This window comes from Cajanus cajan, chromosome 9 (genome assembly GCF_000230855.2).
Source record: "Cajanus cajan strain Asha chromosome 9, NIPB_CcT2T_4, whole genome shotgun sequence".
In the NCBI taxonomy this organism is placed as follows: domain Eukaryota; kingdom Viridiplantae; phylum Streptophyta; class Magnoliopsida; order Fabales; family Fabaceae; genus Cajanus; species Cajanus cajan.
Window position 1 is genome coordinate 15,169,067 of NC_138525.1, and position 104,777 is coordinate 15,273,843.

General features: G+C 30.7%; 10 protein-coding genes across 20 annotated transcripts; 4 read left to right on the forward strand and 6 right to left on the reverse strand.

The window, feature by feature from the left end:
• Positions 1-10,161: 10,161 nt before the first annotated feature.
• LOC109812327 (Protein phosphatase 2C family protein) lies at positions 10,162-15,813 on the reverse strand. Of its 5 annotated transcripts, none has more exons than XM_083063525.1 (10): positions 15,647-15,812; positions 14,885-15,203; positions 14,164-14,335; positions 12,784-12,811; positions 12,627-12,690; positions 12,078-12,185; positions 11,595-11,720; positions 11,156-11,391; positions 10,870-11,069; positions 10,162-10,783 (listed from the first exon to the last, which is right to left on the reverse strand). In XM_083063525.1, exons 2-10 carry the CDS (start codon positions 15,083-15,085, stop codon positions 10,755-10,757), a joined length of 1,164 nt encoding a protein of 387 aa, XP_082919651.1. In that variant the 5' UTR covers positions 15,086-15,203; positions 15,647-15,812; the 3' UTR covers positions 10,162-10,754. The 5 variants fall into 5 exon arrangements, with proteins under 5 accessions (XP_082919651.1, XP_020231858.2, XP_082919649.1 ...); XM_020376269.3 differs by having other exon boundaries at positions 12,784-12,937; positions 15,647-15,811; XM_083063523.1 differs by lacking the exon at positions 15,647-15,812 and adding an exon at positions 15,502-15,613 and having other exon boundaries at positions 12,784-12,937.
• A 2,169-nt stretch (positions 15,814-17,982) lies between these two features.
• On the reverse strand, positions 17,983-24,080 carry LOC109812287 (uncharacterized). 2 transcript variants are annotated; one of them, XM_020376215.2, is made up of 13 exons: positions 23,924-24,080; positions 23,763-23,824; positions 23,252-23,329; positions 21,907-21,985; positions 21,647-21,717; positions 21,341-21,442; positions 20,332-20,421; positions 19,699-19,773; positions 19,445-19,477; positions 19,180-19,257; positions 18,791-18,856; positions 18,490-18,602; positions 17,983-18,237 (listed from the first exon to the last, which is right to left on the reverse strand). In XM_020376215.2, exons 1-13 carry the CDS (start codon positions 23,982-23,984, stop codon positions 18,216-18,218), a joined length of 930 nt encoding a protein of 309 aa, XP_020231804.2. In that variant the 5' UTR covers positions 23,985-24,080; the 3' UTR covers positions 17,983-18,215. The 2 variants fall into 2 exon arrangements, with proteins under 2 accessions (XP_020231804.2, XP_020231803.2); XM_020376214.2 differs by having other exon boundaries at positions 18,791-18,859.
• A 7,004-nt stretch (positions 24,081-31,084) lies between these two features.
• ORC2 (origin recognition complex second largest subunit 2) lies at positions 31,085-34,325 on the reverse strand. The gene is made up of 6 exons (XM_020376247.3): positions 34,009-34,325; positions 33,815-33,921; positions 33,601-33,733; positions 32,677-32,971; positions 31,726-31,950; positions 31,085-31,647 (listed from the first exon to the last, which is right to left on the reverse strand). Exons 1-6 carry the CDS (start codon positions 34,150-34,152, stop codon positions 31,451-31,453), a joined length of 1,101 nt encoding a protein of 366 aa, XP_020231836.1. The 5' UTR covers positions 34,153-34,325; the 3' UTR covers positions 31,085-31,450.
• A 6,754-nt stretch (positions 34,326-41,079) lies between these two features.
• On the forward strand, positions 41,080-47,154 carry LOC109812291 (uncharacterized). 2 transcript variants are annotated; one of them, XM_020376218.3, is made up of 7 exons: positions 41,080-41,635; positions 41,857-41,945; positions 42,047-42,206; positions 44,904-44,999; positions 45,108-45,230; positions 45,669-45,931; positions 46,454-47,154. In XM_020376218.3, the coding sequence occupies exons 1-7, from the start codon at positions 41,467-41,469 to the stop codon at positions 46,562-46,564; spliced, it is 1,011 nt and encodes a 336-aa protein (XP_020231807.1). In that variant the 5' UTR covers positions 41,080-41,466; the 3' UTR covers positions 46,565-47,154. The 2 variants fall into 2 exon arrangements, with proteins under 2 accessions (XP_020231807.1, XP_082919261.1); XM_083063135.1 differs by lacking the exon at positions 45,108-45,230.
• Positions 47,155-51,333: 4,179 nt separating this feature from the next.
• On the forward strand, positions 51,334-53,079 carry LOC109812316 (uncharacterized). The gene is made up of 2 exons (XM_020376254.3): positions 51,334-51,848; positions 52,483-53,079. The coding sequence occupies exons 1-2, from the start codon at positions 51,675-51,677 to the stop codon at positions 52,942-52,944; spliced, it is 636 nt and encodes a 211-aa protein (XP_020231843.1). The 5' UTR covers positions 51,334-51,674; the 3' UTR covers positions 52,945-53,079.
• A 962-nt stretch (positions 53,080-54,041) lies between these two features.
• Positions 54,042-57,010, reverse strand: SDH5 (succinate dehydrogenase 5). Its single transcript, XM_020376237.3, has 4 exons — positions 56,790-57,010; positions 55,372-55,682; positions 55,089-55,274; positions 54,042-54,248 (listed from the first exon to the last, which is right to left on the reverse strand). The coding sequence occupies exons 1-4, from the start codon at positions 56,926-56,928 to the stop codon at positions 54,192-54,194; spliced, it is 693 nt and encodes a 230-aa protein (XP_020231826.2). The 5' UTR covers positions 56,929-57,010; the 3' UTR covers positions 54,042-54,191.
• A 4,141-nt stretch (positions 57,011-61,151) lies between these two features.
• LOC109812300 (2-hydroxyisoflavanone dehydratase) lies at positions 61,152-62,422 on the forward strand. Its single transcript, XM_020376230.3, has one exon. The coding sequence runs from the start codon at positions 61,256-61,258 to the stop codon at positions 62,261-62,263; it is 1,008 nt and encodes a 335-aa protein (XP_020231819.1). The 5' UTR covers positions 61,152-61,255; the 3' UTR covers positions 62,264-62,422.
• Positions 62,423-62,594: 172 nt separating this feature from the next.
• On the reverse strand, positions 62,595-67,667 carry LOC109812301 (26S proteasome non-ATPase regulatory subunit 14 homolog). Its single transcript, XM_020376231.3, has 6 exons — positions 67,406-67,667; positions 67,139-67,316; positions 66,751-66,832; positions 65,471-65,647; positions 65,206-65,373; positions 62,595-63,007 (listed from the first exon to the last, which is right to left on the reverse strand). Exons 1-6 carry the CDS (start codon positions 67,545-67,547, stop codon positions 62,816-62,818), a joined length of 939 nt encoding a protein of 312 aa, XP_020231820.1. The 5' UTR covers positions 67,548-67,667; the 3' UTR covers positions 62,595-62,815.
• Positions 67,668-74,584: 6,917 nt separating this feature from the next.
• On the forward strand, positions 74,585-79,004 carry LOC109812307 (nucleolin). Of its 5 annotated transcripts, none has more exons than XM_020376241.2 (6): positions 74,585-74,724; positions 74,826-74,883; positions 76,897-77,153; positions 77,265-77,378; positions 77,477-77,547; positions 78,535-79,004. In XM_020376241.2, exons 3-6 carry the CDS (start codon positions 76,953-76,955, stop codon positions 78,848-78,850), a joined length of 702 nt encoding a protein of 233 aa, XP_020231830.2. In that variant the 5' UTR covers positions 74,585-74,724; positions 74,826-74,883; positions 76,897-76,952; the 3' UTR covers positions 78,851-79,004. The 5 variants fall into 5 exon arrangements, with proteins under 5 accessions (XP_020231830.2, XP_020231829.2, XP_020231828.2 ...); XM_020376240.2 differs by having other exon boundaries at positions 76,930-77,153; XM_020376239.2 differs by having other exon boundaries at positions 74,603-74,724; positions 74,834-74,883.
• An 8,338-nt stretch (positions 79,005-87,342) lies between these two features.
• Positions 87,343-90,019, reverse strand: LOC109812296 (patatin-like protein 2). Its single transcript, XM_020376226.3, has 7 exons — positions 89,696-90,019; positions 89,304-89,485; positions 88,977-89,166; positions 88,499-88,660; positions 88,048-88,350; positions 87,781-87,956; positions 87,343-87,666 (listed from the first exon to the last, which is right to left on the reverse strand). The coding sequence occupies exons 1-7, from the start codon at positions 89,834-89,836 to the stop codon at positions 87,561-87,563; spliced, it is 1,260 nt and encodes a 419-aa protein (XP_020231815.1). The 5' UTR covers positions 89,837-90,019; the 3' UTR covers positions 87,343-87,560.
• Between the last annotated feature and the right edge of the window lie 14,758 nt (positions 90,020-104,777).

Consider the following 104,777-nt stretch of genomic DNA (forward strand, 5'->3'; position numbering starts at 1 on the left):
TCTCTCTAAAGAATATCTAATATCAACAAGGGTAAGGTGAGCCACCGTAGTGAGTCTATCCACTAACCAAATAAGATCAGATTTCTTAAGCATGTCAAGCAAAATTACAACTAAGTTCATAGATATAAAATCTCACTTCCAAACTAGGACGCTTAAAGGCTATAAAAATCTTAAAAACTTCTAGTGTTCCACCTTAGACTTCTAGCATACTACACATTAGTACACAAATTTCTCTACTCCTCTCTTCACCTTAGGTCACCACACTTTCGCTGCACCACTTTGATACATCTTAGTAGCTCTTAAATGAATGCTAAGAGTACTCTTATGTCTTCCCTCTAAGATCATCTTCCTAAATTCAAGATTACTAGGCACATAGACCTTATCATTGAACCCCAAAACACCATCAACTTCCACTCGTAAAGGGCTATCTATACCCCTACAATTCCTCTCCACTTGGTTTACTAAGAAAGGATCTAACTCCTAGGCTTCTCTAATCTCATCCATTAATTCACTAATCACTTTCGACATACTCGATTCAATGCTTCTAAGGTAAGCTCACACATTAGGCTTAAGTCTCTAAGTGCTTCAATCAAATCCAACCCTCAAATCATCAAAGATGATAGGTGAATGAGCATCCTACTCAAAGCGTTTGCAATATCATTAGTTTTACTTCTATGATCCTCTCCAAAGATCAAACACCTAAGCATAAGTTCACTAGGTACACATACTCAGTCTCAAAGTCTTACTACTTCATCTATACCCAAGGCAAACTTCTCTCCATTACCTTGTCCTATAGCCTCATATCTTGTCACCAAAATGAATCAACTAATTGTGCTCCTCCGATTTTCCTTTGACAACCCACTAGTTACTCGAGTCATACTTAGTCTCACACTACCAAGGGTAACCTCATAAGTCAAGCTTAAATCCTTAATTTGAATTAAAAGATCCATCTCTCTAATCATAAGGAAAGGCAAATATAAAGGTTTCCTACTCAAAACATTGGTCACCACATTGGCTTTACCTAGATGACAACTAAGATTAAAATCCTAGTCCTTAAGAAATTCCAACTATCTCCTTTGGTCAAAAGATATTTAATGCTCTAATGATCACTAAATACCTGAAGATTAGAATCATATAGGTAGTGTCTTCAAATTTTAGTATAAATATTACAATCGCTAACTCAAGGTCATAGGTAAGGTAATTCCTCTCATGAATTTTTCAATTGCCTAGAAATATAAGCTACTACCTTTCCTTCTTGCATCAACAATCCACCCAAACTCATCTTAGAAGCACCACTATGTACCATAAAAGACTTACTAAAATCTATTAACACTATTCAATCTTTCCTTAAGAGTTTGGAAACTACTCTCACACTTACTATCCCACATAAAGGCAACTCTCTCTTCCTGGTCAATCCAGTCAAAGGTAATGCTATCTTAGAAATTTCCTCAATAACTCTCCTATAATAATAAGTTAATCTAAGAAAACTCTTAACCTCACTAACTGACTTTGGTATCTCCCACTTAAGTACAACTTCTACCTTAGATAGATCTACATTATACCTCCACTAAAATTTAAAAGACCTAGAAAACTCACTTCATACAACCAAAAATCTTACTTAGATAACTTAGCCTAAAGCTGTCTTGAATAAATCCTCACTCTCAACTTCAATCTGATGATATCACACCTTGATGTCAACCTTACTAAACACACAAACATTCACTAATTGATCCATAAGGTCATCTATCCTCATATCAACATACACACATAACAAATCATATTAGAATACCTACTTCAAACATTCGATATATATCATCCCTAAGCATGTACGAATCAATCACCATTTACTTCATCTAGCATGTACATGAACCAACTTTACCACATAGCATCATAAAACCTTAAACAACCTCTCAATCCAAATGAAAACATCTCAGAACATCATGACAAAATCAATTTTTATCTTTGCATTGCCTAACAACTCAAAAATATCATGACACCATACATATCCCTTTAACAACTGTCAAAGAAAATGATACTTAGAGAGTTATACTCATCCAAATGATCTCAAACCTATCTCAGAAGAAAGCTAAGAGAATAAGCTACAACTTTAATGGAGACATGAGATTCTAAAAAGATCATCTTCTTAGCTAAAAATTCAAAAACCACCACAAATATATTCAGCGCTTACAGCTAGACCTTTGATCACCAAAGTAGCTATAACTGGAGTTCTAGACCTCCATTTTACTTGATTCCAGTTCCATTAGAAAGATAATGTCCAAGGCTACAACTTTTGTGAAGACCATAAAATATAAATCTGTCAATATGGTACTCATACGGGCACAACAAAACTGCAGTGCAAACATCCCCTACACCAAACAGCAATAGCAAATCAATATCTAAGGCCACAAAAATACCTCAACCCTTCCAAACCCACTCCTTTCCACCTCAAACTGATATCCAAGCTTCTAACTACGATCCTAAACCAAAACAACTTACATATTCAGTACAAAAGACATAGAAAATAAAACTCACATGCTACCTAAATCATAAAAGGTTAACATCCAAGCACCAAAACTCAAGGAAATCACTGGCATTTCAACCGATTCAATTGCTACAACTCGACAAATCAATGTCTCACCCGCATCCAAGGTTCCAATAGTTTCTATTTGATTAGCACGATGCTTCGTCCACTACTACTTGCACATATGCTCGCAACACGAGTGATACCAACCAACCATTACTTCTTACACAAGCAAGAAATATCAAACAAATAAGCATTCATAAGAATGAAGAAAAACAATCATAAATAGCATATCAATAAGTTTCACAATCAACTCATTCCATCATTCATCTTAGCAAACAAGCATAGTAGACTCATAACTCACGACCGATTGGATCGACCTGCTCTGATACCACTTAATGTGACACCCTCTACCCCAACATACATATACAGTAATTATAAAAAAAATTATAAAAAAAAATTATTTCATTAAAAACCAAATCTCCACTCATGTAAGGGTAAAGAGCTCACATTCATAAACTTAATCCGAATAACATGTCAATGAAATTACAAAGAAATAAAACTGAGTTTTCCAAAATAATTTAATAAGAACAACATCCTAATCTAATCCTATCTACGCCCCGATGTCACATGTCCTATCAGAGAAAAACCCAACATAGAAGCCTAAGCTTCATCACCAACATCCTCAGCCTCACGCTGATGATCACTTGTATAATAGTCAAAGAAAAACAACACAAGAGAAAAGGGAGTGAGAAACATCTCACTCTGACTCATAGTATAGGAATATACACTGGATAGCCAAACACAAACAAAACATGTATAACATAAATAGACTAACAATAATATCACATATCACTCATTCAAGAGATAAAAACATCAATTGGTCATATAACATTAAAAATGCATATGTATTGACACGGACTACATATTATCATGCATGTGGCGCCAGTAACATATAACATGGCATATTGTCGCTAGCAATACATGAAGAGTAGTCTAGGAGTACATGTCGGGTCACACCCTCTACGCACTCTCACACTACCAGGGTCTCGTCGGGATAGCTAAGCCGCGCAAGATACATCTCATGCACACAATGGGCGAGACTGGGACTTACAAACCAAGCTATCCCAAATATTAATCCCCAAAGCTTTTACACTAGGGGGTCTTTCCTGGTGGTGTATTCCATATCGTACCCTTAAAAACATTTATGCACATGATGCATGTCAATCAAGACTCGACGCTTTTCTCATATCACATTTTCATGTCTCATTCTCATATAACATTATCACATCTCATTGTCATATCACACTATCACATTATCACATCTCATTGTCATATCACATTATCACATCATATTCACAATTTTCACAGAACACTTTAATTCATATCAAAGCTCATCTATTTGCGAAATTAAACACATATTCATACATCTCATACAACAAGGAATACAACAGAACAATCAAAAAGCAAAACATAAAATATTCATATTTTGTCTGTTTCTCATAGGGTTCTCTCAAGAACCCACAGAGCACTCTAATTCATACAATAAACATCTTACTCATATAATTGTCTCTTACAATTACAAATGCATTCCTTAGGGTTTCTCATAGGAACCCATAGAAATCTCAAAATTATACATTTATATTTAAATATAGGAAAAGCAACAGAAGAAGCATATATAATAAGGAAAAATCCCTCATACATGAGCATACAACAAATAACAAACATAGGATTGGGGGCCATTCCCACTACCCAACATACATTCCCACACTCAGAGCAAGGTTTCTCACTCCCCCCTTACCTCGATAAGCAGGAGCTGAAACTAAAACCGGATCTTGTAGGTCTCCTCTTCTGGGTTTCCCTTGGTCTTCAGAGAGTATAGAAGAAAAGAGGTCAAAAGTGAAAAAATGTCCTTTTGGGAGTGCCAGAGCGTTCTATTTATAGGCATCAGGAGTCGTCAGAACGACCCGTTTCAAATCCAGAATGGCCCGTTCTAGACTCGTTCATCATGCGTAAATTTCAAAACTAGAACGACCCGTTCTGAAATCACATTTTACATACAATGGCCATATCTGGAACGGCCTGTTCTGGCTTCGCATTTTACTCATAGAATCATGTGTTGGAGCGACCCGTTCTAGTCTAGTCTTTATATTCCATTTTTGTAGTTTGGAACGGCCTGTTCCAGTTTGAGAACGGCTCGTTCTGGGCTACTAAAAATTAAAATATTACAAAATAATTTTTCATAAATATTTATTATTAAAATGCTAATAATTATTAAAAACCTTTAAAACATCCTATAAAACCCATTAAAATAACTATAAGAAAATAATCTCCATAAATATAAAAATAAGTAATAATTAACCATTATACTAGTAAAAAATTTGGGATGTTACAAATCACAGAATTGATATTTGGTTCCTCTTATCCTACGTCTAATTTGTATTTCATGCAAGTGTGGAAAATTGAATGCTTGTTGATTAAAAATTTGAGTAATGAAGATAGGACAATTAAAGCTATGGCAATTGAAATGAAGGGAAAATTTGATAAATATTGGAAATTTTTACACAAATTTGGAAGAGCTAAAACTTTCTTGTCAATACCATCCAAATTTGGATCTTTTACAATATTGGATGAAAAATAAAGTTAAGTTTCCAGAACTTGATTTGATGTCTTGTGACATTTTAAGTATTCAAATTACTATTGTGGCTTCTGAACCGGCATTTAGTATTGGTTCACGGGTACTTAGTAAGTATCGAACTTCACTACTTGTTGAAAATGTGCGAGCCTTGATTTGTACTAGAAATTGGAAGTTGGGATTTGATGTGCAAGGTATATATTGTATTAGCTTCTTAGATTTTGTAATTATTTATGTATCCTTTTTTAACCATCTTACTAACTTTTAGTTATATTATGAATATACCATCTTTTAGAGACCAATTTGAGCATTTACTCATAAAATAATCTTTGAATTTGAAAAATATTAACCAACTTAGCCTTTTTATTACCTACTATTTTCAACAATGTTGGTAAAGCTAAGTTGACACATTAATGATTTGTTTGATGGAGGAAAGGAATTGAAGGAAATAAGTAAAAATTGATTTGATAAGAAATATATAAAAAATAAAGTAGAACTTGTAGTTGTTTGATAAAGTGAAATTGGATGAAAAATAGAGGAAAGTTGATTTTTTAAAATTATATTTTATATAGGTAGACTTTTATCTAAAAATAAATAATATATACAATTTCTATTTTACTCCTCCCATTATATTGAAGTGGGATTATATTTTTTTATATATAAAATATAGTAGCATAATCGATTTTACTAGTTGACAACTGATTATGCTACTTGAGTTGTACATTCCATATTGCATTATGTTTGTAAAGTAGTTGAATATGAGAAAGTAATGACAATGCCAACATAATACAATATAAAATATTGATAGTTAAATATGGCTCCATTCCATGAGTGAGCAAGGTGTGAATGGAGACATTTACTTAAATTGACATAATTCAACAAGTATCCCCTCAAGTGAGAGGGTGATTCTCTTCTTGGGGGTTCTACCACTTACTCAACTCAATACCCTTTTAATTTACTTCTATCAAACACAAATAATTTTATTAATTTTCCTCTAATCTATTTCCCTCTCCTCAAATCACTCTCAAATCAACTTGAAAATTATCTAAAGTTGCTTCTTGCAAGTTAGCTTTTGTTTTTTCCTACTATTTTTTTTTTAATATAAACACCTAATCAAATTGTATTCATTCATTTTTGTCAAAGTAACCAATAATAGTATGATTAAGTCTACCTATACTTATTCCACTCAAATTCATGTTCTATATAGAATTTTAATAGTCAATCCGTTCAATTAAAATTTTTTAATGCATAAATCAAGTTTGCAAATTTTTATATTTGATACTCCATTTAATTAATTCAAATCGATATATAAAATATTTTATGATTATCCATCAATTTGAATTAATGAAACAATATATTAAAAAAAATTATTTTTATTTTTTAAAATTTACAAACTTGATCTATGTATTAAGAATTTTTAGTTTAACAATTGAATCGTTAAAATTTGATGTAGAACATGAATTATTGAGTGGAGTAAGTAGATCTCCCCCCCTCTCTCTATATATATATATGTGTGTGTATATATATATATATATATATATATATATATATATATATATATATATATATATATATATATAGAGAGAGAGAGAGGGGATGGATCCACTTACTTTAAGAGTAAGTTTACAAACTTACTATACTCAATAACTCAAATTTTACATCAAATTTTAACGATTAAATCATTGAATTAAAAGGTTCTTAATGCATAGATCAAGTCTATAAATTTTTTTAAAAATTTGAAAACTATTCAAATTAACACATAAAATATTCTTATGATTATCCGTTAATTTGAATTAATGAAACAGAGTATCAAATAGTTTTCAAATTTTTTTAAAATTTGCATACTTCATCCATGCATTAGGAATCTTTAATTCAACGATTAGATCGTTAAAATTTGAATTATTAAGTAGAATTTGTTTAAACAAACTTACTCCTATAAAAAGTGAATCTCTCCTTTTATATATATATATATATATATATATATATATATTTATTTATTTATTTATTCTACTATTATTTTATAATAATAATAAGAAAATTTAGAATTATTCATATTTTTTAACTTTAACTCAAAAAGTTGGTTTAATTAGCTGTTAAAAAATGTAGTCTAGATATTTTAGTTATTCTTACATAATCATTGTCAAAATTCATTATCTTATTTTTCTTGTATGAAAGAGCGTTGAAGAAATTTGATCATTGTTTCTTTGATTGGAAATAATAGTATAATACACTCATAGAAAGAGATTTTTTTATGCTTTTATTTTTTTGTTGATAGGACATGATGCCTTGCCAACAAGAGATTTATTTTTATGCATAGACACATAATTAATGATGCAATTTGTGTTAGATATAGATTGGTGATCTATCTCATCTCATCCTTTGAGGTGCCTCCAATGTAACGAGGAGATTAGTCACCGCTATCAGCGGTGGATACTCCAGGGACGAACAAAAAGATTGGTGGCCGAAAATTTGTCCCATCTCTTTTAGTAATATAATAATGTGAAGCATATTTGCAACTTTATTAATGTGCGTCTTCCATCCCATGATGAGAATATCCAGAATTGGATGGATTGGATTTGTCACAAAGTGCATGAAGTTAGGGTGTTATTTCCCATGTTATTGTGGGAGATTTGGAAAGCAATCAATGTAAGTATTTTTCAAAATACTTCTAAGTAGCCACATGTAGTTATAACCAAAATTTTTAACTTTGTTGAGAGTGTGCAAAGTGTATTTGAACTCAACACTCGAGGTCTTATGATAGAAAAACATCAACAAATATTGTTACTTATATTTGTTCATACAATGATTAAGTGATTTTGGATGTAAATGAAAGCTGTCACACTAATCTTGAACACCTTAGGATATGAAGTTTGTTTAGAGACTCAAATAGTAATTAGATTCACGAGTTCTATGATGATATTAGTGTTGCAAATATTCTCAAAGCAAAATTAGAAATTCTTTGTCAAAGTTTGCATTTGGTATGTGATTTGAATTTTAGTAATGTAATTGGTGTTTCTCAGCCATGTTGTGAGTTTGATCACACATAATATTAATGCTTGTCACATGTTTCTTACAATTATGAAAGACATCAAAGGTTATTTCATGGAAAATTAGAAATTGGAATTGTTGCACTCCTTACATGAGCAAAATCATTGTGCATATTATTTTGTAAAGCTAGAACCACTCTCAAGAGTCTATTTTACGAGTCTCTAGGTGTCTTCAATGGGTTTACATTGACAGTTGCTTGCAAATGTATTGAATCTACTTGTCTCTAGGTTGTAAAAAAAAATTTCTCTCCTTCTAGTGCAAAAAAAATAGAAAGAGAAAACGATAATTATGTATCTCTGCTTGAATATGCACATTAATAGGAATAGTATAGATTATTGTTATTCAACAATAATTTTAAAAATAAAACTTGTGCTTCAAAACACTTTTGTGACCTTTATTAATAACTACTATGCAATTATTTATTTTCTTTTAAAGGGAAAATTAATATATACATAAAATTTAGTTATCTCTTATAAAAATAAATAATTACCTTTAAACCATCTCCAATAAGTAGTTATTAAAATAGGAATTAATTCTTTTTCTTTTCACCATTGAAGCATTGTGATGCATATGAGACATGTAAGAACCGATTCTAATCGATAAAGAATATTTTTATTATTCTTACTTATTATTCACATGGAAAATCAATCAACCCGTTAAAAAATGCGAGATCAATTATGAAACTCACATAAAATGAATTACGAAATTAAATTAAATTCTATTATAGCAAAAATATTTTTTTTTTTATTTCTTAGTATTGATAGACCCAAAAAAAAATTAAGAACAAAAATAGATTTTACTGCCGGAGAAGTAGGTACAGAAATTTAGATTGGTAGAGAAAGGGCTCCTAAATTAACTTAGTCTACCCAGTACCACGCAATAGAATTAGTAAACAAAGTGCTTATTTCATGTAATTCCTCTTCCTATGGATAACCTTATTTTTTTTGGAATCTATTTTTCCAAATTGAAATATTCATTAAAAAAAAGTACTATAGTAATAAGACATATCTGCCTAACTTATAACGTCCATTTTGGTGAAATGATTCAATATTTTTCTAGGTTGGGGGTGTAATTTACAATTTTTTATTTTAAAGTGCAAAACACATGCAATGGTATTCATATTGTGTCATACATCTACATACGGAAAAATAGCAAAGCTGAGTGGGATGTAATATATATATATATATATATATATATATATATATATATATATATATATATATATATATATATATATATATATATAAGGAGCGATTCATTTATTTTAGGAATAAGTCTATTTAAATTTACATTATTCAATAATTCATGTTTTACATCAAATTTTAACGATCCAACCATTGAATTTAAGGTTCTTAATGCATAGATCAAATTTACAATTTTTTAAAAAAATTAAAAATTATTCAATATTTCGTTTCATTAATTCAGATCAATATATAGAGTGATTTTATGATTATCTGTCAATTTGAATTAATAAAATGAAATATCTAATAATTTTCAAATTTGATGTAGAACATGAATTATATAGACTTACTCTTAGAGTAAACAAATCTTTCATATATATATATATATATATATATATATGAAGAAGGTTTAAATGACATCAATGTAACTTTTACTATGTATTATACAGTTCAATAATTTTATTAAATGTGAATTTTTATAAATTCAACCGCTAGATTGAAAGTTCTTTACTCTTATATTATATATACAAAATTTTATATTAATCCAAAATGATTTGATACTTCATTCTTATACAATAAAATTGACATAATATATACATTTTAAAATATAATAAAATATAAATATTTTGATTATCTTCAAGTTGTTCAATTTTAACAAAATTTAATATAAACATATAAAATAATATGAAATTATAATTCAACGGTTAGATTTACAAAATTTACATTTAATATAAAATTATTGGACGGTGTAATACTTAATAAAAAGTACACCGATATCATTTGAACCCTCTTATATATATTCCTTTTTTTTGTAGACTTTTGGAGAAGGGGGGATGAGGAGGAAGGTATGGGATACTTCCGCCTATCACATGTTACAAAAGACATAATGTTCGCATGGCAAAGGAATTCTCAAAATCGAATGCTAAATGAACAAAACATTCAGAAGGATTAACACACATCTAACCTACAGTAGAATTGATTTCTAATTAAAATCCCTATATTACATTACAATAACAAAGACCACATTCATTAAAAGGTCTATAGTGATTCCAAAAGACCCGTATACAAATGAACGAATCCCAGAAAAAAATATATATATAAAAAATGCATTACCTCCGACATCCTGTCATACCATGCCACTTGTAACACAACCCTTCACAATACTTGGTTGTTGCTATTTCATACGTCCAAGTCAGAAATCTTCTAACAGGCTGCTATTGGTTTTCATATGTATTTTCATGTGGAATTCGAAATTATATCCATAAAGCCCCCTGTGATAATATAAGGGAATCTTTGTTGCTTGGAAGTTTGACCTTCCTATCATATGAACATCTTTATATCACTCCCAAAATGCAAATATACACGAGAGTTATTCGTCACTTCCACTGCTAAGTCTACCTGAAATCAGAAGATCAAAATAGGTTATATTATGGAAACATATCTCACATAGGAAGAAGGAAAGAAACGAAGGCTTATCAAAACACCTGATGATCTTTTCCCTTCCATGGCTTCTTTCTTCTCTTGGCAACTTGAGCACAGGAAAGGTCCGTCCCAGGGACGAAATTTTTGAGAGTTGGCCGCACCCTCGTGTATTGAAATACCCTCTCCAGGTTTTATCTCTACTTGACATACTGCACATATAAACAACTTAAACATGTTGCAGACTGGATACTTAGTATCTAACCTGCATTTCAAACAAACGTGATTTGTCAGGAGAGAAAACTAAAGAGCAAGTGGTTAACTTTGACAACAGCTGTTACAAAACTAAACCTCTCTGAAAGCATGGCAGATCCTTCCTCGTACATTTCCTCTATTACATCTGGCTCCAAGTACTCTTTGTCAATATAAGAAGATGATTCAGAAGACCTTTTCCGAAACATGGACTTGAGCATTCCCTTTACTGGCTTCTTTGGATGTGGCACAGAAACAGGTGGCTTCTCCTGTTGTAATATATCAACAACGATACAGGTTGTATCATCTCTAAGTCCTTTTGCTTGTATAGCTTCCTAACGATAGAAAAAGACGGAAACAAAGGGGACACAAACATTATTAATGCCACCAAATGATAGTTATCAGGAGAAACTAATGCAAATTCACAAACAAGGTATCTTATGATGTTTTAAGTCAGGATTACTATTACACTCAACATGAAAACAGGGCCAGTAAACAAAATTCACAAAATGATTCAAAAGATGCACATTAATCTCACTTTAACAATTTGTGGTGCAGCAGCTTCGGCTGACATTCCACGACAACAATCAAGGGCTACTTCTGCAGGTAGAGCATCCCAAACACCATCACTGCAGATAACAAGCCGGCCTCCAGCAGTGGACAACTATATTAAAGAGAAATAAATGGGAGGAAAAAAGGAAGAAATTAAATTCTTCATTTCAAAATGAAAAAAAGAAAGAAACATATGGATTACTTAGAAAACAAAAGATAAATTCACAACATAAGAATCCAATCATTTGATCCACACAATATACTGAACCATCATGTAGTTGGCAGAAATACTTGCTTAGAAGAGAAAGAGATGAAACAAATGAAATTCCGTGGGGGATCAAACAGAAGAAGAAAAAAGAATTAAGGAACTAAGTAAACTAAGTAACCTTGTGAGCAAAAAAGTGTGCAAGTGAAAAGTAACTAATCAACATAAGCCCAACACTGCTTCGAGTGTAAAGTAAAGACCAACCTTCACTTGCTTTACATATGGTACAGGGACAACAAATTCACCAATATCCATATCTCCAATAGATCGTGAAAGACACAAGCCACCAGGCCAACATCTCAAAGGACCAACCTACAATAAAAAATTAATCTAGTCAGGCATATTAGTGTCATAAACACTTCTTATGAAAAGAATATTAGTAAACAGCAGATATGGTCAGTATATTACAAAACCTAAACAGCAGTGTCCCCAAAAGATTGTAAATAATGAAATGCAAAGAGTATTATGCTTTTAGGTCGATATAATCTTATCACCCAATGTAATCAACAAGTGTACCCTTGCCTCTTAGTTTTCCAGGGTGTGATTCACCTGGTTTACATCTTAATATCTGATTATGTAGTGCAATAGGGCAAGCATCTTGTACCAAAAATATAAGTAACATAAGGAATCAGATACAAGAACAAATAGTTCTCTTGTCTTTCTTATTTTGTGGTGATGGATAGTGGGTGTTGAAGCTTGTTATGGAGCAAATACCATTTCGGTTAAAGGGATCATGATTAAAAGAAAATGTACCTCTGCACCTCCCCCTGTATTTAGCCGGCCAACTTCACCACCGCTAGAGGTGATCCGCACCCTCCTGATGAAAGTAAAAATAAAAATAAAAAAAAGGTGAGTTTCTGTTATAACAGAGCAACTCCAAACAGTTAAAAAAAATCAATTAACAACTTACTCCTCTTCATTTGTTTCTAGCCTGTGATCTGCAGACAAGTAATAAATCTCACCATCAGAAGATTCAAGTACACAACGAGAATCACCAACTGATGCAACTGTTACAACCCATCCATCTATTATCACAAAGGTGACAGTAGTTCCAGATTTTTGGGCTGAAACAACAAAGTATAACAAAAACATATTAACTCAAAAGTATAAAAAATATCAACCACAACGAAGAAATATAAAAACTATTAATAACTTCCATTAGTAATTTATATTCTTCATCAACAATCTAATACACATACGACAACAACTAGCATGGAGTTTTAAATATAGGTTGCAGTGCAACTGTAGTCACAGTCTTGTTGCAGTTTGATGCAAATCAATGTAGCCAACAATAGCAGTGCAATGCGACAGTGGCAGCCGTTGCAATCAAGAGGTAGCCAGCTGCATTATGCGATGCAATTTGTAATATAAATCCTAAGCCAAATAATAGTCTTTAGTTCACCTTTGACATTGCATAAATCATGTTCATAGACGAAAAAAAAAAAAATAAGAGTCACCATGCATTATACATTAGACAATCTTAATTGTCAAGCTTAAGTAAAATTAGTACTAATAATTTTTACTGGCATAGCCAATAACCCCCCACCCCCCAAATGAATCCGGTATGCTCATTACTAGAATCTCAGGCTGAAACCAAGAAAAATTCATTAAAATTCCAAATAGGGCAAACCACGTATTGACATAAATATTTTTTAGAAAGGAACCTACAAACTTAACTAGCTTTAATCAAGGAAGTATGAAACTGCACAAATTGCTTATCAAACCTATCACAATTCACAAGGGATATTTTAAGAAAGAATTAACTTCTGTTAGTAATTTGATTATCTTAACAAATTTGGATACTCAAGCTAAAGCAATGTCAAACTGTTAAAGGTAGTTGGAGTTGATGCCTGGAAGAAGATTCATGTCCAGAGATTACAACAGGCAAAACACACACAACTAAGTTAACCAATGCCTATATACACTCTCAAAGAGCCTTGCACACGTGGTGATTATAAAAATGGCCTTCCCACTATGTATTTTCTCATCAATGAACATTTACAATCAAGATCTTTAAAAATCAGAATAACTATGACACGAGGCAAGATTATGATAACTTTGTTTTTCAGAAAAAGCCAATAGGAAACCTTCTAATAAAGGTTAGAAATCTTAAAACTATACCAAGACTTGAGAAGTCTTTGAGTGATAGATGACAACAAAAAATTAGAAAAATGTCCAAATAGTTTTGGTGATATTAACATGAAGATTTAAGTGATGTACATGAATTCTCTCTTAAACAAATAATTAACAGAGAACATATCAAACTCTGCAAGGAATGAACTATCAGTACCTTTCTCTTGAAAATCTTTATCAGTTTTTACAAAGCCAGCAACCAAAGCCCTGGGCAATGCTGCTATCCACTCATCTCTGTTCAGATCTGAAGGAATTGCACTTAGAACATTATTTAGAAGATTCTCCTTGGCATAAATAGCAGCAGCAGATCCATTGTGTCCATCAAATAGCTGTAAAACTTCTGAATCAGAAAATGCAACCAGGAAAAAAAAACAAGAAATGAAAAATAGTGCATTGAGCAATAAGCATTCAGTGCATAAATGGCTATAATCCTTCCTGTGCTCCAATTAAAATGAGTGCATAAGAACAAAACCATAATAAAACCAAAATTGTGGCAAAAACACCTTGACAATATATTAGTTTGTTCACATCAACAGAGCAATAAAGTCAGTAATATGTAACTTGATAAAGTTTTTCCAGTCTAACTAAGCCATGAAGTCAAGAACATCAAATATAAAACCAACACATTGGATTCTAAGTAAATATGTGAAAAGTAGACACTCCACAAGCTTTAGCATTTGCTAATTTTGCAATAAGATAGTTAAGTGCCAAGGAAAATGCTTAATCCTTTATATTCTCTCATTTACTATGTCTCGACCTATAGAATGATAACATGTAAAATACATCTAGATTAAAATCGGTTGACAAGTTGCAACCCATCAAATCCTATAAAAAAACGATGTTATTCAATCTGGAAAAGCAGGCCGTGAGAAACTTACCCCAAATACAGAATATGTAGAGACTCCATCACCGACCACCCTCTGACATTCCGTCTTGAGCAGTGTCAAATCCTCCCCTTTCTTGCTCTGGCACGCTTGACCATGAGCAATCTCAGGTTTCTCAATTTTCTCATTCGCCAATTCACGCTTCAGGAGCACCGAAAGGGGAACAGTTTGGTGGTGTTCACTCCTGGCAGCCATTTTCCAAGCCCCCACTCAATCCTCAAATTCCAAATACCACTACCACTACCACCAAAACACCAACAACACCGAGTTCTGCGCGGCTTTAAACCTCCATTACGTGCAATTAAATCCAATCCTAAAGAAGGAAGCAAAACAAACACGCATTAATTAATGAAAAAGGAAAAAAAAAAAAAAGGCATTAATTAATAAGCAAATAAGCAAATAAATCAAAATCTTAACACTGCTTTGAGTGCTTTCCATATTCTCTGCAAGTAATCCAGCATTTTCATGCAAATTAGCAACAAAATCTACAAGGCGACAGCAAAGATCGAAATGCACCCAAAACGACGAAATTACATCGACAAAAGCACTTGCCACGAATGGAAATAAACAAAACAAAATAAAGCAAAAAAAAAAAAAAAAAAACTGCGAACGTCGTTGATCGATCAGATAAAGACAAACGCAATAAAGGATTGAAGCGCGAGAAAGACGGCAATGAGAGAGAAAGAAATTGGCGAAAGTGCGATATGGTTGAGATTAGAAAAGGTGAATAATGCAGAGAAGAGAGGAAAATTTTACAGTGCGGAGAAGAAAAATGGCGAATCAGGTTCACGCGCGAAAATGCGGAGACACGCTGAATTGGATTGCGGTGTGTGATCGAGAAACGCGGATCCCAGCGTCCTGCAAATATTCCATTGTTGTTTTCGTTGATAGAGAGGAAAAAAGAAAGAGAACCGAGAATAAAAGCGCAAATGGAACCATTTCATTTTCTTTCCCCCAAAAAAAAAATTAAAAAATTCACGCAAAGCATGATTGATGACGTGGCAAAAACGCATCGTTTTCACTCCGCTCGGCTCACACAGCCATTTATGAGCCAGCGAAGCAGCCAGCTAAATGCATTCTCCTGCACCCTATGCCTGGTCAACGTCCCTCCTTGACTTCAATCCTTACTAAATATTTTTACGAGAATTAGTTTAATTTAATATAATATTTTCGACATACGATGTTATTTGACTAACTCATTAATCACATTTTGAGTAAATTATGTATGGATTAAAATGTATTTTTTAAAATTATAATAAATAAAAAATTTAAACTTGATAAATTAAAAATAAATTTACTTAGCGTGGATGAAATGTTATGTTAATGGGATAAAATAAAATGCTGACCAATTCTAATGAAAAGAAATATGTTGATTGATGGTTGTGAGTGTTGTGACTTTAACATGCAATAGTAATACTAATTCTTGGTCCTACACTAACACTACACTTTGGGTGATGGAAAAATTGGTTGAAAACGTGGTTTTGATTGGTTTCTTTTTGTTGCTTTATCCTAATTGGCGCCAGTTAAGACCCAGTTAGAGCCACCGGTCAACTATGTGTTACAATCCCATTTGGCACAGGGTGTCATGCAAGACACAATCTTGTTGAAAAAAACTATGAATTAATAATATATCCAAGTTTCTTCGGACACATTCAAATAAGTTTCTCGAGAATTGGTCTCAACCCAATTGCTACGTTGACAGAAGTGATGCTGTGTTAGTGTTATCTCTTACAGGTCATAATATTTGCTACAAGTAAAAATTTACTAAGAATCACTTTTTTAGCTAAATAGATGAAGAGTATACAAGAGAAAAAGATTTACTTCCATGTGCTCTTTTCACACAATAGTACTTTCGTATGTTAATGTTTCATCAAAATAATTAAAAAGTAAAAAAAATGATGTGTATGATAGTTTTTTTATTTTTAACTAAATGTGTAATATAATTGATAGATAATTTTTTTTATTATTATTATAATATTAGTACAAATAATTTATTTTTAGAAATTGTGACTATTTTACTTAGATTTGAATTTTGATTAAAACGGTGTTAGTAAAATATTTTCTAATATACTATCTTTATTACACTCAAATAAGGTATCTTTTATAATATATTTTAAAATAAATAATTTTATTGTAAATATAATATCTTGTTATAAAAAATATATTAATAACTAAATAATTTATTATTATTAATGTACAATAACTTAACAAAATTTGATATACACATATAAAGTTATATGAACTTTCAATCTAACGGTTGAATTTACAAAATTCACATTTAATATAAAGTTATTGAATGGTGTAATACTTAGTAAAAGTTATATCGATATAATTATAACCCCCTATATACATATACATATATATATATATATATATATATATATATATATATTAAATTTATAGCATAATTAAATTAGAAAATTAGAAAATTGACATTATTTGATTTTAATAATTTAAATCAATTGTGATTTGAATATTCTAAGTAATATAATCATATAATGTTTTCATTCAAATTTATTTATTTTTATTTAAATTTCTTAACCACAAACTTCTTTCAATTTATCATTTTTCATATTTATTTTTAAATTAAACTTTAGTATAATTTTAAAAATTATCAAACAACAATATTTCTTGTAGACCTGAAATATATTCATATATTTAAAAATTATTTCACATAAATCTTAATTCTAATTTATTTATTCAAAAACATTTATTTAGTATAAATTTTATATGAACGTAAATATTTACCATGTGCATCACCCAAACTTTAAATACTAATTTTCTATGAATTCTACCAAATAAAAGATAAACTCACATAGTTTTAGTCGCATAAACTCTACTATATAATAAAAGTATTAAAATTAAAATATCAAGAAAATATGAGCCTTCCTCTGGTAGTAAGATTAAGCGGTTGCTTAGCTTTATTACCAATGAACATTAACATATATAAATTAAATTGCTGACCAGAAACTTCACTAAGCTTCACAAAATGTTAACCAGTTATATAATATAAAGTTGGCGATGATGTTCATAATAAACCACTAATTCATGATGCCAGAAGCAACTGGCAAAAGCTGATGGCACCAAACCAATAGACACCTTGACAGCAAAATTTTATTTACGACATAGAATCACAATTCACTAACTTGATTATAAAATGTTATCCAATCTATTAATACTATTGTAGAGATAAAAACTTGATATGTGAAATTCATAACTACTATCACATGTTAAGATTTATTATGAACAAGTGAACTGAAAGTTACTGCTGAATAAAAACAAGGAACGCTTAAAGGCTTGGTAATCATGATTTTAGACTTTATCATCAACACCTGGTTGAAGTAGTCCTGCAAAATCAAAGCTTCTTCGTATCAAAATAACGCGAGTAGATTGAACAGCTATAAGCACAAGAAAGGAAAAAACTATCAAGATCTCAATTTGGATGAACGTTAACATAAGTTCCTGAGATCAATCAAATTTCTCATTCCAATCTCGTATTTTTTGATAATCTGAACTCTGAAGAGAAAGAATACTAGGCAGAGGAAAATTTTCCCTTGGTTTCTTTATTTTGAAAACAAATCGAGTGAGCAGATTCAAACCTCAACAATGGCTTTCGTTGCTGCTCTAGTTTGTCCATACCATCTGGCATGATCGTATCTGAAGCTGACCTGTCTAAACCAATAGACAACGTTTCTGCAATGTCTTTAAGACCCTGCCCCGGCAAGTGAAAACAGAATAATTGAGCATATTATAAAAAATAAATTCAAATTGCAGTACATACTGGATACCATATCTTATGGATATAAATACAATATTAAAAGCATGTTGACATATTCTGGCCAAACTCGTTGTTCAGTAGGAAAATAACAGTAGAAAACAAAGCACAAGGTAGAAGAACACCTTCAGATTTGGAGTTCCTTTATATGTGAGCAAATTAGGGGACTTCCCTGCAAGTTTCTGTTGCTCCTGCTGAATATTTACTAATTATCATCAGATCATTATGTCCACAGGAAAATATAAAAAGATATAATAACCAAAGCCACCAAAAGAATTAGAAGAGCTGAATAAAGTGGCGTCTACTGTGACTTTAAAGTCAGCTCTAAATATAAGCTGTTCAAGCTAATCTAGGTCTCTGACTGTCACTTTAACACTCAACAGATAAGAGGGTGATAATCCAGCCTCTAGAACATATATATAGTTTTGCATATTTAGCGGTCACAAGTAATTTAAGAGTGACTAACAGCAAAAGAACATATAATTACAACTGACATATAAGAAAAAACTCCAACCTGCAAAATTTCAGGCATTTTCCGGGCTTTTCCATGTACAAAGTCGATGAGATATGCCAATCCATGATTTGCATAATCCTGCAACCACACTACTAAATCAGTATTTTCTTTAGGCACATCAACAGGAAACACATGCATACCAAATCATTCTAGCAATTCAATATTTTACTCTCATTTAGAGATGTTCCAAATAAAAGAAACAAAATGGTTTATGACAATTACATATTCCTATTTTAAATTTGATAAGACCAGGAAAAAGCTTTACCTGTTTATAACTCAATGTAGCCAGCCTTTCATCCTGAGAAAAGGCATAATTATACAACATAAGAATGAATCAAATAAAAGAGATGCACACACATATAGGAGCAAATAAAACTAACCAATGTTGTGGAAAAATAAACATCATGTTTACTTTGTTACAAATCTATAGATATTTTCATTCAAATGAAAATTAAATAATCAAGACAAATTTTGATAACAATTAACTAGCCACTGCATTAAAACAATCATATTACATACCAATGTTTCCACTGTTTGTTGCAAGAGACCCAAGTCATCATGGAAATTAGTGATAGTACTTCGAACTCCAGAAACCTGTGAATGGTGTATAACAATTAAACACATTTTATTTCTTCCCATAATTGTAAAAAAGAATAAAGGTGACCCATTGTAAAGATACAGCAGCTGATCTTATAAAATTTTAAATTAAAAACAATTATGTTGGATATTCTACTGCCATGAACAGAAACCAAACCATAAAGCTCCCACAGAAAGAGGTATAAGGAGAATGTATGGAGCTTATCTAACATTATAATTGATAGTCCATTATAATAAAGACTCGAGAGTCGTAAAGTATTTAGTATAATGACCAAGTATATATAACAACATGATAGGCATGTAAGCCACTTCATCACTGATCAGGATGAGATCAAGACAGCCCAATGGAGAATTTTGATGCCTTACTACCACATGATATTCACTAACATAGATATCCATCAATAGATTTGAGTTCAAAAATCAATTAGTTCTAAATGAATGTTGGTTATATTGTCTGAAAGAGAATTAGTAAGTATGCACCAGTATATATGCTAAATAGAAAAATAGTGCAAGTACAGGTGCAGATATTGAATTTGTATGTGTCAAAAAACATACCTCATCCTTAATTGACCGTGCCAGCTCATTCTGCTTGAGCATTTTGTCATCTAAATTCTGAATTCTCTGGGTCAAATGCTTCTTGGCATCCTACCATCAAAAGAATTGAGAGGAAATTGAGTAAAAAAACTTGGTTATTATGACATATAGACATTAGTTTTCATGTTACATGTTCCAAGCATGACAATAAATATTTTGGACAAAATGTGAGTCGTTATAGCAAATGTGAGAAAAATATTTTCTCCCCCTTATCAAAGACAACAGATGCCTTGTACGCTGTTAAAATGTGCTGGTGTACTTTTATTGGCGCACATGCTATTAAAAGATAAATTAGACTGATTCTCTATGACAGACAGGAGCAGCTTAATACAATGTTGGCAAAACATTTTGTGATGGGAAAGACCATTTCTTTTAATTATCTAAGGTTACCTACAGTATTTAAGCTACTCTTTTCCTTTTCTCTTTCTAGTACTGAAAGAGTTGCCCACCAATAGGTCCTGGACTAAATGGTTTTAGAAACTACTGCATCCTGATCACTGCTTAACGAATAAAATCTGGCCAGAACAGATTAAGGTGGTTATTCATGGATTTGGGAGTCCTATATAATTTTACAGAGCCAGTTGTTTAAAGCCCAAGACTGTCAATGGCTCACAGAAGCTTATCATATCTCTTGATGATCTCCTTTTATGAGTTTAGAAGCATCAAATTCATATTTGACTCTTGAAAAGTATTTTATACTCCAACCCTACACAAGTCATCCTGTAATACAAATTAAGACAGTAGCAACTATACTTTTTGTCCATAGATAGAGAATTCAAAGTGAAACACCATGCTTGAGTTGTGAATCATATTAATGAGTGATGCAATATATTTTAACCACTAGGGTGAAGTAATATTAAATTCTACATTAATGGGGCCTCATAGCTTTCAAGTGCAGTAAGTGGTGCCTAACAAACCTAGTTAAGTAAAGATATAAACAGAAAACCCCAAACAGTAAATGGACACCTACAGCAATGACATCTGAAGCATGCTGCAACTTTTTTGTTAAATCCGCAACAGCTTTTTCCATATTCCGTTTAGTCACGTACATAAGATCTGAGAATGAAATACCCTGATATTGGAAAGGAAAAAAACAGCAATCAGAATAACAAATCATTTTAAAGAATTATGGGGTGATAAAAATTTGATATAATTAAATAAGAGAAAATTTAGAAGCAAAAACTAGTAAAAGAGAAATAGAAAACGATATCAACCATAAAACAATGAAACTATTCAAATAACGCACAAGAATCCAACCAGGAAAGTAGTTACACACCTTCCACCACATAAAACCATAACCCAGAGCGCCCACAGCAGCAGCTGGAACAATAATGGATGAAAAATTACCTGTTGAAAAGGATAAACACTTAGAAAAAAAAGCATGGGGAAGACAAAATAAAAATACACTCTAAACCAACACAACACTCATCAACAAGCAGACAGCCTATGTATAAAATGCAAAGAACCATGAATAGTAAAACAAGGCATCTGATCTTAAGCAGAAGCTGCATTAGATGGTAGAATAGATTATATTACTTTGTCCAGAACCCCCATTCAGTACTGTGATTGGCCTGCTTGATGATAACTGCCGAACTTCATTTGCTAGACGACGCACCTAGAGCAAAGTCAAGCAACAAAATTCAAAATCTTCTCCATGTTCATTTCGTAAACAAAAGACACTAATGTTTGCTTGGATGGCATTTTAAAAATTCAGGGAATTTCAAATTCTTGGAATTTGAATTACTCTCAATTGAATTCCCTTCCATTCCCTTTCTAAATATTTTGTTTGAATTACTCTCATTTCAATTACCTTGTCTGGATAGAATATTTCAATTTCTACCTAAGCAAAATTTCATTTTTAAATATTTATTCAAGAATTAAAATCAATATTAAATTTATTAAAAATATATATTTAATTGAAAATTAATTTTAATATTAGACAAATTTTAATAATTCAAAAATAATACTAGATATTACATTTAATTATTTTTTTCTGTATAAAGTTACAAAATATTTTAAATTCACAATATAATCATATTCTTTAATGATTATATTGCGAATTTAAAATGCTTTATCCAATCATAGAATCATTTCAATCAAATCAATATCTATGCAGATTAGATAAGCTACGGCACTCTAAAATCAAACAATGCAGTGCTTACGGTAAATAATTTGATATGTTTTTTACCTTTCCTGTTCTGATAAATTGTAGCACCAAGACTAATGTTAACCAGCCAAAGTTGAAGGAAAAAAAAAAAAATTCTTATTTGATAATTATCAAGTCACAGACAATTTGAACACATTTATTATAAGCTTGCAAGACACACACCACTTTTTGTCAGCATTTTGTTCTCCTTACCTCTCAGGAGAAACAATGAAACAAGTATTTTAATCGAAAGATATAAACATATTTACTTTTGAGACATTTTTAAAAGTTCAAATAAAAGAAAAGTTCACTATTATAAATAAAAGTCCAGCTTATCTCCCCCTCATAGTTATGAATACTATGAATATCTGAACCAAATGTAATATGTATACATATTACCAAATCAATAGCACGAATAGAATCTAAATAAACCACTACTTTTTGAAATCCTCTGCTCCAATATTCAATCCACGATGAATGGAATGCATTATTTAAAGTTGGTAAATATACAAGAGCTTCAAAAAGATGAGAAGGTAATCAATGCTTAGAAACATCAGCAACTACAACAATCACCTATGTTTTCTAAGTATGAATCTAATTAAAATTCTTTTAAAATAATTTATCCAAACAGCATATTTTAGAGTGGACTATGTTAATTTCTTTTAAAAGAAAATGAATTACTTCATTAAAATACTTCATCCAAACACTATAAGACATATTCAACCAGTTTGTTACCTGAGCAGCTATGGCATCAGCATATTCACTTTCACCTTCGGCCTGATCCCCAGATTTTTCCAATCCCTTCACAAACAACTACAACCCCAGAAATGGAAAAATTAACCACATCAGTATGTACATAAAAACTAAAACGTAATATCGAGAGTAACAAATAGAATGCAATAATCCAGCTTCTCAATCCAATAATTAGTCCTAGAAAAAAAAGATAAACAAATAAATTAATGAAAAAAATAATTTTAAACGATGACCACCGTATTTAGCTTTAGCTTGAGAGAAGCATTCCAAAATTGTGGGAACCAAAGGCATGTACGGTGACAACCAGTGATGATCAAACGAAGTTAAAAATGAATCTTCCGAAACCCTAACATCATGAATTAAAAACGAATCTTCCGAAACTATCGTCACAAACCGCTACTCGTTTATTTATACACAACCTGGACGACTTTAACAACGCAATCACAAAATCCATTACTCAAAACAAAAAGAGAAAAGTGAAATTGGAAAAAACCTGAAGGTCGCCGATTAAATCGGACAATTTTCCGTTTTTGACGAGGACGGTGCCGGTGTAACCTGAAGGAAGAGAGTGAATGAAGATAAGAGATGAAAGCAGGTAGTGATAGTGATAGTGATATGCGATTGAGAGAGAGAGAGAGAGAGAGAGAGAGGAACCTGCTCCTGCTATGATGAGGACCTTTGAGATTCCGATTCCGCTTTGCATAGCCATAGCCATGGCTGTGATGAGAGCGAGGGAAAGAGAGTTGATGCGCTATTGCTGCTCTCTGACTCTCACCACGGCTAATTTACCCATCACCAAATTAAATTAGAAATAATATTTTTATGTATTTTTAAAATAATAATTATAAAATCAATCAACTCATATACATAATAATTCGTAAGTAACGTTAAAAATAAAAACATTTTTTATAAGTGTCTATTTTTTAATTTATTTAATAATTTAAATATTAAAGAAGTAAAAATTTACTTATGTTAAATGTACTTTTTTAATAATATTATTAGTGTAAAATATTTATAAATTTTACTATTAAAATAATTTTTTAAAACGTTTAAAATACTACTATCAACAATATATATTAAACGATAACTTTGTATAAAAGTATTTTTATTAACTTTTTATTTAATTCAAATTTTTTATTTATCTAATTTTTTAATGTCGAAATTATTTTTCTTGAGAGTATGTTTAGGCGCAAGTTTTTTACATAGGTGTTTTAATATTTTTTAACTTTTTATTTTATTTATATTATTATTTATAAATTAAATTTTGATAGTATTTATGTATTTCAAAATATTTATTCATAAACAAATTAAATATAATTTATATATTCAATATTTATTTTTTGCATAATTAATTATAATTTTTTGTTATATAATAAATATTTAGTCTATGAAATACACAAACTAAAATAATAGCTTAGATATAAATTTATTTATTTATTCTTTATATATATATATATAATATACACACAATTAATAAAAGAGGTGTCTTTTTTTACACAAATTTTAAACTAATTTACTCTTATAATTAGTTTCTAAACCATTTATGCTTTCATTATCATTTATTTATTTATTTTCTTTTTTTCTACTTCAATTATCAAACTTCTTTATTTAAATAATCATTCATTTTATTTCTTCCCTTCATGGAAAAAAAATATTATTCATTATCTTTTTATTTATTTTTAAACAGAGAGGCACAAAGTGTCTCTAACATAAGAAATTTAAAATTAATATATAAGAGTTTATTTATTTTAAAGATATTAAAATTAATTTATAAATAAATATGATAAATAAAAATTAAAATAGATAAGAGGTTAAAAAATTATAATTAATTATAGATTATGGATTTTATTTTATAATAATTTAATTTTATCGCAAATCTTAATCATTGATTTTATAATCAATAATTATAAGTCCACTTTATCCTCTAAAGTTCATCCCCTCACTTTAGAAGAGTCAAATTTCTCATTTTTTTTGTCCATAGACATGATTCACACAGTGTCTTAACGTTGATAATCAAAGACTAATTTGCGCTTGCGAAACGTGACTTTTATTAATCAAACATTATTTTAGTACAGACAGAAAAAAACCTAGGACCACCATATCAACCCTCATAGTTAATATATAAGAATTGATAAAAGAATCATAAAAATTTTTTCGTTGAAGAAAATTTTCTAAAAACTACTCTCGTAAAATAATCACTCGTATTTAATATATAGGAATAAATATATAAATTAGATTTTATATTTATGCTTGTAATTTATATTGTGACACAAAATTATTTTTAACTATTAATAATTTTTTTCATTGCATTGATAATTTATTTTAAAATTATAAAATTTAATTTATAAATAAATATGATAAATAAATTTTAAAAAAAGATTAGATGTTAAAAGAATATATAAAACCCTCTCTTAAAATTCCTTAAAAATGTACTTTATCGCATAAGATGGTCATGTTTAATATATAAAGATTATTTATTTTAAAGTAATTTAATTTAATTTATAAATAAATATAATAAATAAAATTTGAAATAAATAAGAGGGCAAAAGCATCCTTAAAAATTTTCTTATTAGAAAAAAGTTTTTAAAAATGCTCTCACATAAGAAAGACCTAATATATACAAATTGATTATAAAAGGGGTGAGAAAAGGAGGAAGAGTTTCGGTTAGAATTTGAGTCCAACTTGAAGGCTTTTAAAAACAAAAGGAAGAATTAGATGTTTATTACACATCCTTCTATAATTATTTGTAGCTGTAGGGCTAAAGTTTGAATCAACTTATCAATATAAGTTGTCTTTAAAATCTTTAAGTTATAAAATATGTTGTATGTATGTGGAGAAAAAAGAAACACTAAAAGTGGGTTGAATAGTTTTACTCAAAAACTCAACTTTTTTGCAAAGTAATGAAGTAGTAAATTACAAATTAGAGAGGGCAAATGAAACAAAGAATGAACTTAGAGATTTATACTAGTTTGTTTCAATCATCGAAACTACGTCCAGTTCTTAATCCAATCAAAACAAGTTTTACTATCTTATCAAAGATATAAGTATTCTTTACCAAATCATTTCTTGCTCAAACCTAAGTATTCTTTGATTTGCCTCTTCAAGCAACTAGCCAAATATTCATTTTACACAAAGCCTCTCTAGGCTTAGTACTGAGTACTCTTTTACAAATAAGTTTCTCTAGGCTCAAACCCAATAACTCAAAGTTATAAAAGGTTTACATAGTTACTTTATCTTCCTTTCAAGACGTGATACAACAAGTTAAGTACAAAGATGATTATAGAAAGAATGGAGAAATGATATTTCAATTTTAGATTGTCGTTACTTCTTTCTAAACTCCAAACTTCCTTTTATAAGCTTCAACGAAGATGACCATTGCAAATTCTTGAACTTCTCTCTCATGGTTTGTTTCGTTTGTCTTCACGATTTGCTTCTTGAAAAGAGAAATGTTCGTTGGTATAATAAATGTTTACATTAAATAATTTTACCAAATTGTCACTTTTTATTTGATCAAAGAAACTACTTATCACCTTTTGGATACAAAGTGGGTAAAGTCATGCATGTGTTAGGATGTTGTAGTGATGAAACAACTTTTGATTGTAACTTTCCATATTTGCAGGGATTTGCTTTTTTTTTTTTTATGCCAAACATGTCTTTCTTTTTTATAGAACGTTGGTACTAGGAAAGTATTTTAAAATTCAATTTGTTAAGAAAACATTTAGACGTAGTCAATTTCTTGTTTAGAGATCGTATATGATAAAAATTTAATGCATATCTCTTCTAATGACTAAGGGTTTGTCTTAGGCAAAATTAGAATCGTTTTAATGCAACTTTTGTCTTATACGATGATTCATCTTACTAACAGGTTGCATCTTCGAAGGTTCGTCTTAGTCATTTTGAAAAATCTATATTGTTGATCAAGAACTTCTTTGTTTGTTAATAGCAAAACTTAAAATTAGAGATATCTACGAATATCTTTTGACCTAACAATGTACAATATTGTAAAACTCATAAAATTATTCATTTGGTTGATATGATATCAACCATAATAGTATAATAAAAAAATGTATATAATTATGCATAAATTTAAAAAAAGAATTGATAATTGATTTTTAGTTATAAAACTAAAGTTTAACCTAATTTATTTTTAATATAGATTATCTTTTAGATCTTTGAGCATGCATTACTTAGGACATTTCTAAAGTTAGTTTATAATGTCTATTAAGAGTCAACAATGACGATATTTTTTTTTTATTTATAATATCGTTTAGTTGGTGTTGAATCAAAGTGAAGCGCGCTCAAGTTTAAGTCGTGTTTAATGTGTGAGCATAATGTATTTTTTGGGTTGAATGGCGCGACTTTAGGAGACAAGTGAGCCCTGGTGTGAGATAATAAATACCTAAAACAATGTGTAAGAAATGGAGTATCAAATAATTTTTAATTTTTTAAAACTTTGCATACTTGCAGTGGCGGATCCAAGAATTTTAAGTAGTGGAGATAATATTCATATACAAATTTGTAGTAATAAACATATAATTTCACATTTTTTAGAATGAAAATATACATTTTAATTATTTTTTATGAGAGCTCATATTCTAAAAATACTAAATAATTTTCTCATTTTCAACATTTTTAAATTTATTTTTCTTTATATAAGTAACAAAACAATTATTTAATCATTCATTTCTCACATTAAAACATTAAAACTTTATCTTTCTTGAATCCACCACTATTCATGAGTCATATATATATATATATATATATAGGGGAATGCTAATATACTCCCACCTATTTTTTTAGTGGGAGTATGTTAGCAACCTATACCAAAATTTTAAGACAAAAAAATCACTCATTTCTTTTGATTTAGTTAATTTGTATAAAGGATATTATAGTAATTTAATTTAATTTTAAAAGAAAATTAAATATTTTCTCTCTCTTATTAATTTCTTTCACCAAGTCATTTTTCTCTCCTATTAAATTATTTCTCCAACCTATTTCTCTTTCCTATTAAATTTTTTCTCTAATTTATTTATCTCTCTCCTATTAAATTCCTTTTTTAACTTATTTCTCTCTCATCTCTCACGATGCCTCCCCCCTCTCTCTGAACAAATAAAAATTAATTAATAGAAAAAATAAATGAATTGGCGAATGAAATTAATAAGAGAGACAGAAAATATTTTATTTTTATTTAAAATTAAATTAAATTACTATAATATTTTTTGTACGAATTAACCAAATAAAAAGAAATGAGTGATTTTTTTGTCTTAAAATTTTGGTGTAGGTTACTAACATACTCCTACTAAAATATAGGTGGGAATATATTAGCATTCCCCATATATATATATATATATATATATTTGTGTGTGTAAATTTTTTTACATAATTATGTCGTGTGACAAAATCTTTGTATTTAACTTTTTGTGCATGATCTATTATTATATCACAAACCTTAATTTAAATCTGATATGGGGCAAGTTTAATTTAATTCATTGAATCTATACGCAGGCCACGTGACGGCTAAAATGTATAGTGAAGTTGAACAAACTCCTTGTGAAACAATCAAATCAACTATGCATAATAAGTTGTGAGACTTTATCTTATTTGCATGTGCAATGTGTCATTTTTCTAATTAGCCTTGAGAAATTCAATCAAAAGTATGGCTAACTTTTCCATGGCTCATCCCTTAAATCATATATCTTAGTTGTGGGTAAGCTTGAGTGGGCTACCCTATAACGTTTTTAATACGTTTTTCAACAAAGAAGACTTGGAAGAATTCAGAAGATTGAAGACAAAATCGTCCAAACAAATTACTGGTTAATTAAGGTCAAAAGTCAAGGTCCACAAGGAGATGTTTTCGTGAAGAATGTTCAAAGAACTGACTTCATTAGTTATCATATAATGTAACTACTCCACTCATTGACACGCTTAACAAATTAATTAAGGAGTAACAAAACTAGACATCTAGGATCACCATAACACCTCTGTTCTATTTAGTTGATGTTTTAACAATTTTTATTTGTTTGAACTTGATTGTCATTTTATAATATTAATATAACATTAAATATTTTTTCTTATTACACCCTTAAGCATTATTCTTTAATTATTGGTGAGAATTCAAAATGTTTAAAAATATATTGAGAAATTGCATGATTTATTTCATGAAATCAAACATATTCATTATATTTTTTAAGTGTGGCATCAAAACCTTAAATGTCAAACAAATTTGTATACAACAGTTATTTTCATATTTTATAATTTAAATAATTATTATCTCCAATTCAACATTTTTTTTACACATTTTAAATGGGTCTCACTATTGCATATTTCATATTTTTATATCCTTTCAATAAATTTTAATTTTACTATTTTACTATATAAACATTATTTATTATTAAAAATAATATTAGTGGATCCCACTTAGGACCAGCCCAAGAATGACGAAGGCCCAAACAAATTATGAGATACTTTTATACTTGAAATAAAAAAGTTATATCTCGAAATGTTATTTTACCAATATATTTATGTGACCTTTTATTTATCTATTTATTTATTTTTTTTAAAATCTAATAACAAATAATTTTTATAGACTTAAAACTTGAGTTTTAGTAATCTTACCGGCCACCCATGACCCCACTACATAATGCTTAACAAGTGTACAAAAATTGGCTACAAGAGCAGGCTCTTATTCTTAATAAGAAAAAGGGAGTTAAGAACTCCCGATGCGAATACTCTAGCAAGACGTAAAATGCCAATAATTAGTTCAAATTTAAAACCAAAATAAAAAGTAAAAATTATGGAGAAATTCAAATGAAGAACCATCGTTAGTTTGTATAGTTATGAGTTACTTATTAATACAAAATGTGGTGTCAATGTTGCACGCAGGATCGTAGTCCATTAGAAATTAGTAAAGGATAGGTGTCAAGATATTAGAGTAATTGTTTTTCCATAGACCTTGTTGCAGAGGTAAAAGGATGGTCATGGACACTTGGAATATTATACTATTCTCACTCGTCACTGCACATAACACATGCAAGCACCAAAATTGAAAATTTTATCATCTAATACACAATCAATAATAATGCACAATAAAGACCCAAAGAAATGGTTCATTGGGTTGTTTGCTTGACAGATTTCAGAACCATACACAACCCAGCATATGATTTCACTTGGATTAGGTTTAATTTTTATTTCTTGTATTAGCGACTGATTGACTTGTATTAGCGCATGCATTAAGTAGTTATTACAAATAATTTCTAATAATATAATATCTTCAATGAAAATATTTAGGTAGGAAGACACTATAAACCATGGAACTCACATTGAGAATGGAAGACAAGTGAATTCCATCCGAGAGAAGAGAAAAGCTCCACAAATCTGAATCTGTTCAAGTGCTTCCCTTCTAGATGACATCAAGCTAATACCACAACTGTCCCTGCAACTTCCTCAGAAGTCAGAAGCCACTTTTCTACCCACTTAAATATATTGAGAAACTGTTTTCTTGTAATAAATTCGTACATTCTTTTTATAACCATGAGATAGATTAGAGAAAAAGAAAAGATAAAACAAGTTATATGATATTGATAGAAAAGAGACTGAGGGAATAAAATAATTGGTAAAATATTCTAAGAAATTATGTGAAAATATAACTCAAATGTATTTGCATATTTAAATCCTCTCATGCTACTTACTAACCTGATATATAGCCATAATGCAATGTTACAAAAGAAAATGATAAAAAAAAAAAAAAAAAAAGTATACCAAGACCGAATAACTTTGCTTTTTATCCACGATGATTCGACGGAAAGGGTCAAGCAATGAATTATATTAACCGTACATTGGATTTAATTTCTAATTTCATTGAGTAACATCCGTTTTCAAATATTACTTTACAAGCATTTCAACCATTTCACATACATTTTTTAACCATTTCATTCACATTTTTGACAAAACAGAATTGGTCAAAACAATACCCCAGATCCGGGGGGGGGAGTGATCTAACTGATTATAAATTTCCTCTTAAAGCTAGTTTGAAACTTAAATATTAGGCTCTCATCAAGAACGTGCTACAGATGATTGGATTTCCATTCAATGAACAGTTCCTGCTTATCAACCACTTTAGGAAAATGTCCATGAACTGATTCGCTTTCCCATTCAATTTCGTAAGAACGACAATCCTCGCTACTAATTGATCTCGAGCACAACTTTCTGAAGTGCTTCTGCTGTCAGAGGGATGTGCAAGCAATCTTGACCATCAGAATGCTTCTTAATTTTGACCAGCTCATGATCTTTAAATTCAGTCAAATGGGAATTCAGTGTAACCTGACTGCTTACAAGAAAACGTTCTCGACACACAGAGTAGAGATCATTGATTGGCATTCCTGTAAAATAAAGGAAAATATTCAACAAACCATTGATATGAAAAGAACAAAATATCCAAGTAAATGATAGAAACTTGCCTTCTTCAGGGTGAGAGAGTTGATGTTCGGCAAGAACTTTAAATACACTCTGGGCATTGCGTGTCAAACTTAGCAAAACTATTGTAGCTGTTTTGACATTTTGGTTGGCGCTGCCATGAGCAAGAATCAGAGGATAAAACATGCCTTCAACCTTGTAAGGGGCAAAAGTAGGAACATGATACCAGCACCAATTGAACTGTGTGTGAGCCATATTCTTGTCCCAAACTGCCAAGAGAGGATGAAATTGTTCAGCAATAGACAGACTAGAAAGAACCTTTCAGAGTCACATATCCTTCATCACTTTTCCTACAGCAATAACAAAAAGGAATTTCCCACAGCCTTGTATTATTGTAGAAACTGGGTCTTCAAACAGGCTATTTAGATCTAAGTCCTCTCTAATATTTCTAGTAGAGTTTTGCTTAGTCTTCCTCTACCTGACTACCTCTAATTCTGACTATTGGACTATTCTCCGCTTGATCAACTCGCTTACCAGCATTTCTGTAGGTTTTATTCTCACATGACCAAACCCTCTTATAAGTATTTTACCATGTAAGACCGAAAAGAGTTTTGGTTTTTCAACCTTACGAAAGGGCAATACCACTTAGTCATATTGTCAATGAAACAGAGATAAGAACATATGATAAGAAGATTCAGAACCTCAGAGGACCTCTAATAATGTGCAGCATAGATCAAACTAAAGCTTAAATAACATTTCATTACGAAAAGGCATTAATACTTTTTTAATTGTAAATTAATATTGCACCATTCAAGCTTCTATTTAAACACTCAAAATGATTCTGCAGTAGACAATATAGTATTTAGAAGACACTTCCAACCTTAAAAAAATAATATAACTAAGCATACTTAAGGCATATCCAAAGATGACATTAACGAATTACAAGGAAAAAAACATCCTGCAGAAGATAACGGAATAGCATTAACAAAACTTACACAGAGGAGCGTTAACATGGTCAATAGAGGCAACAACGCGAATTCGGGCACAGGCAGCTAGTCGAGCAAGATATTGTTGGGTATCAGAATCCCTTAATCCAGGTCCATCTATGTTGTGAATAACAACACAAACAAAAAAGTCACCGTCCTCTAGTTCCACTTGATCCAAAAATGTAAGAAGATCGTCCATGGATTGAGAATTGAATGACTGCCGGCTCTTGGGCAAGTCCCGATTGGAAACCTTTCGTTTAGCTTTCAATTGGTCCCATAGAACTTCAGCTAAAGCTATCACAACCTAATATAAATATATTGCATTAGTGGTGCATGATGAGAACATGCTTATATCACACTCTTAATCCTTCGGAGAAAAATTAACTTTTGGACAGAAGTTAGATACAATTGGTTAAGCATTTTAATACTGTTCTTTAATCAAAATTAGAGTTTTATCTTAGTAACTTATGTTAATCTTTAATGCAAACTATTTTTACACAAATTATCAAGGGGTGACTCCAATTGTAGTTGAAGAATAATCCAAAAACACTTTCTCATCTTACAGTCTGTTTGATTCTCTTCCCTTTTTGTTTAAAAAACTGAAAAGAAATTCACACTACTCGACAATCAATTTCTCATCCAAACTCTGTTAAGTTTTGAAAATTATTGCTAAAACATGTTTTAAAACCAAAATAGAAACAGCTTGGAGATACATTCTCATCCTCTTCTATTTTCATCAAATGTTCTCTTCAAGTGCTCGACAGACAAACTTTAAAAAAAAAACAAAAACGTGCAAAGGAAACAAATTTTAGAAGACAGAAAACTGATTTTGAAACAGTAAACAAACAAGGTTTTATCGCTCTTTTTTTGCCACATTAAAAAAACTTCAATCACAGTTATCTTTTGAATGAGAAATTTTAGGGGGGAAAAAACCTGTTTCAAGTTAATGGCTTGAAGATATCCGTTAATAACAACTACAGAATATTCAGTCAGTGCCGTTGAAGCAAAATCTTCAATGAGAGCCTTCTTAGATCCAAAGCCATACATCAGAAGCCCAAAACCACACCTAAATCACCCAAGTAACCTAAAAAAGGTTTAACATCGCACAATAAAAGCACTTCGAGAAAATCAACACATCCAAACGAACCTTAGCGCGAAAAGCCATTCAGGATACATAGTCTCATAGGAATCCAACAAGAGAGCGATCTCAGCTTCATGCTTGGGTTCAATTTGCGACGCGGCTTCCCTCAATTCCTAGACAATCACGAAATCGCAGGGCGATTGGAGAGAAGTAAGGGGAATTGAAAAACATTGAGAACTACAAACAATTAGGAGATGAACCTGTTCATCAACGACGGTGATGTCAGTGAGCTTGTGTTTTGACTTAGATTTCTTGGAGGATGAAGCGAGTTCCTTCGCAAGAAAATAGTTCCGCGAGAACTCGAACTCGTCGTCTTCGTCCTCCCAATTGTCATTGATGTCCATCGTTCAAACAGCGAGAGAGAAGAAACAGTGTGGAAGCAAATTTATGTCAGTTGCTTTTTTGTGCCCTAGAAAATTTTCCCGCCATTTTTCATCTGATCGCACCCCAAGAAAACTTCCGGGTCGGGTTTTCTCAAATCGTTGGCGGTTCGCAAGTATCCTATCCGAGCTTTTAGCAATCTCGTATAAACAAATTCTAGAACACAAGTGGATAATGTATAGATTCTAATAATGAATGGTTTGATAATACTCGAATTTGATTTTTGGTAGCAATAGTTCTTAATTAAATTTAACTTAGTCGATTGATTAACCTAAGATAAAATTTTAAAATATTAATGTAAAAAAATTATTATTATATATTATTCAAAATTTGAAATTTGATTTTAAATATGAAATATGTGTTAAGTTAATATCATAATTATTTTTTCAAAAAATTATGAGAATGATATAATATTATTAATTAATGGAGATCTATTTAATGAATTAAAATTGTATAGTTGAAGAATAATAAGCATAATTACAAATTAAATATTATTTGAATCAAAACTATAATTTTTTTTTTATTTTAATACAAAAAAAATCTCAATATTAAGATGTGTATCATTATTCTCTTAAAATCTTCTTAATATTTAACAATGAAGTGATACAATTTATGAGTTTTTTACTCAAATAATACAATTTTAAAAAAAATTACCCAAATAGCAATTGTGCAAATTTATTTTTCCAACTAGCATCATTTACTGTTCACGTTACGGAACGGGCCGTTCTGAAATCAGAACGAGTCGTTCCGGATTAAAAAATAACACATGAAAAACAAATCAGAACGGACCATTCCAAAATTAAAATTAGCACATAAAAAGTGGAACCAGAACGGTCCGTTCTGCTTTCAGAACGAGCTGCTCTGACCTACAAATAAATTTTTTTTTTCGATTTTCATTTATCAAATACCAAAACTCATAAACTAACATCAAATAATTAAATTTATTGAATATTAACATTATAAATATATCTAAATAAATTTATTAAAATTCAATACAACAATAAAGATCAATGGTGGCAGAAACTGATTATGGTGTTCTCTAATGTCCATTTCTGTTTTAATCCTGCTGGACTTTGGCCGACCCTTGAAAGTTCGCTTGAGTTCTAGATTTGGCCACAAAGTTAGACCAGTGTAAGTAGGCCAATAATCTTCATGTCGGAGCTCTCCAAACTGTCATTCGTATACATTTTTGGAACTTGCCGCAATCATACCACATTTCATTTAGCCTTACTGTAAATCTCCCAGCGGGTCAAACTTTGTGGAGAGCTCTGACATGAAGATTATTGGCCTACTTACACTGGTCTAACTTTGTGGCCAAATCCAGAACTCAAGCAAACTTTCAAGGGTCGGCCAAAGTCTAGCAGGATTAAAACAGAAATGGACATTAGAGAACAACATAATCAGTTTTTGCCACCATTGATCTTTATTGTTGTATTGAATTTTAATAAATTTATTTAGATATATTTATAATGTTAATATTCAATAAATTTAATTATTTGATGTTAGTTTCTGAGTTTTGGTATTTGATAAGTGAAAATCGAAAAAAAAAATTTAGGTCAAAATGGCCTGTTCTGAAAGCAGAACGGGCCGTTTTGGTTTCACTTTTTATGTACTAATTTTGATTTTGGAACGGCACGTTCTCATTTGTTTTCCATGTGTTATTTTTTTAATCCGGAACGGCCCGTTCTGATTTCATAACGGCCCGTTCCGAAACGTGAATAGTAAATAATGCTAGTTGAGAAAATAAATTTGCACAGTTACTATTTAGGTAATTTTTTTTAAAATAGTATTATTTGAGTAAAAAACTCTACAATTTATAGATAAAGGAAATATTTCTTTTCGTAATCATTTTTTCTCTCCACAATATACCTTTAATTTTTTTAAAAATAAATAAATAGTTTTAAGAATCGTCATTAACTAACTCTAAATAATTGCTCACACTAGTATATTTTTTTTTGTTTACTTTACTCTTAAAAATATTTAGAAGCATGGAATACCTCTTTCCGCTAGTCTTTTATAATGTATTTTATGCATTTTACATTTACTGTTTTTTCCCTTTCATTTTGTAAAGCTTACGACGAGTCCTACTAAAAATATTTTTAAGGGATAAGATATGTATAATTAATTCTTAATTCAACTCAATTAAATAAGTTACACATATACACATTCTATTTGTGTAATTTACTATCATTCTGTTATTCTTTTTTCTATAAAAGCATGCTACAAGGATTTTTCTTTTGAAAAAAATGTATAAGTTAAAAAATCATTACTTTAGCAAACAAGAAATGGAAGAAAAATAAAGAAAAAAGAGAGAAAAATAGAGGAAAGAAAATAAAATTTTCTTATTTGGTAAGATAGAAATAGAAAATAAAAAAATTAAATGTAGTCTTAACAAAAGGTTAGACTAAATGTCGATGATTCCAATTAGCTTTTACATGACAAATAATTATATTTTTTAATTTATAAAAATAATAATACTCAATTATATATTATATAAATATTAATAAAAAGATTTAAATATATTTTTAATTTATAAAATGAATAAATTTTAATTTTAATTCTATCAAAATTTTCTTTATTTTTTATTCCTATAAAATTTAGAACTATAGTTTTAGTTTCTATTATATAATATTTTTAACTACTTGTTTGTTTGTTAAAAGGTTACATAATTTTATTTTTCATAATTATTAGTGATATCATATTAGTGTGTAATAATTTTAATTGTTTTTATAGGTTCTTAAAATAAGCATTATTTATTTATTTTAAAATTATTGTTAAAAACCAAAAATAGTGTTACAAGCACTAGAAATAATATTAAAGGAAATAAAAGCAATTTTTACAAGCAACAGAAATAATATTTATAAATCTTAGAAAGATGAAAAATAAATTTTTTTAACGAGATCAATATTAAAATTTGTTTATTTTACATAAAAATATATTTAAACAATAAAATTATGATAATTTTTACCATCTATTATTTTTTTGCTTCTCACACTTATTAATTTGTATTCTCTATTGAGAGAAATGAACAATAATAACTTTTTACCCTAAAAAAATTAATAATAATACCGTCTCGCAGATTTTGTATGATTTATTTCTAATGGTTTCAAATTATCAAAGAAAATTATTTGTGCACCATACTTTTATAGTTTGAAAACGGCAAAAGCAACCCGTAAAAAAAACCAACAAAAGCATATTTTCTATTTTTTTTTATTTCTTATTTTTCAAACTAAACACCTAAAATTTATTTTATTTTTCACATATTTTCATCTATTATATTTTTCTAAAAATTAAAATGACAAATTGGCACCCATTTATTAATACACAAAAAATAAACCCTAAACGTGTGGTTCAGCGGTAAGGGTTGATCCACGCTTAAGCAAGGTCAGGGGTTCAAATCCTGCCTTGTGTATACAGTCGCGTTAAATCTTGGGGCCAGCTATCCCATCCTTTGAGGTGCCTCCAACGTAGCGAGGAGATTAGTCACTACTATCAGCGGTGAATACTCCAGGGACAAACCAAAAAAAAAATACACAAAAAATGAAACTTTTTATTATAGCGCTCCCTTTTGAGTTTCTTTTTCTCTTCATAGATTCGAGAGTGTTTGAGAGCTCTATGACTGAACCATGAAGGAGGAAAAACAAGTTGTGGTAGTAGTGGGGTGCTACCTTGGAAGCCTGAAGTTGTTTCTTTTTCCCCCTCCCTTTTTGCTTTATTCAACTAGCTAGAGCTCTCGGAGTCCTCCATTTTCTTCTTTTTTTTTTTTTCAAAGAACTCGAAATCAGGATAAGGAAAGCTGAAATTTTGGGGATTGGGTTGAAACATTGGACTGTTGAATGAATTAAAAGTTTAATGTTAATAAAAATTCTAAAATTTGTAACTATGGAGATGAAATGTTAAAAATGTTGATGATTTCTTTGAGTTTTGGTGCTTGCATATTATTTTTTCTTGTGGTTAATGGATTGCATGAATGAATATAGTAGAGATAATGAGTAAAGATTGTGATTAGGAGGAAAATTGGTGAAATACAAATGAGGAATGAAGGAGGAAGCCATGCAGGTGTATAAAATTTCTACACTTAGTGTTGCAGTTGTGAGAGAAAATGGGATGGCAGATATCCAACGCTGCAGCTACGATTGAGTGTTGTAGCGGTGGAGGAAATTGCAATGATAGAGATCCAGTGCTACAACCATAGTTGAGTGTTGTAGCCATGGGGAGAAATTGAGCTAATAGAAATCAAACATTGAAGCGCTGAATTGAGCGTTGCAGTGGTTGGGGTAGATGATCAAATTTGATCTTGATGTCTTCATGGAAGTTGTAGTCTTGGATGTTAGCTTTCCAATGACTTTAAAATCACCTAAAAAGGAAGTTTAGAACTCCAATTATGACATTTTTAGTGAATAAAGGTCAAGTTGTCAACATTTAGACAAATTGTCGCGGTTTTTACAATTTTCAACATGGTAGATGATGGAATTAGAACCTGAGTTCTTCATGAAAGTTGTAGAAAATCTTCTTGTCTTTCATATGAGATAATGATGAGCATGACAGGAGTAGTAAAACTTTCTATGCATTGCTTTGTCATTGCATAATAAGTGAAAGATGATTAAGTTGTAAGTCATTCTAGTTGTTTAAATTGATTTATGTAGTTGTTTTCTTAAGATGTGAATGTTGTAAATATGTATGTTGATTAAGTTGACATGATGTGAAGTTGAAAGTTGAGTTAAGTAGTATGAGTGAAGTTGTGTAGCTATATTAGGATTCTATATGAACAATGTTGATGTGTTGTTGAGATGCATGTTAATCGTAATGTTGTAAATGAGTTGTGATGATGGTGATGAGTTAAAAGGTTGTGTGTTGATTGAGTTGTTGTGTTGAAAATTATAATGATCTGTTGAGTTGTGTTGACCACTTAGGACTATAGGAGATATTTTCGAAAGTTGCATATCTCATTGTGTGAATATTGTGTTGTGGTGCTCTAATAATCCAATTTGTTGAAAAACCTTTATTGGGAAGTTGATACTTGAAGTGGATAATGTGTTGTTTCTCCTTTAGGACTTTGTTGGTACTGTGTAAGCAAGGTCGAGGCATACGTGTATGAAACGACCATAGTATAAGAATCAGGTCGAGCTATACCGATTACAAGTAACCAACTGAGTAAAGTATGAGGTCGGGGACTTAGTTCCTAATCGAGTATCAAAAAGTTATAGTATTTGGAGGATAGTTGGTGGGCTAATCCCATAGGAGGCTTAGTTAAGTTAACTAATGTCGCGATAGGCTCGTATCCAATTGTTCTATCCTGACATTAGTACTATACTTTCTCATTTAAGTGGTGACATCCGAGAAACTAAGTCATTGTATTGTGAATTTATATCCAATTGGCTATTGATCTAGCAAGCTCGAAAAGATCACACAATGTTATCGGTTCGGTGGGATCAAGCCACTTAAGTTGTTCATCGTGTGTTGTAGGAGATCTCCTAGTAAAAATGCGTAATGACATATATAGTTGTTGTATTGAACATATGATGTGTTGAGTTAATTGCGTTATTCATATATTATGTTGAACTATGATGAAATGTGTTGTTGTATTGAATCAAAGTTGGATTATGTTGATCTGTGTTGTATATAGTAATGCTTTGTTGTTGTGTTGTCAAAGATGGGATGATGTGATGTTCCTATGTTGTGTATGTGTGTGTATATATATATATATATATTTTTTTTTTTTCTTCTTCTTCTTTTTTCGTAGCTTACCTTTGCATGTTTTTATATAATTTGGACTGCGATGATCATATGTAGTATAAAAGTAGGATAAAGATAGGGCTAAAGTGTTACATTAGAGGTCGTACAGTGGTGTTGGGGTTGAATGTGTTTGATGACTACCTATTGGTGGTAGATTTGTGTAGATAATTATAGTTACTTGATTGACAACTTAATTGTATATTTACATATGTAGGATTACTGTATGTATATTGCATATATTGGAGTAGTCATTTCATCCTTATATGTATGCAACATTATACTTATTATAGTATTTGGAAGTATATAATCTTAAGTTAGTAATTGTGTCATTTAGTGTGGAGATCATGATAGGTCGTTATATTTATAATGCAATGTAACAAATAGAAAGATTTGTGTTATCAAACGATTACTTATACATTATTTTTAGAATTTTGTATGAAGATAATTTATGTATCTATATATCTTTATGACATTATTTATTATATTTTATATTTTTCTATAATTTATTTTATGAATTATTATATAAATAATATTTATAGGAAACAAAATTAAAATTATAATATTTATTTAATATTTTCTTTACATTATTTAATTAATGTTTAGCTAGTTTGCAAGTGTAATCACCTAAGTGAACAAATAATTTTAATAAAAAGAAAAATTCTCACACCAATAAAACTATACAGTTAGAAAATTTAAAATTCAAACTGATACTAAATTACAAGCATGTTGACAGAGTGGTTTTATGTTTCAACATAAGTAGATATATAAAGGTATTTAGTTTCCATAAATTATTTTTTTTTGAAGCAAAGTTTCCATAAATTATTGATATAGTTGTTTTATTTTATTTTATAAGCATAATGATATTAATATTGACATAAAATGTTAAACTTATATAAAAAAATATTAACCATTAAATTATAAATATAAGTAGATATAACTCAATTACTACGTAGCGGTACTTTGTACCTCTATTAAAAAAAAAAAAATAATAATAAAATAATAAAAATATGTTAATTTAATTAATATTATAATTAATATATTAAATTAAAAATAAAAAAGTATAATAATAAATAATAAAAAAATTAAAGTAATTACTGAAAAGGTATCTCTTTATATATGATTACATATTTTTTTATATTACTTCATGATTACATCATTTTTTATTCTGGCAGAGGCGCACAGTAGCTGCCATGAACAGGAAACACGGGGTTGTTTGAATCGGAAGCGCATTTTAGCAGGAGCAGCAGGTCCACCATTAATGATGAGGGAAACCACCAAAATGATTAGCTGATCCATCAAATTCCCATCACTCTCATACGACAAAACCTACGTTGGCACCCGACCGGTTCTGTTTCAAACTTTCAATGTTCCACTCCCCACAACAAAAAATAGTAGCTACCCACGATCTAATTATATTTTGGGGTCGCAATATTGCACCTTGAATTTACCAAAGCCGCAACGTTTTCTGAGTTTGAATCGGAAAGAGAAAGTGGGCAATGGTGGGATGAGGATAAAAGGGAAGAGAAGAAGAAGGGAGGGAAATGGCGAGAGGGGAGTGGAGGGTTCAGCTTCACCATAAATGGAACTCGATTTGTTCCTACAAGAAAATCACTCTTCTAGTTTGCTTTTTCAACATTGTGGTTGCTCTCTATTCTCTTCGCTCTCTCTATGCTTCTCTTTATATCTATTCTGGCAGCGTTGCACGAAAAAGTGAGTCTTGTCTTACTTTTGAGGATGTTTTTGAGTTTTTCTTTCTGTCTTGTTTATGTTTCTGTTTCCCCAAATAGCACAATCAAAAGGGTAACAAAAAGTTTCTGCTTTATGGTAAATTTTGAGGCCCCTTAAAAGGGTCTTGTTAGAGACTGGGAAAGTTTAGTTTTTTTATTTCTGCCTACCTTTTTTGATTTGGTTTGGCTTGTGTATGTTTTCAGTTGTGGTGTATAGGCCAGATCAGATTCGGAAGATGGAAGAGTCTGATCAAATTCGGAAGACATACAAACCCGTGGAGTTAATGAAATTGGTATGAGCTATGAAGTATGAACCATTTTCTAGTATGTGGCCCGAGCAAATACTTATTGTGAAGTTAACCTCAAGTTGATGTTGTAAAACTTGTGCAAGTAGGTGAAGGAATTCGAAGGGGAGTTTTCAAGGGAAAATGTGGTGGTTGAGTTGCCTCGGCAGTTGAAAAAGGAAATAATTGACGAGGTCTTGCAGAGACTAGGAAGCATGAATGGAAGCAGCAAAAGCATGTCTCACTCTCAGCGCATGGCTAAGGAGCGAGGTGAGTGAGTACTCGTAGATTGTGCTGATAAGAATCTGTTGTTATTCCTTCTATAATTAAGCATGAGAATTGAGAAGCTTTTTCTATTGATAATATTCTTCACCTTAAGACTTGGATTTTAGCAAAAAGGGTGGTTGGAACTATAATCTTTAACTGGTCAATTTCATTTCTAGGGGGTGGGGCAGTGTACAATGCAGAGTATTACCAATTTTTCATGGCCAACTTGATTGTTTTCCTGAAGTATATGTGGAATGTCAGATATGTCCATTGTGAACTTATTGGAATCTGGTTTATTTGAATAGGTATTAGAATTAATGATGTTGCTATATGGTGCAACTTGCAAGAGTATCAGGATCTCATATTAATAAGACCACTAAGATTTGATGTTTCGCTATCCTGAAGAGCATACTTTTTTTTGTTGCTCCCTGTGCTGTATAACTGCTGTGTAGTTAAAAGTTCTGCAGCAAACATGAATTTGTTTAGATATGATGTATTCAACTATTCATATATGTTACCTTTTTTCTATTTCAAAGTTCTTGTTGCTTGCTGGCTAGTCATTTAGTGTAATATTTGTTCAATGAGGAAACTAGATGTTTGATGTTTCAAGTGTAAATTGCACTGTACAGTTGCTTAGTGTAAATCTTTGGTCAGGTTACAATTAGAAGACACATTCTCAGTCTTTTTTCCATTTTAACTGTTTTTGAGGAAATTGCTTTGATATGATCATTTAGTGTCCTTTTCTCTTTTCTTTTTTGTTTTTTGAATCTTAAACTTAGAAACAGACCATTTGAATTTTATTAATTTTTGTCCCAATTCAAATATCAGTTGGGTGGGTGGGATTTTGATCTATCTAAACTACTTCTGGATATATTTATCTGGTTGAATGAGAAGGTGTTTATTAACTTCATGGTATGATTGGATGACATTGTCATGACAATTTATTGCTTGATTGACTCTTATTCTGACATAAAGGGACAATAGTTTTCCAAGTTATTAATGTAACATAATGCTTGAAATTGGCAATCACTCATCTACTCCCTCTGGAGATCGTTTTACATAGCCTTGAGAGTTGAGACAAAAAGTTTAAATATTTAATAAGAAAATGGATTTATTCATTTGGATAGTGTGCACTATCAAAATATTTAAAAATTTAGACTTTCTTTATGTTTTAGTGGAACTATGGAAAAATTATTCAGTAGTATGCCTTTACTATGTTTCTTCTTGAAGTAGGCATTAATGTAAGTGAGGAATAGTATAAATAAAATTGAAATGAGAGAAGTGAGTTTAAGGTAGAAGTGGGATTATGGAAGTGTCTTATTTTCAAATATTGTTTAAAAACACCTATTTTATTCTAAAAATAGTATATTTACCCTGGCATGAGCATTTGATGGTATTACATTTCATTCCTCCCCCCCTCCCCCTTCGTTTGATATGGATGTATATCACACAAAACTTAAAAGTTCTTATATTTAGTAAAACGGTTTCACGAAACATTTCCTTGGACAGTGCTTATCAAAATGGAGCATTTTCATTGGAAAGTAACATTTAATGTTACCAATAAATGTCTGTCTTGATTTTTATTAAAAACCTTCTATTTATTGATTTCTTAACCATTGCTCTTAATTTAATATATAAAAAGTCTTTAGTAAAAAATGCATGCCTCAAGTGACCTAGTCCTCACTATTAAAAATGGAATATGCCTAATTTAATTTCAAAAGCTAACAGTATTTTGGTCATATTCCTAACCAATGTGGGGCATCGTAACACTCATGACTGCCCAAAATTCTCACTATGTATTTGATTTACGGAACAACAAAATTATTCAATATTTTCATGTCATATTTAGACTGATGATGATGATTGATTAATTAAAATATTTAAAATTTGATGTATGTAATTAACAGTTCTATAATTTTTGTTTTACCAAATTAGATCACACTATTTAATTAAAATGTTTGTTATTTTTCATGAAATATCTGATGAAATAGAAGTTAAAGATTATCATGCACAGATAAGGGTAGAGAGACCAACAAGTGTATTAGAGTATGCAGTTAAAATGTGAGGGAGGGGTGAGTGACATTATTTTAGGCTGCAAGTCAATGTATAGGACTTTATGATGTCCAGTAGAATCTTCCATCTGGAACTGTTGAATCACTTGGATCTATCAATTTTTTGGGGGGATTGGGAAGCAGGTGAATAGAAAACAAGAGAGAAATATTTTAATAAGGCGTAGCTTTTTGCAGGAAGCCTGTATGATTGTTTCTTTTCCTCATGCCATTACATAGCATGTAGATTTGTACACGTGTATCCACTTCCAAATGATTGTGCTCTTGGTGTTAATTGTTAAAAGGTGAAAAAATTTCTTTCGGTTTCCTATGTTATTCCCACACGCCACAGCTTTTGGTGTTAGACCAAAAGGAAAAAGAAAGTCTCCTTTACTCTTTTGTTTGAACAGTTTTATGTAATTTATCTTTCCCAATTGTTTCTTTGATATCATGTGGCCAAATTGTGTGTTAAAATGAGGTTCATCTTTTGTATTAGAAGGTTTTTTATTGTTGGGTGGGGGCCTGGGGGGTATGCGGAGTGGGGACTAATATTTTATTTTTAGACACTAAAATTGGTAGTTATGCAAATGATGAAGAATTTGAAAGATATTTTATTGCTGTTATATTTTTAACGTTGACTCATTCTATGCAGAAGCAATTGAAAATTGGCGCAAGGAAAAATTGGAGGAGCTTAAGTTGGCTGATGCCAGAGGGACTTCCAACTCAACCATTCCCCATGAAGAGGCAGGTATGAGCAAATTTTTCTGTTTTGTTTCTGACATTTGAATAAATTGTGTCACTTAGATGAAGCTTGTCTCTTTGCACCTTGTATCTAATGTGTATATCAATTTCCTAGGAATGCTAGTAAGAGCTTTGCAGTCTGATTGGGCTGTGCTTTCTGAAGAAATTGGCCTTTGGATACCTACTGTGGTTGCTAATGAAGAACATAATGATAAACCTGAGGGTGCAGAGGAGTTAGGTACTAGTTTCTCCAGTCAAAACAACTCCCCCCCGCCCCCGCCACATATCTTTCGTAATCTTGGAATCTGTTAGCAACTTAGGACCTGTTTTGAGTAAACTTCTCCCAGGTCTTCTAGGAGAACAAAATAGGAAGGAAATATAAAATAAGTTTTTCTATAAGTTAAAATTAGCTTATGCATATACTATTTTATAGAAGCTTTCTCCTTTTAGTTTTTCCAAAGTCTTATTTTTAACTCGTGTATAAACTAGTTTCAGCTTATGGAAAAACTTATTTTGATTTTTCTTCTTATTTTTCTCTTCTAAAAATACTTTTAGAGAAGCTTATTCAAATAGGTCTTCATGTTGCATGCTCTGTATTAGAATCTGGAAGTGTGAACATATTTTTCTATGCAGTAAGTTAATATATGTATTTATACTGAGCCTACATTTTGTCCAGGGGAGGAAGTTCTCCCCGGCAGGCCCCTTCCACCTGAATGCAATGCTGAACTTCATACGGATTATGACGGCACTGCAGTACAATGGGGTCTTAATCATCACAAGGACAGTGCAGCTGATTGCTGTCAGGCTTGCTTAAACCAGGCTAAACGTGCCAAAGAAGGTGAAAAGAAATGCAATATTTGGGTTTATTGCCCATCAGAATTTGGGTGTCATTCGCCAGATGTCTATCAGCACAAATATCAGGAATGCTGGCTGAAATATGTAAGATGCACCCTATGAACGTGATTCACAACTTTGCCCCACCTCTATGTCGAATGCTTAGAACCTGTTTCGAGATAAGTTTATAAGTGTTTTTGAAAGCTTCTTTACCGAAAATAAAGAGTTTTGTTTTCCAATAAAGAGTTCCCGAAAATAAAGAGTTTTGTTTTCCAATAAAGAGTTCTCAAAAACATTTCTAGCTGGTATTCAAACAAACTTTTAATAACCTTTGATTATTTATTTTCTGAGATCTTAAAGCATACTCCTAAACTTTCAAAATATCGTCTGCTCCAAAAAGAACTTAAAAATAAAATATATGGACAGTGTAAAAGTTTTATACACTGTCATCCAATTATAGAACTTCATGAATGATAGCTGACAAGTTTATTGACTTTTATAATAATTATTTTAAAACTTCTAGGATGATTTCTAATTGATTGGTGCGGCAGTGACAATTCTAAAAATCTGTGTAGTTTTTCCTCTTCCCTCCCTGCTAATATACTTTTCTTGGGATTGTGAACACAGGCTGAGAAGCCGAAACTAAATTTTAAGGATCGGTATCCTGAATGGTATCGAAATTTACGCCCATCTGCACCAGGGATTGTTCAATGGGCCTCTGGAGTTGTTAGCGCATGATATAAACAACGACACCAAAAGGTAACAACTTGATCAACCGAAGTCCAGACTCCAGATCGTAGATTGCAGGCAGCAAAGCTAGCTTTGGCAAAGCCCTTGTCATGCTTTGTGGATTATACCGTTGTTCTTCATCATGTTTTTGCCTTTATTATAAATGGTGGAAATGGGGGGAGCAAAGAATTTCCCCCAATGGTCATTTCCTCATTTTAAGACTTGGTTCTGGTTAAAACCATCTCGGTGCCAAGGATTTTTCCCTCAAGACAGGGTCTAAGACTTTGAGGTGAGGTTAGATTTGTATTTCTTTTAAAATTCTTAGAAGTTGTAATGGAACATATGGCCACAGACGGCTGTGTTGGTTACACATTTGGAAGGTGAATTGTAGATTCTTGGCCAAATATTTGGTTCCTTTGAAAGTGCACTGGGAAGTGTTATTTTTCTGTTACTGTTAGTCTTCACCAAAATGTGAAACTAACATGTACTAACTGATGAGGAAATTGTTTTGTTGTAAGCTAGCTGAAATCATAATACATTGTATCTGAGGGATTTATAATGTTATTGTTGATGATGATCATCAGAATCTTCTCTGTCCACTGTGTGTTTGTTTTAATCCATTATAAGCACACATGCATGTATGCATGCATCAGTGTGAATATATGTATATACAATATCACTTGCAAGTAGGAAATACAGAATACAATTAATTTTGTCGATCAGATTCTGAATGGTTTTCGGTATAAGATTTAGGTCTTCTGAAGAAAAAGGATGTACCTTAAAGAATAACACATTTTCCTTTAATCTTATTTTCTGTTTCAACTTTTTTTTTAATAGAAAACAATATCAATAGTGTTTTTTTCCCCTACTATTTTTTATACCAAATTTTAAAAATAAGAAACAATGTAAAAGTAAGATGAAAATTTGTAGTTAAAAAAATGAACCTTGTTTGGTATTGTTCAAGTTTAAATTTAAATATTATTATATGCTTATTTGGACTTTTATGTTAATTTTGAATGCTAATAATGTATAAAATAGTGTTTTATTTTCAGTTTTTATAGTGTTATAAAATTATTATGTTATATTTTTTAACATTATTTACATATTATTTAGTTTTTGTTATGCCATTATTATTACTTATTCGACTACAATTTATTTACAGTTGAAGAATTTTGAACTAATGCTTTAAATGGTTTGATAGTTAGTTTAATTTTGAAAATATTGTTTTTTCTTATACAAATTACCACAATTATTATATAAGAAAACTTGTGTATATCCAGATTGATGTGCTTGGTTGGTTGGCACAAATGGTTAGAGGTTTAAGTTTGTGTTTTACATTTTTATGACGTGAATTTGACACCTTTTGAGATTATTAAAATTTTACTTAGTGAACATATTTTTTCAAAAAGATTTCTTATAGGTAAAAACTAAATCTTTCGGTGGACTATTGACCTTTAACTTAATAAGTAAAATCCTAAGTCAAATTAAACAGTAATACTTAATTTGAGGGATTTAATGCTCAATAGTTATCTGTGTCATTCCTTTTCTATCAATATTAAACATAAAAAATAAATCTGATGTGCCGGTATATTTAGAGCAACATAGACTTTTTTTTTGTTTTTGTTAAGGTACTAAGTGCATATTTGTATAATGAATATCAATCTTGCATTAAATTTTGTTACAGGATACTCTTTCACTCTTTGTATTGTTTTACTCTAAATGTTCTTTTGGAGCGGAAAGGGTCAAACTCTAGTCAAATATATCCTAAATCGCGTACATTTTCCTAAACAAAGTAATAGATAAGGGTCTAGTCGTGTAAACTATTTGGATAAGTACTGATACAATAAAAATTATAAAAAAAATATTTTTTATAAGTTAAAATTAACTTATACATAAGTTAAAAATAAAATTTTAAAAATTAATATGAAAAAACTTTTGCAACTTAGTTTATGAATAAATTAATTTCAACTCATAAAAAAATATTTTTATTTTTTTACAGAAAAATTATTTTATTTTTTCCTCTTATTATTTTTCTTCTACAAGTATTTATAGAAAAATTTATCCAATCAAACTGTAATTTTAATATACAGTTAATGAGAAGAATATTTTTATATGATTGATGCTAACAAGAGCGCAAGACTCTTTTCTACTTTATTTATTATTCACTCAGAAAAATAATTGTTTGTTTGGGACTAATTAAAAATTTAAGATAACATTAATTTTTTTAAATTATGTTATTATCTTTATTAATTACAATTTTTTTATACATTTATTATAGCTGCTAAAGAAATTATATTAAAAAATTAAATTACACATCTTTTTATAATATTTTCACAACTTCTCTTTTTAGTTTTGTTTCAAAAGAAGGTGCAACTTTTTTTCATAATTTTTTTTATTCATCACAATTATAATAATGATATTATGATTCAAATTTAATCAAACCTAGTAATTTTTCACAATTTCTCTTAATCTATATCATTATCATTATATAAAGAAAATACTTCTTATAATAACTCATTTTAGTTTCTAGATTTTATTGAACCAATGTACCCATAACATAATAATTAATCCTTTATTATTTGTTTTATTTTTTTCTCACTTAAACTTATCCTGCTTCTCACTTAATTCACTAATCATGTAACTGCTCATGCCCCATGTAACCAAATCAAAACATTCCACCACCCACATAATTATGCCCTCTACCAGCTTATTATTTTTAATATTTTTGTCTAATTATCTAAAAAAAATTTACTTAATAACAAAGCACAAAGTGCCTCATTTACTCTAGTACATATAAATAAAACATTTAATCATAATAAATATATTCTATATCTCAAAAGCATAAAAAATATATAATATTCTTGTTAAATAATAATAATAATAGAAAAAAGTATGACATGTCTCCATTAAAAAAATAATAATAAATCTATCCAAATATCTTGTATGATCATTAAAAGTTATGAATAATTACTAAAGATAAAATAAAAAGATAAAAATGATAATTTTTTTTATTATTAGTAAAGATATTAAGGATGATATTAAAATTGTTGGGTTGAGTTCACATGGTTGCCCCAAAAACTAGGGTTGGAGATGAGTGGTAAAGAAAAATCAGTAATCAACTCACCAAACTAATGCAACGAATCACGCACATCTTGTGACCATCCAAATGGGATCGGGTTCGCCGAAGGTCCACTGGAACGTCTTCGACGGCGTCAAGATAATCGCCGCCACGCCGGAGGCGCTCATGGCGGAGATCGACTCCGCCATCTCCAACCTCGAATACTCGCGCGCCGCCGCCGCGCTGGACGCCGACGAGGGACACGACGCGCGCGTGGCGGACGAGGCCTACAAGGCGGGCTGCGCCGCCCTGGCCGCCGGGAAGCTGGACGAGGCGCTCCGCTCGCTGAACCTCTCTCTGGCCAAGTGTCCGCCCGATAAGACCGCCGCTCTCGCCAAACTCAACTCGCTCATCTCCCTCGCTTCTCAACACCTTCGAGACTCTTCTTCCAAATAGTTGCGTGAATCTTCTTCAATTCTGAATTGTTTCTGTGTTGCACTCAATTTCATTCCAATTGAAGATTCTCGTAGTTTCAATTTTCGTTGCTCTGTGTTAGGTTTAGAATGCAAGCATAGGGTTCAATTGAACGCACAATGTAACATTCGCTAACTGTGTTAAAAGAAAATTTGTGTTAAATAGTATGAGCCAAGTTTTTGAATTACGGGCGCGAATTTGTCATTTTTTTTTATATTGCTAGAAATTAATAATTAATAATTACAATCAGGTTATAGTTATGGATATTTAAAAAATTTAATGTAATAATAATGATGTAAGAAGTGATAAACAATGTATCTACACCAGTTGAAAAGAAAGAAATCACATTTAGGATGTGAAATCTATGATTATTAGCTTCTTAAAAAGATTTGAATATGTCTTGATTTTCTACTTGTGCCTTGCTACCAAACAGTGCAACCTGAGCAAAATGGAAGGAAACAACGTTATTCTGCCGTGGAGATAAGGGTTCATGTACATCGTTATTAGCTGATGAATACTAATTTGAAATTGTTGATAAATGAGGAAAACAATCGGGATCATGGAATTTGATCTAAGAAAATCTAGAATTAATGCAGTCTAATTTGTATAATTAATATTAGGATTTGATGTATTTCCTTCTTTCCGTTTTTTAGCTATAGCATTCATAGGAAGAGTTATTCTTTGGATTTTTTAGTTTAGATAATTAATCTCCTTTTCCTATGTATGTTGTATCAGTTTCATATATTAGTGAAAATATATTCACTTTTCTATATTAACTAAGCGTCCTTCAAATAAAGTTTAGAGCATAAAAAAATACTCTAAAAATTTTCAAAAGTGTTTTTAATTTATATTTGTAATGAGTTTTATTTATTTTATTTTTCAAGACTAATATATTTTTGTCAGAAACTAATTAAGATATTTATTTATTCTACGAATATGAGATGTTGCCATATTGGTCATGGGAGAAACATGTAGAGTATAGAGCATAGAAGGAAATTAATGGTTTCACTTTTACTTTTCCTCGAAATCTTTTTGCACGTACAACAGAATCCCCTTTCATGTCATGCGATGCAATAGGGCCACTTAGCGCAAAACGTAGCGATGCTCTTGTCCCTTTCTGCATTATTATTTTTGCACAAAGTATCTTGAATTGGACGGTAACCATTAACCAATTAACACAAACAAATTCATCAAATACATATAGCAGTATCTTGTGTTCGGTGGCACGTCCTGTTAAGCATGACTTTAGCTTCAAGTGTAACTCTGAACAAGCACCACTTCTTACGGAGAGAGATAATCACCAAAACAAATTGACCAAAGTTACCAAAAGGGTTTGCCATTTGAAGCAGTCAAACAAGTATTTGAATCAAAGTTGAATTTTCCTTCCATTCATTGAAAGTGTTTGTAATTTTAGCCCATTTTCACTTGCCTTTACCTTAAAGAGCGGAAAGCTTATTAGTGGGGGTTTAGGGGCCACTATCAATGAGGCAGATCAATTTGAGAATCAACATAAAGTGTTTTTGTTTGTATTTCCACTACTTCAATATATATCATCTCATGTGAAAAGTTGATCAAGTATTTTACGCCATGGGTGGTGTCTTCTACCATGAAGAGCCACCAAACCATACCAAGAGAAGCAAATTCCTTGGAGAGGCTTTGAAAGAAGTATTTTCCCACTGTCAAGCTTTTGGTCGAAGGCTTTCATCTGCAAGCCTTGAGGAGGAGTGTCCCATCATTGATGATGTTGATGAGGAACAGGAAGTATTTTCATCATCAAACCCTTTTCAAAAGTTTTTCACTTTGATCAATATAAGTCACATAGTGTGTCTAGGGAGTGTTTGCAAAATTGATTTTGAATGAATATGATTTATTCTAAAAGCAAGTTAGATTGTAAAATTCATAAAAGAATATATCTAACGCAAAAGCTACTTAGACTTGTTTGAAAATTTACCTAGATCATGTTAACTAGTATTTCAACGTGATTCTGGATCATCTAAGGTGGATTCCAACACGTTGTTAAGTTGATTCCATGTTTTGAAGTACTTTCATCAAACCCTTTCGAGAAGTTCTTCACTTTGATCCATAGAGTCATATAGTGTATTTGGGAGAGTGTCTGCAAAATTGATTCTGAATGAATACGGTTTGTTCTAAAAGCAAGTTAGATAGTAAAACTCAATTTTTTATCTAATGCAAAAGCTTTTGAACATTTACTTAAATCATTGCTCTCTCCATGCTCAACAGATGCAATAAGAAGAAGCTTCTGCATCAATTGAACCTATTGACATGATTTATCTTATCGTTGATGCGATTACGTAACGTTGTTCCAAATATGCTGTAAGTTGAATTCCATGTATTGAAGTAACATTGTGATTGTTCTTTTCTGCTGCTGGTTCAGGTGGTTGTCTCAGCAGTTAGAAGCCGAGCCATGGAAAAACAAAAGCACAAGGCAAGCCCATTGAGAGAAGGTTTTTCCTTTGCATATTCTCCTGCAACAAGGGAACTCTATGTGACTCACACAATGGCACCACAAGCAAGGGTGGTGGTAGTAGGTGATCATGAAGAACACGATGAAAGGGAAGAGTTTTTGTCAGTTAAAAGTTGTCTCTCGTGCAATTCTTCGAGTGCTGCGAGTGGAGAAGCATTCTATTCTGTGAAGACAAACCTGTCTAGATATTCAAGCATGAATGAGGTTGACATGTCAGAATATTGGAGGCGTTCGATAATTCAAGAGTTTTGCCACTGTGAGGGGTGGCCTTTTGGGCTGTGCCGTAAGGCTGTGTTGCTTCCACCACTGCCTAAGTCACCCTCTGAGTCATGGTTGTCGCGTAAAATGCAACCAAGTACCAAAGTTACCTGAATGTGTTTTGCTTCTTTTTATCTTGTTTTGTCATTCCCTGTTCCAATGATATCTGGACTTGTAAGAGAACTTGGTTGAAGATTATAGAATAATGGGTAGCTCAAGCTTCATATATAAACTATTTCTATTGGCTAATATTTGATTGCTCACAATCTGTGTCCAAAATGACACCATCTTTGATTGCTAACTGACTGAAATGGTCAAATTGAGATGAGAACTATTCATTCAATCAGATCATTTTATTACAAGAATATCATTCCTTTTTTTTTTATCAATAAGAAAAATTACAACGATGAAAATGAGAATCTAACCTAAATACTCATGCATCTATCCCAATTTTCACTATTGGGCTGACTTTAGCAATTTATCATTCCATTATTTGAATCAAACAAATGTAGCTTCAGTTTTTTGTCTGATATATATAAAGGGATTAATCTTTAATTGTTAAGAGAGAGCATTCCTTATTGCGCACACACAAAAAATTTTAAAGGTGCCGTTTATATCATCTAATTTCATAACAAATGGAATAAATTTCAATACTATTCTGATAAAATAACATTTATATTCAGTTTATTCATTTGGCAAGGCCAAAAGAATGGCGGGAAAAGTATAAACTCTCCCCGCTCCTGCTTTTGCTTGCTTGGCCATGGACGAATTTCCTTGATTTGTCTAATGCAAATGTCTTCACATTCACTAATAAAGATGCATTTGAACCATGGATTTTTTTTTTTTTTTTACAAGGAGTATTAGTAGCCCTCCCTAACACATTATTACTAGCTAAAATGAAAACTCTAAAATCATAAAAGGAATTCATTAGATTAAGATCCATAAAATGTTATGATTTTCAATAAATAAATTTTAGTTAATAGTAAAATGTGATTAAAAGTGTTAGAAGCATTTCTTTTTCTGTTAGGTACTTGCAGACGCTGGATGCAGATACAACTGAGTAGCTCGATACAATTAATTCACTTGTTGACTTGTCATTTTCATATCGTCTAAGAAGATATATACAAGTTCTTAAAAGTTCACCAACATTGTTAACTTATGGAAAATGACATTGAGAATGAAAGAAAGCGCTGTTTGAGGACAAATCCCAGTTAACAAAGTTAAGGGCTCTTATTTCCATGCTATCAAACGCTTGATAACAAAAGGGTCAGGAAAAAACAAATCGAAGGGTCTACAGGCATGAAAAACATGATATAAAACACGAACAAACAATTACATGCACTGTTTCTAAAATATTTCTTCTATGCTCTTTGCTCCACATATGAACCCGCAAGTCCTGAAGTTCCAAGAACCGTAACCTGCAACAGAAATATCGGATTAGATAAGGGAACGGGAATTGGTCTGCAATTCTTATCTTGTAGCAATGTTATTTCTCATCAAAGTATTAACAAATAAAAAACTATCATGAATGGCTAAAACTAAAATTAGTAGCAAATCAAGGTGGAAAAAGGAAAAAAGCAAAGATGAAAATAAAAAACGCAATTGATAGAACACAACAAATATCCTTACATTTTTCTCCTTTCTAGAGTTATTTTCCGAAAGCATATCCATACTAAACATTGTTCTTATTAGAAAACTATAAAGGATAGACTACCAACCTAATAATGCAAGGAGAAATTTAAGAAAGCACATGCAAAAGAGTTGAAATGATATTCCAGCAAACGTGACATACAATAACATTTAACCACATTTTTCAAGGACCTAAAAAATTAAACCATGTTGCAACTTGTAAGTGCACACAAAAACTGGAAATCAGAGTTGTTGATGATGGTTGCCATGCTGGTTTTGGGGATCCCTCACCATAAACCTCAAATGGCAGTGCCATGGTGGCAGCTACAGGGTGTGTGTGGCAGCTGCTAATTATCGTGAAAGTGACATTTTTCTGTAATCTGTATGCCTCACCTCATATTTCTCATTCAGCCGATGGGCTTGAGATTTAAAACGTAGGTCTTGTAAGTGAAAAAAAAAAAGAGAGGAGAGAAACAGTGCATAGAACACTGAAAACTAACAGAACACTGCTGCTTTAGAGCTCATTTATAAATTCTCCCCTTTAGACACCATACACATACTATTACATCTTTTTTTTTAAAGGAAACACATACTACTACATAAATAGGCAATAATGAGTGAGATGATACCTTTCCCCACTCAGCCCCAAGGCCACTGCATCTCATTTTTAAATGAATCATCTTTGCGCCCAATTCTATTTCCACCTTCTTACGCAGATAGCTCTCATCAGGTCCAAAGGAATTCAAATAGGTGGAGTAGCGATCAAAAATGGTACGCAGAGCATTTTTTATATGATCAGGCAATGGCTTTACATCCTACAGAAAGAAATCAAATCATCAGCCAATTATGATGGGTGAATGAAAATAGAACACAATGGTTCAATTTTAAAGGTTCATGTTTAAATTGAAATACCTCGCCACTCATTCCAATGCTGTCATCAATTTCCAATTTCAAGGAGACTAGAATCCCACCAAACTCCTCAACAGCTTCAGCTGCACGGAACACATTTTCCACAACCTCCTTGCCAGCTTTGTCGTCAGTGTTTTTAGACAGCGCATTCTTAACACCATGAACAACAGAGTCTGGAAGCTCGCTCCAACTTTCAGCCATCAAATCCTTGAAAGCATTGTAAAGCTCAGTGTCTTTAATATTAGGCATGTGAGTGACATCTTCACTGTAGAAACGCATTCTCCCTAAACCCATTGAGAAAGGAGGCCTGCATTCTGTTCATGTTTTTTCATGCAAAACTAATTTAGCATATATCATCCATCCTCAGGTACAACACTCTAGCACAAAGCCAGATAATCAACATAACCCTAGCTTGGATAAACTTTTCTATAAGCACTCTAAAAGAAGAAATTAAGAAGGTAAAATGAATTTAGTTTTTCTCACAAGTTAGAATCAACTCATGTGCTTAAATTTTATGGAAGCTCTCTTGTGTAAAACTTCTCCAAGAACTAAGGTGCATAAATTGATTTTAGATATTAAGAATGTGAGTTAGGGTCTAACTCAACCTTACAAAAACGACTTATAACATAAAAATTATTTTGCATTTATATATTCTATTTGTTTAGTTATATCACTAGTCAATGCTAGATCTTTAACACATCTCACACCGAGCACCGGACGTTTTGAACGTCAAATTTGCATAAATGTGTTTCTTGTCTTGATAGGCCCAACAACAATCGCTAAGATAGAGGCAACTAGCCAACAAAAATCGTTAAACAGACTTTGATACCATCTTAAAAATTTCAGTTTAAATCTTACTCGATCCTACATATTTGACGTATAAGGTGACGATTGCTTCTTCCTTGCACGGTATGAGATAAGCTTAATTCATTTTGTTTTCTTATTTTCTTCTCCTAGATATACTTACGCAGAATCTTAGTCTAGAGCCTCACAAAACTACAAAGCATGTCCAGAATGAACAACATACAGCATCCTTTTCGATGCAACACACGAAAATCATTGTCCACGGTACGTCAATTCTGTAACCAGGACACAAAGTCAATAATACTATAGGCTATAACAATGGATTGATTGAGTTGTGAAGTTAGTCGCAAATCGAAGTCGGGCAAATAACTTAGAAAACGCTATTCCAGCAAAATAAACGGAATACGAAGACTAGCATCTTATCCGTGTAACCTTCATACATGATACGAGCACATTGAACATGGATTGAACCAGCGATGCGATGAAATCAGATTAATTTAACTCAATTCTTAAAGACAAAGGAAAGCGGATTCAACGCAGCGGAATAAAGTGCGAAAAACGTGGAATGAGAGATCCGAAACGAAAACCTAATGGAAAAGAGAAAGAGGAAATGGTACCTGAGGAAGAAGGAAGGGGATTGTGAGGGCGAGAGAGAAGAGAGGGTCGAAGCGCGAAATGGCTGGTGGATGCGAAGGAATGATAAGATCTGGAACTCAGTGATCGGAAGAGTGATCTGAGTCGCATCATTCTCTCCATCTCAACTCAACACTCTGCAATATGCAACGCAATTAGGAAGATGCTATGGCTCGCGCGACCTACCAACACTCCTCTGCCCCTTTTTTTTTTAATCAAATATTTAACATGCAGTAAATGTTTGTAAAAATAAATAAATAAATAAAAATTTGTGGATATATTATTTTTAATTTCTCATTTGTTATACAGGATGAAGTTTTCATTAAATTTTTTGAAAAGTAAAGTATATAATTTTTTGGATAACCACATGAAATATTTATTGATCTCGCCTATTATTAATAGGGTCGTGTTAGATGTTGACACCAAAGAATATAAAAGAGAGCCCCCAAATTTTTATAATCTTTCAATAAGTTTTAATTAATAATAGAGTGTATATTAGATAGTTTGTTATTAACAATCTTCTTTATTACATACAAGATCTAAAATCAAAAATTAAAAAAAAATAATTTAATTTTTTTTTTATAATAATAACAATAATTACAATTAATGTTAATAATATTACATTAATAATACATTTTAAAAGAATCAATTTAATATAATTGAATACTTTTAATAGGGTTTTATTTTCTAGTATTAGTATTTGTTTGTTTATTAAAAAAAACAGGATGACAAATTTGCTTACTAAAACTTAATTTTTAGTTCAATTCAAATAAAAAAGTACAAATTGATTTCATATTTTAAAGTAATCTGTGAGTAAAAAATTGATTTGATATGCATATAAATAAGAAAAAATTAAAGTAATTATTTTTTTTTTAAGAACCAAAATAACTATTTTTTTTTTACTGAATCTGTGATTTTGTTATTATTATTTTCATCAAAATATATTTTATAGATCGTATTGTTTTTATGATATTAAATCTCTTTATTCATTTCAATCTGCTTTTGGATTCCAAAATAAACCTAAACAAAATATTTTTATAATTTTTAAATAAGTATATATATATACATATATAATATTTTAAATTGTCCAATCATATTAGTAAATTAATTACAAATAATATAACAAAATATTAAAACTGAATAATTTAAATTTAAATTATCATTTTAAATATATATATAAGTAAAATATAGAAATTCAATCAAAGCCTAAGGGGAAGGTCTTATCTCTCTCACAGCCTTATTATTATTTTTTATTGATTTTTGTTAAGGAATCTGACTATTTTTAGTAGAGTTTCATTTTTTAAATATATTTTTTTATATACAAAATTTGATGAAATCAAATCATTTTTAGTAGATTTTTTTTTCTTTCAAACATATTTTTTTTTTCATGTACAAAACTTAAACTTAAGACCTTACTTAATAAAATTGGATTTATTAACTACTTGTTGATAAAAGTAAGATATATATTTAATTATTAATTTAATGACTAATGTATATTTAAGAAACTAATATTATCCAGGTTTTAACATTGGGTGATTAATTCAACTATTTTTTCTGATGTTTTAACATATAGTAAAATTTATTGTTAAAGGACCTTAGTTTCCCAAATACTTGACATGAAAATATACTTTAGTTGGTATATTGCTGGGGGTACAAAACTTCGTGTCACTGAATTTGTTCTTCCACCACCAAAGAAAAAACTCCCAACAGCAACATCTGGTACTGGGCCTTCTCGACCACCACATAGCCCAATTCTATCTCTCTCTCATCCACCCTTAACCTTTCTTTCTTTTCGCAAAATTAATATAGACCATCAAAATTATTAAAAAATAATAATAATTTAATTATGTTTTTAATTTTTTAAAGTTGGAGTATATATTTATTTTCTTAAATTTAAAATTTATATTTTTAGCTCTTGTAATTTTAAAAAGGTTAAAATACTTTTTAGTTTTTAATTTCATTTTATCTTTTAATCTTTATAATCTAAAAATATACAATTTTAGTTCATATTCTTATCTTTTTCAATCATTTTTAATCCTAAATAAATATTTTAAAACCTATACTTGTTGTTTTTAATCTTTTTAGTCTATATCGTTTATCTTTTTTTTGTAACATCTTTTTTATAATGATATGACAAAAGTATTAATTCAACTTTATGTGTTTGATGTTGAATTTATTTTGCTGCTTCATGTTTCTTTTGTACTTTAGTATGTGACATCCATTGTTGAGATACTTTTTTTTTTTCTTTTACCTTTACAAAATTGAAAACCTCTATCACATTAATACAAAATAGACAACATCACAAAAAAAGTTAAATGGTAATAATTGAAAGGATTAAAAAATTACAAGTATGATAGAGACTACAAGGATTAAAAAACTACAAGTATAAAGACTAAAAAATATTGATTTTAAACTATAATGATTAAAAATAATTAAAAAAAGATAAGTTTAAGGATTAAAAGAGTTTATTTTAAACTATAGGGACTAAAAAGTAAAATAAGTAAAACTATAAAGACCAAAAAAATATTTTAATCTTTCAAAAATTATTACCATAGTCTATTCTCTCTATATAATTTTTTTTAGTCTATCAAATTTAAAACTTGTGATTTTAGTCTCCAAAATATCAAAAATATTATTTTAATCTTTATTCAACTGTCATTATTAAATCTATCAAATAAAACTCATCTATTAATGAATCTGTCACACATAATTCTCTTATTATTAATATCCTTATTATAAAAATATCACTTTAAATCAACTCATATTACATAACTATCTCAATTTGTCATTGTTAGTCATGTTATTAGTGACTTTGAAAGACTAATACAATATATTTTTTAAAAAAGTTATAGAGACTAAAAAGATAAATGTTAAATTTGAGTATCAAAATAATTTTTTTATATATATTTTTTGAAGATTAAAAATACAAATACAAGTTTTAAATATGAAGAAAAATATATATATAGCCCAATTTTGACGGACTTAAAAACATAATTATGTCAAAATTAAAATAAAAAACATTATAAAAAAATTCTTATATTTAAACATGTGAAACATGAAAGGGTTGAAACTTGAAAGTCATATTTATTTGGCATGAGCTTCTTGGAATCCCATGAAGGAGTATTTATCTCGGATATGAACAAGAAATTTTTTATAACATCCGACCAAAGCTTTGTTTTCAGTGAACAGTGGAATTGTCTTTGTTCATGTGTGAGGACTGAGGAGCTTGAAGATATTTGGATGACCATGATATGAATTATCAAATTATTGAGTTTCAATATGAATTAACCCTTGCTTTAATGAGCTTGGAGATTTCCAATAGTCATTAAGATATTGACAACCACATTTGCAATAAAGAGAGTTGAAAGAAAATTTCAATAAAGAGAAGAAAAAAAATTAAAATGTAATAAATAATGTGATAGATAAGTAAATAAAATATTTATTGTAGAATCATTAATCATTTTAAATTCAACTTAAATTTTACATTTTTGGAAAGATAAAGACAAAATTTAAGTATAATCCCTTAAATATTATTGATGATATTTTTTCATCATAAAATGATAAATATATATAATGAAAATATAAGTAAAATAAAATTCCAACAGTTGTCAAAGAATAAAATTAACTACATATAAGAAGCTTCAGCTAAATTTTGTCTTTCTTCAATTCTATGTAACCATCGGCCATAGTTAGATACTCCTTCCGTTTTTTATTCATAGTCGTTTTGTCAGAATTTGTCATTTTTTTTCATTGTCATTTTACTAAAATTAATGACTTATTAATTTTTTTTCTCATTTTTATCTTTGATAATTAATGTATGTTTACTGAACAATGTGTCTATTTATTTCTAATATCTACCTATTTTTTCTTCAATCACCTATGTAAAGTTAATATTACATTTAAAAGGACAATATATTTCTAACAAAATATTATAAAAAAATAGAGGGTAGAATAGGAAAGTAAGTAATAAATATTTTTAAAAACTAAAATATCAATCATTTTTTTAAGTCTCGTACAAAACCTTAAACGACTATGAATAAAAAATGAAGGGAGTAATTATACTTGGGTAGTGAGTGGGGGGTTGAGTGATGGAGTTGGATTAAAGTGTAAAGACAGTTAGGCATTGACCATTGTTATTAGACCGATCATGAGCAATTTAAACATTAAATAATGAAAACTCATTTATTTTGGAAGAAAGTCATCTTAATTCGATAAAGCCTCGTTGAACAAACTATTATTTTGAACAAGTAAAAGCTGGCCAAATTATTTTGAACATTCACCTAAGTTCAATCAAACATTACGGTGTCATAAAATCCACACTCATACGTCACCTTATCGTATTGATGGTACCAAGTGGCCACAAAACATAAGTGGAGGATAGTCCTCGTAAAGTAACGTAACTACATAACACCATCCAAATCGAAAGCTATCTCCAACTGTCTGCTACAGCATGAACAACGACGCAAACAAAGCATCAACCTCAACCACCACCCCAGAAATAGCACACGATTTTCCGGGGCTCATTCGCGTCTTCACCGATGGACGTGTGCAGCGTTTCACCGGAACCGACGTGGTTCCACCCTCCACCTCCACTCACTCGGTCTCATCCAAAGACATCACTCTCCACCCTCACTCCACTCTCTCCGCTCGCCTCTTCCTCCCTCCGCCACAACCCACTTCCAACCGCCGCCGCAGCCTCCCCCTCTTGGTCTACTTCCACGGTGGCGGCTTCTGCGCCTCCTCCCCCTTCACCGCTAAGTACCACAACTACATAACCGCAGTGGTTGCCGAGGCCAAAGTCGTTGCTCTCTCCGTTCACTACAGGCTGGCTCCGGAGCACCCTCTCCCAGCTGCATACGAGGATTCATGGCTTGCACTACAGTGGGTTGCGTCCCACCGGAGTAACAATGGACCCGAGCCTTGGTTGAATGACCATGTAGACTTTGGAAGAGTTTTCTTGGCTGGGGATAGTGCTGGTGCTAACATAGTACATAATGTGACTATGCTACTTGGGGACCCGGATTGGAACCTTGGTTTGGACATTCTTGGAGTTTGTATGGTCCATCCTTACTTTTGGGGTTCGGTTCCAATCGGGTCGGAGGCGTTGGATCCGGATAGGAAGGCCGTGGTGGAACGGTTGTGGCCCTTTGTTTGTCCAGAGATGCCGGATAATGATGACCCGCGGGTTAACCCGGTGGGAGAGGGTGCACCCAGTTTGGCGTGGCTGGGGTGTGGGAGGGTGCTGGTGTGTGTGGCGGAGAAGGATGTGTTGAGGGATAGAGGGTGGCTTTACTATAATGCTTTGAGTCGGAGTGGGTGGATGGGTGTGGTGGAAATTATGGAGACTCAAGGGGAGGGTCATTCTTTTCATCTTCATGATTTGGGAAGCGAGAATGCACAGGATTTGATCAAATGCTTGGCTCATTTCTACAACAGAGACCCCCCTCCTTCAATTTAAATGTCCAAGAGTCTGGTGTTTCTAATCTGTATTATATGTTGATGCTGCTGCTTGAGCACAAGGTTTGTAACCATGTAAGATAAGCCAATCCATTAGTGTAATTCCATTTCATTTGTGAATCGAGTTTCATACTATGTAATTCGTTTTGTAATTTGCTTATACAGTCCTGTCATAAAAGACTACTGACTTTTACACAACATCCTACTTTAATTACATAGAAATATTGTAAATTTATACTGCTTTCACACGCAGTTTTTAATGGCTCAGTGTGTTTTCACTTACGACTGAATCAACACTGTTTATATAGAAAGAAAATCCTACTGCTGCCAAATAAATAAATAAAATTCTAGTACAGGATTATGAAGATATCCATTACATCAAGAGAGATTGAAGTGTGATTCTCATTCTCTAACTCGTGTTGCTTCGACATTTTAAATGAACGCACAGAATGCAAAAGCTTGGATGAAACGTTTTCTGTTAACAAACTTGTCCAGAGTATTAATGAAATGTTGCTAACCATTTTAAGGGAGAATACATTGGACTATGCAAACTCTAGAAAACAACTGTGTCGAGCATCATTCCCAAAGTCTGAACAATGTTTGAAGACATCAAATTGGAAACATGCTCTTCAAGGTGCTTCTTAGCATCTTGCCTTCCCACATTTGCAATTGCAAGTTTTTCTGGTGGCAGCTCGTCTTCCTCCTGCACTGCCTTGTTGTACTTTGCTGCTAAATTTAGCATCTCCTGAAATACCAAAAAAAAAAAATATATATTACTTCCTGAATTCGTGTTTAATTAATTCAACTAATTTTAAAAACTAATACTTGTTTTCCTGAGAAAACCTTTGAAACATAAGCAATTATTTCTTTAAAAATAATACCAACTAGTAGGTTTGGTTTTAACTTATTTTGAAGAAAGTAATTTATTTTTGTCTGTTTCTAGAGAGTTTTCGAAAAATAAGCAATTTAATCTCAACCAAACGTGCATATACAGGTTATGGAAAAGTGTCTGCTTCAACTTCTAACATTTTTTACCCACGAGTAGCAGTTTTATTTTATTTTTTATTTTTTTTGCCTTTTAAGGTTTTATTGTTGCACTCCACCAGCCCCCCTGCAAAGCTAGGTTGCTTTTAATTATATTATATTATATTATACACTTAATCCATTAATTTCAAATTAACATTTGCTCAAGTATCTATACTTGAGCCAGACCATGGCTGCTTTGCACCACTATGTTACTATAGCAATAACTACGCACCAAATACCGAGCTTTAAATACTGAACAGTTAAATTCAATCACTAAATATCCCATACCAAACACAGTGGAGTCCACGTGTCTCACAAGCTCTAAGAAGCCCTAAATGGAAGCAAACAATGTATGATCATAGTTACAGAATTCTCTCAATAACCTCATGTACAGCATACTTGACTTTGCAGTACAACTTATTACCCCATTCTGGGTTCACCTTAAAAGGAGTCTTGTGATAACAATGTTAAAAGTAATGAATTGCATACTTACACGAACCATGTACCTGGTATCTATGGTTAAGAGAAATTTATAGCTCTCGTGAAAAACAATATATGGACTCCTGTCCACCTCAATCTCTTTACAAAATTACCAGCATCAATTATGTTTTCAAAACTGAGGAATCACACAAGGACAAAACTACTCTATTCTCACCACAAAGCTAGTCTTGTTAAAAAGAGCTTTCATTAACACTTTAGCATTGGCTTTCAAAACACCTTTAGTCCAGTCATTCAACCTCAAACTATTGAAATGGTGCATGCATAGTTGCTTTCACAAGAATGATCTATAACTCAGATGGACATCAACAATACCTTTTTGCATGGCACTCTCCTTGGAGAGTATGCAGCCTAACCACTAGGATCATTGATTCATCTTTATTGAACCATACTTGCAAGCTCACTAAGCTCTCTATGGCCACAAACATGAACCCATGCTTGGTGTCATGAACTTGAATTTTCTTCTTGGTTATGGCTTCACAAACTCATGCTGTTAAATTTCCTTATTTATCAAAATGGTCCAAAGACTAACTATTTTCTTGAATATATTTAAAATCTTCTGATAGGGAATAATTCTACTTTTCTATACCACTTTAAAAAGGCCCTAAGTTTTCTCTCAAAGATCTAGGCCACCTGAGTCAATTTTTACATGTGGCTTAGTTACCTTTTGGTTGCATCAACTTTCCAAACTTGGCCTCTGTTCTTTCACCACTTCTACAATTTTCTAGATCAGCCTTGGAGCAATATATTTATGTATATGAAAAAACATCTGGTCATTGTTTATCGATTTGTTCTAGTAGCCAACATGATTTACAATTAATTTTTTTTATATTTCTCACCAAACTGTTATCAAGACTGTCATTTATTTCTCATTTGTCATTCCATGATTGATGTAACAATTCATAATGCCCAATCCTTCCCTTCATCATGCTGGGGCATGTTGGAGTAATGAAGTGCATCACAATTATTGTATTCTTTCCATATCTATAGGATAGCTTGGAGTTTTTGAATTAAATTTGCATTCTTATTTTTATAAATGTATTTCATGCTTACACTAATTAGTGAAAACCATTTCATTTTAAATCTCTTTAGGAGGTAGAGAGGAGAAGTTCAGAGAGAGACAAAGAAACAACAGAAAGTATCAAGAAAAGGAATAACTAGTATAGTATGTTTCTGAATTTACTAAACCATGTCAGCAGAATCTCCAATTGAGTACCATATCAATCATTAATTGTTGGTGTAAGAGAGTCAGGAATGTGTGTGTTAACATTTAAACAGTACTTGGCCATATATCTAGGATACATACAGGATGATGAAACTTGAACATTATTTATGCAGGTCTCATATATGCAATAAATTCAACAAAGAGAAGTTTGAATGATCTACAGTTATATTTCACATTGAAAAATCTTAACTTACCTGAACAGTCTGTTCATTAGTTTTAGAATGTGAATCAAAATGCCTGAGTGTCAAACCATCAGTCCATTTCTTCTTATGAAGGTTAAGCAACATCTTCTCTTCAAGCTCATTCTTTCTGTAATTAATTGCTATGGAGTAATAATGTCTATTCAAGCCATGGATCAGAGCCTAAAAAGGACATAACAAAGTGAAAATAAGTAACAAAAAGGCAAACAAGAAACAGAACAGTGACTAAGCTTTTTAATGGAATATCAGAAACACTCACTTGGATAGATGGCTTGTTTAGATGACCCAGGTTGGAAGTTGTCTGTCGTGGTTCCTGACCCAGCATCATAGTTTGTGGATTAATCAGCCGGAAAGCATCAATCACCACTTTGCCTTTAACACTCTGAATAGGATCTACCACCACAGCCACTGCCCGTTGGTTTAAAGCCTCAAAACTCTACATCAGATAAAAGTACATACATATTATCTATAACTTTCTAAAACTAAGAGCCTTATCTGAATTAACAAAATTCCACAATTAAATTTTCTCAATCTACAGTGAGTTTTAACTTTTAACCACTAACTGTCCCAGTGATTCATATTTCATCATTATAAACTAAACTTTGAATTTTGGAAATAAGAGTTCATCCTACCAACTTTTCTTAATCCTATTGCAGCTACTTAAATCCCAAGAATGAAAATACTCAAACTTTCTCTTATCAACATTCAATAGAAAACAGTGCAGTACAACTTTATGCCAAGCAGTATTACTTCTCAAGTTTCCATCCCTCATCCAGCACGCTTATAGCTCACAACTAGAACCAGCCCCAATCTAAGATTGGGATGCAATTATGATGTTAAGAGATTCATACACCAGGCAACCCACCCCCTCTCCCTTTTGCACATCCCTATATACCTAATAAAAAAGTGTTTTGATCAATTAATGTTTCTTTCATATGAAACTATGAACATCCCAACATAAGCAAGGATATCACTTGTCCATGCATCCATATTACCAATAAAAAAAAATGAAGGTAATTTTCCATCTACACTTTTGGCTCAGAAGTTCCACAGAAATCATAATTCAATTTGTATGTTCGGTAAATAATAGATATATAGATGAAGTAATAAATGTAAATGATTAATTAAAATAAAACATATTGTTTATGTAACTACTCAGCAGAATCTCCTCACTTTTTGCATCCCTCTGTAAATCTGTAATTTTCTTTAAAAGATGTATCCAAGGGTTTAAAAATCAGTCATTTTGGCAACAATTAAGGTTTTTGGGGTCTCTACAACCATAACACGACAGCAATTGTGGCTGAATTGGCTACATTCTTTTGCAATATCCCACAATATCTATACAGGATCAAAAAAAAAACCACAACCACGACCACAACTTAAATCAGATCGTTCAAAGACTTTTCATTTGCAAAAAGAAAACAAATTTTAAATACATCTAGGAATTGTCCACTTAGTTCTCAACCAAAAAAAACAGTGCAACATCACAAACACATGCTGCCATGATAAACCAAAGCAGAAGAAGAAGAAGCCAAAAACCTGTTGTGTATTAATATCCACTCCAGAAAGCCAACACCCAAATCCAGGATGAGAGTGATACCACCCCACAACCATCTCCGGCCTGCACTAACAAAACGTCAACGTTTCAATATTCAACTAACCGACAGAAAATAATCCACGTGCATTTATGCGCCTGTTTGGGCAAACTTCTCCATAAGTACGTCTAAGACAGTGAAACAAGTTTTCCCATAAGCTAATTTATAGTTCTCTCCTAGTAGCTTCTCCAAAATTTTATTTTTATCTTGTACATCAACTAGCTTTTAGCTTTGAGAGAAACTTATTTCAAATTTCCTTGTTAATTTTCTGTCTTTGAAGTACTTTTGGATAAGATTATCGAAACATGTCCTAAACGAAGAGAAAAAGGTACCTTCCAGTCTGCTTCAACATATCGAGCATATTAGTCTGAAAAACATGATCAACGGCTTCAACGCTAACACCGGTCCCACTCTGAGGCATCGCGAACACATCCACAACGCGAACAGTGTACTCGTCCACGAACTCGCCCAACATCAAACCCATCACTTCCATGGGCACACCAGCCCTCCCTGCACAAATTAGGGTTTTCAAAATTCCTAGGTCAAAAAAACAACACGGTAAAAGGGATCGAGAAAAAGAGGATTTTGAGAATTATTACCGTGTTTGAGCATTTTGAGAAGCGCGAGGGAGGAGATGTAAACCTGCTCGGAGGAATCGAGGGTGGGGGAATCGGGTGGGGGGTGGCCCAGGGCTCCCCCTGCACCCGCGAACATCCTCTGCAGCCTCTCCATGCCGGACATAATGCGAGGTTTTCTTTTGTTTCACGAAAAGGAAGAGTGTTTGCTGGTAAAGTGCTGAACTTTGCTTCGGTGATTGATATTGGTAACCGGAGACGCTTTAATACGACGCCGCAAATGGTGACGTTTCGGTCAAGAAACTAAGAAATTGAAAGAAAAAAAAAAAAAATTACAGCCTATAGCTGTAATTTGGGCCTGCTCATAAAAAAGGGCCCACTTGCTTCGTGCACAAGTCTTTTACTTTCTGCACCATTCGATGCTGATGTAGAAAGCAATTGTCGCTGTCGCTAACATATTTTGTTAGTGTTAGCTTGTATTCGGACGAAGATTTTTAAAATTTTAAATTTGGAATTTTTGAAATTCCTAATATTTAGATTTAATTTTTTTAATTATGTTACATAATAGATCCAATAGATTCTTATGCTTTGTCATATTTTACTAAAGGTAATTTAGTACTCTATTATTTTTTGTCTTTATATTCCTTTAATTATTCTATTTAGGGGTGGGCAAAAAAAACTAAACTGAACTGAACTGAACTGAACTGGTGGTGAACTGTACTATAAAAAACTGAACTGTTTGTAAAAAAAACTGAACTGAACTATTTAAAAAAAACTGAATTGAACTGAACTGTTGTAAAGTTGAACTGTACTGAACTATAAAAACTAAACTGAATTATAAAAATTGAACTATTTTTATAAAAAAATAAAAATTAAATGTGTTTAACATGTTATGTCTTAATAGATTAACTCGATAGTTTAATAACCAAAATTTTAGAAAAAAAGTGATTTGAAAAAAAATTGTATCAATTTTGTTGAAATTAACGGATCAATTGAGCTATGTTGAACTACTTATTTTTAGGCTTAAAATTCACTGAGTTTGTTTGACTTAATTTTATATATTTTTCCTTTGAAAAATTTAAATAAAATGGAAAATAAAGTAAAGTTGACAAATGTGTCCTATTTTGATAGATAAATGAGTCAAAATTGTTCAATTCAAAATATCATAACAGTTTAGTGCAGTTTAAATTGCAGTTTAGTTCAAGTTTTTATAGTATAGTTCAGTTCAGTTCAATGACACAAAAGAATAGTTCAGTTCAGTTCGTCTGAACTAATATTTAGTTTAGTTCAGTTCATATGAACTACTTTTAAGTTCAGTATAGTTTTTATAAGTTCAGTTCAATTTAGTTCGTTTTGCCCACCCCTAATTCTATTATAATTTATTGTTGCATCAAATAGAACAAATGTTTTTAGTACTATTTTTCTTTATTCTTCTTCTTCAATATTTTCATTTGCATTCTTTACATGGTATCAAGAGTAAGTTTCGATTTAGGATATTGCATCCAAGAAAGAGATGTCTCTTTTAGTAAGAAAAGCTTATTAGAAAGAAGATAAAAGAAAAAGTCATTCTCGTTTTTTTACTAGATACTTTAAGTAAAAATACTATTGCACATTCATTTATCGTTGGATTGAGTTGTTTTTTGACGGCTAGTTCATCACATTCATTTCTTTATGTTCAACGATTTGATTGGTGAAAAAAGCTTCGGTGCGAAAGTTATTTGGTTCAAATAGTACCTACTATTTTTGGTTTATTAATCTCTAACTTCAATTGTGAGCTTTTGTGCTTAGCTTTGTTTGAGTGATTATGAGCATATTTTGTGATCTTGTTGTAGACTCTCTTGTTTTAAGGTTTTGTTGTACTTAGGGTTTATAGTGACCTATTTGTAGAAATTGGAGTTTTCTTGCAAGTTCTCTATTTATAATTTTCTAACTATGATTGTAACAATGACTAGTGAACGAGATGATTCTCTTCAATCTATTAAGTGTGCAATTGAATGGGAAAAATTATCTTTATTGAAGTTATGTCTTAAAAAATTTCTCAAAAGGCAAAAGGATGCATGAATACATGTCTGGAGCATATGCTATGCCAAAGGTCAAACAAAGTGAGAAATATGCAGTTAAGTTGGAATCTTAGGAAGCTAACAATTTAAAGATAATTACCTGGATTAACAATTTTTTCCCTTAATCTATGGGGATTCAATTGACAAGTATGAAACAACCAAAGAGGTTTGGGACCATTTGAATAGGTTGTATGTGTAGTCCAATTTCTCAAAGTAATATGAATTAGAAATTGACATTCGAGATCTCTAGTTAAATAACATGAGCATTTAGGAATTCTATTATACTATGTTAAATATTTAGGATCAATTGACTCTTACTAAATTTATAGAATTATAGGCTTTTAAACCTTATATATATTAGACAAAAGAACAACGTTTGGTCCAATTTTTTATGACTCTTTGAGATGACTTTGTAGATAATTTTGCACCGCAATCCTCTTCCAACAGTTGATTATGTTGTTAATGAACTTTTAGTTGAAGAGACTCAACTCAAGTCCCAATTTCAAAAAGGAAAAGTTGAGAAAGGAATTCTTCCCGCTCCTAACAAATTTGATTTTGTAGTACCTTCTAACAAAGGAAAATCATGTGGCGATTTTAAACACCCACAAAATTTAATTATTTGTGACAATTAAAAACTACAAACAAAAATCGTCAATAATTACTAGATTTTTTGTAGTGGATGTTAATGAAGAGATGTGGCTCAATATTGTTGATTAACTATAAAATCTACCTACAAAACTGTATATTAGCTTAATAAGCACCCCTACCAATTACAAAATATATTTCCTTACTAATATGAATAAATTAATTAACTATGGACATATATAAAACAATTTTAAGAGTAAATTATATATTACACTAACAAGTTTTAAGGATGCCTCTCATATACATAATGATGTATGAATATAATTAGTTACATGTGTTTCAAGAGTGAAATAACTAGCTAATTTTTCAAGGATCCTTCCTTCCTTCATTATCATGTAGACCTTAAAAGCTGATTCTAAATTATTGTATTTTTCTTGCCATTGGTTTGAAGATGGAAAGGCAACACCAACTGAAGAAGAGCATAGGCTAGAAACTCGAAGATTTTATTCTTGAATCATTTAATGTATTAGAAAGAACAACTCCCAATCCCATGCATCACACTCTCCTAGAATGCTCTGATCCTAACACTCTACTAACAACATCAAAAAGGGAAACTTCAGATTCATTAACTATGCTTTGAGTCAATCCTACTTCAATTTGTTCCTGCAGACATGTAATAAAATTAAATATAAAAGTTTCAAGATTAAACACAATCCTTGAAAATAATGTTCTAAAGAAAAATCACTACAAGAGAAATGCAAATTTTTGACGGATAAAAATCTATCGAAAAATTTAAATTTTCGACGAATTTTACAGATGGAAAAAAATTTGTAGAAAAATTAATATTACTGATGGAATATTTCCAACAGATTTATATTTGTCGAAAATGTGAAAATTTATGAAATTTTTTTGATGGATATTAATTTATCGGAAATTTCATGATTTTTGACAGAAGGTTTCTAACAGATTATTCTACCAGAAATTGAATCCATAAAAAATATTTAATATTTGGTCAAAAATTTCATCTGTCAAAATGTTGAAGCTAAATATTGTGATTTTAGTTATAAATTTTAATTAATTGTATCAAATTAATAATATTTTATTCTTGGGGTAAACTAACTATTAAGATTAGTAAAATATTAATAAATCTTTATTTTTTAGAGTCTTATTTTATAGTTGTTTGAACATTGTAATAAATTAGTATTTTATAGTATGTAAAATACACAAATATTATATATATATATATATATATATAAATACATTGTTTGAATATATAAATTATATTTTAAAATTATATAGATAAATACTTTTAAACATATAAATTATATTTTATTTTTATGATAAATAATTTATATTGTAGCACAATTTTTTTATTGATAATTTATTTATTGAAGAAAAATCTATAAAAATATTTTTGTATACGATAACATATGATATTTAATATATTAAGATTAAATTTAATATTTTAATTAATCATCTTAGGGGGGTGTATTGGATTAGGATTTTAAAGGACTTTTTTAGTTAAAAAAAATCTTGCGGATTTTAAAAGACTTTGTAGGATTTTCATGACTTTTAAGATTTTGCAGGACTTTACAAGACTTAAAATCAGGATTTTAATGGATTCTGCAAGACTTTTAAATCAGGATTTTAATGGATTCTGTAGGATTTTGTGGAGTTTTGATATTTGATAAGATTTAAAAAAAAATCATACATTCAAATTTAAAAAGAGTCAAAGACAAAAAAAAATGTCTAGATAAATAATAATAATAATTTTCCATAATATCTTATCCTCTTTTTATAATATCCACTATCAATTGTAACAATTCATCGGAATCCTCCTTGGTCTAAGCTTCATAATTTTCTTTCTCTTTTCCTTTTTCTTTATTATTTCCTTGTGAATTTCTCATTTGAATTACTAAAACAATATATGTTAAAAACTAGTTATATAAATAATTATGGATAAGAGACAAAATCAATATAATTATATTATTATTTTTAGAAGCACACCAATCATACAAGATCGAATATATCTTGACTATCCAAATGGATCAAATACCTCAGTCATTATAAAAAAAACATATAAAAATGAAAATATAGAAACATAAGGTAATTTTATATATATAAAAAATCAGTATATTCGATACTGATAAAATATTTAGATATGTAATTTTTTTTATATAAACGGAAGTATTTAAATATATATATATATATATTATTTTAGTTATATATTATATTATAATTTTTAACAATATTTATAAATGTAAATTATTCTAACAAATATTATAATAATATTTCCTTTTTTAAAAAATAAGCTAATGAAGGCATAAATCCTAAACCTTAAAAAGTTAGATACTACAATGTCTTATGTTAATTTTTCTTTAAATATAAAAAAATATTAATTTCACAATATAAAAATAAAAAGAAAAATTCATAGTAAATAAAATAAAATAATTGTTGAGTCATAAAAGGAGGAGGGATAAGAGTAACAAATTCAAGGGAAGGAGAGAGTGTGCAGTTTTTATGCTGAGAGAGTTCTTCCCCCAACTAAGATCCATTTTTATCTCATTCTACTCACAAAAATCCTAACAAATTCATCTTATATATATATATATTGTAGAGAATATGATATCAATTTTATCTTTCACCTTTTTCTTTTATTGACGTGTGTTATAAAAAAATTTACCACTTAAAAGTTGAAATTTCAAGCATTTTTTTGTGTTATATAAAGGAACAAATTCAACTACATAGAATAAAATAAAGCAAGTCAATTAAAGAGAACGAACAGAAAAATAGAGTAAGTCAATGACACTATCATTTACATATCAGAGTTTCACAAATATAGGGGAATAGGATGAGAACAGTACTACAATATTATATATGAGCAATGAATAATAGTGTAGTATTATTAGTAGAGAAAAATTTGAGAAGATAGGAGCATAGAAAAAAAAGATGAAAAACTCACTTGAAAATTCTTGAAACACTTGAAAAATCACTTCAAACAATCCTTTAAAATCCGATGAGTTTGGATAAGATTGTTTTATGAATCTGGTATTTATAGATAACACTAGAAAGTCCTTCAAAATCTCTCTCACACAACAATCCTTTGAAATCCTTATATTTTTGAATACCAATAGATTATTTTTAAGTTGTAAAAAAACTCAAATGAATACCAGTGGATTTTAATGGACTCTTTAAAAAATCTTGAAAATCCAGATTGAATACCACTGGATTGTTTTTAAGTGACATAAAATCCTGATTGAATACCAATAGACTTTTTTACTTAAAAAAAATCTTTTAAAATCCTACGAAATCCTAAACCAATACACCCCCCTTAATATTTTGTTTGGATATTTTACACACTTTAATGAGGTGAAATTTGTAATTACATTAAAGTATATTGCCGGTAAATTTCAAACGTTCATACAATAAAATGATAATTAAGAGTTATTTCACAACTTTTTAATAAGAACTTTGTTATTTTAATAAACAATTTTTTTTTCCCACTTTTTTCCTCTCAATATTATCTATAAATTTTGTTATTAATATATTGTAATTTTAATAAAAGAAATCATGGCTTTATAATAATTAAAGATAACATAATTTAGTTTATTAAAAAAATTACTTTGAGTTTTTTTATTTTGTTTTTATTTTAATTTTTAAATCTTTTTAATTTTATATGTTTGTGTATTTATTTAATTTTTAGTTTTTTTAATTTTTAATTTTTTTTAATTTTTAATTTTAGTTAGAAAAAATTATCGGATTAATCATTGAAAATAAATAATAAATAAAATAATTATCACATAACATATAATTAAAAATTGAGAAAAGATAATTTTTCACCGTAATGTCTATACTTGACTTTTGTTATTGAATATATATATATATTTATTTATTTATTTTTGAGTACACAAATTTCAAATAAATTTACCATTATAACTACTTTTAAATTAATTTATCTATTATTTATTTATTTTCTCTCTTATTTTTTACTTAATCGTAATATTTAGTAGTATCTAAACTTTTCACACTTTAAATAATAACTTATCATTTTTTTTTTCTTCTTTTAAAGAGAGATAGCATGTGTCTCTTTCCTCTAGTTTTCATAAAAATAAATATTTTTTTTTATAAATATCATAAAAAAATAATAAAAAAATAATGAAAAATAAATAATTAAATAATTATTTGATTATATATTATAATGATAATAAGATAACTTCACTTTTTAATTTCTATTTTATATTAGATTATTGATATTATAAATTTATATATTTAATAAAATTTTCCCTATTATTTAAAATTTATAGATGTAGTAGCCAATAATATCTTTTTCAAGAACGAAAATGGGCAACACTTATCGATGGACCATTTTTCTTTCATTTCTGCAGGGTCTTTTTATAAAGAATTAATATTTTTATTAGAATTATAGTGAAACACATTAGTAATATTAAAATTCTTTATTAGAATTATAGTGAAACATATTAGTAATATTAAAACTTTTATTTCAAATTCTTGAATAATTAATACTTTTATATATATACATATATATATTTTTTGGTTTTTAAATTTTAGGATGGGCACAAAAGTGAAGCCCCTGGGCGAAGAACGGCTAGTGCTCTAAAAGAAACCAAAATCAAAACGTCCGCATTTCCTTTCCTTTTCTCAAAGTCAGAAGTGAGTCACGCAGCTCTCTCCAATCAGGTAATTTCACTCACTCTTCCTCACTCACTATATTTCCCTTTCCTTTCTTAGATTCGCAATGCGCAAGCTTTTAGCTAGGGTTTCAGCCGCTCAATTTGTAGATTTTCAGCTGCTCTTGTAGATCTGTGGCGGGATTCGCTGCTTCAAAAAGAAAAAGAGGTTTGTCCCTTTCAATTTCTGCCAACATTTCTATAGGTACTAAGGTGATGCAATAAATCACTTTGACTAAAAACTTGCATTGGGTCTCTTAAACTACATACTACGTGCTCAATAAATCACCAAAACTAAGTGCTTCTTTTGTTCTAACTTGCAATGGGCGAATCTAGAAATATAAACACTTGGAGGCTTTCTGTCCTCTTACAGTACCCTCACTTATTATTATTATTATCATTTATTATTATTATTATTATTGTTGTGACAATATCATTACTAGGAATTTTATAAATTTCACAATATTTTGCTAGTCACGATAATCACTCTCATCATGAAAATGAAATGTTATTATTAATAATATTTTTTCCGTTTTTATTTCATAGTCGTTTAAGATTTTGTACCGAACTTAAGAAAATGATTGATATTTTAGTTTTTTAAAGTATTTATTATCTATTTTCTTATTATACTCTTTAGGTGGTTGGAGAAGAAATATGTACATTAAAAAATAAATAGACACATTGTTCAATAAACATACATTAATTATCAAAGATAAAAATGAAAAAAAAAATTATTAATTTTAGAAAAGTGATAAAAAAAATAAAATATTGACAAAATGATTATGGAAAAAAATACGAAGGGAGTAGATATATCGAATATGGTGTCTGCATAGGTTTTTCTGTACGCGTGAATCACATGCACGAGGGGAATTTATTTATTAAATTATATTGTAATTAATAGTAAAAAGAAATTTGTAAGGCATAAAGTAAAGGAAGTTGCATTATTTAAGGGCCTCATCTATGCGTAGCAATAATTGAAGTATAAGAAACTAAACTTGTAGTAATGAAATTGAATTTGAATGTCATTCTTCTTCATTATTTTTAGGATAACATCATCGACTTACCAGGTTCTTTTAATATTTCAATAATCTTAATTAAACTATGCTCGTAAGATGCTATATATGCCTTAAAATGTGATGCTTCATATATATTGCCTGTTAATTACACGCCCTACAACCAGAGGGTCCCTACTTCCTCTAGGCATGATCGATCAAGATACAATGGAAATAAATTACTTTTACACAACTTAGCATGGAGAAGAGCGAAGTTTTGAAAATTTATTTTGATTACACAGATGGATTCTGTATAAGTGTTTGACTAGGATATTCTATATGTGGATTGTCTTAGTGTTATATAACAACAAAATTCTTATCCCACTAGGTAAAGTTGGGTACATGAATCACATGATGTCATTGGGCTTGGTTTAAGACAAAATTATTAATATATTATTATCTTTGGTTCATGATATATACACCTCATTTTTTCTATAAGTACACCTCCTTTTTTAAAAAGTAATTAAAATTTTAAAATATTTTTATTTTTAATTTTTTAATTTTACATTCTCAACATTTAATTTATTATTTTTTCTTTATTTATCTTTCCTCATTTTTTCAATTTACACATACACCTTCTTATTTTTCTTTCACCTCACCTATTTTGGTAAGAAATTTTAACTCTTTTGGTTTTACATTACTCTTCCCTCTCCTCTTTCAATTTTCTTACTCTTATCTCATCTCTTCTCGCTTTTAATTTTCACAAACATGTAAAATGTAAAATTAGTTTTCAATAATATTATAGGTGTGTATGACTTTCTTGATAATAGGTAAGAAATTAGAAAAAGACGAAATAATACATGTAAAAATTGAAAAAGAAAAAAAAAATATGAAAAAAAAAGAAAGTAACAAATTAAAAATTAGAAATATAAAATTAGAAAAAAAAAATTATAAATATTTTATAATATTTTTAAAAAAATAGTGAAGGTGTACTTATAAAAAAAAAAGAAGGCATATATATCAGGAGCCATTATCATTTTAGATTAATTTGATTTTCAAACTAGTTCATTACACCACATTTTTATTGTGATGTTTTAAATAGCTGAACACATTCAAACAGCGGAGAATTGGAATTCAAAACCCCAAATTTGTTTGTGGGTGAAACCGCGGAATTTTATTCATTTTTGCAGACTCTCCAGTTCCCTCCTTTCCCAACATTGCAGATTGAAATTGATTTTCCTGAGAAATGCCCTCGGAGGATTCGAAGCCAGTGAAGAAAGAGGTGGAATCCAACAACAAGAGTTCCGTTTCCAAAAAGGTGACAAACTCCAACTCTAAGGTCGCAAAAGTTAAGAAAGAAGAGCCCCAATCCGTTAAGAAGGAACCTAAACATAATGACACCGACGACGACGACATTCCCCTCGCCAAAAGGACCTCCAACTCCAAGGTTCCTCTCACTTGCTCTTCTGTTTTCTAAAATAAGTGTGGCTTTTCCATTTTTATTACTTTTATATGGCGTGGAACGTGTTTTTTTGTGTGTTTGGGTTGGGGGTTGAAGGAAGTGAAGAGAAGGAAGAAGATAAAGGAGGAAGAAAAGAAGGAGGGAGAGAAAACGAAGAGAGAAAAGAAGGTGTATGATTTACCAGGCCAGAAACGAGATCCACCTGAGGAGGTATGCCAATGCTTCTTTTCGTTCTTGTTTTTCGTTTTTTTTTTTTTTGGTCATTTTAAGTTTTGAGTAATCGCTCTGTAACTTTTGCTATTTCTCAGAAAGACCCACTCAGGATCTTCTACGAGAGTTTGCACAACCAAGTTCCCAGTAGCGAAATGTCACAAATCTGGTAAGTTTTTCATTCAGGAACTTACATTGGAAAGGAAGGAATGAGAATATGATTCATGAAGGGTGCTGGTACTGTTTTGTTAATGTTTTTTTTTTTTTTTTTTTTTCTGCTTTGCACTTTGTTAGTTTATAGAAGTGCTTATAAAGAAGTTTATAAAAAATTACCTATTTGTGCATGCATTTGAGTAAATAATGAGCATCGAGATGGAAGAACAGTTAGCGTGCTTTTAATTTAAAATTCTTTGCCACAACCCTGCTTTGGAATATGAAATGGTTTTTGCAACCTTCCAAAATGTTAAATTTATTTACGGTCTCAGTAAGCTAAATGCCCTATAATATGTAGCATTGGTGTTAGGGACATTAAATCCTTTCCAATCAAGTGGACTTTGTGCAGGTTATAGAATGCTCTTAATCCAGAAGCCATTTTATTTGAAGTTTTAGTTTTTTTTCCCTCTCTTTTCCCTCGTGTGAATGTGAATGTGATGGACAAACTTTGATTCCGATTTGAAAACAAAAAAAGAGTGGTGGGATGCGGAGTGGAAATGGTGTTTTTTATACTAGTTGATTTAAATTTGATTCAAGACAAACATCTTTCTCAAACCTTTTTCATAAAACGGTATCCAACTTTGCCGACTATATTGAATTTGCAATTTACTTGTTTTGCTTCCTTTTTTTGTGATTAAAGTGTAGATTTGCCATCACTTTTTGCATCAAACCTTTTATCACTGTTGCGAGCATCAGAACAACGATATGGTTGTTGCTTTAATATCGTATTCTAAAACTCATGAAAAATGTAGACATAAACCTTAGTTAATGCAACAAGTGATACTTACTATTGAATTTTACGTTAGTCATAGATCAAAAGCAAACCCTTTTTTAACAAGACAATTTGTCTGCTCTGTAGATATCTTTAAACAATAAAACAAACCTCCCATAGTTAATAAAAAACAGCACATTATTTATTTTCCATTACTGAATGTAATTTCAGGTTGATGGAATCGGGCTTGCTTCCTAAAGATGTGGCAATGAAAGTATATGAAAAGAAGCAAAAGAAAGGTCTGCAAAAGCTCTCTTCCCCAGTTAAGTTTGTAGCTGCTGTGAAGAGCAGCAACACTAAGTCTGTCACAGTGAAGAAAAAAAGCCATACCTCCCCTGTCCCTTGTGTTAAAAGGAAGACAATGAATTTCACATCAAAGCAGTCCAAGAAGCGAAAATCAAAGGATCAAAGTTCTGGGGATGAGGATGATAATAACTCTGATGATGAAGTTATTTCATTGGTAACAAAGAGGAGAAAAATGGCTTAATTATTGCCCTACTGTGTGACAGATTTATTTTCTTTTTTCCCTATTTCTTTTACCATTTAATACTAGTGAAATAACTTGTACGGCATGGCACGAAGTTATATAACTTTTAAGGTTATGTTAGGAAGTGTGTTGGAGGAGCTCAAAAGTACTTTTACTCTCGGTGGCAAATTCTTCCATTTTGTTTGATGTCTTAAAATTTAGGAATATGCACCGAAATTTCTAAAAGCAGGTCCTCAATTTCTATCCAAACATAGTCTAAGATGTTGCACTTGGTTTACAAAGCATTAGTTTTAATTTAGTTTATCCTTCACACCTTAGTTTTTACACTTACACTCACTCATGTTTCTAAATTTCATTTTTCCTGTTTGAATATATGTAGATAACTTATCTATGAAAATTTTCGTAGATAACCTCGCCCGTAGATAAATTTCGTAGGTAAGTCTTTTAAATCTTATTTGTAGATAAAATTTGTAGATAACAACTTTCGTGGATAATTCGTAGAAATGTCCTTATATAAGGTTATTTATGAAAAAATTTTCGTAGATAATGTTACCTATGAAATTTTTTTCATAGATAACGTTACCTACGAAAAATTTTCCGTAAGTAACGTTATCTACGACCTTATTACCTACATATTTTTCATGCTTATCTACGAATTTTCATGCTTATCTACGGATTTCTTCTGTAAATAATGATGATTTTTCTTGTAGTGAGATGAGATTAATTATGTTTAAAGATTAATTACTATTTTTAGATTAAATTTATCTTCTTTGTTTCATATTACTTCTTAATGTATCTTAATTGTATTTTTAGATTAATAACTAATCCATGTTTAAATATACATAACATGGATTCTTTTACTTCGAATTGTGCTTGGATGTATGATAGGTGTTACCCCATTAGAATAGTATTGAAACCATCTTTTGTATAGGGGGTTGAAGAGTTTATAAACAAAGCTCACCAATACAAATATTATAAAGGTGATGAGGGATTAGATGTCCATGTCTCAAATGTAATTGTACAAGGATTTTGAATGATGAAATTGTAAAGGTTCACCTTTACAAACAAGGGTTCAAACTTGATTATTTTGTTTGGACTAATCATGGTGAAGAAATACCACATGTTGATTTACATGCTAAAGATAATTGTATGGATGTTTAAGACAGTGTTGTAGATGTGCCTCGAGGGGAACAATTTATGTTTATGCAAGAGATGATGTCTGATGCTTTTAGACAATATGAGTCACTTGACACACCAGAGTTTGACAACATGGAAGAGCCTCCAAATGAAGAAACTCAAAGATTTTATAATCTGTTGACAGAGTCAAATAAGTCGTTGTTTGAAGGGGCTAAAGACTCTAAACTATCCATATGTGTGAGGCTATTAGCTTGCAAGTCCAATTGGGATGTTCCTGATCAATGTTTAGAGTTTATTATACATATGCTTTTGGATGTAACACCCATAAAAGGGAGTTTGCCAAAAAGTTATTATGATGCCAAACGATTAATAGCAAAACTAGAATTGGAAGCTAAGAGGATGATTGTTGTGTGGTAGTCTTCATATAACGTAAGGTGGCATAGAGACTTGAGGATGAGGAACAGATAAAGTAATTTTTTTACTCAAAGGCCTCTCATAAATTGTTTGATATGTTTAGTGAAGCTCGAAAAATAGGTAAAAGGCCATTCTAGGCTAGACAAGATGTGTGGAACCAACTGGTAGCACATTGGAATTCAACTGCTTTTCGATCAAAGTCTACACAAGCCTCACTAAATCAAGCATCTAAAAAGGGCGGGACTCTTCATACAGGTGGCTCAATTACAATTCATGATCATGCCAAACGCATGGTATGTATAAATTAAAATTTTCTTTTAGATTTTTATAACTTTACAACTTCAAATTAACTTATTTCCCATCAATGCATTATTTTGCAGGCAAGAGAATTTGGTTGCTCAGTACATATTGATGAGGTCTTTCAATAGACCCACATACGAAAAGAAACTAGAGAGTTTGTTGATGAAAGATCTAAGAAAACATATGTAAGTTATTTAAATAATTATTCTTGTTAATTTTAATCATGTTTACAAGATTAGTAAAATAATGCCTTTGTTTGAATAATAAGAAGACTTTCTCAATAAATTTTTTCAAGCTATGTTTGAGGCTGCATCATCTGTTCATGAATCACATCCTATGGAGCCTAGTTTGGAGGATACAATTAAGTCTAAATGTTGGTCTGATGTAGTTGGTGGCATGACCACTAAGGGGCGATTGTAGGGAGCTGGAGACCTTGCTTGTGATTTTAAAGATACACAGAGCAGTCGTCTCAAGCTTAAAAGGAAAGTATATTATAGTAATTCACATGACATTGAAGATATTGTTCAATTGAAACAATGACTTGTAGAAAATGATATGCTTATTCATTAGTTACAACAGTTTCAATCAATTGTTATGCAGTTCTTACCCACAGAAGCACAAATTGCCATTCAAAATATTAGTCAACAAAATGTCAACCTAGATCAACAAAATGGGGAACAACAACAACAACAACAACAATAAGATGACTAAGGAAAAAATCAAGAAGACTCTCCTAATTATGATGATTATTAGTTAGCATTAGAAAAATATGAATCTATTTGAATTAACTATATATGAATTGTTTAATATATGTTAGTGTTGGATTATTATTATGATATAAACATTAGTGTTGTCTTTTAAATTTATTTTGGTGAAGCTTTTATCAATCTATATATATTGTTAAATAGGTAAAAATAATGTCAACAGGTTACATTAATAAATTTATAAAAAAATAAACATTCAAATAATATTTTTGACAGAACTTTCTATTGGAAATCAATTTTGTTATTATGACATATATATCTGTTGGAAATTTTTGATAGATATATTTGTCAGAAATTTCCAACAGATATATCCGTCAAAAATTTTTGATAGATATATCCATCGAAATTTTTTGATAGATATATCCGTAAAAAATTATCAACGGATATATCTATAAAAAATAATGACCATCAATTTCTGATAGATATATCTGTTGGAAATTCTTGACAAAATTTTTCACAGATATATTCGTCAAAAACTATCAATGGATGTTTATCTGTCAAAAATTATCGATGAACGTTTATCCATCAGAAACTATTGACAAATATTCCTACAGGCTACAAATATAGTTGTCAGAAATTACCGATGGAATAAATTATTTTCAATGCCCTTTTTTTCAACGGATTTATGCCCGTCAGAAATCCTCTATTTTTGATGGATAATACTTGTTTCCGACAGATTATGATCGTAAAAAAATAATGTTTTTCTTGTAGTGAACATACCGCTATAGTCTTTGACTCTTTGTTGCTTCGTTTACAAATTATTTATCTTTCCTTTTATGAGTTTTAATATATAATTGTCAACGACTTAACACCTTCCCAGTTTCTAACAACCAAGATAAATAAAGAGCAAGTAAACATTGAACTTTTTAAAATAGTAAAGTTAACATTTAGATTACCAACTTATTTCTTCTTCTAGGATTAGCTTTGGAGCCACTAGTATGTAAAATAACTTGCTTGTCTCGAATTTCTTTATTTCTCCTACAAAGTTCCTATAGGAAATGCAATTACAAATTTACAACTTGACATAGTAATCATATAATTAGAAATAAAAACAATTTAATTATGAAAACAAATATTTTACCGTATTAATTAATCAAAATGATATTATTAAGTTCATAAGTTACATTATTAATACATAATTTTTAAAAAAAATTATATTTATTAAGAAAATATATAATATTAGATTGAGTTAGAATAACTCAACTTAAATTAGCATCAAATTTGCAAAACCTATATTTTTAATTTCAAACCCATTGAAAATTACTTTGTTATAATTGAGCATTGTTCTTGTGAAAGACTACAAGTCTACGAGTCTATCAATAAATGATTAGCTACAGAGGGTCTAGTGGATATGATTACAATAAGCCTGCCAAAGTGAGCAAACATTACTAGGTCTCCCCGCTATTGTGAAATTTTCAAGTATAATTAACAAAAAGTTTCTAGCAAGCAGATTTCATGACAAGGTTCTAAAAGTAAAAGCAACTATGGAAAAGTTGTCAACAAGTTAACACACCTTGTGCTTAATTAATTACCACCTACCTACACACAAAGAAGGTAATTAACCATTCTTCCTGAAAATCATAGTTATATAGAAATCAACTTCAGTAATTAACTATTAAATTTCATAGAAAGATTCAGGCAATTCCATATAGATGACCACAATAAATTATGTGAACTAACCAAACTTAGAAAATAAATTCTCCAACTAACCAGATCATTTGAATCGTGTACATAGATGTACAAAATTACAACTACCATCAGTTAGAAAATTACCATATAAACATTTCCAAATCAATCTACGCAATAATCTAAGTACGAAAAGGAATAAAAAAACTCACTATGCCATTCTAGTTAGCTGGTATACCTCACCATATGAACCTGTTGAAAGAAAGCATAATCATACCTATTAAAATAAAGTAATGCTCCAACACATATATTCAATTATGCAATACTTAAGATACACTTAGAGCCTCCCCATCAAAATAGAAGTTTTATTAAAAAGTTAAAAATAAAAATTCTATCAAATTAAAACAAGGGAACTGATGGAGTGATAAGGGTGGTCCAAGTGGTTTGGGGAGAGGGATATAGGGTTGAGTGACTAAGAGGGTGTAGGTTCAAATCTCCCCAATAACAACTAACAAACTAACCATTAACATTTGCCGTTTAAAAAAAATAAAAAATAGACGCTTAAATGATAGGATATAAAAATAGACGTATCCAACAATGGAGAAATAATAAAGATAACTATACAAATATTATAAAACTAGGATTAGCCAAATTAAAATAAAATCAATAGATGCTTGATTATTTATCTGAATAGATTATCGTTTAAATATTATCCTCAAGTAACATAATGAAGAACTCATTCATAAAAAATAATAATTAAAGAGTCACTAAATATGATGTTTAAACAATTGCCACTCTACCATTTCAACTTAGTTACCCTTTATGACTTCATATATATATATATATATGCAAAATCCAAAAGCTAGGACATTTTAGAAACAAGAAGATCCAAATGTAACTTCTCTCAAAGATCTCTTACAAAATATATATCATATCTAATTTAGATTATTCAACACTTCACATTAACCTATTCAACTTAGTAGCCATTGAGAAAACTAATTTATCACTAAACTATTTTTTCTCAACCATTGAGAAAACTTCAGATCCATAATCTGAAAGTGAGAAAAAAACCAATTAAACAATCATTGCATCACTATCTAATCATAAATATCTGAGATCTGCCGCACCCACATGAAATAAAACAACGGATAAAAAGTTAGAAGCAATTCACAATTTCTCTGATCAATATATTTAGAAAATCTGATACATTGCAAGGCACGTGATTTTGATTACTTCAATTCACATGGTACTATAATTTTAGAAAAAGCTAATTACGTTATATTGGTAGTGTGAAAAATAGAAATCAAGACAAATATTGCATAAATAGTTATTATATGCAAATTGTAGCATTGTACAAGATAAAGATGTCATTCTACACGAATGCATTTCTGTTACTCTAGTTTATAATTTATAATGGATAACATCACATATGCAAATTAGACATGTAATAGAATAAGCAAAGCAAATCATCATTAACAAATAGACAAACAATAATAAGTAGATAGAAACCAACATTTCAAACACAAACTCGTACATTATAAAATCCAATAAATAGTATGCGGGGATAATGCTAATAAAGGTACCGCTTCTTGCTATATAACCAAAAATAAAATGAAAAAAAATAACGGATAAAAAAAGGCAATAACAACACAATACATGCAAACCAGTAAGGCAAAAAAAGTTTGATCTATCTCGTATTTTAGACATCTAGCCGTCCAGGTTATTTTACAAAGTGGGTTACTTTCGAGGAATCGATTCCAAAAACCACATGGATTCTCATTATCTAAAACCAGCTTAAATGAAAGGATATAACAGGGGAATTGATTCCAAAAAGAATTACAAAAAGAGATAATAGGCAACGTCATTAAGAATCGCATGGGTTCTCATTAGTTGGATTCAAGAGGGATCAATATCATCGTCATTAAGAACTACACTGGTTCTCACAAGTGGGGTTCAATAGAGAAAATGAGAAGAAATAAAAAATAGGGTATAAGCAACAATGTCTAAATACGAGTAAAAAAAGAAGAAGAAAACCTTCTTAGAGTGTTTAGGGAAGATGAGCGATAGAAGCTTGGGAGAAAGTTGGACAACAACTATGGCAACTACAACAACTATGACGACGAAATCATTGATCTTCAACTATCGAATCGTGGAATGATGAAGGGTTTGAGGGTTTCTTTGTTTTTCTGATTTTCTTGAAGAGGGAAGCGAATAGGCGTAAGAGGGAAGTTTTTGTTTTATTTTAGAGAAAAAAATTTAAGCGGGAAACTATATTTTAATTAAAGGAGGTTTTAAAAACCTTTATAAATTAAATAAAAAATTACAGTTTTCTCCTCTAATTCTAGATGTTGAAATATAGCATTGTATTTTTAATAATTTGCAGAGGTTTTTAAAACCTCTGCAAAATAATCTCCATTATTTTACAATTTTTTGTAATATGAAGAAACTTTTGTTCCTGTTGCTAAAATGACTATAATTTGTACTCTCATTGTAGTCGCTTCTGTTCGTTAGAAACATATTTCTCAATGGATGTTAAAAATGCTTTCTTGAATGGTGACCTTCAAGAAGAAGTTTATGTGGATGTTAAAAATACTCAAATGCTTCAATCCAATCGGAGAGATAGGTCCAGAATAAAAAATGGGTCTTGCCGCCATGCACCGTGAACGAAAAACGCCCAAAGGTCTATCACCGCTGTCGCCGGAAACTGTTGGAGAGGAAAACAGTGTCAAAACACTCGCGTGCAAGAGTAAAACAACATTTTTACACAAAAATATCAACACATGCATGAAAGAACTAACCTCAATCCGTGAAAACGCCTAAATGCTTCAACCCAATTGGAGAGATAGGTTCAGAATCAAAAATAGGTTTCGTCGTCATTGTCGTCGCCGTTCACCGTTGTTGTCGTTGCCGCTCACCATCATTGTCGTCGCCGTTGTCGTTGTCGTCACCGAAAATCGCCAGAGGAAAACCCTCGAGGAAAACATGTAAAAACACTTGTGCGCACTAAAAAGATGAAGGTGCTGGGGGAATAAAACAACTTTTTTACATCGGACCAAAAGGGATCCGATGTAAAAATTGAAATCTAATGTCGGACTGTACTTCATATCCGACATAGATTTTAATTTTTACGTTGGACCCCCTTTGGTCCGACGTAAAAAAGTTAAGATTAATTTTAAAAATGTCATCGCGTATTTTTTACGTTGGGTGTTCTTATGACCGACGAGAAGATGGTGATGTAAAAGACTGATTTTTCACTAGTGTTTGTAAGTTGAAGAAAGCCTTATATGGTCTCAAACAAGCTCCCACAGCTTGGTTTGAAAAGTTCTCCATTATAATTGCATCTCTTGGCTTCCACTCTAACGCTTATGATTCAACGTTGTTTGTTCGATGTACTTTTAATGGTTGTATATTGCTCTCCTTGTATGTTGATGACATGATCATAATTGGGGATGATGTTGATGGGATATATAATGAAATTGAAATTGAAATATTTGGGCATTCTCCGTTACTTTTTGGGGATTGAAGTTGTTCTCGTAGATGTTATCTTCTTCTTAATGTAAGTACATTGCTAACATTCTTTATCAGACATATCATGTTTTAATTAAGCTTGTTTTACATGCATTTTTTTGTTAGGTCTAGCCATTGTTCCATCAATATTTGCTTAATTTCTGTTGTTTAGGATGTATTTATTACATTAGGTTGTGTTTTTAATTTTAGGATAGATCGTTTGTAAAGTGAACTAGACGCCAATCATATATAACTTGGGCTTTAGTAATGAGGTTGAGGTCATCATTGTGTCTATCGAAAATTAATTAAACAAATACTTATTGCACATTTCATGAAAAAACTCCAATCTGATTTAGTATGAATCATAAAAGAAATTAAACTTTAAGTTAAAAGTTGACGTTTTGTTCAAACAACCTGACGGATGCATGCAAAATTTATGATTCTTTTATATTTTTCATTGTTAAAATAATGTTATTTTCTTTTTAAACATATATTCTATCTTCTTGTTATAGTTTGTATTATAAATACAATTGTATTTTCCTATTTTTTAGGCAAAATATCCGAGCATCATTTATTTATTTTTCTTCTTTAATAGTTCTTTTCCTTTTATAATTAATTATCACTATTTTAAAGGTTATTTTTTCCTTGTATATGATCGAGAAATGAAATACTATAATTCATCTCTAAATTCCATTGGTAATAAAAAATGTTCCGTAGTGAAACTAAGAATTTGAGAATAAAATCAAATCGAGAATAAGAATTTGTATCATTGCAGTTGAATTACAACTAATGCAAAGAAGCTAAAGTAAAAAAATAAATAAATAAATAAAACAAACAAACTAGCACCTGAAATTACACTTTTTTTTTTCAACAAGCAATTTAACTATTGACTTTTATCTAAAACATGTTCTATTAAAATATTTTACAAATACTTTTTTTACGAGCAATATATAGATACAAACTTAAATCACCGAAGCTAATTTAATCGAACGCGTCTGCAAGAGCTTTTTAGTGTGTGGGGATCTCATTTCACGGAGTCTCCTCTCTTGTGAAAGTATTTTTGCAAACCTGAATACATCATAATCAAACGTAAGTGTTATTCATATAATTGTTAATTGCATTGCAATATATACTTGGTAATTAAATACTACATGAAAATGCCCTTTAATATATTTAGCTAACCTTTTGAGAGCATCTTCATTGGTTCCCCCATTTTTGAGTGGCTCAGAGAGACCATTCTCTAAATTGACCCTAGAGACTGGTTTCTTTAACAGATTTTCTCCAATTTGGCAAAGTTTCTCCAAGTTCTCCTTTGTAGCAATGTCAACAGAAGAATCCGTTCCAGTCAACGTGTCATCCTGCAATAAAATGTTGTTTAACAAAATTAATTTCATCATTCCTATAATATATAGTAGAAAGAAAGAGGTATATTAGAAATGAATTAATTACCTGTATTCGAAGGTAATTGTCTTCTGAATGAAGTGCTTGAGTGACAGCAGATAAATGGAAATCAACCATATCTGCACTGGATTGAGTGAAAACATCAATTAAGGGAGTAGTACCACTATGAGTTAGCCAATCCAATAATCCCCATTTCGCTGCCATTGGTGCATTGAATTTTTCCTCATTTTTTGCTGTTCCAGTGCCTATTGAAATTATTAGGAACCGACCATATTCCATAGGCTTGATTGGAAAGAAATCAGAATTTTCCTTAATGATTTGCTTTGTTACTTCGTTCATCGCAACCAAGGTCTGGATCACGAAATTCCACAAAAATAAAAAGAACAAATTAATTAAATAACAACTTAATGATGCTTCCAATGTATGGTTAATCATTATATACAGTAATTAAATTAATAAAACTTTGAATAAGAATTAATTAGTGAATAGTTATACATACGGGGTTATTTGCACAAACGCCACCATCAATAAGGTTGAATTCGTGAACTTTCCCATTTGAATCTTGGTTGCTGAAATTGTGAGCAGGGAGATAAGTTGGTGCAGCGGACGTGCTGATACATATGTCTGAGAGTTTGGCATCCAAGCCAGTGGACATCTTAACCTGCATCAATTTCAAATCAGTATTTAGACTGTATGGTTTGTCAATAATTTGATTTTGTTAAATTAAATTAGTTACAGATCTGTCTTTAACTTTTTCTGTCTTATTATAATTAGTCAACGATTAGTTTTGAGATATTCCTAATGCCTCATTCTTCATTTTGACTTTTGAGTCAAAATTTCAAGCCATGAAAGTTCAAGTGGAGCCATAAACAAATAAATATATGCCCCAACCCAACCTCTCACCCCGAAAGTGAAGAAGAAAAATCATTTGAGAAGTGAAAGAAAAGAAAGTAAAGAAGAGAGAGAAGGAAATTGACCTGGTAAGATGAGAAAATAATTGGTTGCAAACACTTGATGTCGAAGGTGGGAATGACAACGTTGGTGAGTGTCTCATGCAACCGAATGTCTCCAAGTTTTTCTGCGATGACTGCATGAAGATATTTACCATCGTATTTGGGTCCTCCCAGAGATCTTATTAACTTGGCTATTATCGTCCCACCGAGACCACTGCAATGCATGCCAAATATATTAGTTAATTAATTTGACCCCCAAACACATTCATTATTTTCTCTATTATTACTAATTACTAATTAATTACAACTTTACCAAGTACGTTTAAACAGAAAGTAACAAAGAAATAGTACCTATGTTGTGGGAAGATTTTGTGAGAGTGTTCCATGTAAAAGGGTTTGATATCTTTGGCAGAGAAAAGTGGTCTATTGTTGCTATCTGGAGCAGTTAACATAGCGGTTACAAGACCACCTGTGCTTGTTCCTGATATCACGTCAAAGTAGTCTGCTAGCCTTGCATCTGGACCATCCAACTCCTGCATCATGGTGCCAATCAATATATATATATATATCAATCAAATTATTCTTTGAGCTTATTCAAATACAAACTTAAAAATAAATTTGAGAATTTTTCTATTGAAAATAAAGAGTTTTTTTCAACTGTCTATCTTGTAACCTAACAGTATCTTTCTAATCTTAACAATGATTAGCAAATATTGGAAACGTAGTGTAGGTTATATATATACCTGAAGCTGAGATTCAAGGAAGGCAATAATGGTAGCAGGGATGATGCCCCTAATACCACCACCATCAATGCTAAGAATGGTTACTAAGTTTCCATATGTTGGAGGCTGAATTTGTTCAATGGATGACTGTGTTCTCTCCATGGATATATATAATATTTGAAATTAGCTAGGGCAATTGGAGGTTTATGTGTGCACAAAATATTCTCTCCCTTTGAATAATAAGGATTAATGTTACAAGAATATGGTGAAAGGGAAAGGCTAGCTGTAGTTTCTTAATAGGCAGAAAGCAATATATATGCAACTAGGAATTATTGCTAAGTAATGAAAGATTCAGGCTTGCTCGTAGCGGTATTTATAGTTGCAGGGCCCTATGAATTTTGATTCTGTGCGCAGTTCAAAAGAGGAGAAATTAATTAATATTGAAGGGTAGACATAGTCAATAATGGTAAATAACGAGGAACTGATCTTCCTGATAGGACACGGTCTTTGAAGTTGTCCTATTATTTGTTGTCCAAATTAAACAGTATATGACGGCTACACTGCCTTAATTCCTAGCTTACCGAGAAGACTAACCATGCATGCATATCGATATGATGGCTATTTAGTATAATAAATTTATACTAATATATAAAGGGTTCTTAGTAACTACTTTAGTTTCCATATTTTGCTAATCATCATATCTTTTTATTTTAAAAAATTAAAATAAATAATTTTTTTTTATCAAAATCAAAACCTTAAAATTAATGGACTAATCATAACACTAAATTAACATATATTTATTACTTAATTTTTATTTTTATTTTATCTTTAATAGAGTCACGAAATGCCTCGACCCTACTAGTATTTATAAATCAAATTAGTTTTTAATTATTATCTCATAATTTTTTTAAAACATATATTAATGAAGTCAAGATATTTTATATTTTTATACTTTATTTAATAAAAATGTTTAAAAAATTATTAATGTTTGTTAGATCATTTAGTCTCAAATTTGAGTCTTATGTCTATAAAGATAATTAATTTTTAGTATTATGTTTTATTATTTAAAAATTTTAAAATAAAATTATTTAAAAAATAAATATATCAAATCAAGTTATCATCTTTATCTATACTAATATATAAAGAGAATACTTCTTTTAGTAATCACCTTAGTCTCTATATTTTATTGACCATTATACCTTTTTATTTTAAAAAATTAGAAAAAATTAATGGACTTATCATAAGGACTAGAGCCGTCAAAGTGGGCTAAGGCCCGTGGGTCAACCCGGCCCACCTTGAAAATGGGTTAGGCCGGGTAAAAAAAAATTGAAATTTTATAGTAGGTGAGTATAATCTCAACCCGGCTCACTTTGACCTGGGCTACCCGAGCTGAACCCGTGGTGGGCCGGGCAGCCCACCAATCCACCAATTTTTTTGCAATAAAAATTTAAGTATGATTTGTAGTTAATTTTGTATGATGGGATATTGAAAATTTTTATTTTGGACTTTTATCATGATTTGTATTTAATTTTGTATGATGAGTTATGACGTATGACTATTAATGATGCTAATTTTATGACTATTATGTTAATTTATAATTAATTTAAATTTTGAATTTTGTTGATATTTTTTTTTAATTTTTGGTGGGCTAGTGGGCTGGCTTGTATAACCCACCAAGTCGTGGTGGGCCTGACCGGGCCAAATTTTTTTTGAAAAAATCAAAAGTGGGCTGGGTTGGGTTGGTTCATTTTTAAAGTGAGTCAAGGTGAGCCGGCCCACATAGGCCGGGCTGGCCTGTTTTGATAGCTCTAATAAGGACTAATCATAACACTAGATCAACATACATATCCCACTATAGTATATATTAATAGAGTTGAGAAATTTTTTTATCTCTATATTTTATTTAATAAAAGTGTTTAAAATTTATTGATGTTTGTTAAATTAATTGGTATGAAGTTTGATCTTCAAACTTCTAAGTCAAAAATTTGACTCTTATATTTATAAAAATAATTAATTTTTAATATTATTTAAAAATTTAAAAATAAAAAATTTAAAAAAATGTGTGTATCAAATTAAACTATCCTTTATATATGTTATAGATTATAAATAAATAAATATATATATATATATATATATATATATTATAGATTATAAATATATATATATATATATATATATGATTGATTATAAATGAAGATCGTGAATTGCAAGCAGGAGTATAGGATCCCCAGAAACTATGTACATGTAGCCTCCTGTATAGGACTTGATATAGGATCCGTACGAAGTGAATCTTCATTATTGTTAATGTAATTTATAAACATTTAGCATTAATTTTATAAAGTTAAAATATACTATAGTCTATAGCAAAGAGTCACACCTCCATGACAGTCCAAGGATTATTATTATTTGTTATTATTTTTTATGGCAATCTAATAGTAAGCAGCAGTGATGCTCTGCAACAATTAATATAGATTTAAAATTGGTTAGTGCATGATTCTTTATAGTTTAATTTAAGTATTATTTAGGAGGCTGCTGTGCAACTTTCTGCTATGATTGATCAAGCAACACTACAGCACTTGGTTTTCAGGCCCTTCAATTAATTAAGTTGATCACCCTAGAAAAGTTACCCTAACCAAAAGGGAAACCCAACTACGTCACAGAAATCTAAGGTTTCCACACCTTTCTTGTGATAGTGTCTGCTAACCATCAACAACCCGTTAATTCTTTCACGCGCATATTTTTTTAATATTTAAGGAAAATTTTCTGTTAATTTAAAATCTTCAAGAGAGTTTGTCTTATATTTCTGTTAATTACTTTTTATTAAAGTTGATCAAATTTTAGTAATATTTTCATTTTTTTGTTAAGTAATAAATAAGGGGAAGATTTGGACATGAAAGGACTAAAAAGCAACAAAAATTGGAGGATAGCAATGCTGATGCAAGCTTAGTATAATCCCAAAATCCTATATCAGATGCCCACACGACCAGGACGGAGGCGGAAACTTAGTTAGAGGGAGTCATTTTCTTTTTAACAATTAAAATATAAATATTTTAATATTATAAATAATTTATTATTATATATATATATATATATATTTTTTTTTTTCTTTAAATGTAAACTTATATTATAATTTTTATCTATTAATCTATAATATTTATTAATATAAATTTTAGGTGCCAAATTTTCCGGTCCCAGTGTCTCCCTCCCTCCGCCTCCGCACACGACGTTGTAGTTTATGACAGCCTGTTATAAAAATACATTGATAGTGTGTTTGGATGATGAATTTAAATTAATTTATTTATTTGAAGAATTTCAAATTCTTTGAGGTGAAATACTTTGTTTGGATCAAGAATTTATAAAGAATTTGAAATTCAATCATTTGTGAAATTACTTGAATTAGTAGAATTTCAAATTCTCCCAAAAAAGTAAGAATTTAAAATTTCTCATATTTTTTTTCTTATTTCACTTTTATATTTTATCTTATCTCTTATCTCTTCATGTTTTTAATTATTGAATATTCAAAAATATTTTAAAAATTATTAAATATTATCTAATATTAATATTTAAAATTATTAAATATTTAAAAATTAACTAATATTTATTTTTATTTAATTTAAAAATCTCAACATATAAAATTATTTTTAAAACTATTATCATGGTGGAATCAAATTATCATATTCAACCTAATAACTTAAAATTTAAGAAATTTCAAATTGACTTATGCAAACCAAATATTTTAAGCATGATAAAAATTGAAATCAAAGTAATTCAAATACTAAGAATTTCAAATTCCTTGAATTTGTAAAATTTCTCATTCAAATACACCATAAAGTTCTAAGTACAATATAGGTGTTTAATTTATGTATCTAAAATTATTTTTCCTTACACTCGTGTAATGTGACAACGTGATTGGCAAGTGTCTGGGCTGTGGGGTTATTAGAAAAAATCTAAATTCTACCTATCATAGAGTATGAACACGGTTACTCATCATTTATAAAGTATCAAGTTTAATAGTATTAAGATACATTTGTTGTGAAAATAATTTAAAATTTAAATTTAAATATCTGATATATTATTAAGAGTTTAAAAAATATTAATTCTTTAAAATATATATTGTTTAGAATTGAAATATATAATATTTATTTTAGATATATGTTTTTTTTTTAAATTATGATACAAGGTTAATAAATAGAGACTCTTAATATGAGAAAAATTACTCGATTTGTAATGGGATCACAACCTTAAATGAGAGAGAAGGTTATATTAAGGAGGACTTTCAAATTCCGCCAGAAAACTTGTGAAGAAGGATTTTCAAGTTTTGTCAGAAAACTTACGAGAGATGTTCTCAAGTTTCGCCGATAAAACTTGTGACTTATGATGCACCGATACGATATGCGTATCAGATATGTGTCGTATCCGATACGGCGATACGATTATTTAAAAATATATAGGATACGATACTTGTAAGATACGTATCATCATATGTATTAATGTTCATACAATATAATAAATGTGTACTTGTAATTTTGATCAAAATTCATAAACATTAAATATATAATTGCTATTTTGCAAATCCAAATTAAAAACATACTTATTGTACATTACTAAAAATAAATAAATTATAAATCATTTCATCATAAATTACTTTTTATTATTTACAAATAGAAATAATATTATCAATTTCATTCTTTTCTTAAAATTATCTATATAAAAGACAATTTTCATTTATAGTTCATTAAGAACCAATATTTCTATGTTTCTATATTAAACATGTTTATATATCTTATTTGGTTGTAATGGATATTTCATAATTTTTCAAAAAATTTGAATACTTTATCGATACGTATCACTAATAAGTATCAGTAAAGTATTTGAAAGTATCAAAATTGAATAAAATTCTTATATTATTTTTAAAGGTTAAGATACTTCATTGACACGTATTGGTGAAGTATCCAAGAGTATCGTGTCAAATACGTATCGGATACGAATATGTGAAGCAAATTGAATTAGTATCGGTGCTTCATAACGTGACGTAAGGGTTCCTAAGTTTCATTCAAAAAACTTGAAGGGAGAATTTTTAGAATATATGTAATATGTTTTGAGATAAATAATGAACATCTTTATAAATGTAAGTATGAGAGGTCGACTCATGGTTCGTGGAGTTTGGTAATCTGTCACTTGAGTATTGAAAATTGACATGTCAGGATTCCAATATCTCTAAGAAATGGAGACAAGAAATACTGTAGAGTAAAATTATGATTAAAAATGATTATAACAAGCATCCATGACAATAAGAAGATCAAATTTGAAAATTTTAATTGCGGGAAAAATTGTTGGAAAAATAATTTAAATTTCCAAATTCAAATATTTGAAATATTATTTATATTTAAAAGATATTGATTCTTTTAAAATATTGTTTAGAATTAAAATATATTATATTTATTTTGAATATTTGTTTCCTATTTTAAGATTAAGATGTAAGGTCAATAAATAAATACTCTTGAGATGAGAAGAATCATCTGACTTGTAGAGAGGGTCATCTTCTTAAATGAGAAAGAAGGTCATATGAATGAGGGTTTCTAAGTTTTGTTTGAAAACTTGTGAAGGATGATTTCCAAGTTTTGCCAAAAAACTAGTGATGGAGGGATTTTCAAGTTTCACCCATAAAATTTATGAGAAAAAAATTTCTAAGTTTCACTCATAAAACTTCCGTGAGTGACTTGAAGTGCACGTATGTTAATTTTTAGGGTTTAAATGTATTTTCTAGTCTTGCAATGTAAAGGATTTTTTAAAAGTTCTTCTAGGGAAAAAAGTTGTTTTTGAGGACTAAAAGGTTAATTCTTCAAAATGTGAATATATATATATATATATATATATATATATATATATATATATATATATGAATTTAAAATACTTATGTTATTGGTTGTGAGTTTTGAAAAAATATTTTCAGTTTATTTCTAGAAATACTTGTCTATCATATTCTTACTTTTTTTCAATCTCATGTTAAGAGATTAAGATTTATTGGTTTGACTGGTAATGTAGTTGATTTTCAAATCTCAAAATCTTGAGATTAAATCTTGTGTTCGATAAAAAAAATGATAATCTTAATGCAGTCAAAAACTTCAATAAATACTCTTGTCAAAGAGTAAGAACTCGCTTTCGAGCTAACCTTACATGGAGCTACCTGCCAACAAGAGTTCTCATTCACGGCTAACTAAGCATTCGTTCGGAGTTGAAAAGGGAGAGGGTTTCGAACAAAAGAGGTGTACTACGTCGGATATTTTGAGCTTTTTACGTCAGAAAACATACCGACATAGAAGCGGGAGACGTAAATTTTACGTCGGACCTGCAAAACTGACGTAAATTTATGTCGGATATTACGAAATCCGATGTAAAAAAGTAGTAAAAAAAACAAAAAAAACATAAGAATGCAAGCAGAACGACCCGTTCTCCAAGCAGAACAGCCTGTTCTGCTTGGAGAACGGGCCGTTCTGCTTGGAGAACGGGTCGTTCTTCTTGCAGAACGGGCCGTTCTACAAGCAGAACAAGCCATTCTGCTTCGTAAAACAACCCAAAAGAAAACGTCCACTACCGATACAAATAGAATAACTAAAAAATTGAATAAAACAGATAGCCACAGTAGCAATGCAAAGTAGAAAAGTGCTAACGAAACCTTGATTCATACCTGAGGAACAGCAACAATGTGCGAATGAGTAACAAAGAGTTCATCCCTTTGCAAAAGACAAAAAAACGATTCAGTAACAAAGGAGAGAGAGGGTTTACAGAGAAAAAAATGAAAAGTGATGAAGAGTAAATGCGTGCGGTGTGCCTTGCGCTCTCTTATTCAAATTTGCGTCCTTTTTTACGTCGGACCTGGTAGGGTCCGACGTAAAATGTCAAATCTACGTCGGACACAACATACCTCCGACGTAGATTTGACTTTTTACGTCATACCTTACCAGGTCCGACGTAAAAAAGTTCGCAAAAATTACAAAATGTCACCGCGTTTTTTTTACGTCGGATTTTCGTATTTCCGACGTAAAAGGGATGATGTAATATGCTGATTTTCCAGTAGTGTATATCAATACTATGATAAAAAAAAAATAATAAAAAAGTTCTGTTAAGAGTGTATTTCCACAAAAATATTGAAATTACATCAAAACACACTTGTAACCGTTTCCTCTAATCATTATTTTAAAGCTAAAAAAAATACTCCTAGAAATATTAGACTATAACTAAATACGTTTTCTAAATATATATGTAAATAACGTTCCTATTAAATGCGATTTCTGAAAATGTAAGTTGACACCTTAAAAAGAAATTAAGAAACGCCACCTTAGTCTCTTTTAAAATAGTTTTTGAAACGATTAATAGTGCTTGTTTTCATTAATGTACTCCTACTTTAGTCTATCATGTAATATAGCATATTTCTATAATTTTTAATTTAGTATCTCATTTTAATTTTCGTCTTAAATTTTATTTTATTTTTATTTTTATTTTAATCTCCTAAAAATTAAGAACAACCAAATATATAATGACATAGATTAACGCCAAAAATTAATGATTACATGCAACTATAATTTAAAGGACTAAAATAAATAATTCGAGTACATCATATGATTTTTTTTTCTCAAACATCATATGGGTTCAGTTCATAATTAAGCATAAGTTTTAATTGTTGCATTCATATTGTTTAGGAGGTTGAGCTACCTGCTATCACGATTGTTCTCACTTGATTTTCAAGCCCCCTTGCCCTTATTGAGGAACTGAATGAAAAATCTAGCCAAATGGAAAACCCCACAATGTTCCACAAGAACAATCTAAGATTTCCAGCCCTAGGTAGAGTTCTCTGCAAACCTTCAACTACCCCATTCTTGGACTTCATTATGAGCATAATTCAAAATTCTTAATAAAAAATTATGTAATAGTAAAAGACTTGTAAGAGTACTTGATCAAAACGGGAATGACTGGTGGGACTGGTTGGTGGAAATTTAAGGCATGGGAGAACGTTTAGATGTGTTGTAAAAAGATTTTTTTTAAAGCTAAAACTTTAATTGAAACTAGGTCACGTGATTTACTTGGTAGAGATACCGAATCATTGGATTATATGAAACGATATAAAATATAAATATATAAAATATAATTTAATATTATATCTGTGAAATATATACACATATATATTTGAAAGGGTGCGTAGATTGTCATTAGGAGTGTGTTTGAATATTTATTATAAAATATTGAAATATGTGTTTTTTACTTTTTAATACATGAAATTTAAAAATAACAAAGTTATTGTTTTAAGTTAAAATGAGTTGAATTGAAAACTTTTATCTAAATACATACTAAATCCTTAATTAGTTTGATTCTTGCCTTATGAAATTATTTATTACATTCTAGGTTTTGTGAGTATATAGAGTTTTGAAGAATTTGTAATGCACACAATAAATTTACTTAATCTATAATTTTTAAGAATAGTCTAGAAATTTGTATCACTTATTTTAATACACTATTTTTTTATGTAAATTTCTGTAACTATAAGCATAACTTGTAGCTATTCAAATTTAATTATTGGTGATGTCTTCGTAAATATATATGCTATATTTGGTCTTTTATTTAGAAGTGTTGAAGTTGGATTTGTTTAGCCTTTTCTACTTCTCAAGTTGGCTGAATTGGAATGGTTCAAAGGATATATGATTCAAACTCATCATAAAATTATGTTATCTCTAATTTATTAAATTCAAATTCATAAAAAATTTCTGCCTCATTAATGGTGCAAGACAGGTGATAAAGACCCCTAAGTGAGGTGACATTAATAATTGCCTTTGCTCCTGGCCATCATTCCATAGATCATATTCCCCCTCACAATCATGTAGCTTCTTCTTTATTTTAATAAAGTAGTATTTGATTAATTTTAAGAAAATAAATTTGAGTTTAAGTTAATCTTATAATAACAAATTATAAAATAAAAATTATTTTCCTTTATATATATACACTCTAATTTCACTTTATTATTTGTCAGGTGTGAGATTTCAAACATTTAATCCATTATTAAGTTGGGCATCAAAATTCTTATCGCTTCTTCATCCACCTAGCTATTAGCAGCTTAACTGGAAGCAGAGAGTAGTCTGGCAATGAAGCCAAAGTACAAGTCTGGAGCTTAATCCGAGGCTCTTTCTTGGATCAATTGGTGCTGCATATAAACAATGATGACATATTCTTGATGGTGCTCAAAAAGAAAAATTATGGCGCAATAAAACTATCTCATTGCCACATACCAACCTTCACACCCGTCCACTAGTCTGTCAGTGTTGTTCTTTTGAAAAAATAATATACATATATTGTTTGACCCCTCTAAAACATTGGTTCAATTCAGATTTTACTAAAAATAATAAATAAATAAACGTTAGTGCAAGGTGTACCATTTGCCTAATTGTCATCAATTTTGACTTTTTTATTTTATTTTATTTTATTATCTCTACAATTAGTAACAATTTAGGACGCGATTCACAGCCCTCGCTATAACATGTTAAAAAACTGTAATCAAAATAAGAAGAAAAAAAAAAACTAAAAACTATTAGGTGCATGAGCACATATTTCCATCAGTGACTTGATTATCTTTCTCCATGCACAAAATTATGGAATTATGCACAATGCACATTTAATCTCCTCAATTTGGAATAAATATATACAAGAAGGTGATTTTAAGGAGTAAGCTTATTTTTTATCAGTAGAGTCGGTCTCGGAAAAAACCTGGCACGATGGGACTGAGAATGCATTAGAATTAGAAGTTGTTAGTATATGATAGTTGTCAAGGGAATAGTTAGTGGAATAATAGAAACTTATTTTTATGTAGAGAGTAATAGTAATGATGGTAATTGTTGTTGTTACAATGAAGTCCCAATTTGCCTATTTATAGGCATTGTGCTCCATCTCTAGATGATAGTAGAATTATCTAGAATTTTCTAAACTCTTCAAGTCTCTACACTCTTTTTGTTTTTTTTCTAGAGACTTGTACATTTTATCTTTATGTTTCTAGAATTTTCTTTTTCTTTATACACCTTATCTTATGCTTCTAGAATTTTCTTTTTCTTTTCTAGAATTTGCATCATAATTTAACACTCCTCCTTGATGCAAATTTCGGTAACTCCAAGCATAGTCCATAGTTGTTCAAACTTCGCTCTTGTAGTGCCTTTGTAAATATGTCTGCAACTTGATCTTCTGGTGAGCAATATTCAAGTTAAATTTGCTTAGTTGTCTCTACTTCTTTGATAAAGTGATATTTGATGGCTATGTGTTTCGTTCTTTGATGATGAACTGGATTCTTTGTCATTGCTATTGCTGATCTGTTGTCACAGTATATAACAGTTGGTCCATCTCGTTGTTCACTCATTTCTTCAAGTATTCTTCGTAGCCATATTGCTTGACTTGTAGTTTCAGTAGCTGCTATATACTCTGCTTCTATTGTTGATTGTGCAACTGTTGCTTGCTTCTTTGACGCTCAAGATAAAAATCTAGATCCTAGTGAGAAGGCATATCCTGATGTACTCTTTATGTCATCTATTGATCCTGCCCAATCACTGTCGATATAGCTAATCATCCTTGATTTGGTCATGGTTTTATACCATATACCAAACTCCCTTGTGCCTTGTAGGTATCTCAATATTCTTTTTCCTGTTCCATAGTGAATTTGACTTGGCTTTTGCATGAATCTTGATAGAAGACTTGTGGCATGCATAATGTCTGGTCTTGTGGATGTGAGATATAGAAGACTTCCAACTAGACTCCTATATCGGGATGCATCAGCTTCTAGTGCTCCATCCACCTTTTGTAGTTTCTCATTCGTTACTAGCAGTGTACTTACAGGTTTGCATTCGTACATATTAAATTTCTTTAGTAAAACTTCTGTATATTTCTTTTGTGAGATGAACATTCCATTATTTCTCTGACTTACCTCTATACCGAGGAAGTAACTCATCAAGCCAAGATCAGTCATCTCAAAGGTCTTCATCATGTCTTCTTTAAACTCCATCATCATATTTGTATTGGTTCCAGTATAAATAAGATCATCTACATATAGGGAGAGTAAGAGAGTATGCTAACCTTGAGTCTTGATGTATAGTGTAGGCTCACTCTTACTCCTCCTGAATCCATGATTAGTGAAATACTGGTCGATCTTACTATACCATGCTCGAGGAGCTTGCTTTAGACCATATAAAACTTTCTTCAATCTCAGCACTTTGCCTTCATGGCCTTTCATCAAGAATCCTGGTGGTTGCTCCACATAGATCTCTTCTTCAAGTACGCCATTTAGAAATGCAGACTTGACATCTAATTAGTAGATGTTCCATCCTTTTTGTGCCGCAAGAGCTATTAAAGCTCTTATTGTGTCTAGGTGTGCGATTGGAGCAAATGTCTCATTATAGTCCATTCCTGGCTGTTGTGAGTAGCCTTTAGCGACCAATCTTGCTTTGTGTTTTTATATAGTTCCATCAGGATTAAGCTTTGTTTTATATACCCATTTTACTCCAATGATATCTTTTCCATGAGGGAAATCTACGAGCTCCCATGTATTATTCTTCTCAATCATTTTAATCTCTTCTTCCATAGCCTTGACCTATACTTCTTGGTTTACTGCCTCTTCAAATCTTCCTGGTTCAAGTACTTCCAAGTTGCAGGTTTCATATATATCTACAAGTGATCTAACTCGTCTCGGAGTAGACTCAGGTGATGATTCTTCTTGTTCTGGAACTATTCTTGGAGAGATAACAATGTCTTGATTGTTGTCTTCCAGACTTGATGTAGTTGGTTGATTGATGGGCATGTATATAGTCTTCTTCTCAATTCATTCTTCTTCCCAGTTCCAAGTAGTATTTTCATCTACTTCAATGTCTCTACTGATTATTAGCTTCTTTGTCTGAAGATTGTAGACTCGGTAGCCTTTTGATTGTGAGATGTATTCCAAGAATATGCCTCGTACAGTCTTGTCTTCTAACTTATGCCTTTTTTTATTTGACACATGAATGTAGCAGATAGATCCAAAGACCCTTAGGTGCTTAGCTGATGGCTTCTTCCCGCTCCAAGCTTCTATTGGAGTCTTGTTCTGAACTGCCTTAGTAGGACATCTGTTGAGTAGGTAGACTATAGTGTAGACTGCTTCAGCCCAGAATGTATTTAGCAGTCCTTTCTCCTTCAACATCGATCTTGCCATCTCCATGACTGTGCGATTCTTTCTCTCAGACACACCATTTTGTTGTGGAGTATATGCGACTATAAGTTGTCGCTCTATGCCTTCATCTTTGTAAAATTTGTCAAACTCACGAGATGTATACTCCTTGCCGCGATCACTTCTAAGTACTTTTATCTGTTTTTCACTTTGCTTTTCGACAAGGGCCTTGAATTTCTTAAATATTCCAAAGACTTCTGACTTTGTCTTTAGAAAATAGACCCACGTCATTCTAGAAAAGTCATCAATGAAGAGGATGAAATACCTGTTGTTGATATGTGATGGTGTCCTTATCGGTCCACAAACATCTGTATGAATTAGCTCCAACAAGTCCTTGGCTCTCAATGCTTTGTTTTTCGAGAACGGTAATTGGTGTTGCTTTCCGAGAAGGCATCCTTTACAAGCTTCATTATTTTCTTTTAGGTTGGGTAGATCTCTCATCATACCTTTCTGATGTAGAAGCTTTAAGGCATGAATATTGAAATGGCCAAATCTCCGATGCTAGAGCCATGAGTCATCAACTTCTACCTTCATGGCAATATTTGTGCCACGGTTGAAGCTTAGAGGAAAGCTTCTATTTCTCTTCTCCATTTTTACTTGGCCAATCTCTACCCTTTTACTATCATAAATTTTGCATATATCTCTTTCAAAATGAAGAGAATACCCATTTTCCATCATTTGGCCAATGCTTAAAAGATTTTCTTTAAGATTGGGAACTAGTAACACGTCCTTGATGAGTCTCGTACCTTTTTTTGTCTCCACCATGAAAGTGCCTTTGCCTTGAGACTCCATCATGGTGTCGTTTCTCAGTCGAACTTTGACTTTGACAGAGTTATCAATGTCTACAAAGATGCTTTGGTCCTTGGCCATGTGATTGTTGCATCCACTATCCAAGTACCAGCTTCCATCTCCATTGTCACAAGATTCTTGGTTAGCATAGAACAGACGTTGCTCTTGATTATGCTCTTTGGCAAAATTTGCTTGATTTTTATTTTTGTTACGATAGTACTTCTCCACGTGACCGAGTTTATTGCAATAGTGACATATTGGCTTTCCATGATGCCAACAATCTTTTTCTGCATGTCCCGGCCTATTGCAAATACCACATAAAGGGTATTTATCTTTTTTGTTTCCAGAGAAATTTCTAGAATCTTTGTTTCTAGAATATTCTCCAACATTTTTCTTTCCTCCATCTTCTTTATTTCTAAACTGTAATTTAAGCTTTGATTGAAATGCATTTTCAAATGAATTTATATCGACACGGCTATTTAATCTTGCTTCGTGCGCTCCGAGGACCAATTAATTTATTCACCGATAGAGAGGATGGATCCGAGGAAGTTTCTATGGAAGCTACAATGGAATCATATTTTTCTGTGAGAGTGATAAGAATTTTTTCTACCACTCTCTTCTCCTTAATTTCTTTTCCATATAATTTCATTTTATTAACTATTTCTTTTATTCTTCCATAGTATTCTTCAATGGTCTCGGATTCCTTCATTTTAATGGTCTCAAATTCTCTTCTTAGATCGTGTAGCTTGACGGAGCGTACCTGTTCATTGCCTTCAAATTCTTCTTCCAAAATATCCCATGCCTTTTTTGCAGTATCGGCGTCCACGATCTTTTTAGCGATAGTTTCTCCCACAGCTTGTTGAAGAACAAACAGTGCTTGTGCATCCTTTTGTTCATAATCTTCTAACTTCTTCTGCTCCTCCTTAGACAGAGTGATAGTATTATCTGGTTTTGTATAACCAGATTGAACGATATCCCACAACTTTTGTGAGATAAAATATGTCTTTAGTTTGAGCTTCCAAAGATCAAAATTTTCACCAGTAAAAACTGGTAAAGGGATAGATGAAAAATTAATGGTATTGGAGGCCATAGATCAAAGAAAAATGTTTATAAGTATAGAAGGGAATTTTAGAAGTTGTTGGGTGATTTTTCTACGCCTAGTAGATGACCGAAAGTAGCTCTGATACCACTATTAGAATATGATAGTTGTCAAGGGAATAGTTGATGGAATAATAGAAACTTATTTGTATTTAGAGAGTAGTAGTGGTGGTAATTGTTGTTGTTGTTACAATGAAGTCCCAATTTGCCTATTTATAGGCATGGTGACATGGTGCTCCATCTCTAGATGATAGTGGAATTATCTAGAATTTTCTAAACTTTTCAAGTCTTTACACTTTTTTTAATTTTTTCTAGAGACTTGTGCATCTTATCTTATATTTCTATAATTTTCTTTTTCTTTATACACCTTATCTTATGCTTCTAGAATTTTCTTTTTCTTTTCTAGAATTTACATCATAATTTAACAGAAGTAACTCTTATCTCGATCTATGGTGACGCTAGAACACAACTCAAATAAAAATATAACGCATATGGTTAATTTATTAATTATAATAAAATATTTATTATTAAATTATTTCGGACTTTTCATAAATTTTTTGATCCATCCCTTAGGGAAATGGCTGCTTGAAAATCAAAGTGCTTGTGTGGTTTAGATTAATCAATCATGGTAGCAAGTTGCCCAGCCTCCTGAATATAATACACTAGTATATCTTAAACTTTGAAAGAAGCACTAACCAATTTAAAATTGTGTGTAGACCTTATCATTACCATTCTAATTGTAACAATTTAATTTTCCCACGTCCATTTGACAGGTAACACGTACGCATGCTCATTATTAGTTCGTTTAACAAAATCATAATTAATTAGAAGAAGCTGACACTCATGGAATCATTTATGTTCGCTTAAAACAAAATACGACGTTTGCATAATTTTTATAAGATAGAAAATAAAAAATAATATTCCGATTTAAATAGATTGCCTTATTTTTTAAAACCTAACATTACATCCGTCATCTTCACGTACGTGACC

What these genes read in the sequence shown, in the direction of transcription:
- LOC109812301 (XM_020376231.3), bottom strand. Translation starts at nt 67,547, where the DNA reads ATGTCCGGCATGGAGAGGCTGCAGAGGATGTTCGCGGGTGCAGGGGGA. An exon ending in TCTCAAAATGCTCAAACACG is followed by an intron (nt 67,317 to 67,405) that starts GTAATAATTCTC and finishes TAATTTGTGCAG; the next exon opens with GGAGGGCTGGTGTGCCCATG. An exon ending in TGGATATTAATACACAACAG is followed by an intron (nt 65,648 to 66,750) that starts GTTTTTGGCTTC and finishes TATCTGATGTAG; the next exon opens with AGTTTTGAGGCTTTAAACCA.
- LOC109812316 (XM_020376254.3), top strand. Translation starts at nt 51,675, where the DNA reads ATGGGTGGTGTCTTCTACCATGAAGAGCCACCAAACCATACCAAGAGA. An exon ending in ATGTTGATGAGGAACAGGAA is followed by an intron (nt 51,849 to 52,482) that starts GTATTTTCATCA and finishes CTGCTGGTTCAG; the next exon opens with GTGGTTGTCTCAGCAGTTAG.
- LOC109812300 (XM_020376230.3), top strand. Translation starts at nt 61,256, where the DNA reads ATGAACAACGACGCAAACAAAGCATCAACCTCAACCACCACCCCAGAA.
- LOC109812307 (XM_020376241.2), top strand. Translation starts at nt 76,953, where the DNA reads ATGCCCTCGGAGGATTCGAAGCCAGTGAAGAAAGAGGTGGAATCCAAC. An exon ending in AAAGGACCTCCAACTCCAAG is followed by an intron (nt 77,154 to 77,264) that starts GTTCCTCTCACT and finishes TGGGGGTTGAAG; the next exon opens with GAAGTGAAGAGAAGGAAGAA. An exon ending in AGCGAAATGTCACAAATCTG is followed by an intron (nt 77,548 to 78,534) that starts GTAAGTTTTTCA and finishes ATGTAATTTCAG; the next exon opens with GTTGATGGAATCGGGCTTGC.
- SDH5 (XM_020376237.3), bottom strand. Translation starts at nt 56,928, where the DNA reads ATGGAGAGAATGATGCGACTCAGATCACTCTTCCGATCACTGAGTTCC. An exon ending in GCATTGGAATGAGTGGCGAG is followed by an intron (nt 55,275 to 55,371) that starts GTATTTCAATTT and finishes TTCTTTCTGTAG; the next exon opens with GATGTAAAGCCATTGCCTGA. An exon ending in TTGGGGCTGAGTGGGGAAAG is followed by an intron (nt 54,249 to 55,088) that starts GTATCATCTCAC and finishes TTTCTGTTGCAG; the next exon opens with GTTACGGTTCTTGGAACTTC.
- LOC109812287 (XM_020376214.2), bottom strand. Translation starts at nt 23,984, where the DNA reads ATGGCTATGGCTATGCAAAGCGGAATCGGAATCTCAAAGGTCCTCATC. An exon ending in ATGGTTTTATGTGGTGGAAG is followed by an intron (nt 21,443 to 21,646) that starts GTGTGTAACTAC and finishes TTCCAATATCAG; the next exon opens with GGTATTTCATTCTCAGATCT. An exon ending in AAGGAACTCCAAATCTGAAG is followed by an intron (nt 18,603 to 18,790) that starts GTGTTCTTCTAC and finishes TTGCCGGGGCAG; the next exon opens with GGTCTTAAAGACATTGCAGA.
- LOC109812296 (XM_020376226.3), bottom strand. Translation starts at nt 89,836, where the DNA reads ATGGAGAGAACACAGTCATCCATTGAACAAATTCAGCCTCCAACATAT. An exon ending in TCCTTGAATCTCAGCTTCAG is followed by an intron (nt 89,486 to 89,695) that starts GTATATATATAA and finishes ACCATGATGCAG; the next exon opens with GAGTTGGATGGTCCAGATGC. An exon ending in TTATTTTCTCATCTTACCAG is followed by an intron (nt 88,661 to 88,976) that starts GTCAATTTCCTT and finishes AAATTGATGCAG; the next exon opens with GTTAAGATGTCCACTGGCTT.
- LOC109812291 (XM_020376218.3), top strand. Translation starts at nt 41,467, where the DNA reads ATGGCGAGAGGGGAGTGGAGGGTTCAGCTTCACCATAAATGGAACTCG. An exon ending in GCGCATGGCTAAGGAGCGAG is followed by an intron (nt 42,207 to 44,903) that starts GTGAGTGAGTAC and finishes CATTCTATGCAG; the next exon opens with AAGCAATTGAAAATTGGCGC. An exon ending in AGGAATGCTGGCTGAAATAT is followed by an intron (nt 45,932 to 46,453) that starts GTAAGATGCACC and finishes TTGTGAACACAG; the next exon opens with GCTGAGAAGCCGAAACTAAA.
- LOC109812327 (XM_020376269.3), bottom strand. Translation starts at nt 15,085, where the DNA reads ATGGCTGCCAGGAGTGAACACCACCAAACTGTTCCCCTTTCGGTGCTC. An exon ending in CTGCACCACAAATTGTTAAA is followed by an intron (nt 11,392 to 11,594) that starts GTGAGATTAATG and finishes TTCTATCGTTAG; the next exon opens with GAAGCTATACAAGCAAAAGG. An exon ending in GGAAGGGAAAAGATCATCAG is followed by an intron (nt 10,784 to 10,869) that starts GTGTTTTGATAA and finishes TTCTGATTTCAG; the next exon opens with GTAGACTTAGCAGTGGAAGT.
- ORC2 (XM_020376247.3), bottom strand. Translation starts at nt 34,152, where the DNA reads ATGGACATCAATGACAATTGGGAGGACGAAGACGACGAGTTCGAGTTC. An exon ending in AAGCCATTAACTTGAAACAG is followed by an intron (nt 32,972 to 33,600) that starts GTTTTTTCCCCC and finishes TATTTATATTAG; the next exon opens with GTTGTGATAGCTTTAGCTGA. An exon ending in ACTCTCTCACCCTGAAGAAG is followed by an intron (nt 31,648 to 31,725) that starts GCAAGTTTCTAT and finishes TTTATTTTACAG; the next exon opens with GAATGCCAATCAATGATCTC.